This window comes from Aquarana catesbeiana, linkage group LG11 (assembly GCF_042186555.1).
Source record: "Aquarana catesbeiana isolate 2022-GZ linkage group LG11, ASM4218655v1, whole genome shotgun sequence".
In the NCBI taxonomy this organism is placed as follows: Eukaryota; Metazoa; Chordata; class Amphibia; order Anura; family Ranidae; genus Aquarana; species Aquarana catesbeiana.
In genome coordinates, this window is record NC_133334.1 from 16,348,802 (window position 1) to 16,492,980 (window position 144,179).

At 42.4% G+C, this 144,179-nt stretch overlaps 1 protein-coding gene across 1 annotated transcript; it reads left to right on the top strand.

Moving 5' to 3' along the window:
- Positions 1-51,308: 51,308 nt before the first annotated feature.
- LOC141111663 (vomeronasal type-2 receptor 26-like) lies at positions 51,309-52,202 on the top strand. The gene has a single exon (XM_073603812.1). The coding sequence runs from the start codon at positions 51,309-51,311 to the stop codon at positions 52,200-52,202; it is 894 nt and encodes a 297-aa protein (XP_073459913.1).
- Positions 52,203-144,179: the final 91,977 nt, after the last annotated feature.

The window sequence follows — 144,179 nt, forward strand, 5'->3', positions numbered from 1 at the left end:
GGCTCCGAAGTGCTGCACCGACAGACACGGCAGCTCACACCATCCAGTGTCATGTACAGATTTTTTCCTCTGCATTAGTTCAGATTTAAGGAAATATTTAATTTTGTAAAACAATGTGGCTTGTTTTATTTATGTGTTTAACATTATGTCTGATCAATATCCTCAGTCCATCACCAGCTTGTCACCTGCAGATTGTACCAGCGTACGAGGATTATGAATATGTTCAGGATGGAGACATCATCATCGGAGGAGTCTTCACCGTCAACTGTCTCATGGCCGGATACAAGATCCCTGAGAAGCCGAATCTTACTAAAATATTCTGTATAAAGTATGTAACTTGAACAAAAAAAGCATTTTGATTCTCATATCTGTAAGGTAATGAAATAATGATGAACTGAACAATTGCAATCACGTCTAACAAACATAATTTATGATGCCAGATTACTGGATGACGGATTATGTATTGCTGCATTTTACATATCATTTGCTCCCTTTATTCAAAACAAGTGACTGTGTTGCTTTTACTAATGCAAGAAAATTCTCCCTAAGTTGGTAGAAAAGTCTATACATTTGTCTATAAAACATCTTAAAAGAGGCAAAAAACCCCCCAAAACAAATGAAAGTACTCTGCTGTAGAATAAGAAATCTATTGATCTTTCTGAAGACCCATGTCTCCTACCTCTGCCCTGTTGCAGAAATTACATATATTTCAGCAATCAATTGCTCTTCTATTTCAGGGACCGTTCACAGTCACTTTAAGCCCAAAAGAGTTTTTCCAGTCTTTTGATTCACAAGTTTTCTACCATATAGATACTAAGGTGAATCTTTCAATAACTCAAATATTCCAGCAAACAAGCTAAGTTGGGTTACAACTCTTATCTAACCCAACCTGAAGGTCTTCCCTATTCTCAGCTTTACAGTCATGATACAAAAATGAATCCATCACACATACCTCTGTGGGAAGCTTCAGATTCAAGCTGACTTTTTCTCACTTTTTGGCTCAGGTTAGTTTTAGGGCAATTAGGTCGTGTATATTATTGCTATTATACTACAACAGAGTTCAACCCAGTCTGACTTCACAGATCAGTTTTACTAAGTTTATTGACTGGGGAGTAGGGATGGGCCAAACACCCCCCTGTTCAGTTTGCAGCAGTACTACCCAACAGGGGAAATGTTCTAACCTGAACGGTGAACCCCATTCAAGTCTATGGGACCTGAACAGGATAATTCAAAAGTGCCCATTTTGAAGGCTTATATGCAAGTAATTAGCCATAAAAGGGGTATGGGGGTCTGGGTACTGACCTGGGGAACATGTATCAATATATATATATGTATATTTTAAAAGCAATCATTTTTCCGGAAGCAGTGATTTTAATTATGCGTAAAGTGCAGCAAAGAAAAAAAGAATTCTTTTAAATATAAGAAAAATCCCATTTAAAATGACTCGCGGTTACAATTGCCGACACCCGGCTATTAACCACTTGCCGACAGGCTCATGTCATTATATGTCAGCAGAATGGCTCTCCTATGCAAACGGGTGTACCTGTACGTCAATCCACAAAACCAGGATAGTGGGAGCGCCGCGGGAGTGTGCCTGTCGGTCCCACAGACTCTATGTCTGCCGACAGCCTGCGATGTCCGCCAGCGGCCTGCAATTGCGGCAAGGAGAGGCAGAACGGGAAACTGCCTATGTAACCAAGGCATTTCCCTGTTCTGCCTAGTGACATGACAGGGATCTGCTGTTCCCAGTGATTGGGAGCAGTGATCACTGTCCTGTCAGTGGTAGCCCATTCCCCATACCATTAGAACTCGCTGAAGAAACGCACTTAACACCTTGATTGCCCCCTAGTGTTTAACTCTGCCAGTGACATTTATACAGTAATCAGTGACCATTTTTAGCTCTGATTACTGTATAAATGTCAATGATCACAAAATACTGTCAAAAGTGTCCGATCTGTCCGATAAAAATCGCAGATCACTGCCATTACTAATAATTTTTAAAAAAATTATAAAAATACCATAAATAAATATACTTTTTTTTTATAGTTTTTCGATTTGTGTCAGCAGCAGTCCTCAATTTATAGTGCACCAAACACCACATTTCATTAAATAGAGTGCAACGAATCACCCATTTCCTATTATGTAATACATTTGTGTAATAAGCCACCCCTCATCATCATGGGAGGCCAACAAGGAGAGACAGATGTTCCCATGCCACTATGATGGGGCGATCAGTGTCTGTATCCACAGCAAAGGTGGACGTGGTCCATCCTCAGGCACATTTGTGTCTTTTTACTGATATTGGCCATGCTATCCAGCCACAGCATGCAGAGGTGGTGGTGGACTGGCTTACTATTCCATCCTCCTTGCTTGAAAATGTAGCTTAGATAGATTGAATTAACTATTTAGGCATAGGAGAATACCACTCCTGGGATGAAGGAAGACAATGATTTTTCCCTCCCCATTTTTCATCCAATTGGTTGAACCAATATACCTTCAGATCTTATAATAAATACTTAAAATAAATTAATACATATACATATGACCAGATCAAACCAACATTAAAACTATTTCTGTATTTAATTTTGTATATTCTTCCAATATTATGGTTTGGTATTCAGCGTTCATCCTCCATGGACCATCGCGTCCAGCCCCGTGACACTGGGTGGGTGTTCCCCTTTCCATCCGGCTTCCCGGCATGGTGGGGAGACACAATCATTTTTGCGGTTCTCCCCAATTTGTGTTCCCCACAGATGAGCCCTTTCACTAGGGCCATTGTGAGGAGCCTTCTTCATGCCGGCAGCGTCCCTTGAACACTGCCGGATTGTCAGTGACGTCACATGCACGTGGGTCATCCCGCACTCGCGCGTGACATCGTGATGTCACATAATTGCATCGGAGGTGACGGCGAATGTCGGGGCTCACCCCTTCTGGAGCGCTGAGGGGGCCATGCAGATGGCGCTATCAAGCAATGGGAACGAGCAGGGGAGTTTTTGACGAGGAGGAGTCAAGCACCTGCAATTCATGGGCAATCAATTGAGACACAACATAAACCGGCAGTTCCCAGATGACCCTGAGGTGATCTCGGGAATGCCACCATTACATATATGAAGAAGCAAGCACTAGATAAGAGCAGTGCTTTGAACACACCAGACTGGCTGATATCGGTACTTCCTTGAACATTTCATCTACCCACATTTTTCCTCTCTGGGGCTCTTTGTATAACAATTACTGAGCACTGTTACTATATTTTGTTATTGTTGTAAAGTTATGGTTCTATTTACAACATTTCAAAACTCACACCCAGCACTTTACACTCTTCATTTTGTTTAGCTTAACCAACACATGGACTTCTTCACCAGCACAGGCACCTAATGTATACTTCAAAGCTCTTTTTAATTTCCACAACTATTCAACATAGGTTTATTATTAACACTACATTGTTTTTTTCCCACATCACCTTTACAGTGCTTTGTATCACGTTCGCATCATACCCCACACTCTTTTTCATCATCACTTACACTACTGCACACTTAGCACATTCACTTTTACACCTTGATTAAATCGGGTACCAATACCCCCTTTTTTCATCCTATTCTAGTTTAATTTATTCTACTTATATTAATCCGAACTAACTAAACTATAAATTAATCCAATTAATGGTTGAATCATACAATAAAACTAATATGTCCAATCAATATGAATTAAATATTTGATTCAGTACAGGCCAGTCTGTAGTCGTAAAGCTGTAGTAGATACTCACAGAATACCTAAATAATAAGATTTCTCAATGCCCAATTGCAGGTGTCTTGCCCCCTGTCCTCTCCTCCAGGTCCAAGAGCGTGGCCCCTTGCTAGTCCGATGGACTGTGGATCCACCTGGAGGGCGCCGAGGGGAGGTGTGTAGTCGGTGTGGTTGCTGAACGCGAATGTTTTTTAACAATCTGGTTTGTGCGATACATCCTCACTCTTTCATCTACTTAATGGTAAATATACCTCCATGTATATGGAGATACATTTTTGGCACAATTTAAAATGTTGTAATGATGTTTTGTATATTATCAAATGTCTTATATTGAAAAATAAAATTTGATTTATTTCCCTAGAATCTAAATGCCCCTGAAGAAGACCAGAATGGGTCGAAATGCAATGGGATAGTCATGTGGCTATTAATGTTGTTAATGCAATTGGCTAACTATGTTCTCCTGGGGGCCTCTTTGCTATGAGTGATGTTTTATGTTGTTGTTTGTAACGTGAACCAGAGTTTGTATTTTATAATAAATCTACTGTATAGTGGAACCTCGGATTACGAGCATAATACGTTCCAGGAGTATGCTCGTAATCCAAAGAACTTGCATATCAAAATGAGTTTTCCCATTGAAGTCAATGGAAATGAAAATAATTGACTTTAATGGGATGCAATACCGCATGCAGCCAGATGCGGGGGCGCCAGAGAGCCTCAGAAACGCTCGAAAAGGTCCGAGCACACTTCCGCTGACCTCAGCAAAAACGAAACGCTCGTTAACCGCGTTACTTGCAATCCGAGGTTCCACTGTATATTTGAACCTATTTTTAATTCTTGATTTATCTAATATTCCTATACAAATGTCTAAATGTTTTGCTGCTTAAAAAAACCCCTGGGGAAACTTTCCATTCTTTGAACTAATACACCCTCATCCTCTATCACCCAAGCTGACACTAGTTCACAGTCCACTGCAGCTGGCCTATTCTGCCTAATTATCTACAGCTACTTCTGCCATAGCCTCAGCATCATGCATGGAGGAGTCAGCTGAATTATTTGAACACAGCATCGGCCACTTGCTTCTTGAGGATGTACAGACATTACTTGATTCTGATGTTGGTTCTGAGGTTGGGGAAGGGAGTAACATGAGCCCACAGAGAGGGGAGAACACTGATAAACAACAAATTGGCAGTCATATTCCCCCAGCGTATTGCCAAGTTGGCTCCAGTGATGAGGATGGAGGGGATGATGATGATGAGGTCACTGATGTGACTTGGGTGATGGATAGAGCAGAGAAGGAAAGTGAGGGTGAGGCACAACACCAATTAGGCAGGATGTCCTCCAGAGGCAGCCATCATAGAACAGTAGGGAGCAGTCATCGTATTCCATCTGATTGTAGAGCTCTCTTCTTCCAGCCCACTTCCCACAGCTCAGCTGTGTGGGCCTTTTTTTAGCATATGTGCAGTCGCTCGCACTGTTGCAATTTACAATCTTTGCCTCCAGCAGATCATGCATTGGAAAAACACCAGCTATTTGGGTATCACATGCATGAGAAGACATTTAAAGTGGTGTTCCGGCCAAAATTATACTTTTTAAATAAAAGTACCCCTATAATACACAAGCTTAGTGTATTCTAGTAAAGTTAGTCTGTAAACTAAGGTCTGTTGTGTTAGTTTATAGCAGTAGTTTGCTATTTTATAAACTTACAGCAGGCCGTGGCCATCTTAAGTGTGGGCATCTGAAGCCAGACTGTATTTCTTCCTGGATCTCATCCTTGCAGATCTCGCACATGCTCAGTGCAGCACAAGCAGTGTAATAGGTTTCAGGTCAGGTTCCCATAGCAACGACAGTGTCAGAGGGAGTTGCCGCCCCTTCCCAGAAGGCATTGCAAACAGGAAATGATGCGATGGGCCACGGCCAGGGAGGAGGAAGTGAAAAATGAATACAGCAGATATACAGTAGGTGCTGAGAAAAAAAATTTAAAAATATCCAATTCGTTTACAGTGCACAGTTTAGTGAGGGATGCTGAAGAGTTGTAAAAGTGGGTGGAACTCCACTTTAACCCCCCAACACTCAGCCTATTGGCAACAGAACCCAAAGCCTAATTTTTCTGCAACTGTTTGACTGGGGTGTCAAATTTCTATTTTTTATTGCAAGGCCAATTATTGCTTTCATCAACAGTACCTCTAGAAAGTTATGGGGTGAAGGCACTACCAACACCCAAAGCCCAATTTTTCTGCACGTGTTACTCTGCAAAAGAGACAACAGACTTGTACTATAATTTGGCTTCTTCGCATAAGGTTTGCTCTCTGTGGTGCAAAACATTGTCATTTCCATCCATCCAAAGTCTACCAAAGAGACACCAGAATTTATCCAAAAAATCTCTAATCTTGTTCCGAGTGCACTATATTGTGGCCTCATCATACAGACTGGATCCCCAAGCCGTTGTTGATAAATTAAAGAAAGTTTGCAGGAAAAATCCATTTAAATGTCATTTTTTTTCTTTATAAATGTCAGTTTTGCTACAGCAGGTTCTATACAAAGTACAGATGTGCCACTTTACAGGCAGATTAAGGGGACCCCCCAGGCACTATATTTAAAGCAATTCTTCAATTTTATTGTTTCACTTTAAGCATCATGAAAATCACTGTTTCTTTAAAAACAGTATTTTCTTAAAGTTTTTTTATTGGTACATGGCCCCCAGGGCAGTACCCAGGCTCCCATACCCTTTTTATGGCCAACAACTTGCATATAAGCCTTCAAAATGGGAACTTTTGATTTTTCATGTTCGGATCACATAGACTTCAATGGGGTTCATGGTTCGGGTCCAAACATTTGCGATGTTTGAGAGTTCTGGCAAGAACAAAACATAATAATATCACTTAGAAAACATATTTTTATTTTAATGACATGATTAAAATTACAGCTGATGATACTAATATCAAGGTCCTTGTTTGGGCACTTTGGGATTTATTTACTAAAACTGGAGAGTGCAAAATCTGTTGCAGCTCTGCATAGAAGCCAAACAGCTTTAAGGTTTTATTGCCAAAGCTTAATTGAATAAGCTGAAATTAGAAGCTGATTGGCTGCCATGCACAGCTGCACTAGATTCTGAGTGCACTGGTTTCAGTAAATCTACAATTTACTGAAACCGTCCCCCCAAAAATCCATACCAGACCCTTATCCGAGCACGCAACCTGGCAGGCCGCAGGAAAAGGGGGGGACGAGAGAGCGCACCCCCCCTCCTGAACCGTACCAGGCCAGATGCCCTCAACATGGGTAGGGTGCTTTGGGGTAGCACCCCAAAGCACCTTGTCCCCATGTTGATGGGGACAAGGGCCTCATCCCCACAACTGTTGCCCGGTGGTTTTGGGAGTCTGCGGGCAGGGGGGCTTATCGGAATCTGGAAGCCAATACTCTGTCTCTGCCAGACACAATCTCCCACTTGTAAATTATCTTCTCTCATGCTTTCCCAAAGGAAACTATAAACTTTTGTGCTTTTTCACATTGTCCAGCTATAGGCGTATGAAATCCCACAGAATGCACTCCAGCAGGGGCATATCCTCAAAAGCAGGCAGGTCTGAGGAATGGTGACATCCTCACAGCGTCGGTGTCAATAGGATCTTTTGAGTAAAGGGATGTGCAATATGCGGTGAGAAGAGCACTAATTTTAGAGGGCACTTTGATAATGAATCCTGAGGGGAATTGTAAAGCCCCTTTGTGAGTTGAGCAATGGCGGTCAGAACACAATTTTGCCAAGAGCTTACCCGTTTTGTTGCCATGTCTATGAAATTGGAAAGCCGGGTAAGACTGTTTTGTTGCTTCCTGCTGTGCAGCCCAGTAATCAAATCAAAAGTGCAGTTGGTTGCTTGCTAGGCTCGACAGTTAGCAGGGGTATGGCTCTAGGTCAGGGAAAGATGAGCTAGACAAAGATATTTGCTGGCCTGTTGGTATTTAAGATGAGATTGTCTTTTGAATTGGGAGGTATAGGAGATAATGCACTCTCTGAGAAAAAAACCTTGCCAGGTTCCCAAAATAGATAAGGGGTAGTCACATGGGCTCCATTGGTTTCAGAAGATTCCACCCACGCAGCCATCAGGTGTGTTTGAAGTCATCGTTGCTTGCAAGGTAGGAGAGGAAGTACCACTTGCCCACGGGACGAGGGGATTTGAGCCCTGACAACTGCAAGATGATAGAACTGTGGTCTGAGATGACCATGTCACCTATGTCAGAGGAGATCACCAGAGGAAGTAGGGCAGAGGAACAGAGGAACAGAAAAGGTATATTTATGGTTGGTAGGATGAGAAGTGCACCATACATCTAAGAGATGGAGCGTAGAGATCGAGTGGGCAAGCATAGTGGAGGCTGTGGTCTGAGGAGTCCATCAATTGAGGCCCAGAGTACGAGCCTTGGAGGGGTGCGTAACTGAATTAAAATCACCACCAAGAAGATTACAGAGGTGTTAAGGGGCCGTCTGCTACCAGGTGAGTCTCCTGAAGGAGACAATATCTGTCCACAGGTGTTTCAGGTGTCACAAAATTTGCATGCATTTATTAGGGGAATGCAGCCCTTAACATTCCATGAAATTACCTTCAGATGATCCCCAGCATCCAAAGGAGCCATGGCTTTTGCAATGAAGTGAAGTAAAGCAGTCCAAAAAAGGGCAATACCGCATCAGGTATCGCCCTGTCGAGCTCTGTATCATTGTTGTACTGGTAGAATCTTACGAAAATAAAGAAAAAAAATGCAAATAACAAATTAGGCAAAACAGAAGCAACAAGAATGATAGGCCTCAAACAGAACATTATGGACTTTACATCTTTCCACACGGAGCTAACTCCCAGAATGCTCCCGCAGTGGGTGCTTCCTCTAGGACAAAGAGCATTGAACAGCTACAAGGTGGGGAAGAGGGCATAGGGAAAAGATAGTAGGATGGAAGAATAGAAGGAAGGGGAGAGGATGAGGGGGAGAGCGAGGGGAAGGAGGGAGAGGGGGGAACCCAGTAATTTAAGGTGCCTGTGCAGCAGATGAAATGGCAATTGGTGAAGGCGAATATAAGGGAGTTTATGCAAGAGAAATATAATGGGCCAGATGCCTACTTTCCATAATGGGGAGAGCCCATATGTTCAAAGAGAGAAACCAATTTGTAGTATCTAGCAGATAAGAAAACAAACTAAAAACCAACCAGAGGGCGTTAACAAACAATTAGAGTAAACCAAGTGTAAGCTTAGATAGAGTAGTTCAGCAGTTTACAGAGATTCCATCTGGAAGGCCAAAATGAACACGCTTATGAGAAGGCTTCTGAGGGCTCTGTGGATTCCATGAGGATAAAGCACATGTTCTAGGGGAGGAGGGTCCATGAGAGGGGGAATATTCTTCTTGATCCATAGCTGTGAGCTGAGTAGTGTTGAGGTAGTGCTCCACCTCCAAGGGAGATATGAAGGAGATGCAGTCTACAGTGGAGGGCTGAATATGGAGAACAGCCAGGCATGCCAAGGCAAATTTGACATAGTTGTTGTAGAGGTAGGAGCAGATGGATGAGAAGGCTTTCCGTTGGAGCAGCACCTCAATGGAGTAGTCAGCAAAAAGTAGTAGCAGATGATCAATGGAAAGATTACGTATCCACAGGAATTTTTTAAGAAAGGCATGTTTGTCGGCATAATTGAGGTAGAGGACAATTAGTGTTCAAGGCTTAAAATGGGACTCTGAGGGTTGCCCAATGTGATGAGCACACTTCACCAGGCATTTTGAGCGGAGATGGATGAAGGGAACTGCTGCGCCAACTTAAGATGCGGAAGCAGTCAACACTAACAATAAGACTAATTGTGCAAAGCAAGTAAGAAAACAATAAAGTGTAGCGCTATAACTGTGGTAAAAATCTACATTGGGGGTGTAGAATCACAATGGTGAGAGTGATATCAGAAAACTCACAAGTGTGTAAACAACCTCTGCGTTTCGTGCTAAAAACAGAGAGTAAATGTTTTCAGAAATTCACGACTAGGTGAATGTCTTTAAACAGTGCAAGTGTATCTCATTGAAGGTCACATCCAAAAGAGCAAAAAATAAAATAAAAAATAAAAACAAAAAATTAGAAATAAATACAAAAGGCTAAACCCAAGTGTATGGAAAGTCTGGGATATTACACCAACATATTCATGCAGACATATAAAGGCAAATCTATATGTCTGACGTGGCTACAAAAACCAGAAGTTATAAACAAAGGAATATAATGGAATGGCTTATGGACATATACATAATAAAAAGTCTGTATGGACTGACAGTTCTTGGAGGTACAGGATGTTCAAAACTTGTGTATATGTCTTTCACCGCAAGGTGTACGGTATACCAGTATCCAGGGCCAAATCTTCTTACAAAACACACACTTCAACTGAGAGAAATGAAATGCCCTTACCAGAGATGTTGGACTCACTGGCCATTGGCGGTGAGTCATATAAGCTTGTACCATCTGAGCAGTAGGGTTAACGTTGGTTCCAATCCTGGAGAAGTGCTGGATAGGCAGGTAGGACCTCACGGCTTTAACGCTCCTAGAAGGGATAAAGGTAGGCCTGATACTCCTGTTCTCATTTTCCTTAATCAGGTTTCTTATCCGGATGTAGGCTGGGATCTTCCACCGGGTTCTACTCGCTCAGCGGCAACCCCCCACATATAGTACGGAAGAAACAAAGAAACAAGGCTTCCACATAGTGTAAATCCGGTAGTACAAGGAAAAATTTCATGATAAAAAATATTTCCAATAAGTAGTAAAATGGGTGGTAAAAATTTGGTTCAATTGAACAGAGTTAGTGCAGTAAAAAGGTAGCTGGGGTAGCGTACAGAGCCCGATGCGTTTATCTGCTAAGACTTCGGCTGGGGTATAGGCTAACCAGCCACCAACTGCGCTTTATATAAAACTGAAATACAAATCATAAAACATCAATTGGGTACACTTGTGCGGCGTGACTTCCGGGTATACGGGCAGTCCGTATCATGTGACAGTATACAAGCCAATCACGTATGGAGAAGGGAATGAGGAACCAAGCCTCTATGTCATCCTCCAATCAAGTGCTTCCAAGTGTTCGTCAGTGATAGGAGTCACATGACCGCCGCGTCATTCGGCGTCAGCATGATGACGCGGTATACACTCAGGAAGAATGTATCATCGGAGGCAGGAAGTGGAAATGCATACTAGCTCAGTTTGGAACGCAAACACGTTGCAAGAAACCAGAACTGGCTGCTTATTGGATAGATGTAAGCCAACGCTCAGCTTAAAAGAAGACAAAGATTATAAATAAAAAATATAGAAAGGTATAACACTATACTTTGATCGCCGGGCCGTCACACCGTACATACTCCATCAAAGTTACATGCATGTTAAAAACACATATCGCTCAAAACGAAAATGTCAGAACGGGCAACTGTATATGGGTGGAATATACTGTGTCCTAATCAGAGCCTTATGGGTGGAATATACTGTGTCTTAATCAGAGCCATATGTGATAGGTGATTAGAAAACAATGAATGTGTATAATTCACTCAATCTCTATTAAGAGAGAGTAATGGAAGAACATAGTAGTGTGTATATCAAAATACCAAAGTGACATCACAGTTGGGGTAAAATAATAGGAGCTCTATATAGTAAATGGTGTAGAAACAGTAATAAATCACCAATAATATTAAACATACTCAATTCTCATAAGGAGATAATAATGGGAAAACATTGTGGTATATATCTCTAGTAGTACTAGACAAAAAAATGTGAAAAAATAAGTAAATAAAATTAAAATTAAAAAATAAATAAAAAGGGTAAAAGTAGAAATAACGGACGTCTACACTAAACGTGATCCCAGACTGGATAGTAACCAAATAAATTCTACCAGGTACATAAAATGCATCTATTAAATTAAAAACATTTAAAAATATATCCTATGGGTGTGAACCACCCCCAAAAGGGAAAAAAATCTAAGTTCTAAACGACTCAAACGATGGTAGACATTCAAGATTGATTTATAAATGCATTTATGTCCCAGTCAATATTTAGTCTGTGGGGCGTATAGCATTTCATTTGATGAACATGTTGGTGTAATATCCCAGACTTTCCATACACTTGAGTTTAGCCTTTTATATTTATTTCTAATTTTTTGTTTTTATTTTTTTATTTTATTTTTTGCTCTTTTGGATGTGTCCTTCAATGAGATACACTTGCACTGTGCACCTAGTCGTGAATTTCTGAAAACAGTCACTCTCTGTTTTTAGCACGAAACGCAGAGGTTGTTTGGACACTTGTGAGTTTTCTGATATCACTCTCACCATTGTGATTCTACACCCCCAATTTAGATTTTTACCACAGTTATATCGCTAGACTTTATTGTTTTCTTACTTCCTTTGCACAATTAGTCTTATTGTTAGTGTTGGCTGCTTTTGCATCATAAGTTGGCGCAGCAGTTCCCTTCATCCATTTACACCATTTTCTGACACCACTGCTGCGGCCTCCTTACACTTTTATCATATTTGGATTCTAATTCTTTCCATATTAATTCCAGTGAATATGGATGTCTTTGAATATCGCAATAGTCGCACCTTTAACACTGAAGGAGTGTTTTCAGTTCTTAATACTGACTCAGAAATGGGAGGCCTATTTTTAAGGCTCAAAAACTTGATGGTATCCGAACTCCACCTCGAATGGGACATTGTCTTCCTGAAACAATACTCCAAGGAACGCATGGTACCAAGAGGTTTGAGGTGGACCATCCATCCCCAACAGGGTGACCTAGAAGTTGAATCATGGTTGAGGATCACCATTGATAAAGAAATTAAGGAAATTAGAGACAAACTCCTTCCACACAAATCCACTTCAGATTATATCACCCTTTCCACTAATTTAAGAAATCACCTAGAAAAAGAAGAACAAGAACAAAAGATTAAAAAACAGAAAAAATATAGTAGAAAAATTAATGACTAAAAAATGGAAGTGTTTTTAGTTGGCAAAATAAAGATCAGGGAATGGTTACCTCTGACACCATACATCCCTCTATGGAGACCTCGGGTCCTTCCTGTATCAGACCAACATACATACCTTCCGCCCCACCTCCACCCAATAGAGTTGAACACAATACCCACCATACCTATCATCCTCACACACCCATACCCCATCATAGAGGTTCGGCCCCTAATCGAGGGGGTAGGGGGAGGAATGTTAGGGGTAAAGGTAAAGGAAACAGAGACCGTTCATCCCACTACGAACCCTACCCATGACACTCTTCACCACGTAGAAGGTATACGAGTCACAGTGATTATTATCACCACCAGCCTTACCCTCAAAGGACCCCGGTCCACACTCAAAATAGGTTTTCACCATTAAGAGATGACCAATCAAGGAATTTTTATAATTCCCAATATACATGTAGGGATAGAGAGAATGGTTATCATGATAGATCACCGTTCAAATACAACCAACGGTTACCCAGATCCCCACAGATGGAGGGTTTTCAAAGGTAAACAGAAAATTCCAAACGAAATGCAGATCAAAACGCGGCACCAGAGGGGGTGGCGCTCCAGGCAATAAAAAACGATCATAAAAGATAAGTTCCCCCGAGGAAATTGAATACATTTTCCACATTTATTGATATACACAAATACGTGCGAAAACTCAATGTTCAAAGATACATTGCATCCAATCCTAGCAGGCCTTCCCACCTACAGATTACCTCACACACTGTACATTCTGGGTTAGCGAACCCATCATTATTCAATCCTCCAGTCCATACAGCATCTTCAATCAAAGTTTTCTGGGATTTGGTACTCACAGATCTAGAAGATTTGCCTAACAAAAGAATACATAGTGACCCCAACATCAAAATTGGACTCAAATCTTTATGTGAACGCAAAGACCACATTATCCGCCCTGCGGATAAGGGAGGTGGGTTGGTCATTCTAGACAAGAGTGAGTACCATGCGGAAATGACTAGAATCCTCAGTGATGCCGAGACGTATCTACGTCTCCCAAATAATACCACCTCTGATTATAAAAAAAATTGGTTGATCTAGTTAACACTGGCTCACAGCTAGGTATTCTAGAAAAAAAGAAAAAAACTATTTTATTCCAGTTGCCCCACGGATCCCTATAATCTATTACCTACCTAAGGTACATAAAAGCGTGACCCATCCCCCAGGCCACCCGATTATTAGCGGGATAAATTCTGTGTCCTCGCGTATAGGAAAGTATATTGACTACTACCTTCAACCTATAGTCAAATCTACACCCTTTTTCTTAAAAGACACCAGAGATACCATTGCAAAACTACAACAGGTTACATACAGCGATGACCTGTTATTGGTCACCGCTGATGTTACATCACTATATACATGTATACCTCATTAACTGGGCCTAGGAGCGGTAGAACTGTTTCTTTCAAGGGACAAGACTATCCCTAGAACTCAGAAGAGATTTATTATGGGCCCTTTAAGATTTACAACTAGATCTAATTATTTTTGGTATAACAACAAATTTTACTTACAAACGAAGGGTGTAGCCATGGGGTCTAAATTTGCCCCCAGTCTGGCTAATATATTCATGGCCAAATGGGAGGAGGATGTCGTCTATACCCTGGATCCACCGCAGTTGGCACTGTGGGCCAGGTACATAGACAACATCCTCCTATGGAGGGGCAGCATGGAATCTTTAGACATATTTATGTCCACTTTGACTGATAACCAAGTTGGTATCCATTTAACATATGAAGCGAGTCTTTCCACGATCCACTTCTTAGATCTGGAAATTACGGCTGCGAATGGTCACCTTGAGACTAAAACTTTCTTCAAAGCAACAGACCGTAATGGATACATTCCAGTTGATAGCTGCCATCACACCGCATGGCTAAAGTCAGTACCTAGGGGTCAACTGATGAGGATAAGACGGAATTGTTCCCATCTCTCAGATTACTTTCAACAAGCAGAAACCTTGAAATCTAGGTTTACTGATAAAGGATACGATATTTCTCAGATCAACAAAGAAATCCAGCGAGTAGCCTTAGTTGACAGAACGTCTTTGTTGACTGTACAACCTAAGAGATCTCAAGAACACGAACATAAGTGGTCTTTCCTACAAATTTTTCCATCCAACATAAACAGATCAAAGTTATTTTCTGTAAACACTGGAAAGTGTTAAAAAATGATTCCATACTAGGCCCTCTACTCCCCGAACGAGCTGGAATAATTTTTAGACGTGCTTTGTCTGTTAAAGGTCAAATTGCACCCAATGTAATAGACCCCCCCCCAGTGTTCCATCCTTTTTTCATAATAAGAAAGGATTTTTCCCACGTCGTAAATGTACAGTGTGTAAACATAATGCATGTAAAGCACGTAAAATTGAAACCTTCACCTCTACGTTCACCGGAAGAGAAAATAAGATGAAGTAATTTGCTACCTGTGGAACAAAGTATATTGTCTATCTTATTACCTGCCCGTGTGGGAGGCAGTATATAGGCCGGACAATACGCAATTTTGCCATAAGAGTTAAAGAGCATATTACAGCAATAAAGAAAGGACGCACCAATCATAGCGTACCCAAGCATTACGCACTTTATCATAACCAAAACCCACTAGGTACTACATTCCAAATTATAGATAAATTTGTACCCCACTGGAGAGGCGAATCTAGTCTGAGAGGTGTGTCCAGGCTGGAAACATTCTGGATACATCAAATGAAATGCTATACGCCCCACGGACTAAATATTGACTGAGACATAAATGCATTTATGAATTAATCTTGAATGTCTACCATCGTTTGTGTCGTTTAGAACTTAGGTTTTTTCCCTTTTGGGGGTGGTTCACACCCATAGGATATATTTTTCACATTTTTTTAATTTAATAGATGCATTTTATGTACCTGGTAGAATTTATTTGGTTACTATCCAGTCTGGGATCACGTTTAGTGTAGACGTCCGTTATTTCTACTTTTACCCTTTTTATTTATTTTTTAATTTTATCTACTTATTTTTCACATTTTTTGTCTAGTACTACTAGAGATATATACCACAATTTTTTCCCATTACTCTCCCCTTATGAGGATTGAGTATGTTTCAAATTATTGGTGATTTATTACTGTTTCTACACCATTTACTATATAGAGCTCCTATTATTTTACCCCGACTGTGATGTCACCTTGGTATTTTGATATACACACTACTATGTTCTTCCATTACTCTCTCTTAATAGAGATTGAGGATTGAGTATGTTTCATATTATTGGTGATTTCATATTATTGGTGATTTATTACTGTTTCTACACCATTTACTATATAGAGCTCCTATTGTTTTACCCCGACTGTGATGTCACCTTGGTATTTTGATATACACACTACTATGTTCTTCCATTACTCTCTCTTAATAAAGATTGAGTGTACTTTACACATTCATTGTTTTCTAATCACCTATCACATAAGGCTCTGATTAAGACACAGTATATTCCACCCATATACAGTTGCCCATTCTGACATTTTCATTTTGAGCGATATGTGTTTTTAACATGCATGTAACTTTGATGGAGTATGTACGGTGTGACGGCCCGGCGATCAAAGTATAGTGTTATACCTTTCTATATTTTTTATTTATAATCTTTGTCTTCTTTTAAGCTGAGCGTTGGCTTACATCTATCCAATAAGCAGCCAGTTCTGATTTCTTGCAATGTGTTTGCGTTCCAAACTGAGCTGGTATGCATTTCCACTTCCTGCCTCCGATGATACATTCTTCCTGAGTGTATACCACGTCATCACGCTGACGCCAAATGACGCGGCGGTCATGTGACTCCTCCATCACTGACGAACACTTGGAAGCGCTTGATTGGAGGATGACATAGAGGCTTGGTTCCTCATTCCCTTCTCCATACATGATTGGCTTGTATACTGTCACATGACACTGACTGCCCGTAAACCCGGAAGTCACGCCGCACAAGTGTACCCAATTGATGTTTTATGATTTGTATTTCAGTTTTATATAAAGCGCCGTTGGTGGCTGGTTAGCCTATACCCCAGCTGAAGTCTTAGCAGACGAAACGCGTTCTGTACGCTACCCCAGCTACCTTTTTACTGCGCTAACTCTGTTCAATTGAACCAAATTTTTACCACCCGTTTTACTACTTATTGGAAATATTTTTTATCAATAAATTTTTCCTTGTACTACCGGATTTACACTATGTGGAAGCCTTGTTTCTTTGTTTCTTCCGTACTATATGTGGGGGGTTGCCGCTGAGTGAGTGGAACCTGGTGGAAGATATCAGCCTACATCTGGATAAGAAACCTGATTAAGGAAAACGAGAACAGGAGTATAGGGCCTACCCTCATCCCTTCTAGGAGCGTTAAAGCCATGAGGTCCTACGTGCCTATCTGGCACTTCTCTGGGATTGGAACCAACGTTAACCCTACCGCTCAGATGGTACAAGCCTATATGACTCCCCACCAACGGCCAGTGAGTCCAACATCTCTGGTAAGGGCATTTCATTTCTCTCAGTTGAAGTGTGTTTTTTGTAAGAAGATTTGGCCCTGGGTACTGGTATACTGTACACTTCGCGGTGAAAGACATATACACAAGTTTTGAACGTCCTGTACCTCCAAGAACTGTCAATCCATACAGACTTTTTATTATGTATATGTCCATCAGCCATTCCATTATATTCCTTTGGTTATAACTTCTGTTTTTTGTAGCCACGTCAGACATATAGATTTGCCTTTATATGTCTGCATGAACATGTTGGTGTAATATCCCAGACTTTCCATACACTTGGGTTTAGCCTTTTGTATTTATTTCTAATTTTTTGTTTTATTTTTTATTTTATTTTTTGCTCTTTTGGATGTGTCCTTCAATGAGATACACTTGCACTGTTTAAAGACATTCACCTAGTCGTGAATTTCTGAAAACATTCACTCTCTGTTTTTAGCACGAAACGCAGAGGTTGTTTAGACACTTGTGAGTTTTCTGATATCACTCTCATCATTGTGATTCTACACCCCCAATGTAGATTTTTACCACAGTTATAGCGCTACACTTTATTGTTTTCTTACCTATATTGAGCGGAGACCCAACTGCTCTGGGGTAGTAGTGGAATGTGTAGGATTCTGATAGCCCTACGATGCGCAAATTGTTGCATCTTGATCGATTTTACAGGTCATTAACCTTATCTTGAAGCTCCCTTTGAATGTTAGAGAGTCTAGCCACCACTAGGGATGAGCTTTGAGTTCGAGTTGAACTCATGTTCGACTCGAACATCGGCTGTTCGCCAGTTCGCTGAACAGCGAACAATTTGGGATGTTCGCGGGAAATTTGAATGCCGCGGAACACCCTTTAAAAGTCTATGGGATAAATCAAAAGTGCTAATTTTAAAGGCTTATATGCATGGTATTGTCATAAAAAGTGTTTGGGGACCTGGGTCCTGCCCCAGGAGACATGGATCAATACAAAAAAAACTTTTAAAAACGGCCGTTTTTTCAGGAGCAGTGATTTTAATAATGCTTAAAGTGAAACAATAAAAGTGTAATATCCCTTTAAATTTCATACCTGGTGGGTGTCTATAGTATGCCTGTAAAGGGACGTATGTTTCCCTTGTTTAGAACAGTCTGAAAGCAAAATAACATTTCAAAGGAAAAAAAGTCATTTAAAACTACTCGCGGCTATTAATGAATTGCCGGTCCGACAATACACATAAAAGTTCATTGATAAAAATGGCATGGGAATTCCCCACAGGGGAACCCCGAACCAAAATTTAAAAAAAAATGATGTGGGGGTCCCCCTAAATTCCATACCAGGCCCTTCAGGTCTGGTATGGATATTAAGGGGAACCCCGGCCAAAATTTTTTTAAAAAATTGGCGTGGGGTCCCCCCAAAAATCCATACCAGACCCTTATCTGAGAACGCAACCTGGCAGGCCGCAGGAAAAGGGGGGGACGAGAGTGGTTGTGGGGCAAATAGTTTTAAATGACTTTTTTTCCTTTGAAATGTCATTTTGCTGTCAGACTGTTCTAAACATGGGAAACATGCGCCCCTTTACAGGCATACTATAGACACCCCCCAGGTATGAAATTTAAAGGGATATTACACTTTTATTGTTTCATTTTAAGCATTATTAAAATCACTGCTCTCCGAAAAAACGGCCATTTTTAAAACTTTTTTTTGCATTGATCCATGTCCCCTGGGGAAGGACCCAGGTCCCAAACACTTTTTATGACAATAACTTGCATATAAGCCTTTAAAATTAGCACTTTTGATTATTCGTGTTTGTGTCCCATAGTCTTTAACGGTGTTCGCGTGTTCGAACAAATTTTTTGCCTGTTCGCAAGTTCTGGTGCGAACCGAACAGGGGAGTTTTCGGCTCATCCCTAGCCACCACTGCAGATACTTCTGCAGCTTCATCTTCAATAGGGGAGATCCGCTGCTCGGTCTGCGTGATTCGCAAGGCTTGGATTTGTAGATCCTGATGTCATTGCTCTAGGCCTTTAAGAACCGCTTGGTCCAGAGCCTCAGTGATCATGGGGGTGAGGAGTGCTACCACTGCTTGGGCAATGCCAGCTGGAGAAGCAGGATCCATCAGTGCTGGCAAGCCATGTGTCTGAGGCTGCTGACATGCCACTGAGGTGCCAGAGTCAGTGTAAACAGTGGGCGCCATATTGGCTGCATTGGGAGCTGTGTCCCCTGTGGCTGTTTGGGAAGCCAAGACTGTGTGGAGGAGCGATCGCTCTGCAAAGCAATGCATGGTGTTCCCCTGGGCAGTGTTGTTGCAGCAAGGGGGTATACCTCAGGCGGTGGTAGGCTTGAAAAGCAGGGAAAGAAGGAGCGCAACGGGAGCCAATGCAACCTAGCTTCTCTCCATGTGGCATCGGAACTGGAATTCTCGGTTTTAGTTTAATGTTCAGAACTTCAGCACAGTTCAGCAATCCTCCTGCAGAACTTCCCTCCTGGTGTTGAGAGTGGAATGGTCTGTTATGGTTCAGGATAGGGGTCACCTGTTAGCTGCCCCTTTGCCATTCCCTTCAAGCCAGGCTGCACATAATGGTCTGGAGTTGATTTCTGGAGGACTGCATCCCATATTTTTTTTGCTTTTTGAGTGATGCCCCCTTCAATATACATAAGGAAAGGACTAGGTTATGACCATATCTGATCAATGAAATCACCCAGGATAGCTGCTGGATTGGTCACAATTTAAAACAAAGATGGTGGGCAGCTGTAAACTGTCATCAGTTAGTGACTGTACTGATACCACCATTAAATGACTTCCTTCTGCTGTAGCCGATGATTCAGGTGGTGGGTGAACTTACCAATACAAGCCATTTCGTTTGTCCATTCAGCAAATGGCAAGCAGCTTGGGTTAAGGTTGAACTCATGACTGACTTGAACCTGAAGCTCATGCCTATTGGTAAGCCAGTTTATGAGATATTAACAAAAACAATACTGATTTCTGTATCTGTCTAAGTTCAACTTTAATGGGTTGGTATAAGCTTTTTTCATTTCCCTTTTGGTATTAAACCAAAAAGTGTTAGGAAACTGATGACCTCTTGTACCCATATTATGAATCCATTATATTAACAGACCTATGCAACATTACTACAAGAATATTCAAATGTTCCTTTTTGCCATTGACCAAATGAATAAAAATCCAACAATCCTGCCTAATGTGACCCTAGGATATCATCTTTATGACTCGTGTTCTGATCCCAGAAAAGCCGTAAAAAGTGTTTTACAGATTTTATCCGGACCAGGAGAGACTATCCCAAATTATTCCTGCCGAGACCACCAGAAATTAGCTGCTTTTATTGGAGACCAGAGTTTAACCACAACCTTGCCTATATATCAGCTGTTATTTGTAAATAACTACATGCAAGTGAGTATAATAACATGAATTATGTCTGAAGTCTGGTATATCAGGGCTGTTTTGTCAGTCTCATCTGTTATTTATTTATTTTTGCATAAACATTTCCATAAAACTTTTTAACATTACAGAAGTGCAGCATATCTATCATATGCATAAGCATACAGGTAGAATTAAAAACATATATATATATATATATATATATATATATATATATATATGTATATTTATATACAGTATCTCACAAAAGTGAGTACACCCTCACATTTTTGTAAATATTTTCTTCTATCTTTTCATGTGACAACACTGAAGAAATGACACTTTGCTACAATGTAAAGTAGTGAGTGTACAGCTTGTATAACAGTGTAAATTTGCTGTCCCCTCAAAATAACTCAGCATACAACCATCAATGTCTAAACCACTGGCAACAAAAGTGAGTACACCCCTAAGTGAAAATGTCCACATTGGGTCCAAAGTATCAATATTTTGTGTGGCCACCATTTTTTTCCAGCACTGCCTTAACCCTCTTGGGCATGGAGTTCATCAGAGCTTCACGGGTTACCACTGGAGTCTCTTCCACTCCTCCATGACGACATCACAGAGCTGGTGGATGTTAGAGACCTTGCGCTTCTCCACCTTCCATTTGAGGATGTCCCACAGATGCTCAATAGGGTTTAGGTCTGGAGACATGCTTGGCCAGTCCATCACCTTTACCCTCAGCTTCTTTAGCAAGGCAGTGGTCGTCTTTGAGTGTGTTTGGGGTCGTTATCATGTTGGAATACTGCCCTGTGGCCCAGTCTCCAAAGGGAGGGGATCATGTTCTGCTTCAGTATGTCACAGTACACGTTGGCATTTATGGTTCCTTTAATCAACTGTAGCTCCCCAGTGCCGGCAGCACTCATGCAGCCCCAGACTATGAGACTCCCACCACCATGCTTGACTGTAGGAAAGACACACTTGTCTTTGTACTCCTCACCTGGTTGCCTCCTCACACGCTTGTCACCATCTGAACCAAATAAGTTTATCTTGGTCTCATCAGACCACAGGACATGGTTCCAGTAATCCATGTCCTTAGTCTGCTTGTCTTCAGCAAACTGTTTGGGGGCTTTCTTGTGCATCATCTTTAGAAGAGGCTTCCTTCTGGGACGACAGCCATGCAGACCAATTTGATGCAATGTGTGGCGTATGGTCTGAGCACTGACAGGCTGACCCCCCACCTCTTCAACCTCTGCAGCAATGCTGGCAGCACTCAAACGTCTATTTCCGAAAGACAACCTATGGATATGACGCTGAACATGTGCACTCAACCTTCTTGGTCGACCATGGTGAGGCCTGTTCTGAGTGGAACTTGTCCTGTTAAACCGCTATATGGTCTTGGCCATCATGCTGCAGCTCAGTTTCAGGGTCTTGGCAATCTTCTTATAGCCTAGGCCATCTTTATTCAGAGCAACAATTCTTTTTTTCAAATCCTCAGAGAGTTCAGGTGCCATGTTGAACTTCCAGTGACCAGTATGAGAGAGTGAGAGCGATAACACCAAATTTAACACACTTGCTCCCCATTCACACCTGAGACCTTGTAACTCTAACAAGTCACATTACACCGGGGTGGGAAAATGGCTAATTGGACCCAATTTTGACATTTTCACTTAGGGGTGTACTCACTTTTGTTGCCAGCAATTTAGACATTAATGGCTGTATGTTGAGTTATTATGAGGGGACAGCAAATTTACACTGTTATACAAGCTGTACACTCACTACTTTACATTGTAGCAAAGTGTCATTTCTTCAGTGTTGTCACATGAAATGTAGAAGAAGATATTTACTAAAATGTGAGGTGTGTACTCACTTTTGTGAGATACTGTAGATATACAATATTCAATATTAATGCCAAAATGTCACAATTTCTGCCAGGGTATGCAAACTTTTGAGCACAGCCCCATAAGATTTTACCCCCTTCCTGACCAGAGCACTTTTTGCTATATGGCACTGCATCGCTTTAACTGCCATTTGCGTGGTCGTGCAAAGTTGCACCTAAACAAAATTTATGTCCTTTTTTTCCCACAAATAGAGCTTTCTTTTGGTGGGGTTAGATTGCCTCTGCAGTTTTTATTGTTTGCGCTATAAACAAAAAAAGAGCAACAATTTTGAAGAAACTGCAATATTTTTTACTTTTTGCTATAATTAATATCCCCAAAAATATATATAAATTTTTTTTTTTCCTCACTTTAGGCCGATATGTATTCTTCTACATATTTTTGGTAAAAAAAAATCACAATAGGCGTATACTGATTGATTTGCGCAAAAGTTATAGCGTCTACAAAAATAAGGGACAGTTTTATGGCATTTTTATTATTAATTTTTTTTTTACTAGTAATGGCGGCGATCTGTGATTTTTATTGGGACTGCCACATAATGGCGGACACATCGGACAATTTTGACACATTTTTGGGACCATCAATGCTATAAAAATGCATTGACTGATCAAAATCCCCAAACTATACCTCTCACACGTGTACAGATAGAGATAGCGGCGCTAATATAAATTGTGTAAGATAATGGGTCAGAGCAGTATAATGCCTACGACCCTCTATTTATGCATAAAAATAATAATAGTGTCATGAAAAATATTAATTTTATCATGAAAAGAAATGTCCTTAACACCCAGTGAAAAGTGTCACTATAAATAATAAATTGCAAGAAATGAATAATCAAGTTCAACAGTTGTTTTTCAATCTTCTTGTGAAAAATCTTCTTCTACTCTTCCACCACACCACCGTGATAGTGACACCACTCCCTCTGAAGAGCGCACTCACCAGATTGTATAGCCTCCCACTTTCGTGTTTGGCAAAACAGCAATTGAACCACACCTGGGTTGCATGTGATGAACCGTGACTCCAATCAAGCCAGCTCCATATGTGAAAAAATGAATAAAGTGCTCCACATAGCGTGATACCATTTTGACAGATTTATTAAAATCACTTCAAACACACTTCAATGGTTACACTCACTTTTAAACTGAAACATAAAGGCCTTTAAAAAGAAATCCACAGCAAGCACAGCAAGCAACAGGATCAGTGATCCAACGGTGCACCGCGGTCACAGCGGACCTGAAGTGTAAACTGGTGTATCTCTCACCCAACCTTCTAAGGCCCAGCCATCCGATCGGTGTAGTCCTCCTCAGACAGCGGCATCTAATGTCAGTGCGATGGAAGGCCGTGTAACCATGCCCAAGACATGTTTCGTCGAATAGACTTTTTCAAATGGGATTGGCAATCCCATTTGAAAAAGTCTATTCGACGAAACATGTCTGTTCTCCCCTCAGAGAATCGGAAACTGTGTGTTTACACACACAGATCCCAGTTCTCGGTGTGCCCCTAATGATCGTGGGAGCCCGGCGGTGATCGCGACCGCCAGGCACTCGCATCGGCTCCGTGGGCGAGCAGGGGGCGCGCACCCGCCCCCCTAGTGGCCGAATATGTTGCCGACGTAACATGACGGTGATTCGCGCAGCCGAGCCATGTTGCCGCAGTACAGCTGCGGTGGCTGGTTGGCAAGCAGTAAAATAAAAGACAGTTGTTTGGCATGATCAGTCATATTTTCAATAATAATGTCAACATTTCACAATTTCTGCCAGGGTATGCAAACTTTTGAGCACAACTGTATGTATACCTGTACTCTCCACTACATCCATTGCTCCATCAGAGAACACAGACACATAAGCAGTGACTAGTAATCAGTAATCATAAATAGTAAACATAATTTAGCTCCTTTCATTTTGATCCCAGCAGAGGATCTGGCATTAGTAAAGATAACTAAAAAACTAAAAGGCTCCTAATGTGTCCTTGTGTTTTTCTATGGTGTTCCACACTGTGTATTGCCATATCCCTAAACTGTTGGCTCTAGCATAATGTTGGACTACAGCTGTAAACACCTCCTACAGGTAACGGAACCTTTACCCTAAAAAAAAAAAAAACAGTTGGTGTAAAAGTGGCAATGGCTAGCTGTAGGCTAAAAGCTTTTTTTTTGTCAATAAGGACCATAGACTGCATGTGATCACTATGTCATATTTGGATACTGATCATTAGTTGCATTCCATCTGTCAGTGACAGAAGGGATTAAGAGGCAGCAGTCATGCAAAGTTTCCACTAGTGGCCCTCAAAGGGAGGCAATCTTTATGGCTTTATGGATCTGCAAGAAAAAAGTTTTTAGGTGGCTATGAGGTGAATGTCACTTTTTCCTGCTGGAGTGCAGATTTTGGTGAATGAGGGTATATGTTGCTTGGCCCACTGAATGTGCAGATTATTCTTTATGTGGATGTATTTCATGGACGCAGCTAAGGATTTGTATGTAAATGTTTAGAGAATGTGCAGTAAATCTCATTTTAGAAAAAGTGTGTCTTCCTAAATCCTTTGAAGCTTAACCATTTCTTGTAAGTTTATAGCCAAAATGTTGAAACACATCATCCTGTGTTTTAGGTCAGTTATGGGGCAATAGATCATACTTTGAACGACAGAGCTAGCGTTCGCATTTTTTACCGTACAGTCAATGACTTTATGATTTATCATTATATATCAGAATTACTGAGACATTTTGGATGGACTTGGGTTGGAATAATAACATCTGCAGATGAAAGTGGAGTAAAAGAATCATCTTGGTTATTTAGAATTTTGTCATATTTTAATTGTTGTGTGGCATTTATGATAACAAATGGTATCAATGTATTAATGCCTGATAGTCGTGCTTTGGAAAGTGTATATAGCACCATTGAGAAATCATCGGTAAAAGTGATCATACTCTGTGGAACATATCATGATGTCATATTTCATTCCTCACGGAGAAGATTATTCAAGGATGTAACATTCATCCTCCCTCCTAATTGGGCCTCAAATATTCCTCTTTTAGAAAAGTATCCAGATATTTTGAATTGTAGCTTATCCTTGAACTTTTGGTCTGAAGCTGATAAGAATTTTAAGAATTTTGTTGATGGTTTCCATCCAATGATCCACCCAAAAGACAAGTTACTTGAAAATCTGTGGATGACAACACTTTTCTGCTCGTCAGGGAACACAAAAAAAGATACTTTGTATGAAAAATTGTATTATATTTCTCTTCACAATTGTACAGGTCAGGAACATTTACCGGACTCCGGAGATTATTCATCTAACAGAACTACAGATCCTGTGTATCGCGCGGTGGAACATGTGGTTAATGCTCTACAAATTCTGTACTCATCTCAGAATTATTCTTCTCTTAAAGGTCAGACAGATGAAGGAAAATTTAGACACAAGGTGAGCACAAATGTGGCCAAAAAAGTAGTAGACTTTTATTAGAATCCTTCAGTGGAGATGTGTCAACGAGTCATGATTTGTTACTGGTGACCAACTTGCAGCTTACTGTTTGTAATATTAGGTATAGCAGAAAGCCATCCCAATGGTCAACTAAAGAAGTAAGTACAACAGGGTGACAACACTGCTGAAATTTGTGAAGCATCAGCTTAGTGTTGTCAACCTGGAACAGGAAGTGCTGCTCTCTGGCTAAGAAACTTTGCAACACATTTACAAAAAAAGAATATGCTTAACCACCTCAATACAGGGCACTTACACCTCCTTCCTGCCCAAGCCAATTTTCAGCTTTCAGCGCTGTCGCTGTTTAAATGACAATTGCGCAGTCATACAACACTGTACCCAAACAGAATTTTTATCATTTTGTTCCCACAAATAAAGCTTTCTTTTGTTGGTATTTGATCACCTCTGGGGTTTTTATTTTTTGCTATCAAATAAAAAAAGATCTACAATTTTGAAAAAAGAAATTTTTCTTTTTTTTCTGTTATAAAATTTTGTAAATAAGTATGTTTTCTCCTTAACTGATGGGCACTGATAAGGCGGCACTGAGGGGCACTGATAAGGCGGCACCAATGAGGTGGCACTGATGGGCAATGACGGGCACTGACGATGGGCACTGATAGGTGGTACTGATAGGCACTGGTAAGTGGCACTGATATGCAGCACTGATGGGCATTGATAGGCAGCACTGAAGGGCACTCATGGGTGGCACTGGTGGGCACTGATGGGCACTGATAGGTGACATTGATGGGCACTGAAATGCTGCACTGATGGGTACTTATGGGTGGCACTGCTAGGCGGCACTGCTGGGCACTGATAGTGGGCATTGATAGGTGGCACTGCTGGGCACTGATGGGCACAGATATGCGGCACTGATAGATGGCATTGATAGGCATCACTGATGGCACTGGCACTGGCTGGCATTTGAGATGGGCACTGATTGGCATTTCCCTGGTGGTTTAGGGTGGCATACCTGGTGGTCCAGGGTGGTGCCAATCCCTGCTGGTCCTGGCGGCATCCTGGTGGTCCTGGGTGGGCATCCAAGGGGGGCTGCACTGATAAACAATCAGCACAAACCCCCCCTGTCAGGAGAGCAGCCGCTCAGCTCTCCTCTACTCGCATCTGTCAGACGCGAGTGAGGAAAAGCCGATTAACGGCTCTTCCTGTTTACTTTGAGGTCAGCCATGATAGGACACGGCTGATCCCTTAGTAAAGAGCTTCCGTCAGAGGCTCTTTACCGAGATCAGTGTAGCTGTGTGTCTGACTGACACACCGCACCACCGATCCCCGTGATGTGGTCCCCAGGGGCGCGTGAGAGCAGTCGATCTGGGAGGATGTCATTTGACGCCCGCCCAGAACGAGAGCTGCGCCGCCTGGTGAGGCAGTTAATTACACTATATATAGTGAGGCATCATATGAAATATACCAAAAATAAATTTAGCGTTCACATACTCTTTTCCTGTTGTCTTGTCTAGATATATATTTAGGTGTCAGGAAAAATGAATGGTGCTACAAAAAGGTTTGGTTTGTGCCAGAACTCTCGAACATCGCAAAAGTTCGGTCACAAGCCACTAACCCTATTGAAATTTATGGGACCCTGAAAAAATTTAAATTCCTAATTTTGAAGTCTTATATGCAAGTCATTGGCCATAAAAAGGGTATGGGGGCCCAGCTACTGCCTTGGGGGACATGTATCAATGCAAAAAAAAAACTTTGAAAAAAGATTGTTTTTAAGGGAGAAGTGATTTTAATGATGCTTAAAGTGAAATAATAAAAATGAAAATTCCTTTAAATATAAGGCCTACGGGGTCCCCTTAGTCTGAATGTAAAGTGGCCCATTTGTACCTTGTATAGAACCTTCTGCAGCAAATCTGACATTTATAAAGAAAAAAGAAAATACATTTAAATTGATTTTCCCTGCAAGCTTTCTTTATTTAGTAAACAACGGCTTGGGGAGCCAATCTATATGATGAGGCCACAATTTAGTGCACTCTAAAAAGATTAGAGATTTTTGGATACATTTTGGTGTCTCTTTGGCAGACTTTAGATGGAAATAACAAAGTTTTGCACTACAGTGAGCAAGCCTTATGTGAAGAAGCCAAATTATAGTACACTCAGGACAAGATTAAACATTTTTATTAGATAAAGTGTGGTGTCTCTTTTGCAGACCTTGGATAGAAATAAAAGGTACGGAAAAATTAGGTGTTGGTAATGCCTTCACACCATAACCCTCATAGAGGTACTCTTGATGAAAGCAAGAAATGGCCTTGCTGTAAAAAAATGAAATTTGGCACGCCTGTCACGCAGCTGCAGAAAAATTGGTCTTTGGGCGATGGTGGTGCCTTCACCCCGTAACCTTTTAGAGGTACTCTTAATAAAAGCAAGATTTGGACTTGCTGTAGAAAATTTAAATTTTATGCACTTGTCAAACACAGAAAAATTGGTGCTTGAGTGTTAATTGTGCCCATGAGGTCGGAGATGGGGGATGTGAGGATGTGAGGATGTAATGTCCGTCACGGAGGGAGGGGCCTGAGTGTGTCAGCTGGCCGGGAAGCGGACGCCGATCCGAGGAGAGCTGCAGCGGTACCCGGCGGAGAAGATGATATGAGAGACGCTTCGTCCCCACAGAGGATACCTACGCTGGCCGATCCAAAACCCACGCGCCACCGCTGTGACGCCCGCTCATAGAGAGATATGGGATCAGCTGGACTGTGACAGTGACAGAGCAGGACGGCGTACGACAACGGCAGGGGGCCGACACCCCTGCCTTCCCTCACCGAGCCTCCACCCCTGATTTTCCTGTGTGTGAGCACCCTAAGACCTATTCATTGTGGCCCCTGCAGAACCTTCGCAGACCAAAAGGTTCCATGTGGCTGACAAGGTGAAGACCGGGAGGGAACCCGGATCTGTTGAGTAACAGGAGCCAATGACAAAGAGCACGGAAGGGCAGAAAAGAGAGATACTCCGTAAGGGATGGTATAGGATAGCACTGGATTTGTATCATTGTTACAGTATATGAGAATAATTTGCCGGTTACTAAATGGGATTGTATCATAGATGAAATAATAATTGGTGAATTGAAGAGGTAACCATGTGTAAAGTGCCATATCCCAAAAAGGATTATCGAGAGGTACGACTTTGCCTATTGCACAATACAGAGAACTTATGAGGTGGTCTGTTCTTTCACTTTTAATAGAGGAATAAATAGCAGTGTCAGAATTATACAAAGCCAAGAGGAGTACTGCATTTGCCCAAAGAACCAGCTGAACACGCATATGATCAGAAATGGTGACCAGGTGTACTATACTTGAATGGCGCATATCTGGTTAAATTATTCCTACTAAGCACATCAAAGAGCAGTTCACCAGGTTGTACTGTATTGTTTGTGCGGGAGCACAAGATATAAACTAAAAACCTTCTTGGCAATAGCAGGCTCTGCAGTCAGAATTGTAAAATCATACCGTCTTTATACCCTTTACTTGTATAGAAAAGCAGGGGGCCCCGTGACAGCCGATCTCAGCTATTTTAGCAGAGTGATCCCCCCCCCCCTTTTATTTTTCTCTTCCTCCATTTCATTAAATTGATTTGGAGGAAGTAAGGATGGGGAAATGGAAAAGAGGGATACAAAGGAAAGGTAACATGAGTAAAGTTTCAACCAAATCGACAAGGGGGAGCCCCCAAGTCCCCAAAATATAAAACTGTGGCCAGTTCGATCAAGCAGTTTATGTCACAGGGAGCCAGTCCCAGGAGCCAGGATCCGGAGAAACAGGGATCAACTAAAACAGAAAAAAAAAAGGTACTGAAAAAAAAAACTGGAGAGACATCAGACCACTGCAGGGAGGACTTTACTACAGAGAGTGAGCTAGAAATGAGCAGAGTAGAGGGGAAAACAGTTGAGACAAAAGGAGAAATGATGGAGATATTCCTGAGGTTGGAAAATTCAATAAAATCAAACATAAACATGCTGAGAGGGGACTTGGGAAATCTGCTGGAAAGAGTAGAGAAGACAGAAAAAAGAACAGAAAATCAAAGACAGGAGCTCTGCAACCTCAAACAGCAAACTAAAATAACACAACAAAAACAGAAGAAAATCCTATACAATCCTATAGGAACAGAAGGCAAAACATTAGAATTCGAATTCTGCCCCAGAAAAAAAGGGAGAGGACTTGAGAAAAATTATTAATACAATAATTGGCCCCCTTTTAGACAAAGGAGCAGAAGAACCCCTAAGGATAGAGAGAGTGCACCGGGTTGGAAATTTCTACAATTCAGAAACAGAAAGGCCACATATTAGTAAGATTTAGATTCTATGAAGATGAAATGGAAATCTGGACGAAATTAAGAGGAAAACTGCCTTTGTCCTATGAGGGAGCTGAGTTACAGGTGTACTCCGATCTGACCTCAGAAAATCTTGGAAGAAGGCGACTACTTAAGCCCCTGCTCGAGATGATGAGAACTCAAAACATTAGATATAGCTGGGGGTTCCCAGCCTGTCTGGTGGGTTTAAGGGGGGGGGGGAGATCTGCCAAATTACGGTTCCTCGAAGAGCTAGGGGAATTTTGTAATAGACTTGATTTACAGGTGCCAGACCTGCCGGACTGGTTTGAGGAAGAATAGGAATTCTTACAAGAAGAAGATAGCAATCATAGGTCATAGGTATAATTTAAAATGTAGATGTTGAGTGGTCCGGGGGGGGGTTTGGGGGGGTAGTCATGGAAGGATGATGTGGGTCTACCAGGAGTGGGCTTCTGGTGATTGGCCGGTTCACCTCACCCGCAGTATTCATCTTGTGGGGAGGGGTGGGGGGCACACTTGGAGCCTCACCTCAGGACAAAGAGATCTGGAGAGAGCCTTGGTTTTTTGGGCTCTCAACAATCTAAGGTCCAAGATGAGGGGCCAAGACGAGGGGGGGGAGGGGGTGAGGGGGGAGTGTGGGGGAGGGGGAGAGTGGTGTGGGGGCGTGGGAGGAGGAGGGAGGGCACCTCTGGTATTGCGTATAAAAGTACATCGGATCCTCCACTAGGACAAGAAAAGTGTGGTCAGCACAAGAAAACAGTGAAAAAAAAATTACAACAATAAATTTCATAACTTATAATGTCAGGGGATTAAATACTCCCACTAAGAGATATAAGATTTTAAAAGAGTTAAAAAGGTATGGGGCAGAGGTGATCTTTTTGCAGGAGACCCATCTATCCCATGAGTCTAATGTGAAACTGCACTCCTCTGATTTCCCGACATGGTACTATGGAGATACAATCACTAAGAGAGCAAGGGGGGTTGCAATAGGGTTCGCGAAAGGAACCAGGTTTATCCTTGAGGAAAGGTTGACGGACCCAGAAGGAAGATTTCTCTTCCTAAAAGGTAAATTAGGAGAATTGGAATGCACACTGGCTAAGATTTATGCTCCGAATAGGAATCCAATTAAATGCTTGAATGTTACCTTGGGGAAGTTGATGGTACGTGATCCTGATGGGAGATATGAATTTTTGCTTGGACCCAGAATTGGACAGTACGTCCCATGTGCAGGGGAGGAATAACGCACAATTAAGGAAGATAAAACAAAAATTGTACAGGTGCCAAACGGTGGACATTTGGAGGATTCTTCACCTTAAAACACAAGATTTTACATTTTAATCCCCTGTACACGGGTCCTACTCAAAGATTGACTATATATTGGTCCACCATAGAATCATCGACTGGGTGATAGATTCCAGGGTAGAGATATCTACACTATCAGATCACTCTCCAGTGGGTATGAAGATGAACGTCCCTGGAAACCAAAGACAACCTAATTCTGGCGACTAAATAAGGACCTAATTCAGGACGAAACGAGCTCAGCAATAGTGAAGAAGGAAATTGAGCAATTTTTTGCAATAAATGATACAGGGGAGGTATCGGGGGCTACCTTGTGGGAGGCTCACAAAGCCTACATAAGGGGGATTTTGATAGAAGTAGAATCAAGAAGAAAAAAAAGGAACAGGGAAAATTAAAAAATTAACGGAAGAAATATGCAGAGCCGAACAAGTACACAAAAAACATCTGGGCAAACACTCAGGGGTATTCCAAAATGTAGTAACCAAAAGAGATGAATTGAAGGGGCTTATGGAACAAGAAACACGAAAAACTTTCAATAGAATAGCTAAAGAAAGATACCAGTGGGGGAATAAAGCTAGCAAACCTTGCCAGAATGCTGCAAAAGAAAAAAGCTACAAATTATATTGAAAAAATTCAAACCGAAGTACACTCGACTAAAGTCATAGCTGAAACATTAAAAAATTACTATCAGGATCTGTATTCAGTGGATCAGGGTGGATGTCAATCAGATGAAAAGGGAGGTAAAATAAATGACTTTTAAAAAAAAGCTAGATTACCTAAGATCCCAGAGAACGTAAGAGAGACATTAGAGACCCTTATAACAGAGAAGGAAATAAACAAAGCCCTATCGGATTCGGCCCAGGGGAAAAGCCCTGTCCTGGATGGGTTTACAACATATTACTATAAAAATACAAAGAGATCTTAACCCCAAGGCTATGTCAATATATGAATGGCCTGGGGGTGGACTATGAAATAAGTAGAGAGGACCTGTCAGCCATGATCACAGTAATCCTGAAGGAAGGGAAAGATGGGACGATGTGTTTCAGCTACAGGCCAATTTTGCCCCTGAATACAGATATAAAATTGTACGCTAAGGTATTGGCAGGTAGAATGAAAGGACTGATGAACTTTTTGGTACATCCGGATCAGGTGGGATTCACCCCTAGAAGGGAGGGAAGAGATAATGGGGTGAGAATGTTACTTCTACTTCAGAGGATAAAAGAAAGTGGGCCCCTAGGTCTACTCCTGTCGATATATGCCAGAAAAAAAAAAATTGTGCCAATGAAACCTATATAAAGAATAACTTCAAGAAAAAATCAACGCCCACAAAGATAGGTAGCCTAGACAGTCTTGCAGAGATTTGAGATCGCAATAACACTTAATCAGTGACATCGGCATCAGGGGCTTGATAGCTACTGCTAATCCAGGACTGATTCATTTTGACAATTATCAGCCGGTCAACGGAGTCTGTGGACAGAAGTGCTCTTTTATCTGTCACAAAACAACCAGCAGCACTAAATGCCCGTTCAGAAAGCATGTTGGATGTGGGGGAGCCCAGCAGCTCAATTGCATACTGGGCAAGTTCTGGCCAGTGGTCTGTTCTCATGACCCAGATCATCTACTGGAAAGCTCTCCATGTTTATTCCCACCCCTGAATAATCTTCCACCATATGATGCAGATGCTGATGATGGAATATGAAAGCTGACAGTAAACTACCAGAGTCTGGAAAGGCATTACATAAACTCGTCTTTAAGGTGTCCTCAAGATATTTCGTCCTCTGCTCCCTCTGTGAGGCAGAATGAGTTCCGAGACTTTCCCCTTGTAACGGTGGTCAAGGAGGGTTGCCAACCAATAACCTTCTCCTTGATGCCACAAATTCTCAGGTCCTTTTGCAGGCTTTTAAGAATAAGGAAGCCCATGCACTGCAAGTTTGTGGAGGTATGAGAAGCAGAGTTCTTGGGGTCACTGAGGTTAACAGTATCTGGAACTACCTCCTTCCAGCCACGTACTACTCTCAAGGTTTCTGGGGATGGAAAACCTTCCTTTAAGGTTTGACGTATGTCTGCCTCTCCTTCTATGCCTCCAAAACTGCAAGAATCCTCCTCCTCTTCCCTCTCCTCTTGTTTATTTTGTGGCATCACAAGAATAGTGCCTGCATAAACTGGGCCTTGAGATGAAAAGAAGTCCTCCTTTTCCTCTCGCTGCTCTGCCTTGAGCGCCCTGTCCATAATGCCTTGCAGAGTATGCTCCAGCAGGAACACAACTGATGCATGCTCACCATCCTTGTGGCCTCCTCAAATGGTGACAGTACAGTGCATGTATCCTTTATCAGCATCTATTGGCATGGAGAAAAAGCTCTCCTGAGCCTTTCTTTGTGCCATACTCACACAGGTACTCGTTGATGGCCCTCTCCTACATGTGCAGCAACTGCAGCATTGCCAAAGTTGAGTTCCACCTGGCAGACATGTCACAAATTAGGTGGTTTACAGGCAGGTGGAATTCTCGCTGAATTTCAGCCAACTGAACTGGTCTTGCTGTGTATGACTAGCTACAGACTTTTCTGGCCTGCCTTAGAAGATCTTGCAAACCTGGATACCTGTTTAAGAAATGCTACACCATCAAATTGGGGACATGTGCCAGGCATGGCACATGTGTCAATTTTCCCTGTCGAAGTGCGGACAGAAGGTTAGTGGCATTATCACACACCACCATTACTGGCTCAAGCTTCCATGGTGTGAACCACCTCTGGGCCTGCCCCTGCAGAGCTGAAAGAATCTCTGCTCCAATGTGGCTCCTGTCCCCTAGACAGACCAGCTGAGGCACTGCATGGCATCTTTAGCCTGACTCGTTGAATGGCATGAGGCATGTATGAGCACTGATGGGCACAGAGGAGGCATAGATGAGCACTGATGGGCATGGATGAGCATTGATGGAACACAGAGCTGAAAGAATCTCTGCTCCAATGTGGCTCCTGTCCCCTAGACAGACCAGCTGAGGCACTGCATGGCATCTTTAGCCTGACTCGTTGAATGGCATGAGGCATGTATGAGCACTGATGGGCACAGAGGAGGCACTGATGAGCACTGATGGGCATGGATAAGGCATGGATGAGCACTGATGAGCACTGATGGGCATGGATAAGGCATGGATGAGCACTGATGAGGCACGGATGAGCACCGTGGGCTTCCCAATCCAACCTACTCAGGCTGCTGCAGTATCCCCACACGCTGTATCAATCGGTATGAGGAGAGCACAGAGATGAACTGGACATGGCGCCAGTTTGACAAAGTGATTGCTCCATCATTGAACTGAGTGATCACATGGTAAAAGGCCTGTCATTGGCCCTTTTCCCTAATAATTCATGCGCTGGGTCCCGAGCACCCAGCCATCATGGAGACTCCCGGCTGCGAGCCCCAGGGGGCATGCGAGAAGCATGAGCATGGGAGGAAGTCAATAGATGCCCTCCCAGAACTAACTGGCCATGCTGTAGCCATCATTCAGCTATAGCATTGTCAACAAGTGTTTAACAACCAATTAGTCATCAGCTGTCAATGGGCTTCCCCGCTGACAGCTGAATAAAAAAAAACATTGCCAGCAATTAAAAAAGAAAAAAAAAATACATGGGGGTCCTTCCCCAATCCATTCTTGGCCCTTTGGGACAAAAATGGGTAAAATTCATACTAAACCCTTATTCGAGCATGCAGTCTGACAGGCCCGGAAAGGGAGAGGGACGAGTGAGTGCCCCCCCTCCTGAACCATACCAGGCCAAATGCCCTCAACATGGGGGATGCTTTGGGGCATGGGGGGCTCTGTCCCCCAACCCAAAGCACCATGTCTCCATGTTGATGGTGACAAGTGCCTCATCCCCACAACCCTGGGCTGTGGTTATGGGGGTCTGTGGGCAGGGAGCATATCGGGAATTTGAAAGCAAGGGGGCCCCCAGATCCTGTCCCCCATGGGAATGAGTATGGAGTTCATTGGGGTACATTGTACCCCTACCCATTCATCAAAAAAGTGCCAACAATAAATAAAAACACAGAGACAGCTTTTGTCAATTTCTTTATTAAAAAATAAAAAACCTATGCATGCAGTGCATTGTGGGGCACTCAGCGGGTGAACATCCTGCTGAGCAACCCACAAATTTGGGTGTTCGCCGAACGGATGAACAGGCGATGTTTGGCTCGAATTTTTGCTCAGCCTGAACCATTTGACCCAACACTGGTGATAGGTAGTCAGAAAATGAGATACAGAAATGTGGCAAAAAATGATATAAAGAAAAAGAGAGCAAGAGGCGGGACTTTGAATGAGGCAACACGGGAGCAGGGATATACATTGGATAAAATAGCAGTTTTTAATGAATTCATTCATATATTTACATATTATTGCACAAAGCTATAAATTAGTATTTTTTATTCCATTTAAAAATAGATTCCAACAAGGACTTTTTAGGCAAACATATGAAGAATTTGACATATAAAAATTATAAATGATAATATATAATTGTGTGACACATTGAAGTGTCACTTGGAAAAAATAACAAAAACAAAAAGATAAATCAAGATGGAACGTCCATACATGATTAATGATTGAGTACACATAACGGTAATTGAAAGCTCTACACATTTCGGGACCTTATAGCCACTCATCAGGAGCAAAACCGTAGTGACCACCTATGAATAAGGAGAGCAACAATATTTTAACTACCGTATTTATCGGCATATAACACGCACTTTTTTCCCCTGAAAATCAGGGGAAAATTGTGGGTGCGTGTTATAGGCCGATCCCCGCCGATTTCTGTGTCATCGGAGCGATCGCGGCAATTGCCGCGGTCGCCGCCGACATACACAGCCGTGGGTAGATTCAAAAATGGCGCCGAGACTGCAGGGAGCCGAGATACACATACTCGAGTGTTCTCGGCTTTTTCCGGCGCCGCCGTCACGCCCAGTCCCGCCCCTGGACCTGTGTTATGTCCATCATAGGGCGGGACTGGGCGTGACTGTGAGCGGCGCCGAAAAAAGCCGAGAACACTCGGGTATGTGTATCTCTGCTCTTGTCGGATCCGAGATACACATACCCGAGTGTTCTCGGCTTTTTCTGGCGCCGCCGTCACGCCCAGTCCCGCCCCTGGACCTGTGTTATGTCCATCATAGGGCGGGACTGGGTGTGACTGTGAGCGGCGCCGAAAAAAGCCGAGAACACTCGGGTATGTGTATCTCTGCTCTTGTCGGATCCGAGATACACATACCCGAGTGTTCTCGGCTTTTTTCTGCGCCGCTTTTTTTGGCTGCACTGACAAGGCTGCACTGACAAGACTGCACTGGGGCAAGGCTGCACTGACACTGAAAAGGCTGCAGATAGACAGATAAGGCTGCATTGATGGGCATTTTAATGTAAGTTTTTTTCCTTAAACTTCCCTCCTAAAAAATTTTTTTCCTTAAAATTCTCTCCTAAACTTGGGGTGCGTGTTATACGCCGGCGCGTGTTATACGCCGATAAATACGGTAATCTGAACAGCAAGTGGACAAATGCAAAACATGAAACCCCACATAAGTACATTTGACCCACAGACTTACAAAATATCTGCGCAGTAGAGCTTTCAACTACCATTGTGTGTACTCAATCATTAACCATGTATGGTCGTTCCATCTTGATTTATCTTTTTGTTTTTGTTATTTTTTCAATGTGTCACATATTTATATACTATCATTTATATTTTTTATATGTCAAATTCTTCATATGTTTGCCTAAAAAGTCCTTGTTGGAATGTATTTTTAAATGGAATAAAAAATACTAATTTATAGCTATGTGCAATAATATGTAAATATATGAATGTTTGAATGAATTAATTAAAAACTGCTATTTTATCCAATTTTTATTTCTGCTCCCATGTTGCCTCATTCAAAGTCCCATCTCTTGCTCTTTTTTTCTTTATAAAATTGAACCGGGATGGAGAAGGGGACTAGAATGGCCCCACTATCCCCATATCCTCATTTAAAGTCCCAAATAATCCTTTTCTTTTTCTTTTGGCAAAAAATATTTTCAGAAGACTCATTATTCCTCTTAAAATACATTTGAGTGTTTGGTTTCCACAATTGGGACATTTCCACGGTCCTGTTGCTCCAGAGCCTCCAAAAAATGTAGTCAGAAAATCAGATGCATAATTTACTTATAATTTATGCTTCTTGAAAGTCTAATGTCACTCCTTGGATTTTGGGCACCTCGATATGGCTAGACTGTGTAAAAGTATCCCCATACTCGAGAGGCATAGCAGAATGTGTTTCGGGGTGTAATTTTAAGTATACCTATAAGACAAACACTATATTACCAAAAGTATTGTGACACTTGCCTTTACACGCACGTGAACATTAATGGCATCCCAGTTTTAGTCTGTAGGGTTTAATATTGAGTTTGCCCACTCTTTGCAGCTATAACAGATTCAAATATTCTGGGAAGGCTGTCTACAAGGTTTAGGAGTGTGTCTATGGGAATGTTTGACCGTTCTTCCAGAAGCGCAGGTCAGGCACTGATGTTGAACGAGCAGGTCTGGCTTGCAGTCTCCACTCAGATTCACCCCAAAGGTGTTCTATCAGGTTGAGGTCAGGACTCTGTGTAAGCCAGTCAAGTTCCTCCACCCCAAACTCACTCATCCATGTCTTTATGGACCTTGTTGTAACAGGAAGGAGCCATCCCCAAACTGTTCCCACAAAGTTGGAAGCATGAAATTGTCCAAAATGTGTTGGTACGCTGACAACTTAAGAGTTCCCTTCACTGGAACTAAGGGGCCAAGCCCAACCCCTGAAAAGTGATCCCACACCATAATCCCCCCTCCACCAAATGATTTGGATCAGTGCACAAAGCAAGGTCCATAAAGATATGGATGAACGAGTGTGGGGTGAAGAAACTTGACTGGCCTGCACACAGTCCTGACCTCAACCTGATAGAACACCTATCGACTGCGAGCCAGGCCTTCTCGTCCAACATCAGTGCCTGACCTCACAAATGCGCTTCTGGAAGAATGGTCAAACATTCCCATAGACACACTCCTAAACCTTGTGGACAGCCTTTCCAGAAGAGTTGAAGCTGTTATAGCTGCAAAGGGCGGAGCCAACCCAATATTGAATCCTATGGAGAAAGGCCGGCCATACATGGGTCCAATTCTGAAATTTTTTTTTTTTTTTAATCTTATCTAAGAATTTTCGTTTGAATTTTGCACCATTAGTGGGCCTCAGCAACGGGCTTGTTGGAAATTTTTTGAAAAACAAATGATTTTCTAATCAATGATGGGAGAATCGTTTGAGAAATATAATTGGAAAGAAATGCGCATGAGCACAAGAAAAGAAAATTCCTGGAAAGAAAAGAAAATTCCCAGAAAGAAAATAAGAATACCGGCCACAAAAACTCTTTTCTGCAGCAACATTAGGGGAAATTGAAGGCTTGGTTGGTCAAATATCTCAATCAATGTTGGCACCATCGGATCACAAAACACATGAAGTTTCTGATTTTTGAAAGAAAATTTGTTTGCAATTTGACACATGTATGGCCTGCATAAGACTGGGATGCCATTAAAGGTAATGTGTGTGTAAAGGCAGGCATCCCAATACTTGGTAATATAGTGTAACTTAAATGGTTAAAATGGCAACATTGTAAAAAAAAATGTACTTCATTTCTTCATTTTCCAAGAATTACAACATCAAAAAACTCACCATGCCTCTTACTAAATACCTTGGACTGTCTACTTTCCAAAAAGGAGTAATTTGCGGGGTTTTTGTACTGTCCTGACATTTTATGGCCCTAAGGAATGAGCTAGGCCGTCAGTACATCAGGTGTGATCAATTTTCAAGTACAATAACTTGTAGACTCTATAACCCTCACGCAGACTAAACCCTTTACACTGATTTTTAGGTATTTTTTCGTTTTTATTTAGGAAAAAAAAAAAAAACCCAAAGGTAATTAACTGCTTGCCGCCCGCCCCTCCCACCGTCATATGACAGAGGAGCGGTGAAGCTCTTGTTCTGGGACGACATTATATGACGCCCAATGGGGGGCAGCATGGCGATCGCTGCCGCGCTGTGTTCCTAGGACTTGGTGCGACCCTGACCTCTGTAAAGAGCCATGGCTCTTTAACCATGTGATCGGCTGTGATTGGACACTCACAGACGGTCACATGTAAACACGGAAATGCCAGTAATCAGCTCTCATTGCCTCACACTGACAGAGTGTGTGGTGAGGAGAGCCGATCAGTGGCATCTCCTTGCAGGGGACATTGAAACATGTAGTCAGGCACTGATTACAATAAAGCGTCACCAGTGCCAGCAATCAGTGATCACCAGTGCCAGCAATCAGTGATCACCAGTGCCAGCAATCAGTGATCACCAGTGCCAGCAATCAGTGCCCACAAGTGCCACTAATCAGTGCCCACTAGTGATGCAAGTCAGTGCTGGCTATCAGTGCCGCCTATCAGTGCTGCCCATCAATGCCCATCATTGCTGCCTATCAATGCCCATCATTGCTGCCCATCAATGCCCATCAGTGCCACCCATCAATGCCCATCAGTGCCCATCAGTGCCGCCCCTCAATGTGCCCATCAGTGCCACCCATCAGTGCTGCCTATCAGTGCTCATCAGTGCCACATATCAGTGCCACCTATCAGTGACCATAAGTGCAGCATATTAGTGCCTCCTCATCAGTGCCACCTTAAGAGTGCCCATAAGTGCCGCCTCATCAGTGCCTATAAGTGCTGCCTCATCAGCGCACATCGGAGAAGGAGAAAAATGACTTACTGTATTTATATATAACACGCACTTTATTCCCCTGAAAATCAGGGGAAAATCGCGGGTGCGTGTTGTAGGCCGATCCCCATCACTTTTGCCGCGATCGCCGCCGACATACACAGCCGTGTGTAAATTCAAATATGGCACCGAGACTGCAGAGACTTGGCGGAGCGGAGACACATACCCGAGAGTCCTCGGCTTTTCTCGGCGCCGCTAACAGTCCCGCCATTGAACCTGTGTTATGTCCATCATAGGGCGGGACTGGGCATGAGTGTGAGCGGCACAGAAAAAAGCCAAGGACTCTCGGGTATGTGTATCTCCGCTCTGCCGAGTCACTGCAGTCTCGGCGCCATATTTGAATTTACACGCGGCTGTGTATGTCGGACTGGGGAAAGGCTGCACTGGGGCAAAGCTGCACTGGGGCAAAGCTGCCCTGACATGGCTGCACTGACATGGCTGCACTGACAAGGCTGCACTGACAAGGCTGCACTGGGGCAAAGCTGCACTGACAAGGCTGCAATGGACACTGGGGCAAGGCTGCACTGACACTGACAAGGCTGCAGATGGACACCGATAACACTGCATTGATGGGCATTTTAATATAAGTTTTTCTTCCTTAAACTTTACTCCTAAAAGTTTTTTTCCTTAAAATTCCCTCCTAAACTTGGGGTGCGTGTTATACGCCGATAAATACGGTATTTACAAAATTTACTGACAGAAACTTAGAAAAACTCTTTTCTTTTTTCAAAATTTTCTCTCTTTTTTTTGTAAAAAATAAAAACCCAGCAGTGATTAAATACCACCAAAAGAAAGCTCTATTTGTGTGAATAATATGATAAAAATGTCACCTGGTTACAGTGTAGCATGACCGCTCAATTGTCATTCAAAGTGGGACAACGCAGAGAGCTGAAAATTGGCCTGGGCAGGAAGGGGGTGAAAGTGCCCGGTAAGCAAGGGGTTAAATGCCACCATAAGAAAACTCTGTTTAAGAAAAAAGAAAGGCAGTGAATAGTGTCTGGTACTGTGTCTACCTGACTTGAGGGTATGACAGTATTTCACTTGTTTTCAACTTCTTGGGGTTGATTTACTAAAGGTCAATAGACTGTGCACCTTGGAAAGTGTAATTGCACTCTGCAAGTGCAGTTGCTCCAGAGCTTAGTAAATGAGGTAAAGCTTCACTTTGCAAAGAATACCCAATCACATGAAAGGAAAATTTAAAAAAAACAGAATTTTGCTTGCACATGATCGGTTGATAAAAGTCAGCAGACCAACTGCTCTTGCCATGTGCAACTGCACTTTCCAAAGTGCACAGTCTTTTTGCCTTTAGTAAATCAACCCCCTAGTGCTGAAACCTGCTGCAACCTATTTGCAACCACTTTCTCTCTGCATTCACTCCATGATGGATGTATGGCATTTTCTAGGGTGGGTTTCCTGATGGTGACAACAATGGGCCATGCTTGCTTATAATGTATTGAATCGGTCACTTGTAGTCAATGGTGGAATCTCATGTGACAAGGTGATAACGTAGCAGCGCAACTGGGCGACAGGAGTCCACCATACAACAGGAAGGGCCTGAGCAGGGACTTTCATGGCAGGATCACCAGGAATTATTTACATGGAAGCTACAAATCAAAAATCAAAAATAAAAAATATATATATATATAAAATGAGTTTTGAAAATGAAATGAATAGTAAACATATTTTAGTAATTGGGTTTGCAGCTACTTAAATGTAGTAATTCAGTAACCGTGATATATAATATATTATGGAATGTTTTTACTCTGCAGTTGAACTTGTGCTCAAAAATGATATCAAATGATAATGTCGATAATAAAGGAAATGAAGACCTTTCTTTACAGTTCACCATTCAGAACCATGTTTTTGTTAATGGGAGTTTGTTTACAAGATCTGTCGGGAATTTCCTTAGTGATGGGTTTGATTATTGGAAACTTGCAATTAATTCTACTTTAATTAAATGGAAAAATAAGAAAAATCAGGTAAAGCTACCGTATATACTCGAGTATAAGCCGACCCGAATATAAGCCGTTATATGAGATTCTCTAAGGTCCTACAGAAAAAAATCTTAAAAATGTGGGTCATTCATATCATAACTATCAACTATCAGAACTATTACCTCCCAGCAAGGACTCTTCTTTTCCCAAGGTATAGCAAGAATTATGTAAGTCTTTGTATGTATGTCTTTTCTCCAGCATTTCTCTCTAAGACCCCATACACACGATTAGATTTTCTGCAGATTTTTGTCAGATTTACCAAAACCATATAATATGAGGTCAAACCATAATGCCCCATACACACAATAGGATTTTCTGACAACAAATGTTGGATGTGAGCTTGTTGTCGGAAAGTCCGACCGTGTGAAAGCTCCATAGAACATTTGTTGTCGGAATTTCCACCAACAAATGTTTGAGAGCAGGTTCTCAAATTTTCTGACAACACAGTACCATTCGGATATGACAATACTGGATGGCGAAATCGACAGACTGATAAATCAATTCCCAAACAATAAAGACTCAGTCCCTTTCACTGAAAAGTAGAAGGAGGTACGAGACCGTTTGGAGACTCTTAATAAGGACATCATTATTAAGAAACAGGGTAAATTCTTCCAGGACAAGCTGGCCTTTTCGGAAGGATATGCATATAAAACATTATATCCGCAACCGTAAATCCCAAACCGTCACAGCAACGGATAATACTGAATCTGACTCTTCTATTTCTTCCCTGTCCTCACAGGCCACATCACGGTCTACCAACCCACGTGCACCAAGTATTCCCCGGAAAAGATCCCTCACAGGCGAAAATCACCCCACTAAGAACCCCAAAAAGGGTAAACAGCACGGTAAAACACTTAAAACACAACAAGCATCCAGGTCGGGTGTGCAGACTCCCCAAGAGGGGACTCTGCAAGCCACCCTACACAACATTATTCCCAAACTGTTACAACCTAACATACAGACACTCTTGTCCCAACCAGGTTTTTTAGTGCAGGCAACTCCAGAATCCACCAGACAAGGAAACCTGGACGCGTTTGTACAATAGACCCCCATTCCAGGCACATCTCACAACCTGTCACAGTAGATGCAATTGAGAACATTCACACACTTAATATTATTAATTTGACACCATACCCTTTGTCCCCAGAAGAGGAACAGGTTCTTCAACTGGGGCTGGGCTTTTGCCCCTCAGAACCTATTGACATCTATGAGACAATTAAAGACCTTTACCTCTTTGCTAGGAACTTAACTTTTAATTATATTTTTGATCAAGATCGTAAACAGATGAATCTGGAAAAAGAATTAGCAGAAAAAACAAAAAAATTTACTATGGCTGAATTCAGAGCGTTGCGTGACCTAATGCTCCTCTATGACGAAGGAGCAGTGGAATCACAAGACCCTGACACCACTAATGACTCCTCTGAAGTCAACCAATGCAGTACCAGTTCCACTTCACCACAGACCAACCTTACCAAGAACCTCAAACTGAAATCCCGATCTTTCCCTGATTTAATGACATGCCCATCCATATGGGCCTTCTTGCATGAATGCATCTTAACCCTCAAAAAAGAGCAATGGTCAGCATTACCATCTAACCTAACCCACAAACAAAATAGGGCAGTAAGAAAGCTTAAAAAAAACAAGATTTAATTATTAAGCAGTCAGATAAAGGTGGCAACTTGGTGCTCATGACACACCACCAGTATCAGACCATGTGCCTCAAGATATTATTAAATCCTAACTGGTATTCCCCAATTGATTGTTCCTTCATCCAAAAAACTATTGATGAGTTCAGGAGACTCATGGTTGGGGCCTTCTGGGAAGGCCTCATCAACGAGGACACTCTTAAATTCATCAATATCCAGATGCTACGAACACCAACGTTCTATGCATTACCAAAAACCCACAAAAATCTTGATTCACCACCCGGCCGACCCATTGTGTCGGGTAAAGGATCTTTAACAGAGAATGAGAGTAAACTGGTGGATACATTCTTGCTACCACATGTACTAAGTTTACCTTCCTATATTCGGGATACCACTGACCTATTGAAACATATCGAGGGAGTCCAAGTCCCTCCGGACGCCCTCCTCGTGGCTATCGATGTCGAGGCTCTGTACTTGAGCATCCCCCAGGGTGTCCGGACGGCTGGCTCCTTCCTCATGGAACAAGACCATAACACATGGCCGAATAACAACTATGTGTGTAAAACCATCAGGGAGCTACGGCAAAGACTGGGGGACCATCTGTATGCCTCCACCAATGGCAAGCTCACCACTGTGTGCCGCCACATTGGAATCCACCACAGATTTGACCCTGATTATGTCAAATTTTATGTACTGGAGGTTATTCCAGAGGATCCCAGAGGAGGCAACTGGGATCGCCAAATCCTTAGACGGGAATCATTTTGGATTGAGCGATTGAACGCTCTTATCCCCCCGGGCCTCAATGAAGCACATACGCATAAATATTTTCTTTAGTGAACCAGTGGTATCCCAGGTAACCCAGCTTTGCCTTTGCTCTCTTATGGTTTCCCACATAGTCTTTACTCTACATTGATATTGTCATTAACAATTTTTCTTCCCTTCCTGGCCCCCTTCCACCCCCCTGGCCCCCCCCCCCTGTTTCGTCTCCCCCCTTTCCTCCCCTTCTCCCCCCCCCTCGGATTTCTTCCTTATTATGCCTTATGAATATTATATCATATGTGTCAGATCCCTAACTTATTTGCAAAGAGATCGTTTTTCCCTTTTTTCCCCATTTTTGTATTGTATATTCTCATTTCTTTGGTTGGCTTGCTAAAATACTGTATACAAAAAAATATGTTATTGCATTAATGCTGTAATGCTTATTTTATCTATTGCATCTTGTGTTAGGATGCAAGCTTCCATGCCAGTGAATCGGATCTTTTCCTTCTCTGGCTGGATGCAGTGCTTTCCTGACATCTTTTTGTGATATACTCAAGTTTGTCCCATATACTACATTCTCTTTCCACTAATGTGGCGTGAGGAGTTCATTCTCCCCCTAGTGGCGGGTATGCGGCTTTCCGGCAGCGGTTGGGCTTCCCTCGCTGGGCGGCCTCTTCCCCTGCTTCCCTAAGGTGACGCTCATCGCGTCACCAATATTGGGGCTATGCGCATGCGCGGAATAGTTTCCCGAGCATGCGCACTAGAGGAGAGCCGGACCCGGTGACGACGGCGTCTGACACTCACAGCGCCACACGTCTTCCGGGTTGGGGGTACATAAGGCAGCCGTCTTGGCTGCCTTGTGTGGATGGCGGACACCCGGAGGTTCCCGACCTACCAGCAGATTTATAGTAAGTGACCAGCCATTGCGGGGCCACATTGTCCTCTCCTTTACTCCTTTGGGTTAGATGATGTAGAAACCACGGTGGACCTCTCTCCTGGAGGACCCCGTGGGTACATCATCTCCCAACAACAATTTATTTTTAACACTATACTTTTCTCTCTAAGGGCCCCTCCTGCTTATGTTTGCCTATGTATGATGAAGTACCTCCCCAAAGCGATCGCTGGGAATAAACTCTTACCCCTGGGTGTCAGTAACAACTAACTCTTATTTTTCATTCAAGAGCTGGTGGGTTATGCTTCATTTCTACATTAATGATTACCAACTTCACTAATGTGGAGGCTATCTCTATTCTGCTCCCCCATCCCTCCGGTCACTATCCCCCCTCCCCCCCTTTCCCCCCCTCCCCCTTTCCCTTTCCTCTTCCCCCTCCCCTCCCCTTCCTCCTTCCCTTCCCCCTCCCTTTCCTGTTTTTTTCCCCCTTCCCCCACTTCTTTTCTTCCCCCCCCTTTTCCTTCCCCCATCCCTTGTCCCACCAACCCCCCCTTCCCCCCCTCTTTTTCCTCATCTGACCCCTCCCCCCTTTCCCCTCCCCCCTTTTTTCTTCCCCTTCCTTCCCCCCTTCTCCCCCCCTTGCCCCCCTCCTCTTCCCCATTCTCCTGCCCCTTTCCATGTCCCTCTCTTTTCTCCCCCCCTTTTCCCTCCCCCCCTCTGTTCTTTCCCCCCCTCCCCTCTCTCTTTTTTCTTTATTATTCCCTGGCTCCTCCCTCCCTTTTCCCACTCCTTGCTCCCCCCCCTTTTTTCCCCCTCCCTGCTCCTCTCCCCCTTTTTTTCCCCCTCCCCCTCCCTCTTTCCTTTCCCTCACTGTTTTCCCACCCTACCCACTGAGGTGGCATTCACTTTACCATCAGTTGATATCCCACACCAACACTTATTATATATCTTATGTTTTTACATAATAGCTCACTTTGCCAAAAAAAAACCCCTTGCTCGCCCATGGGGGAACGCCCATTGTGGGCGTCTCACAAATGCCGTCCAAGCCCGAAGGGGCAGTGGTTGGTGAGTGTACTCTGAAAATTTGATTAACTACTCCAATGTCATGTTATTTACTTTATATTATCTCTTATTACTATGTATTTGTAATTTTGACTGTTTCACTCTGTAGAGAATTTACTAGGACTCCTCCTGAGGAAGCGGCTTGACCGCGAAACTGTTGGGGTTCACGTCCCTAAGTATTCAAAACCTGCCTTCATTCACCTATGCGGGCGCTTTAAATTGTTATTTCAACCAACACTGTATTGTAACATGTCTTAACTATATTGCTGTTAATCTATATTGTATATATATAGATTTTTTAATATGTCTATTTTTGAATAAATTTAAATTTCACTTATTTCTGCATGCTTTCATGAGGTACCGTGATAGTCCACAACTGTTTTTTCAGGTGAGGTAGGACATAATTGGAGAAGTCCTGGTCATTTCCTCTCCAACTCCATTCATCAACAAAACTTGTTGTCGGAAATTCCGAGCATGTGTACATAAGTCCGATGCACAAAAATCCACGCATGCTTGGAATCAAGCAGAAGAGCCGTACTGGCTATTGAGCTTCATTTTTCTCGGCTCGTCGTACGTGTTGTACGTCACCGCATTCTTGACGTTCGGAATTTCCAACAACATTTCTGTGACCGTGTGTATATAAGACAAGTTTGAGCCAACATCCTTCAGAAAAAAATCCACGGTTTTGTTATCGGAAAATTTGTTATCGTGTGTACAGGGCATAAGAGTTTCAATCTGTATGCAATTAGGCAGGCCCTTGTGCTACATGTAAGACAAAGACAATTCCATAGCTCAACTCACCAACCAGTCTGCTAACCAACCAAATTAGCCTGTCTAACCGTCTGTTAAAAGCAGGGGTTTAGTTAGCACACATTTGCAAACGCATGTGAAAGCTGCAAGGCCTCGTCAAGGCACCCTGTATTACTTGCAGTCCTAACACTACTAAAATTTATAAGTGTCTCCACAGTGGAAGCACATGCATTGAATGGATAGGTGTGAGACAGGTGAGCCTGGAGGCGGCCCAAGCCCCCTTAAAGGGACAGGAGCACACTGGACACCCAGCAAGAGCACAATGGCAGCAAAGGTGCCCAGTGTGTCCCCGACCCAAATTTACGTACAGTAACAAAACACTGGCCACCGCCCACACCCATAACTGGCCTTCACAGCAAGGAGCACATGGAGGGCATATACATGTAAGACAAAGACAATTCCATAGCTCAACTCACCAACCAGTCTGCTAACCAACCAAATTAGCCTGTCTAACCGTCTGTTAAAAGCAGGGGTTTAGTTAGCACACATTTGCAAACGCATGTGAAAGCTGCAAGACCTCGTCAAGGCCATGTGCTACATGGTTTTGGTAAATCTGAAGATGAAAATCTGCAGAAAATCTAATAGTGTGTATAGGATCTTAAGCCTCGTACACACGATGCAATTGTTGGCCAACCGAGCGTCTGATTTTTATCAAAAGGGCGTGTGCCAGAATCTTGTCTTGCATAGTAACATTACACAATAGTCATGCCACAAACACGAACGTAGTGACGTACTACGAGGAATTTCAGCTCTTGAGCGCCACCCTTTGGGCCCCTTCTGCTAGTATTGTGCTTGGTGAGCATTGATTCCGAGCATGTGTGTTTGTACTTTTCGACTTTTGTGTGACGGATTTGTGTACTGACCATCCGAAAATAAGACGTCAAACCGTTGTCTGACGAAAATTTACTAGCCTATCATCCAACATTTGTTGGCCGGTAAATTGGACAACAATTGTCAAAAGTAGCGTACTAACGGTAAGATTTTAGGACAACAGTCTGTCAACAGACAATCCCCTGCCAACAATCGAACCGTGTGTACGAGGCTTAAGTCCCTTTCTGTCTCCTGCGGGCTTTCTGGAAACCATACGATCAACTGATAAATAATATTAGGATCAGAGTTCTGTGCAGGCCTCTTGAGTTCCTCAACACCAAACTCATAAAATCAAATTATGTTGCAATAGAAATAAATCTCTCCCAAACTTTGACTTTGATTCTTTGTGGGTTGATGGTAATATATTCAAGGAATCCTTGATAAGCACTGAAGGCAAGGATAACTTAAGGCCCGTACACACTATACAAAAATCAGATGGGAAAATTTGTACGATGAGCTGTCTGTGGATTTTCAGATCGTTAGTACGGTGCTTTTTCACTTTTTCGTCAGACAAAAGCTGTATGAACAGACTAGTAAATTTTTGACGAAGGATAGCTCAACGTCTGATTTTCAGATGGTCAGTACAGAAATCGGCACACAAAAGTCGAAAGTACAAACACGCATGATCGGAATCTAGGAACGACCCAGAAGAGTTCGATCTTGTAAACCAGTGGTCATCAACCCTGTCCTCAGGGCCCACTAACAGGCCAGGTTTTATGTATTACTTTGGGGAGATGCAGACTAGAATACTGCAATCACTGAGCAGCAAATGATAACACCTGTGATGTGCTTCAGTTATCTTGCAAACCTGGCCTGTTAGTGGGCCCTGAGAACAGGGTTGATGACCACTGTTGTAAACTACCATTCGTAATCTAGAATTAACATTTGTGACGCGGCAATTAATGAAATGTCGAAAATGCAGCGCACATATTTATCTTCTTTAATGGGATAATAATGAAGCTGCTTTGCTGGTGATACTGATGTAGTTATGCCAAACATATTTTAAAAAGGCATTTGTTTTGTAAGATCTGAAAATCGTGATTCAACGCTCACCAAACTTCTACTCGCACGAAAATAGCAGAAGGGGCCCAAAGGGTGGCGCCCGAGAAGCAAACTTTCTCTTTATACTCTCGTAGTACGTCATCAATTCGCGGATAGTTAGTATGCTAGACAAAATCCTGCACACGCGCTTTTGACAAGAATCAGACGCTCGGTCGTACGACAATCTAACCATGTGTACGAGGCTTTACATGTGATTTGGGGGCCAGACATATGTATCAGTCAACCTCAATCACCTTTTGTAATGGGGAGATCCCCAAGTGTGGGCAGTGAAAAGAAAAAGAAGGAGTGGGACCCGATAAGGAGGAGAGAGAACCCAAAAAAGGAAAAATCTAGCAATAAGTCACTCAACTATTAAGATTTTTAGTGCATCTAGTTGGGTTTACAGAAGTGGAAGCAATTTTTCTTACATAATAGTTTACCTATGCTCCATCTTGAACCCCTCCCCCCATTACATCTGTATGAGGTGTTTGTGTATCTGAAAAAAAAAAAAAAAATCATTAGAAATCTTACTGTGAAAATGTATTATGCCATGATGGGTGAAAATAACGCTAGGGAAGCAAAAACACTGGCAGGAAGTGAAATAGGCTATAATGAGATGTTGGCTTTGGATATTTTGGAGGAACTCTGGGAAGAGGGGTAGTTGGAGGAAATTGATTTGCTGGAGAAGGCAATAGGAGGAAACTTTGAGGTTAAACTATAACAGATGACGGTCATGTCTAAAGCCTCCTTCCATCCCCACTGACTGAAAGGCAATTTCATTCCCACTTTCTAGGGAGCGGTTTACTCTGAGATCATCCAGGTTTGTAAGGAAGCCAGAAATTATTTTAGATCTAATTTGTCATGTAAGGAGACGTAAGTTATATGGGATCTGATGGATAATGCCAATGTGTAGTTGTTTATGGTGCACAAAGCTATGCCAGAAAAGATGTGTGGTGGCATTAAGTACATTTGCACTGCACCTTGCCACAGCTTGTGTTTGGGTTACATTAATAACATCGCAAGTACTTTCTGATGGACGTCCAGAAGTTCTGCCTTAAGAAATGAAACTTAAGACAGTCTCACCTTATAAAAACACAAATAATATTATGTTGTCATCTCTTTATTGAACAAATCATTTCATGAATCAAGTTCATTCATGCATGACATATGTAACATATCAAAAAATGATTAGCTGAAGTCAAGTATGTAAGATAATAAGTTGGCTTTTAAAATCTAGTTAGGTGTAAGCATTACATGATGTTTAAAAAAAAATCACACACATTTATTTGGTCATTTCCTAATCAGAAAAAAATGTTTTAGAGTTTGTGTAATTAAAATAAAAATAAAAAGTGTTGTTGAAGTCCACAGTCAGCAGATGGTTTACAAGTTGAAGAATCTCAGCACAATAATTGCTCTCCATAGGAGCAGAGATTTTATCTGAGAAAGTAGGATAGAGATGAGATTACATCACTTGTAAAGTGTCAATTATACATTTGAAAACTTGGTTTTCTAAAACCAATATAAAACATATACTGTATAACATACAAAATGTTGTTTTCTGTTAGGTTCCAAAATCTCAGTGCTCAATAAGTTGTCTCCCAGGATACCGGAAAGTTCTCAGGTCTTCCATACACCCTTGTTGTCATAGTTGTGTCCTGTGTTCATATGGAGAAATATCAAATATTACAGGTAATGCCTATGAAATATTACTGTGGTTATGCTCTTTTGTATGTATTGTCTCTAAAGAACATTAAAAAGTCTGAATTGTAACCTTGAAATAAACAACATAGCTGATTTGATAAGTTGACACATATTAATATTTGATTATAGTAATATATATAAACCAAACAAGATATCCTGTAAGTGATCGCAGTATTCATTGATTTTATTTTGTTTTCCAGATAGTGAAAACTGCATGAAATGCCCCGATCATGAATGGCCAAATGAGAACAGAACTCGCTGTATTCCCAAGGAAGTAGAATTTCTTTCCTTCACTGATGACTCGCTCTCACTAGTTTTTATAGTCCTCTCACTGTTGTGTTTTGGGAAGACTCTTCTAGTACTCGTCATTTTTATTTTACACCAGGACACACCAATTGTGAAAGCCAATAACAAGAGCCTCAGCTTTGTCCTCCTGGTCTCCATCATGTTGGGTTTCCTCTGTGTGTTCCTCTTCCTGGGTCGTCCTGTGGATGTAACCTGCTTGTTACGCCAAATTTCATTTGGAATTCTCTTTACAATAGCCGTATCTTCCGTATTGGCCAAGACTATTATGGTTTGCATTGCCTTCAAAGCCACCAAACCCAACAGCGTGTGGAGGAAATGGATTGGAGTAAAACTGCCCACCTGTATAGTCTTAGCTTGTTCTTCTATTCAAGTTATAATCTGTATTAGTTGGCTGTCCATCTCTCCTCCCTTCCAGGAATTGGACACACACTCCTACCAGGAGAAGATCATCATTCAGTGTAATGAAGGGTCAGTTATCGGGTTCTACTCTGTCCTGGGTTATATGGGGATCCTGGCTACTGTCAGTTTTATTATAGCTTTTTTTGTCAGGACTTTACCGGACAGTTTTAATGAAGCCAAATACATCACCTTCAGCATGCTGGTGTTCTGCATTGTCTGGATTGCCATGATCCCGGCCTATCTGAGCACCAAAGGGAAATACACGGTGGCTGTGGAGATATTCGCCATACTGATTTCAAATAATGGTCTCTTATACTGTATATTTCTTACAAAATGCTTTATAATTCTCTGTAGGCCGGAACTGAATACAAAAGTCTATCTGCACAGTCAAAGAAATATATAAAAACTCTTTTATTTTAAGACATCACAAAATGTGGAAAGTTATGCAAATGATACATCACTTTTTGATTTGGCAAAGTTGAAAAAAGTAATATAACATTTTAAAATCCTACTTATAGTGTAAGAGAACATCATTCAAAAGCAAAAAATCAAATATACAGTATGTCAACTAAATTTAAATACTTAATAAAGAATCCAATCATCAAGATATGCATGCTTCCAAATCATTAAAAACCACAAAAACAAAGAAACAAACACACAGCCATAAAACTAGACATTTGTACTGGTACCATAAAACCTAAAGTGTGAACTCCAGACAGATATGAAAGACACAAATTATTGCATCTCTGTAATCATTAATACATCATTAAATGTATTTTTTAAATGCTAGAAGTGTAAGGATCTGAATGTGATGTAGTTTTGACCTCTTTTGGTCCCTTGACTGCAGATGTCCGACCGGGAGAGGGGGAAGCAATACAAGTAGCCAATCGGTTCTATTGAATTATACGAAGCATGCTGATAGAAGTGATATGTATGTACACAGTACAATCCTCCTCACTCCTCTTTCCCTCTGTAAAGCTAAGCCCTAGGTTTCAATTATAGGCAGCGTGTCTGAAGGGAGGCAATCCCTTCCTTATAGCAGCCTAAGCGGGAGATACTCTTATTCTATTACTATGCATGATAGCAGAGTTATTAAACAGTAAAGTAGTGATTATAAGGCTTTCATTCCCAATTCTAAGACGGCGGAAGGAGCCAAGAGCCCATGCTAAAGATGGCAGGGGTGCCGTGGTTACCTGGTCAACATGTGGTGGCAATATATACAAGCATAGACATCCCATTTCCCCATGCGTATCCATGACTGGTGTGGTGAAATGCATTGGGGGTGGAGCTACATGTTTCTTGCATGTTTGTTTTGTTGAGCACAGCAATATATATATTGTAAGGTTTGCACATACAGTAAAACCTTGGTTTGAGAGTAACTTGGTTTGAGAGCATTTTGCAAGACAAGCAAAATTTTAGAATAAACTTTGACTTGATATACAAGCGATGACTTGATATACAAGTAGCGTCATGTCACAACTGACTATAAAAGAGAAGAGAGGCGTCTCTAAGTGTAGCAATATGGTTACATTTAATGAAGGTACAACATTTAGCAACTTACATGGTTGATGATTAAAACAGGAACATCTAAGTATTCAGGCATCCAGGGTTAGGCTGTCCGCATAGACCATCCTGCTCTCCGGCATCGACGTTGTCCCTTCCACACTGCGATCCATGAGCCGTTCAATCGCTCTACTGCAGGGTAGTCTTCCTGGCCATGATTGCAGACTCACAGCGGTGAGAGCCGGCGGTGAGGAGGATGGTCTTTGTGGACAGCTTTACCCCGGATGCCTTGATACTTAGATGTGCCTCTTTTAATCATCAACCATTGAGTTGCTAAATGTTGAACCTTCATTAAATGTAACCATATTGCTATACTTATAGGTGCCTCTCTTCTCTTTTATACTCTGTAGCTCCTTATGGATTTTGCTTCTAATCCCCTTGTGGAGGCTTTTGTGGATGGACATTTTTTAGTTACACAACCTATCACCATGCTTTAATCTTTTTATATGGACTTTAAACTGAAAAACCTATGAATAAATGGTTGTGGAACGAATCAACTGAGTTTTCATTGTTTCTTATGGGGAAATTTGCTTTGATATACAAGTGCTTTGGGTTACAAGCATGTTTCTGGAATGAATTATGCTCGCAATCCAAGGTTTTACTGTAAACTTTATTAATGTATTAATACTAGAAAGCAGTAAATATCCTCCTTCTTGGATAAAACCCTCAGATTGTCTCTCTGCATTTGGTAAACTATTAACTGTGAACCCGGCTTAATTGATACATAGCTTATGATACATCCTAAATAGGAAAATTGTTATTGTTTTTCCAAAGCACAAACACAAAATGTTATCTAGGATAGATTTAGCAGTTGGCTCCTTTAGTATTATTCCAATAATCCTGCAGATAGATTATATGGATGGGGAGTCTCTAATCCAACTTTTCTCAACTCCAGTCCTCAAGGCGCCCCAACAGGTCATGTTTTCAGGCTCTCCATTATTTTGCACAGGTGATTTGATCAGTTTCACTGCCTTAGTAATTACCACAGCCGTTTCATCTGAGGGAAATCCTGAAAACATGACCTGTTGGGGCGCCTTGAGGACTGGAGTTGAAAAACACTGCTCTAATCATTTTCCTTTAATGATAGTGTCAGGAGCATCTGGTGCTCCTGCTCCTCATTCCAGCATCCCGGGTTTTGTCTATGGCACTCTCCTTGTCCGTCTGTCCACCTGCAAGGTGATTGATGTGATCAGTCTCTGGGTACAAACCAGGCCTGTTATAAGCCATCCGAACCCTCACTCGCATGCTTATCTTAGAGAGTGATACGAAGGGTTGCCACCTTGCATCAAGTCAAACCCGAACACTTTAGCGGCGCACAGCAATTTTTTTTTATAGTATAAACTATACATATATTTTTCTATTAAATAACATTTCTAATCATATTAAGTTAAGAACAAGAGTCCCCCTTTACATCAAAGTCCACAGAGTTCCCCTTTTACATCTGAACTCGCAGAGTTCCCTTACACTGTAAGGGGGGACTCTGCAGACTCTGATGTAAGGGAGAACTCTGGGGACTCTAACATAGGGGATGCTCTGGGAACCCTGATTTAAAGGGGGAACACTGAGAACCCTGATGTATGGAGAGGACTCTGATGTATGGGGGAACACTGTGGCTTCTGGTGTAAAAGGGAACTCTGATGTAAGGAGTGCTCTGAGAACCCTAATTTACCTTAGTGTACTCACTCAGAGGCAGGAGAGAGAAGGGGGGAGACTTCAGTCACAGACAGGGATGGATGGTGAGCTCAATCAACCCTTGGCAGTCAGCACCTCTCATCCAGATGTATCTGAGGGTGCTGGACTTCAAATTTCCAGCCCCCCACTTTCCTTTTCTGAGGCACAGCTCTGGGGATTGGAGTGTGGGCAGACACAGAGGGGCAGGGGCGGGAGGAAGAGGTGTAGATCAAGCCCTCTCTCCTGTCCTGTCTGTGTGTGATTTTGGGGGGGATTGTTAGTGCTGGCCTTGGGCAATATCAAAGAGAGTGTAACAGACACTCTAGGCTTAGACAACTGCAGTTAGCAACCCTGCTGGGAAGCCATAGTCCAGTCTGAATCATGTGTCCGGGTTTCAGACAGTCTGAAACCTGGACGCATGATTCCAAACCAGAACTGTCCGGGTGAATCCAGGACTGGTAGCAACCCTAGTGATACGTGTGTCATTGCTGATCATGCCGCCCGTCTGTCTGCCCTGCTCTGCTAGATTGGATTTCCTTGTGTATGACCTTGGACTGGAATATTGGACTATTCCCTGAACTCAGCCTGCCTTTTTACCTGGACTGTCATAGAACCACTCTGCCCATCGGCCAACTGCAAGTACCTATTTGCTTTGCTCAGTTCATGCCTGCCCTGGCATGGTAGCCAGGCACTATAACATTGTGTATAAGTCCTGGGGCAACGGTAGTCCCGGTAGGTCTGCTTGCCTTATGGGAAAGGGGGGCTGCTATAGGTGAAGCACACAGTAGCCAGCTATAGTGTCTGACCACCTGCATTAGGGTAGACGTGACATTATCACAAGCCTTTAACAAAAAAAAACAAAAAAATTCTGTGAAGATGGACTCTATTCAGGATTGCTTTGCTGAGGAAATTTGCAAACTGACACGCCAAGTCCATGAACTATCTGTGCGTGTAAATGCACCTCCAGCAGTAACGCAGGAGCCAGAAACCAAAGTTTATCCGCCTGATCGTTTTTCTGGTTACCCCCATGCGTTTTCCAACTTTAGAAAATAGTTGTATGCTATACTTTAAGCTTAAGCCACACTCTTCTGGTTCTGAAGCACAGCAGATTAGCCTGATTATTACATGGTTGCAGAGGGATCCCCAGTCTTGGACTTTTAGTTTCCCCGCAGATGACCCAAGCTTCAGTGTCAGTTGAAGCTTTTTTCAAGGCCTTAGTTTTACTGTATGATGATCCTGATCATGCCCACTCAGCTGCCTAGGTCATTATGTCAGGAAAAACGCACCGCTGAACAATATTGTTCTGATTTCCGCCGTTGTGCACCTGACTCGGGGTGGAATGACCCAGCTCTAAGAAGCCAATTCAGGTTAGGCTTAACTCCATCAAAGACTTCTTAGTACACTAACCTGAACCAAAGTCATTGAATGAAGCCATGCATGTAGCCATACGTATGGACAGGCGTTTACGAGAAAGGCGTACAGATAGGTTTGTTTCTTTGCCCCCCAGTACGCCACCTACTTCTTCTTCTTCATCCGTCCTTCCTGAGCCTTCTCAACCTCTCCTGGAGGATGAGCCCATGCAAATTGGCGCTACCCATTTATCCTCTGGTAAAAAGGCTAGAAGAAGATCTCAGGGACTCTGTGGCAACTACGGATACTTTTGCCAGCTGCCCTAATAAGGCGAGAAACGCCAAGGGTCTAGTGCGGGTGGGGTCTGCTTCTATAGACTATACTGTGTCAGTGGTCCTCAGAAATAAACTATTTGTTCCTGCACAATTTAGTTCTGCACCACCTCTCAGCTTTCATAGATTCTGGTGCTGCTATTTGTCTTATTAAAACAGATTCCCCCCCGGCTGTGCTGAAGGTCCTCTCTGACATGACATGTGCACATGGGTGTAGCATAAGGGGTTGCAGGGGTCACAGTTGCAACCCCACCCCTATCTCCAGGGGGGCCCTGCAACCTCCCTGTCATATTATCATATCCTCCACAAAATCCAGTTCCGATCTGCCCTAGGGCCCCACAGCCACGCTCCAGTACTGGGCTTCTACTTTGTCTTCCACAGTCCACACCCCTCTGTTCCTATTGGCTGGGGAGAAGCTATGAGCCATTTCCTGAATGGAGAGGAGCACAAGGTGTGAACACCCCAGAATGGGAAAGTTTCTGTGCTGTGTGCTGGCAACATGGAATGGTAACCGAGCTCAGCGAGGCAAGAGGAGAGTGCCGTCCTGTAGCCACGATGGGACCGATGTCACTGGTGAGGTATGACACTGCTCAGTGTCTCCTTGTCACCAGCTGGTATTCTCTGTACCCCCCACCCGGGGATGTCTACTTACCCCACTTCCCTGACAACTGGGGAAAAGACACACACCTCCGGGAGGTGTCCTTCCCAACACTGACAGAGAAACCTTCAGAAATTGCTAAAACAAATCCCTTAACACCTCCTCGGGGGGCTCCTGATGGGCTGCAGGCTCCAGATTTTGTGTCACATGGCTTTGCCCTCCCAGATATAAGTTGCCCCCCCCAAAAGCCCACTGACCACCCCCTCCACCCTGGATGCTATGCCCGGCTGCTGAGCTCCTTTCGCATTACAGCACTCTATACTGCTCCTCCTCCGCAGAGCTGAAATCACATTCCTTTACAACACAGCCAGTTAGCCATGATCTGCACAGGGTGTATCTGCCTACTGCAACTACACTGCCATTCTGACCAGAGAATTTCATGGGTTAGAAGGGCAACATAAAAGCCAGATATACCCTGTGAAGGCTGCTAGACTGTGTGTAAAGGAATATGATTTCAGCCCTGTGTAGTAGGGGGGGAGGGGAACTGTATACAGTCCTGGGATGGGAAAGGAGCTTTGCCAAGTGACCTGCCAGGGGTCCATTTCCTCTGATTCTCCAGCGGTAATCCCTGTCCTCTGATGTAAAGAGGAACTCTGGGAACTCAAAACTCTTAAGCCACTTTGAGTATCTTGGCGTGTGGTGGATGTATCTGCACGCACATTGGAAGTAGTGGGGGGCCCAGGTCAACTTTTGCATCGGGCCCACAAGCTTCAAGCTATGCCTCTGCATGTGCAGCTAGGCAGGATAGTACCTCAAACACATATTAGGCCACTTCCAGCTACATCCTTGGCAGTACATCCTTGACACTCAGCAGTAAGTGAATATGGTCACTTGTAAACGTTTTCGTGACATTCTTGCTGTTTCTGCCCGTGTTCACTTGACTATGATAGCGATGAAAAAATACAATTCAATAAATAAAAAAATTTTTAAAAATGTACCTCTGTAAATTATGTTTAACAAAACATAAAACAATGGCAGGTGGAAAAATGTTAAAGTGGTACATACATAAGCCATGAACTAAAGGAAGAGGACCTTTACCACCAGCTGGTTTGGAAGCAGTTGAAGTGCCAAGCTGGCATACAGATGCTAAGCATGTGGGGTTTGGGAAAACATACCATGCAAATGCTATGGGCGATCACAGCAATCTCACTTGTTAGCAAAGCCTGCAGCCTTCCTAAAGCTAGATATACACTATACAACTTTTATTGTTCAATATTCTTTAGTTCTACCTTCAACTATGTAGTGCGAGGCCCTGCCTGATTGCATACAAATTGAAAGTGTTTAGGTTTAACCTCCATATTATATGGTTTTGGTAAATCTAAAGGAAAAAATCTAAAGAAAATTGGTTTGAAAATGTATTTTCAATTGACAAGGAAATAATAACGCTCATCCCATGTGTAAGTCTCTGATTATTGGTGACAGTTGCTAAAAATGACTGAACCCAGGGTGTCAGAGGTGAGCACAAGACCGTCAGGCTGAGCAGAGGTCAGTGGATCTGCAAGGTCAGATCGGTTAGCAGGTGACGTGTCACAGGAGTCAAGCCGGATAGCTGACATACAAGCAAAATGCAGAGAGGCTTGAAAAAAAGCCCTACCTGGCTGAATGAGGCAGTCTATCCAAAGGGTGGATTGAACTTCTTAGACAGGTTTAAATAGAAGTAGTAGTAGGGTGAGGCCAGGTTACAGAAAGTCCAGATTAAGAAGAAGTAGGAGATTTAATGGGCATGGGCTGGACTTGCATAACTGGTGCAGAGGCCGACTGGGCCGCATTGCCAGGTGTAGCGTCTGACTGGATCGCATCGCCAGGTGTAGTGACTGACTGGACCGCATTGCCGGGTGTATTGACTGATTGGACTGCATCGCCAGGTGCAGCGACTGACTGGACCACATCGTCAGGTGTAGCAACCGACTGGATTGCACAACCTGGTGTAGCGACTGACTAGACCGCATCACCAGGTGTAGTGACTGACCGGATTCCACCACCAGGTGTAGTGACTGACTGGACCGCATCGCCAGGTTTAGAAACTGACTGGACTGCATTGCCAGGTGTAGCGGCAGTGGAACTTAAGGACAAGTTAGCCTGGATGTGAGTCCCAGGGAGTTTAGGGACAGGCAAGGGTAGGAGTAGTCCAGAGGCCTTGACTTCTGAGGACTTAGAGGAAGTTTCCAAACAGGGCTCAAGGCTACGAGACAGTGGGTAAGTTTGGCTTCTAGGGGGATAAGATTCAGCCTGTGGCAATTGGCAGGAGAGGTGGCCTGTAGAGAATTCAATAGACTTGTCAGGTTTAGAAACTGACTGGACTGCATTGCCAGGTGTAGCGGCAGTGGAACTTAAGGACAAGTTAGCCTGGATGTGAGTCCCAGGGAGTTTAGGGACAGGCAAGGGTAGGAGTAGTCCAGAGGCCTTGACTTCTGAGGACTTAGAGGAAGTTTCCAAACAGGGCTCAAGGCTACGAGACAGTGGGTAAGTTTGGCTTCTAGGGGGATAAGATTCAGCCTGTGGCAATTGGCAGGAGAGGTGGCCTGTAGAGAATTCAATAGACTTGTCAGCGTCTTTTGTTATAACAGAGTCATATAAAGTCACATGGTTATGCAAACTGGAGTCACACTAGGAAACACTGTCATGATCAGGATCCGAATAGGACCGTAATAAAGGCACATGACTGGTACTGGCCACATAAGAGTTATAAATGGGCAACTGGTAAGCAGTTTTAATGCAGTTCTAGATGCAGGTCTGGGACCAGGACCTAATCTCCTCTGTAGCCCAATCTATGTGCGGGTTATGAAGTTTAAGCCAGGGATACCCTAAGATAAGAGAATAAGCAGGAGATGAGATCAAGTAAAAGCTTATTGTCTCCCTATGAAATTCCCCAGTGGTCAGAGTAATAGGTACCATGCACAAGGTGACCTGGCCCATGGACAAGGAAGAGTTATCAACAGCTAAGACTGAAAAGGGTCTGTGTACCTTAGCCACAGGAAGCTGTAGAAAGTGTGCTAGGTCCCTTTCACTGAAATTGTTAAAAATTGCCAGGGAACTGCCAAGCCAGGGCCCAGGTGGCCTAACCCTACAAGCTTTTTTGACGTTTTGGCTCCTCACTGGTTGTCAGCCTTTAACTCGATCATGGGCGGCCATAATGCTTGAAGCCCACATAACGGTTATTCACAAGAAGGGGAAGGATCTGAATTATAGACCCACTATTCAGTGTAGATCTCAAATGATATACTAATATTCTAGCAAACAGACTCCTCCCCCTCATACCTCATATTTCTCACAAATCCATTTGCAACATTGCCTAACCTACTCCAGGAAATTAAAGTCTATGGAGAAGTGTCTAACTTCAAAGTAAGTCTCTCTAAATCATGTGCTCTTAACGCTTCTCTACCACAAACTTTGGTAACCCAACGTTGTGATAATTTTCTGTTAATATGGCATGGGAGATCAATTACGTATATAGACATTCAGCTGCCTACAAATCTTTTAGATTTGGAAACCCTCAACTACATGCCTCTCTTAAATTCATATCAACAAGATATCCAGGCATGAAGCAAACCCGTATTCTCATAGTTTGGGTGAGCCGCCATCATAAAAATGACAGTTCTTCCAAGAATGCTTTATGCAATGCAAGTGATACCTATCCAGCTTCCCAACTCCTTCTTCAAAAGCATACTCAGTCAGACAAATTTCTTTCTGTGCAGCTGAAAGACCCCTAGAGTAGGCATGACTAATGCTTTTAAAAACTACAGGGAGCATCAATCTCCCCAACTTTAAGTGATATTATCATGCATACCACTTGGTACGCATGGTAGATTGCCATCTTTATGGCCATATGAAGGCTTGGATTTCCTTAGAACAAGCCTTCACTTCTGCCTCTTTATCCCTGTTTCCATGGAATGAGTGCACGTTCTCGAATAACATTTTTAAAGAACACCAACTTTAATCGGCAATGTTGAAGTGCTTTTGGTCTTTGTCCAGGACTTCTGTCTCCTTAATACCCAGCCCTCTGACCTCGATCATACAGAACTCGGACTTTGCCCTGGGTTTACATCCAGACTTCCAAATCCAGTGTGGTTTTAAGCGGACTCCTAGAGCTGGTGAACTTTTGTCAAAAGGTACATTTACTGTATATCCCAGCAGCTTATCTCCTCTTGGACTGACCAGCCCAGTTTCCTGACCTGGCCTTACCTAAAAATACGTTCATTTCTAGACATGTGCACACTGAAATATTTTGCTTCTCAATTTCGTAATAAATTTATTTAGTTACTCCCAAAATTAGTTGTTACTTATTTCGTTTTTCGTTAAAAATTGCATTCGTCCGAAAATCCAAATTAATTAAGGTCGAATCTGTCATTGAAGGCTTATGGTGTCCGTCGAATGTTCAAAGAACATTCGACGGAGCAGCTAAACTGTACGATGCCGTATAGTTTAGTTGCTCCGTCGAATCTTCTTAGAACTTTCAGCAGACACCATAAGCCAAAGATTCGACGTTTGTATGTTTTTCGCTGCTTTGTCGAATCTTCGTCGTTCATGTTGAATGTATATAGTTCAAACAGAAAATGGACTGGTGATAGTGATCACTGATCAGACATATTACAAGATAGGGTATATAGAATCTCAAACCTATAATATAGAATCTATAATAATAAATCCCCCCCCCCCCCCACAACACGGGCAGCCTCTGAGGATATCACAACACTAGCAACACTAGTATCACTATCAAGTTCACAACACTAACACAATAGTAGTAGATTATTATGAAAACGTTCAGTTGAACTGTAACTTGCTTCACTATTGTTCTGCTGCTGTGCTTATGCTTAATTGCTAAATAATTCAGGTTCTCTGACTAACGGACCAGCTAAGATTGACTGTCTTCTGAAATGATTCAGTGTGTATGTGTCTCTCTCTGCTAGCAATCGTAAGTGAAAGTAAGTTGGCTGTACGTGTGTACTTAGGTCTAGCTATTTTACTGCCCCTCCTCTTTGGTTACAATCAGCCAATAACATTCATAATCATCATTATTTTTATTTTACTTCCCCCACCCAATTCCAGCAGCGATCTTTTCTCTCTATGTCGAATCTTTTCTCTCTATGTAGAATAATCTTGGACTATTAGAGCTAATGTTAGGCACATTCGACCACAGGTTTGATGGACACAGATAGTTATTGTCATCATCATGTCGAATCTCCTATCTATATCGAACTGTTGTCGCAACGAAAATGAAAATAAAGCATTTGTTTATGTCGGATCTTTCGTTTTTCGGATTCCGCACTTTCGTTATCGTTTGTTAAAACGAAAACTGACGAAAATGCATTTGGACGAAAACGAATGCACATGTCTATTCATTTCTGACACACACCTCCAGATGTGAGGCAGTTAGGAGACCTACTACCCCTTTTGAGGACTTATGTTTAGCTTGGTCTCGACAGCGACATCTTTTCTCTTCTATATATATTTATATATTTGTTGCTGACAAACAATGACCACTCTGAGTTAGACATAGCACAGACTGCCTGGAACGACAACTTGCCCCAACCTGTTTCTGACCGGGAACGGGAGGCAGCATGTCTGATGACTCACAAGGGATCACTTAATGTCTCTGTCCAGGAACACTGCTACAAACTTTACTCCGGGTGGTATACAGTGCCTTTGCTACTGCATAAGATATCGCCTACAATATCAGACAGATGTTGGTGATGTGATGGAGATGTCGGGACTTTGATCCATATTTGGTTTGAGTTGCCCACGCATACAGGCATATTTGTGACAAATACATGATATTGTGTTCAAAGTCATCTCATACCCCCTGGAGTATATACCAGCCCAAATTCCTCCTTTGTTTCTTCTGTCATGGGTAGGTCAAATCTCTGCCTTTGCACTTGATTAATGTTGTATGTCAATGCATTCCATCTTCTAAAGCAAGGTCCATAAAGACACGGATGAGCGAGTTTGGGGTGGAGGAATTTGACTGGCCTGCACAGAGTCCTGACCTCAACCCGATAGAACACCTTTGGGGTGAATTAAAGCATAGACTGCGAGCCAGGCCTTCTCGTCCAACATCAGTGCCTGACCTCACAAATGTGCTTCTGGAAGAATGGTCAAACATTCCCATAGACACACTCCTAAACCTTGTGGACAGCCTTCCCAGAAGAGTTGAAACTGTTATAGCTGCAAAGGGTGGACCTACACAATATTGAACCCTACAGACTAAAACTGGGATGCCATTAAAGCGGACCTTCCGCAATTTTTTTCAACTTCCCATCTATTACATCTTCTGCCCTTGTTGTTTTAATTTTTGATAGTAAAACTTTTTTTTCTGTCAGTAAATACCTTATACAGCCCACTTCCTGTTTCTTATCTGGTAGAACGCCTAGGCTTATGACATCATGCACAGCTCTCTCTATTTTGTGAAAGTTTACCAGGAAGGGAGGAGGGATGAGTCATAAGAGGGCCAATGAGAGCTGCAGAGATGGAGGTGTGTGTCTGTGTAAATCCAGGAAGTGAACAGGCAGCAGCTTCAGCTGCCCAAAATTAAAATGTCTGCAGCCAGACTCAGTGAAGGGGGATTTCTGCAGCATATTTGGCAAGTACAGAATCACAGTATATATATAAAAAATATATGTAATGTGATTGGAGGGAAGTTTCAGAATGGCAAAATTATGTGAGCAGACTGCAGTACCTTTTTAAAGTTCATGTGCGTGTAAAGGCGGGTGTCCCAATACTTTTGGTATTATAGTGTATAAAAAAGTCTCAAACGATGCAAAAAATGGTCAAACAAAGTATGTAACTCAATCACAGAAATAAAAGCAATACAAAAATAAATAAACTTGCAGTAGCTCACAAAAGTGAATAGAACCCTCAATTTTTTGTAAACATTTTCTTCTATCTTTTCATGTGACAACACTGAAGAAATGACACTTTGCTACAATGTAAAGTAGTGAGTGTACAGCTTGTATAACAGTGTAAATTTGCTGTCCACTCAAAATAACTCAACACACAGCCATTAATGTCTAAACCGCTGGCAACAAAAGTGAGTACACCCCTAAGTGAAAATGTCCAAATTGGGCCCAAAGTGTCAATATTTTGTGTAGCCACCATTATTTTCCAGCACTGCCTCTTGGGCATGGAGGTCACCAGAGCTTCACAGGTTGTCACTGGAGTCCTCTTCCACTCTTCCATGACGACATCACAGAGCTGGTGGATGTTAGAGACCTTGAGCTCCTCCACCTTCCATTTTAAGATGTTCCACAGATGCTCAATAGGGTTTAGGTCTGGAGACATGCTTGGCCAGTCCATCACCTTTACCCTCAGCTTCTTTAGCAAGGCAGTGGTCTTCTTGGAGGTGTGTTTGGGGTCGTTATCATGTTGGAATACTGGCCTGCGTCCCAGTCTCTGAAGGGAGGGGATCATGCTCTGCTTCAGTACTAAACTCACTTTTGTTGCCAGAGGTTTAGACATTAATGGCTGTGTATATTTGTCCAACAAGATGTGTTACCGATGCAAAACTAAGTTTTAACAACCCATCAATCTAGTTTGCTGCAATCATGTGGGTCCACCCAAGAAATAGTGGAATGCAAATATAGTAAAAAGTGGATTGCGCTAACTTTTGTGTATAATAACCACCACAATTGTGCAAAATAAAAAATAAAAAATATAAAAAATTAAAAATATAAAAAAAAAAATAGGATCAATATAGAATTATTTTTTATTTTGCACAAATGTGGTGGTTATTATACACAAAAATTAGCGCAATCCACTTTTTTTATATTAATGGCTGTGTGTTGAGTTATTTTGAGGGGACAGCAAATTTACACTGTTATACAAGCTGTACACTCACTACTTTACATTGTAGACAAGTGTCATTTCTTCAGTGTTGTCACATGAAAAGATAGAAGAAAATATTTACAAAAATGTGAGGGGTGTACTCACTTTTGTGAGATACTGTATATGTAACATAGTCCAACAAAGAAAAGTGCAAAAAAGCCACAAATAATAATTTTTGCACTTTATTTTGTGATACTATGTTAGATATAAGATTATTTTGTTACCCACAAGAAAACCTAATGCGGAACAATATAAAAGATTTACTATAAAAACAACACAAGAAGTTAAAAAAAAGGTTGCTTAGATAAATGTATTTAGACATTTAAACATTGTGATTTTTTGTACAGTATCTATAATTTGATATCAGCCACTTATTAACTTCTCGTGATGTTATTTAAAGCTCCGATGAAGGGGGACCGGTGAAGCCCCCACAATAAAATGTCATAACTCTCATGACAAACAAGAATTGAACTAGACTGTCAACCATACACCTGGTGCTTTCTTCATTCTACCAAAGTTATGAGACGAGGAGAAAAGGGATCTGGAAACGTAAACATCTTTTTATCCAGAGTGCTCCCCACATGTAATGTTGGAGGTGATGACACACATACAAAATATTGCGCTTCTCAACAGCTGTGGTGAACGATGTTTGTGGATGCTCATACCACTTTTCATTCAGTGATTATATATAATCTTTTTTTTTTTTTAACAAATACACAAATGAAGACATTTTTTAAATAGTACATTAATACGTTTTAGATTTATTTAAACATATTTTTTATTTTATTGTTAGTGATCTTGCACATTGGGTCTTACAAAAGAAGAAGAAGCCATGATTATGGCGAAACATGTAGAGGCAACCTATTTTTATAATACGACCCCTCATTTCTTATGTGTTGGTTTTGATTAAATTGTAAACCATGTTTTGTATTAATAAAACTGATAAAATTGTTATCGCTGTTTAAGTAATTTTTCCTGCACCTCAAAACTCCCATCCCTGTTTCCTATTGGATTACTCTTTACTATAGGGAGGTGGTGAATTTAAGGAGACCTCTTATCCTTACTGTGTTTATTGGCGTATAACACTCACTTTTCCTCCATGAAAATTGGGTGCAAATAGCGTGTGCGTGTTATACGCCAATACTTCAATTTTAGCTACCTCGGAGGGGACAGGGAGTGGGGAGGGGGCTGGACGAGCGCCATCAGATTATATGCAGTGAGAATCTCCTGTTTACTTGGCGGCCACTATAATAGGAAGTCCCATCTCCTGGGCCACCATTGGACCACTGTTCTGTCTATCATAGAGGATTCTCACTGTAGGTAATCTGTCGGCGCTCGTCCCGCCCCCCTCCCTGTACCCTCTAGGCTGCAGATGGTCATCAATCAGGCTGCACTGATGGCAGTGGTGAGGCTGCTGCATTGGTGGCAATGGTGAGGCTGCTGCATTGATGCAATGGTGAGTCTGCTGCATTGATGGCAATGGCGAGGCTGCTGCACTGATGGCAGTGGTGAGGCTGCTGCATTGATGGCAATTGTGAGGCTGCTTCATTGGTGGCAATAGTGAGGCTGCTTCATTGGTGGCAATGGTGAGGCTACTGCATTGATGGCAGTGGTGAGGCTGCTGCATTGATGGCAATGGAGAGGCTGCATTGATGTGGACTGATCAGGCTGCATTGATGGCAATGGTGAGGCTGCTGCATTGGTGGCAATGGTGAGGCTGCTGCGCTGATGGCAGTGGTGAGGCTGCTTCATTGGTGGCAATGGTGAGGCTGCTTCATTGGTGGCAATGGTGAGGCTGCTAAATTGATGGCAGTGGTGAGGCTGCTGCATTGATGGCAATGGAGAGGCTGCATTGATGTGGACTGATCAGGCTGCATTGATGGCAATGGTGAGGCTGCTGCATTGGTGGCAATGGTGAGGCTGCTGCACTGATGGCAGTGGTGAGGCTGCTGTATTGATGGCAATGGTGAGGCTGCTGCATTGATGGCAATGGCAAGGCTGCATTGATGTGGACTGATCAGGCTGAATTGATGGCAATGGTGAGGCTGCAGATGGGCATTGACCCTTATTTTGCTTCAAAGTTCCTTATTTAAAATTTACGTTTTTTTTTCTGAAACTTCCCTCTTAAAATTAATGTATGTGTTATACGCCTGTGCGTGTTATATGCCTATAAACACAGTAATTATTTTTGTTAGATTTATTGAATTTAAATTTAAATGAATTAATAATTGAATACATTTTATACACGTAGACAAGCCAATAAAAAAGTAACAGAGTTGAAGCCGTCTTATATTACCTGGTTTTCGTTTTGGTCACGGTGAGTTGGCATCCTGTGTAAATTTAGCACATGTCTTAGAATTCAAAGAGTCACATTCAGACATTTAATTAAACAAATATAATTAATGACGTATTAATAAATACAGCTTTGTATTAATTTGTGTCTTTTATATCTGTTTGGAGTTTAAACTTTAGGTTTTATGATACCAGTATAAATGATTGTGTCTTATGGCCACGTTTGTATTTCTTTATTTTTTCTGTTTTTAATGATTTGAAAAGATTCATATCTTGATGATAAGATTATTTATTAAAATTTTGAAATACATTTGATTTTTTTTGTTTTGAATGAATGTTTTGTTACACGATATACTGTATAGTAAATAGATCAGCTATTTTATTTATTGCAACCTCAGCCTAATTAAAAAGTAATGTAACATTTACATAACTGTCTACATTTTTTGATGTCCTAAAATAAAAGAAAGTTTATATATTTCCTTTACTGTGCAGATAGCCTTTTGTATTCAGTTCCGGCCTACAGAGAATTATAAAGCATTTTGTAAGAAATATACAGTATAAGAGACCATTATTGGAAATCAGTATGGCGAATATCTCCACAGCCACCGTGTATTTCCCTTTGGTGCTCAGATAGGCCGGGATCATGGCAATCCAGACACTGCAGAACACCAGCATGCTGAAGGTGATGTATTTGGCTTCATTAAAACTGTCCGGTAATGTCCTGACAAAAAAAGCTATAATAAAACTAACAGCAGCCAGGATCCCCATATAACCCAGGACAGAGTAGAACCCGATAACTGACCCTTCATTACACTGAATGATGATCTTCTCCTGGTAGGAGTGTGTGTCCAATTCCTGGAAGGGAGGAGAGATGGACAACCAACTAACACAGATTACAACCTGAACTTTGGAACAAGCTAAGACTATACAGGTGGGCAGTTTAACTCCGATCCATTTCTTCCACACGCTGTTGGGTTTGGTGGCTTTGAAGGCAATGCAAACCATAATAGTCTTGGACAGTACAGAAGATACGGCTATTGTAAAGAGAATTCCAAAAGAAATTTGGCGTAGCAAGCAGGTTACATCCACAGGATGACCCAGAAAGAGGAACACACAGAGGAAACCCAACATGATGGAGACCAGGAGGACAAAGCTGAGGCTCTTGTTATTGGCTTTCACAACTGGTGTGTCCTGATGTAAAATAAAAATGACGAGTACTAGAAGAGTCTTCCCAAAACACAACAGTGAGACGACTATAAAAACTAGTGAGAGCGTGTCATCAGTGAAGGAAAGAAATTCTACTTCCTTGGGAATACAGCGAGTTCTGTTCTCATTTGGCCATTCATGATCGGGGCATTTCATGCAGTTTTTACTATCTGAAAAACAAAATAAAATCAATGAACACTGTGATCACTTACAGGATATCTTGCTTGGCTTACATGTATGGGTGTAAGCAGATATTAATATTTGGCTAACAGCTAATAATCTAAGTCTCGCATTTCCATGTTAGAGTTCCAGGTTGTTAACAGCTTCCCGCCCGGCTTATAGTAAAATGATTGCCGGGTGGGACATTCGCCGTTCCTGGTGGATGTCATATGACATCCTCCCCAGAATGTGCCTCACGCGCACCCCAGGGCCACACTGTGGCGCGATCTGACACCCGCTGTGTCCGTTGAAAGATAAGTGTACCGCCCCCCCGCCGATACCATTCGATCGCTGTGACCAATCACAAGACAATTGTACACAATGGATGGCTTTCATTCATGTTATTCCTTGTGTACTATTGTTTTGATCTCTGTGATTGGTCACAGTGATCACATGGTACAGATAGGGCCAACCGCAACCCATCTGTACCATGCGATTAGCTGTGGCCAATCACAGCTACTCACAATACTAAACACTGAATTAAGAGATTTCATTCTGTAAAAATGGTTGCTTATAACAGTGAAATTGACAAGCAAAGATAAAAAATCGTGATAACCTCCCCAGAGTAGTACAATGTTATTTTGGTAACACTGCAGTGCTCTGGTCAGTATGTAAAAAAAAAAAAATGGGAAAAAAATGTAATGAAAAAGAAAAAAACGTTTAAAAAAATGAAAAGAAATTCTTCTTCTTTTTTTTAAATATTCTGTCACCAGTCAGTGTCCTTGATCACCGCCACACCAGTTATATGATGGCGCTGTACTGCATTGGTGACAGTATGTAAAAAAAACTATTTTTGCCATGCATCCTACCAAATACCTTGAACTGTCTACTTTCCAAAAAGCGGTCATTTGGGGGGGTATCTGTACTGTCCTGACATTTTCGGGCCTCAAGAAATGAGATAGGCCGTCAGTACATCATGGTTGATCAATTTTTATATATATATATATATATCCCATAGTTTGTTTCCTACAAACTAAATAATATACACTGATTTGGGTAATTGTCACCAAAGAAATTTAGTAGCATAAATTTTGACCAAAATTCATGAAGAAAGATTGTTTATTTGCAAAATTGTATAACAATAACAGAATTTTTTTTTCTGAAATTTTGGTATTTTTTAGTTAATTTAGCAAAAAAAAAAAAAAAGTGGTGTTTAAATACCACCAAAAAAAGCTCTATTTGTGTGAAAAAAAATTATAAACATTTCATATGGGTACTGTGTTGCATGACCACGCAATTGTCATTCAAAATGGTAAATTATGTGGTCAGAGATCAGTGTCAGAGTTTACATGACATATGGCACCAACATCCCGTTTAGACAAGAAGAAACATTTTGGAGATATGGGACTTTAAAGGTGCAAAACATTTGAGACAACAATGTATAAAAGAAAATATATACAAATTTTATTAAATGAACATCAATAAAAACAGTACATACAGTACAATCATAGCCAAAAGATGTGTGCAAGGCATCCTATTAATGACAGTGATTTACTGTGGTCACGTTCATGTTTTCTACATGTTTCTCCGTATGGCTTCTTCAGGAAAGAACGTGAAGATTCATTAAGTACAAAAACCTATGATTCAATTTCCAATTGTCATTCAAAGTGAAGACTGAAAATTGGAGAGGAATGAAAGAGCCTGGTATTGAACTGGTTAAAGCTCTTTAGAGTAAGTATTAAAATGTATTAAAACATTCCATCAGCAACTGGTTATACCAGGATCATGGTCGCAGCTTAAAACATGGTTCTGGCACCATTTATTTCAATATTTGAACAGGTTTCTTGTAAAAGTGATCAGGGCATTGCAAAGCCTCTGGTTGCTACCCATGGTGGTTCCTGGGTTCATTGTTCCTCCGGGAAATGTAAGACCATGATAATTGTACCCTCACAGATGGAGGCGGCTGGTGCTCAATATTTTTGGGGGGCGCTCCCCCTCACTGGCACTAATGCCACAACCCCACCCCCTGTCCGGAAATGGGCGGCGGGGATCACTTCCCCCCCACAAGAGAGACAGAAAGCAGCGAGGAGATAGACGGTGGTGATCAGTGGCCTTACCTCAGGAGGCCCATGCTGCTCCTTGCTCCAGCTTGCTGAGGGAAGATCCGGGGTCATTGCTTCTCCTCCCGGCCAAACAGGCACTGCTTCTCCTCCCGTCTGAGCAGGAAGTGGGTCCGGAGACCCGATTGGCCAGGAGTCCTAAGACTCCCTGGCCAATCGGGAATCAGGACCTGCTTCCTGAGATTAGGGGGGGCACCCCTGGGTCCCTAATAGAGCCGCCACTGTCCACAGGGGTGATAGAGGAATGTCTATTCTCTAATATCCACTGTGAGGAAAGAACCTGGAAGCAGTGAGGATTTTGTCACTTCCAGTTTCAGAACTGTAATTTCTTGGCTTTTACAGGCAGAGAAGCAGCTAACTGAGCAGAATCTTCAGATCTGTGTTTCAGTTAGCTTCTTTGGAGAGAACTGAGGGTTCTATACATACAAATCTAAACATGTGCATAGGATCGGCATGTAAATTGCGATTGCACCACACATGGGAGGTATTGCTGACAATTTTGCAGTAAGAGCAATAATTCTAAGTCCCTAATTCATGATTAACGCTAAACTGACAACCTGTAAAGGCTTTAAAGCATCACCTATGGACAATTTTTGGTGACATAGTTTGTCGTCATTTCACAATAGTGTGCAGTTTTAAATCTTGACATGTTTGGTGTCTCTTTACTCTTTACACTTTTTTTATGGAACAATTGGTCATAATAATGTGTTTGTGTTCACTAAAATTCATTTAGGTGAATTTTTCCTGAAAATTTAAGTTTTAATAAACAGCTGAGCTAATATCACGTTTCATAAAAAATTGCAAGAGCCACCATTTTATTCTCCAGGGTCTCTGCTTTTAGAAAATATATAAGGTTTTATGGTTCTAAGTCACCCTGTACATCAGGTGGTTAAAGACATAACGCCCCCAGTAATATTTGATAACCATTACCTGTAGTATTTGATATTTCTCCATATGCACACGGAACACAGCTATGACAACAAGGTTGTATGGCGAGGCCGGGAACTTTCCGGTATCCTGGGAAACAACTTTCTGAGCACTGAGATTTTGGAACCTAACAGAGAGCAACATATAGTATGTTATATTTATTGTATAAATGTATTTATAAAACCAAGTTTTCTCATCTATGGTGGACACTTTACAAGTGATGTGGCCTCACCACTATTCTACTGTCTGTGAGATAAAATCTCTTCTTTTATGGAAATCAGTCATGGTTCCGAAATTCTTCAACTTGTAAACCATCGGCTGACTGTGGACTTCAGCAACTCTTTTTTTTTCATGAGCTGCTTTGAAAATATCTTTTTAATTCGGTGCAGCAATATACAATATATTTTTTATGATTGGCAGATTACCACATTTTGTAATCTTTTTTATAGGGCAAGTTATACTTACACATAAATACAGTGCATCCGGAAAGTATTCACAGCACTTCACTTTTTCCACACTTTGTTATGTTACAGCCTTATTCCAAAATAGATTAAATTCATTATTTTCCTCAAAATTCTACAAACAATCTCCCATAATGACAATGTGAAAGAAGTTGGTTTAAAATCTTTGCAAATGTTTTAAAAATAAAAAACTAAATAATCCCATGTACATGAGTATCACAGCCTTTGCCATGACACTCAAAATTGAGCTCGGGTTCATCTTGTTCCCACTTAACATCCTTGAGATGTTTCTACAACTTGATTGGAGTCCACCTGTGGTAAATTCAGTTGCTTGGACATGATTCAGAAAGGCACACACCTGTCTATAGAATGTCCCACAGTTAACAATGCATGTCAGAGCACAAACAAAGCCATGAAGTCCAAGGAATTGTCTGTAGACCTCCGAGATAGGATTGTATGGAGGCACAGATCTGGGGAAGGGTACAGAAACATTTCTGCAGCATTGAAGGTCTCAATGAGCATAATGACCTCCATCATCCGTAACTGGAAGAAGTTTGAAACCACCAGGACTCTTTCTAGAGCGGGCCGCCTGGAAATTGGGGGAGAAGGGCCTTAGTCAGGGAAGTGACGAAGAATTTGATGGTCACTCTGACAGAGCTCCAGTATTTCTTTGTGGAGAGAGGAGAACCTTCCAGAAGAACAACCATCTCTGCAGCAAGCCACCAATCAGCCTGTATGGTAGAGTGGCCATACGGAAGCCACTCCTCAGTAAAAGGCACATGACAGCCCATCTGGAGTTTGCCAAAAGGCACCTGAAGGACTCTCAGACCATGAGAAACAAAATTCTCTGGTCTAATGAAACAAAGCATGAACTCTTTGGCCTGAATAGCAAGTGTCATATTTGGAGGAAACCAGGCACCACTGACCTGGTAAATACCATCCCTACAGTGAAGCATGGCAGCATCATGCTGTGGGAATGTTTTTCAGCGTCAGGAACTGGGTGACTAGTCGGGATCGAGGGAAAGATGAATGCAGCAATGTACAGAGGCATCCTTGATAAAAACCTGCTCCAGATCGCTCTGGACCTCAGACAAAGGTTCATCTTCCAACAGGACACTGTACCTAAGCACACAGCCAAGATAACAAAGAAGTGGCTAAGGGATAACTCTGTGAATGTCCTCAAGTGGCCCAGCCAGAGCCAAGACTTGAACCTGATTGAACATCTCTGGAGAGATCTGAAAATGTCTGTGCACTGATGGAGCTTGAGAGGTCCTGCAAAGAAGAATAGGAGAAACTGCCCAAAAATATGTGTGCCAAGCTTGTAGCATCATACTCAAAAAAGACGTGAGGCTATAATTGTGCCAAAGATGCTTCACCAAATTATTGAGCAAAAGCTGTGAATACATATGTACATGGGATTTTTTTTACGTTTTTTATTTTTTAATAAATTTGCAAAGATTTCAAACAAACTTCTTTCACGTAGCCATTATAAGGAATTGTTTGTAGAATTTTGAGGAAAATAATTAATTTACTCCATTTTAGAATAAGGCTGTAACATAACAAAATGTGGAAAATGTAAAGCGATGTAAATACGAGATCGCAGTGAATTGCTGTATGATGATTGGCCAAAGCATGCACCTGACCTGCATGCTTTGGCCAATCCCAGCGCCCTCTGCTAAGAGAGCCATAATTGGCCAATGGCAGGGTGCCTTTGGCCAATCATGGCTTAGGAAAACTGAGTTCACGCCCCACACTAAATAGGGCTGCTTACACGACGGCTCTGTGTAGTGTTGTTGGCGTGGACGGGGAGATATAGTGTGATTTAGATTAAGCAGGCAGGTTGTTCAGTTAGTGGCAGTGTATTTGATATATATATATATATATATATATATATATATATATATACACACACACATACACACACAGTCAGTCTAATATATATATATATATATATATATATATATATATATATATATATATATATAAATAAATATACACTAGACTGACTGTGTGTGTATATATATATATACTGATAGTACCCAAAAAGATGATGTTAGTAACCACTGCCTCTATTCCTCCTGGCACCTTATTCTTCTCACTTTCACCAGTTTCATGATAAAACTTTTGGACCCTATTCCTATTTTTATTTATCTTTTTACTTCTAGCTTTATGTGCATACTTATTCTTGCTTTCAGTGCTTATCACTGATCCTTTGAATATGTTGCTATCAGCCCACAAAGAGTCACAGGTTGGGAAAGGCCCATTTCTCTTTCAGCATAAATGGATTTTATGTGTTTGGTGTTGAGGAACTCAAGTGGCCTGCACAGAACTCTGATCTTCACACTATTTATCAGTTCATCACATGGTTTCCAGAAAGCCCAGAAGAGACAGAAGGGGGATTAGAGATAAGAAAATGTTATGTCTACCCTAGAAAAAAATGCTCACTTAAATTATTCTTACTTTACCTTGGGGCAAGAAGAGTCCTCACTGGGAGACAATCCTTCTGATAGTTAATAGTTTATGATTATGGCATATGAATGACCCACATCTTCAAGATTTTTTTTCTCTAGCACTTTACAGAATCTCATATGGCCTTACCTGATTTTTCATATTTTTCCAGTTAATTAAAGTAGAATTAATTGCAAGTTTCCAATAACCAAACTCATCAAGATGGAAATTCCCAACAGATCTTGTAAACAAACTCCCATTAACAAAAACATGGTTCTGAATAGGAAACTCTGTAACAACTTTTCCACGTTCTTTACTTGTACTGGCAAACTCATCCAATATTGTTTTTAAGCGCCGGTTAAACTACCAGATAAAAACATTGTATATTGTATTACATATCACTGTTACTGAACTACTACATTTTAAACCCAATTACTAGAATATGTTCACATGTCAATGTCTTTTCAAACGTCATTTACAATCATTTTTTAATCTGCAGCTTTGATGTAAATAATAATCCCTGGAGATCCAGCCAAGAAGGTCCTTGTTTAGAAGGTCCTTGTTTACCTCTTGTTATAGAGTGACAACCTCTGTCTCCCAATTGTGCTGCTGCATTATCACCTTGTCACATAGGATTCCACCAGAAACTACAAATGGCTGTTTCAACACACATTACCCAGGCATGGTCCACTGTTGTCACCCTCAGGAAACCAACCCTGGAAATGCCATACAGACATCACTGGAGTGAATGCAGAGAGGATGTGTTTGCAAATAGGTTGCAGCACATCAGATGTAACAAACTATGTAAAAAGATGTAAACAAGTGTAATACAGTGGAACCTCAGATTGCGAGTAACGTGGTTAATGAGCGTTTTGCAATACGAGCAATTATTTTAAAAAATTCTGACTCAGTTTGCGAGATTTGTCTCTCGGAAATTTTCCATTCCCAAGTGTTTCCGAGGGTTTCTGAGTGCATCTGAGCAGTCTCCGAGTATTTCTGAGTCTCTCTGGTGCCCCCCCCACCTCTGACCACATGCGGTATTGCATGCAATAGAAGTCAATGTGGAATGAATTATCTTCGTTTCCATTGACTTCTATGGGGGAACTCGCTTTGATATGCGAGTGCTTTGGATTACAAGCATTCTCCTGGAATGGATTATGTTAGTTATCCAATGTTCCACTGTACATCCTTAACCCCTAGAGCAGGGGTCTCCAAACTTTCTAAACAAGAGGCTAGTTTAAAGGGGTTTTAAGGTACTTCAGGTACATGACAGACCACCCAAGGGTTAATATTGCAGACCATCAAAGACCCCCAGTACCGTGAGACACTTTTAAATGAAAACAAGATACAAGGAGTCAGTTCAAAGAAAATGCCTACTTTATTGGGCGTGTATACAGCTTATATGTGGTTCAGCTTACCAATCACAATAGGGGAGGGGGTGTGGTTAGTGAAGGAATATTAATGATATCATGTATAATTAAAGAATCCAGCAGTACTGTATATGGTTATACAGGTTTATAACCCCTAAAGACATAGTCAATATAAGGTTACAAAAAGTGAATAGGCCATCTGGCCATGACTTATAAGTCATGCATCCTGTCTCATGGCCTTAGAGAACAAGCAACAGGAAAGCCAGACTAGACCACAGTTATTAATAGAGTATGAATGCTTGGGCAAGCTGTTTTGTTGTGTGCTCTTGCAAAATGCGGTTACAAAGCTGGAAATACAGATTAAGCTAGAATACTTTAAGGGGCTGTACCGTGTCCTGGCGCCAGTGGAAGTAAACAATGCCCCATCACAGGAAGCACCCTAATGGCTATCAGAGGACAGAATTAGAATTATAATTAGAATTGGAAAACTTAACATTTATAAATCACCGGGACCAGATGGCTTTGCAGCCGAGGATACTTAGGGAACTCAGTCAAGTGTTTGCCAGACCATTGTTCCTCATTTTTACTGACAGTCTACTGACTGGAATGGTACCAGTGGATTGGAGAAAAGCCAATGTAGCACCAATATTTAAAAAGGGCCCAAAATACATCCCTGGGAATTACAGACCAGTTAGCCTAACATCAATAGTATGCAAGCTCTTGGAGGGGATGATAAGCGACTATATACAAGATTTTAGTAATTAAAAAGGTATCATTAGCAGTAATCAGCATGGATTCATGAGGAATCGTTCTTGCCAAACCAATCTATTAACCTTCTATGAGGAGGTAAGGTTGCCATCTAGATAAAGGAAGGCCCACAGATGTGGTCTATCTGGATTTCACGAAAGCATTTGACACAGTTCCCCACAAACGTTTACTGTACAAAATAAGGTCCGTTGGCATGGACCATAGGGTGAGTACATGGATTGAAAACTGTCTACAGGGGGGGGCAGGAGGCGGAGCCTAGCGGAGCAGACATGCATTGTTAGAGCTCCACACCGCTGAGGAGAGAAGAGAAGGACAAAGCGGAGCCTGCAGGCCCAAAAGGTATCCATTTGAACCTTTTTGCCCCAGGGAACAAACTGTGAAAGTTTGGGCAGGAAATATGGTACTGGGAGGAAACCGTGGCAGAAATAAAAATCACCTCACAAAAAGCTCACAGGCACTCACTGCAGCTGAAGCAGCTCCAGTCACCTCACAATATACAGCATCAGGGCGCTCTCACAGACAGAAAATGTCACAGCAAGACTCTCCATTTGAGTCAGATACAGAACAAATCCTCTCACAAACTTCTCCACAAGCCTCCTCAGTATCCCCAGTAATATTATTACAATTTGAAAAGATGCTTCATAAGGCTTTAAAACAAACCTCAGACCAAATAACAAACAGCCTAACCAAAGAAATAAGAGAGCTGGGAAACCGCACCGCAGCCTTAGAAATAAAAATGGATGAAATTGAAATTACAACCCAAGAAAATATAACAGAATTGGAACAATTAAAAAAAGAGAATTTAATACTTCAAACTAAGCTCGAAGATTACGAAAATAGAGCCAGACGTTCAAACTTGCGCATAAGGGGAATACCTGAAACTGTGACAGACCTGCAATCTACTATTACTGCTCTATTACAAGAACTAAAGCCAGATATCCCTATTGAACGTTTAGAACTGGACAGAGTACACAGAGCCCTCACAGCCAAAAAGAAAGATGGACCCCCACGTGATATAATCACAAAATTTCATTATTACAGAACGAAAGAACAAATACTAATTGCTGCAAGAGAAAAAAAGGAACTTAATTTTCAAGGACACAATTATCAAATTTTTGCTGACCTATCCCAACTTACTATTACTAAAAGACGATCCATGAAACCCCAACTAATGGAACTGCAACGCCACAACATTATGTATCAATGGGGCTTCCCCTTTTCAGTCAGATTTAACTACCAAGGTACAATTTACAGAAGCAGATCAGCAAATGAACTACAACAAACCCTTTTAAAATTAAATCTGACAGAACCCACAAGCAGCAACACTCCCACACGCAGAAGAATGGCATCATCTTCACCTTCAGGCAGCACCCAGAAAATTCCAGAACAAAATGGGAATCATCATTCTCACAAAAGAGGCCGTTATGCCACATCATCCATGGACCAAGAAGATTCAATGGACTGACATCCTAATTCCTGATATCTCTTCATTTATTATAAATAAAAAACCTATATTTATAACTGAATGTAACTGCATTCTGATAGTCACACACTGTGTGGGATCATGTTACATTCCAGTTATATTTCTTATTACTTCTGATTCATATAGCCTTAGAATATATAAGTGAAATAAGGAAATTCTTGTTCAGTTATATATTATCAGGTAATAACAATAGATTTATTACTTTTTAGGACAAATATGTTCAATAATCCAGAAGTAATGGAAGCTTTTTTTTTTTTTTTTTTTCTTTTTCTTAAAACAAATATATTATTACCTAACTCTAGTTCCTAGAATTATGTTTTTGTTTATTCTAATCTGAAGCAATACAACCTCAATTTTATGAGTTAACATATCTAAACAGTTACATATGAATAAAATATGTAATTGTTTACTCTAAAAGGGTTAAAACCCCGAAATAATTCAAACTATCTTCATCAATACCAAAGTTATTAACAGTACCTTTCTAACTGAATTATTTAGCCTAGGGCAAGACTAACCATATACAACCACCCTGGAATAAATAATTTCAACAAAAACTATATTCTGCACTCCAACTAATGAAACATCAATTTGATGTCTTTTGACATAGCACTTCTCTCCTGTAAGCGGAAGATCCGTGTACCCCCATTAGCCCTCCTCATTCTCCCAACCATATTATGTGGGAGTGTGACGAAGGCACTTATTCCCCTGAGAGAGATATTTATTCTCTTTCACGGGTAAATTGTGATTACTTGCAAAAAATAATTTATACAATGTATCATCTAATCTCATATGTTTTTTGTTTACTCTTTACTCCAGAATTCACTGGTTTCTTTTCTATCTATTCATCTCTTCAGTCCACACAGGTTGATCTGCGCAGTCAGCTCTGCATAACAAAAAGTAAGTCAAAACTATTTGATCTGTTGCCATGGCACCACTGAATATACTTTCCCTGAATGTTCAGGGAATAAATGTCCCTCAAAAAAGGACCAAAGCCTTCCGTACTTTCCATAACAAGAAGGCTCACATAGTATGCCTCCAAGAAACACACTTCACCAAAGATTCTACTCCAAAATATATTTCTCCTTTTTATCAACAAATTTACACGGCTTCTGCCTGTACCAAGCAAAGGGGAACTCTAATTGCATTTCATCCACACCATTCACCTTATCATCAGAAATTAAAGACCCAGAAGGTAGATACCTGATACTCATGGGTTATATAATGGATACAGCAATCACAGTGATTTCCTACTACGCTCCTAACAAACAACCTACACCATTCCTCTCACATATATTACAAGTGATTAATACACACAAAATAGGAACAGTGATAATGTGTGGGGATTCGAACCAGGTCCTACTCCCATTTCTAGATAAATCACCTTTTACACCATCCAAAATAACCTCTAGATTACCTTTTTCTCAACTTCTTTCCAAATACAATCTGGTAGATTCATGGAGAGAAAGTAACCCAATGAAAAAGAAATTCACTTATTTCTCGCACCCTCATCAAACCTTCACCAGAATAGATCATATTTTTCTAACAATAGGAATGATACCAGAAATTATTGCATCAGATATAATTCCGATTCCGTGGTCTGACCATAATGCAGTATACACTACTATAGCCTCAGCCATACCAAAAGCGCATGACCCAACGTGGTACTTACCGGACATAATGCTCAAACACCCACTACATCAGATGGCCATTGAACAAGCTTTAAAGGAATACATATCAATTAATAATACAACAGACATCTCCCCAATAACACTGTGGGAAGCTCATAAGCCTGTCTTGCGTGGTACAATACAAAGACAAATGGCACTATTTAAACGGGAACGCAAAAATCTAGCAAAAAAACTAGAACTCAATTTTAATGCAGCCTACATATCATTCCAAGATAATCCATCTCAGAGTACAAAATCTCATCTGGAAAAATCTAGATTGGAATACGATCTATTTCTCACTGAGTCAGTTGATAAATCCCTCAAACGCTCCAAACACAATTTCTACATGAATACAAACAAACCAGGTACATATTTGGCTCGGGCATTAAATTCAACTAACAAATCTTTCAAACCAATACGTTTGAAATTATCAAAAAATGTTTACACTTATAATCCAGTTAAAATAGTCCATAAATTTCACTCACATCTCGCAACTTTATACAAGACAAACAATGAATTTAATCCTACAGAGGCTGAATCCTTCTTCTCAAAAATAACCTTACCTGAGTTATCTCAGAATCAAAAAAGCAGTTTGGATGAGCCTATAACTATAGATGAAGTTGCTAACGCCATAAAAGACCTAAAACTTAACAAAAGACCAGGCCCAGATCGCTACTCGGCTTTATACTATAAAACATTCTCAGAAATACTCTCTCCCATTCTCACTGAAACTTTTAACAAACTTCTAGATGGACATTCTTTTCAGCAAGAAACACTAATGGCAATTGTTTGTATGATCCCAAAACCCCTTTCTGATGATACTTCCTGTGTGAATTATCGGCCTATCTCTCTGTTAAACCTCGATATTAAATTATTAGCAAAAATAATAGCAAAACGCCTCAATAGCATTATAGGAAAATTAATACATAGAGATCAAGTAGGCTTCATGCCAAATAGACAGGCAAGCGATAATATACGCAGGGCAGTGTTATTGGCACATATTGCTAAAAAACGGAAAATCCCTTTATGTTTTCTATCTCTCGATATTAAGAGGGCATTTGACACAGTATCCTGGCAATATATGCAATATTCATTACAAAAATGGGGTTTTGGACCCCACTTTTTAACATGGATCAAAGCATTATATAATAAACCCAAAGCCTATATAAAATATGCTGGATACAAATCTGAAGCCTTTAATATCGAAAGAGGTACCCGACAGGGTTGCCCATTATCCCCCTTATTATTTGCCCTTATACTCGAACCCATGGCCCAATATATCAGAACAAACCAAACTATAACTGGCATTGAAGTAGGAGGTATTACACACAAATTATGTATATTTGCAGACGATATATTACTTTTTCTATCATCACCACAGGTCTCTGGTCCTAACTTAATACCAGCTCTTGATGGATTTGCAGCCCTATCCGGCCTTATGATTAATCCTAAGAAATGCCTAGTGCTTAATATTTCACTCACAAACATGGAATTGATCCCGGCTAGGGCTGCACTCCCATTCACATGGGCAGAAAAATCAATCCCATATCTTGGAATTCATTTAACAGCCTCTCATTCTGACTTATTCTCAACCAATTATCCTCCTGTATTAAGACAGATCACAAATCTAATAAAACAGTGGTCGCAACTTCCTTTATCCTGGATGGGGAAGATTAATGCAATCAAAATGACTATTCTACCCAAATTGCTTTATCTATTCAGAGTCCTCCCTATTCCAATTCCTTCCTATTTTTTGAGAATAGTACAAAAAAGAGCAACTTCGTTTATATGGGGCTCTTCTAAACCACGTATACCTATACACACACTACATCTTCCCAAAAATAAAGGAGGCCTGGGATACCCTAATTTTACTAACTACTACAGAGCGGCACATTTGGCCAGTCTGTCCAAATACCATGCAAAACAGGAAATCCCATTATGGGTATTTATAGAGGCTTCAGAAAATGACCCTCTATTAATATCAAATTTATTATGGCTTGATCCTAAAGACCGCTTTAAAATTCATAATCCCATAACTAAACACTTCTTATCTCTCTGGGATAAACTAAAAACCAAATATCAGTTACAATCTCCACACAATCCTCTCCTTTCTTTTATCAGAAATCCGGCCTTTTATCCGGCATGGATCTACCCAAATTCTTTTAAAGCTTGGACAACATCAGGCATTCAGACACTAAATGACTTCATAGCATCTAAATCATTCCTTTCATTCCCATCGCTTAGAGAAAAATACGATCTACCAAACTCTGAGATATTTAGATATCTCCAAATCAAAAATTTCTATACACCATTCCTAAAGGGGGATACACCATTATCCCAATTATCCATTTTTGAATCAATCTGTACAAAAGATCCATTTGCTAAAGGTACAATTTCATCACTTTATAATCAATTATATGGAGTACCAAATCTTAATAGACCCTCTTACGTTCAGAGGTGGGAGGAGGACCTGGGACGAACTTTAAAAGACACGGACTGGTCTAACATATGGCTCACATCTAAGTCATCTTCACCCAACATCTTAGCACTGGAGACAAATTATAAAGTCCTAACTCGCTGGTACCTTGTACCCGCTAGAGTGGCAAAATATTCACCTAATACCTCAGCTCTTTGTTTTCGAGGATGCCCAGAAATAGGCACATATTTACACATATGGTGGACGTGCCCAGTAATCCAAACCTTCTGGAAGGAAGTCTTCATGATTGCATCTAAAATATTTAAAAAAATAATACAACCAGATCCATATTTAACTTTACTTAATCTAAAACCGGAATGGTTAACACTCTCTCAATTCAAACTTATGATCCAACTAATAACGGCTGCAAAACAAACAGTGGCCAAGGCATGGAAATCTCCTACATTGGTACTAGCAGAAACAATTCACAGAATGAATAATACAATGTCCCATGCTAAGATGGTAGCCATCGATCAAAATCAAATTCCAAAATTTGAAAAACTTTGGCATCCTTGGATAAAACAACAGTTCCTGTCAAACTTCAATGACTCTGTCCTGTTGCCATGGTAACAGATTAAATGACTTACAGAGACACCCATTCTAAGGCTTCAAAGAGAACTAAAAAGAATAATAAACTGACGAGCGGGACAACCTTGTGGACCATACCTCTACCTTTTAACCCTTTTTCTTCTTTCTCTTTCCTTTTCTCCACCTTACGATTAAAGCTCATTATCAGAATTTATTTGACCTATATACACTCTACTTGTAAACAATATGTATAGTAGGTATAAATCATTTAAATACCTACAAAAGTAACTAAGGAAATGATATATATCTTTAATTTAGGTTTACGTGAACCCAATGTTTAATATTTGAAATTTCATGATATTTACCTATATAAACCCTCCTGTAAAACAATGAGCTTACTTTATAGATCCTTGTAAACTTACTTTATGTATCTTTATAACATTGTATACTCAATAAACTTCTTTTGACAAGGAAAACTGTCTACAAGGGCGAGTTCAGAGGGTGGTGATAAATGGGGAGTACTCAGAATGGTCAGGGGTGAGTAGTGGGGTCCCCCAGGGTTCTGTGCTGGGACCAATCCTATTTAATTTGTTTTAATTTGTTTAAAACAGTTGGTGGTGTTCTTCTGATCCTATTAGTATAGTACTGCAGGCAGCTACAGTATTTACAAATTAGTGTACTGCGTCCTCTGCACAGTGTGCACCTAAAGCTACCTGAAGAAAATTAGTGCTGTTCTTCTGATCCTATTAGTATCGCAGGCAGCTGTAGTATTTACAATTTAGTGTAGTGCGTCCTCTGCACAGTGTGCACATGAAGCTACATGAAGAAAATTAGTGGTGTTCTTCTGATCCTATTAGTACAGTACCGCAGGCAGCTACAGTATTTAAAAATTAGTGTAGTGCGTTCTCTGTACAGTGTGCACCTAAAGCTACTTGAAGAAAATTGGTGGTGTTCTTCTGATGCTATCTGTAGCACAGGCGGCTGTAGTATTTACAAGTTAGTGTAGTACGTCCTCTGCACAGTGTGTACCTAAAGCTACCTGAAGAAAATTAGTGGTGTTCTTCTGGTCTTATTAGTATCGCAGGCAGCTGTAGTATTTACAAGTTAGCTTAGTGCGTCCTCTGCACAGTGTGCACATAGAGCAACCTGAAGAAAATTAGTGGTGTTCTTCTGATCCTATTAGTATCGCAGGCAGCTGTAGTATTTACAAGTTAGTGTAGTGTGTCCTCTGCACAGTGTGCACATAATTCTACCTGAAAAAATTAGTGGTGTTCTTCTGATCCTATTAGTACAGTACCGCAGGCAGCTACAGTATTTACAAATTAGTGTAGTGCGTCCTCTGCACAGTGTGCACCTAAAGCTACCTGAAGAAAATTGGCGGTGTTCTTATGATACTAATAGTATCGCAGGCAGCTGCAGTATTTACAAGTTAGTGTAGTGCGTCCTCTGCACAGTGTGCATCTAAAGCTACCTGAAGAAAATTGGTGGTATTCTTCTGATCCTATTAGTATCGCAGGCAGCTGTAGTATTTACAAATTAGTGTAGTACATCCTCTGCACAGTGTGCACCTAAAGCTACCTGAAGAAAAATGGTGGTGTTCTTATGATACTATTAGTATCGCAGGCAGCTGCAGTATTTACAAGTTAGTGTAGTGCGTCCTCTGCACAGTGTGCACCTAAAGCTACCTGAAGAAAAATGGTGGTATTCTTCTGAACCTATTAGTATTGCAGGCAGCTGTAGTATTTGCCAGTTAGTGTAATGCGTCCTCTGCACAGTGTGCACCTAAAGCTACCTGAAGAAAATTAGTGGTGTTCTTCTGATCCTATTAGTATCGCAGGCAGCTGTAGTATTTACAAGTTAGTGTAGTGCGGCCTCTGCACAGTGTGCACATAAAGCTACCGGAAGAAAATTAATGGTGTTCTTCTGATCCTATTAGTATCGCAGGCAGCTGTAGTATTTACAAGTTAGTGTAGTACGTCCTCTGCACAGTGTGCACCTAAAGCTACCTGAAGAAAATTGGTGGTGTTCTTCTGATAATATTAGTACAGTACCGCAGGCAGCTACCGTATTGACACATTAGTGTAGAGCGTCCCCTGCACAGTGTGCACCTAAAGCTACCTGAAGAAAATCTGAGGTGTTCTTCTGATCCTATTAGTATCGCAGGCAGATGTAGTATTTACAAGTTAGTTTAGTGCGTCCTGTGCCCAGTGTGCACATGAAGCTACCTGAGTAAAATTAGTGGGTTTCTTCTGATCCTATTAGTATCACAGGCAGCTGTAGTATTTACAAGTTAGTGTAGTGCATCCTCTGCACAGTGTGCATATAAAGCAACCTGAAGAAAATTAGTGCTGTTCTTCAGATCTTATTAGTATCGCAGGCAGCTGTAGTATTTACAAGTTAGCGTAGTGTGTCCTCTGCACTGTGTGCACATAAAGCTACCTGAAAAAAATAGTGCTGTTCTTCTGATCCTATTAGTACAGTACCGCAGGCAGCTACGGTATTTACAAATTAGTTTAGTGCGTCGTCTGCACAGTGTGGACCTAAAGCTACCTGAAGAAAATTGGTGGTGTTCTTCTGATCCTATTAGTATCGCAAGTAGCTGTAGTATTTACAAGTTAGTGTAGTACATCCTCTGCACAGTGTGCACCTAAAGCTACTGGAAGAAAATTGGTGGTGTTCTTATGATCCTATTAGTATCGCAGGCAGCTGCAGTATTTACAAGTTAGTGTAATGTGTCCTCTGCACAGTGTGCACCTAAAGCTACCTGAAGAAAATTAGTGGTGTTCTTATGATCCTATTAGTATCGCAGGCAGCTGTAGTATTTACAAGTTAGTGTAGTGCGTCCTCTGCACAGTGTGCACATAAAGCTACCTGAAGAAAATTAGTGGTGTTCTTCTGATCCTATTAGTATCGCAGGCAGCAGAAGTATTTATAAGTTAGTGTAGTGCGTCCTCTGCACAGTGTGCACCTAAAGCCACCTGAAGAAAATGAGTGTTCTTCTGATCCTATTAGTACCGCAGGCAGCTGTAGTATTTACAAGTTAGTGTAGTGCGTCCTCTGCACAGTGTGCACCTAAAGCTACCTGAAGAAAATTGGTGGTGTTTTTATGATCCTATTAGTACAGTACCGCAGGCAGCTACCATATTTACAAATTAGTGTAGTACATTCCCTGCACAGTGTGCACCTAAAGCTACCTGAAGGAAAATTTGTGGTGTTCTTCTGATCCTATTACTATTGCAGGTAGCTATAGTATTTACAAGTTAGTTTAGTGCTTCCTGTGCCCAGTGTGCACATGAAGCTACCTGAAGAAAATTAGTGGTGTTCTTCTGATCCTATTAGTATCGCAGGCAGCTGTAGTATTTACAAGTTAATGTAGTACATCCTCTGCACAGTGTGCACCTAAAGCTACCTGAAGAAAATTGGTGGTGTTCTTCTGATCCTATTAGTATAGTATCACAGGCAGCTGCAGTATTTACAATTTAGTGTAGTGCGTCATCTGCACAGTGTGCACCTAAAGCTACCTGAAGACAATTGCTGTTGTTCTGCTCCTATTAATACCACAGACAGGCAGCTAGAATATTTACAGTTAGTGTACTGTGTCCTCTGCACAGTGTGCACCTAAAGCTACCTGAATAAAATTGGTGGTGTTCTGATCCTATATTAATACCACAGGCAGGCAGCTCAAGTATTTATAGTTAGTGTACTGCATCCTCTACACAGTGTGCACCTAAAGCTACCTGAAGACAATTGCTGTTGTTCTGCTCCTATTAATACCACAGACAGGCAGCTACAGTATTTACAGTTAGTGTACTGTGTCCTCTGCACAGTTTGCACCTAAAGCTACCTGAAGAAAATTGGTGGTGTTCTTCTGATCCTATTAGTATAGTACCGCAGGCAGCTGCAGTATTTACAAGTTAGTGTAGTGCATCATCTGCACAGTGTGCACCTAAAGCTACCTGAAGACAATTGCTGTTCTTTTGCTCCTATTAATACCACAGACAGGAAGCTACAGTATTTACAGTTAGTGTACTGTGTCCTCTGCACAGTGTGCACCTAAAGCAACCTAAATACAATTGGTGGTGTTCTTCTGATCATATTAATACCACAGGCAGGCAGCTACAGTATTTTCAGTTAGTGTACTGTTTCCTCTGCACAGTGTGCACCTAAAGCTACCTGAAGACAATTGCTGTTGTTCTGCTCCTTTAATATCACAGACAGGCAGCTACAGTATTTACAGTTAGTGTACTGCGTCCTCTGCACAGTGTGCACCTAAATCTACATGAATACAATTGGTGGTGTTCTGATACTATTAATTCCACAAGCAGGCAGCTACAATACTTACAGTTAGTGTACTGCGTCCTCTGCACAGTGTGCACCTAAAGCTACCTGAATAAAATTGGTGGTGTTCTTCTGATCCTATTAATACCACATTCAGGCAGCTACAGTATTTACAGTTAGTGTACTGTGTCCTCTGCACAGTGTGCACCTAAAGCTACCTGAAGACAATTGCTGTTGTTCTGCTACTATTAAAACCACAGACAGGCAGCTACAGTATTTACAGTTAGTGTACTGCGTCCTCTGCACAGTGTGCACCTAAAGCTACCTGAAGACAATTGCTGTTGTTCTGCTCCTATTAATACCACAGACAGGCAGCTACAGTATTTGCAGATTGTGTTCTTCTGATCCTATTAATACCACAGGCAGGCAGCTACAGTACTTACAGTTAGTGTACTGTGTCCTCTGCACAGTGTGCACCTAAAGCTACCTGAAGACAATTGGTGGTGTTCTTCTGATGCTATTAGTATAGTACCGCAGGCAGCTGCAGTATTTACAAGTTAGTGTAGTGCGTCATCTGCACAGTGTGCACCTAAAGCTACCTGAAGACAATTGGTGGTGTTCTTCTGATCCTATTAGTACAGTACCGCAGGCAGCTACAGTATTTACAAATTAGTGTAGTGCGTCCTCTGCACAGTGTAGACCTAAAGCTACCTGAATAAAATTGGTGGTGTTCTTCTGATCCTATTAGTATTGCAGGCAGCTGTAGTATTTACAAGTTAGTGTAGTGCGCCATCTGCACAGTGTGCACCTAAAGCTACCTGAAGACAATTGCTGTTGTTCTGCTCCTATTAATACCACAGACAGGCAGCTACAGTATTTACAGTTAGTGTACTGTGTCCTCTGCGCAGTGTGCACCTAAAGCTACCTGAATAAAATTGGTGGTGTTCTGATCCTATATTAATACCACAGGCAGGCAGCTACAGTATTTATAGTTAGTGTACTGCATCCTCTACACAGTGTGCACCTAAAGCTACCTGAAGACAATTGTTGTTGTACTGCTCCTATTAATACCACAGACAGGCAGTTACAGTATTTACAGTTAGTGTACTGTGTCCTCTGCACCGTTTGCACCTAAAGCTACCTGAATAAAATTGGAGGTCCTTCTGATCCTATTAGTATTACAGGCAGCTGTAGTATTTACAAGTTAGTGTAGTACGTCCTCTGCACAGTGTCCACCTAAAGCTACCTGAAGTAAATTGGTGGTGTTCTTCTGATCCTTTTAGTATTGCAGGCAGCTGTAGTATTTACAAGTTAGTGTAGTGAGCCATCTGCACAGTGTGCACCTAAAGCTACCTGAAGACAATTGCTGTTGTTCTGCTCCTATTAATACCACAGACAGGCAGCTACAGTATTTACAGTTAGTGTACTGTGTCCTCTGCACAGTGTGCACCAAAAGCTACCTGGATAAAATTGGTGGTGTTCTTCTGATCCTATTAATACCACAGGCAGGCAGCTACAGTATTTACAGTTAGTGTACTGTGTCCTCTGCACAGTGTGCACCTAAAGCTACCTGAAGACAATTGCTGTTGTTCTGATCCTATTAGTAAAGTACCGCAGGCAGCTACAGTATTTACAAATTAGTATAGTGCGTCCTCTGCACAGTGTAGACCTAAAGCTACCTGAATAAAATTGGTGGTGTTCTTCTGATCCTTTTAGTATTGCAGGCAGCTGTAGTATTTACAAGTTAGTGTAATACGTCCTCTGCACAGTGTGCACCTAAAGCTACCTGAAGAAAATTGTGGTGTTCTTCTGATCCTATTAGTATTGCAGGCAGCTGTAGTATTTACAAGTTAGTGTAGTGCGTCCTCTGCACAGTGTGCACCTAAAGCTACCTGAGGAAAATTGGTGGTGTTCTTCTGATCCTATTAGTATAGTACCGCAGGCAGCTGTAGTATTTACAAGTTAGTGTAGTGCGCCATCTGCACAGTGTGCACCTAAAGCTACCTGAAGACAATTGCTGTTGTTCTGCTCCTATTAATACCACAGACAGGCAGCTACAGTATTTACATTTAGTGTACTGTGCCTCTGCACAGTGTGCACCTAAAGCTACCTGAATAAAATTGGTGGTGTTCTGATCATATATTAATACCACAGGCAGGCAGCTACAGTATTTATAGTTAGTGTACTGCGTCCTCTACACAGTGTGCACCTAAAACTACCTGAAGACAATTGCTGTTGTTCTGCTCCTATTAATACCACAGGCAGGCAGCTACAGTATTTACAGTTAGTGTACTGTTTCCTCTGCACCGTTTGCACCTAAAGCTACCTGAAGACAATTGCTGTTGTTCTGCTCCTATTAATACCACAGACAGGCAGCTAAAGTATTTACAGTTAGTGTACTGTGTCCTCTGCACAGTGTGCACCTAAAGCTACCTGAAGACAATTGCTGTTGTTCTGCTCCTATTAATACCATAGACAAGCAGCTACAGTATTTACAGTTAGTGTGCTGTGTCCTCTGTACAGTGTGCACCTAAAGCTACCTGAAGACAATTGCTGTTGTTCTGCTCCTATTAATACCACAGATTGGTGGTGTTCTTCTGATCCTATTAATACCACAGGCAGGCAGCTACAGTATTTACAGTTAGTGTACTGTGTCCTCTGCACAGTGTGCACCTAAAGCTACCTGAAGACAATTGCTGTTGTTCTGATCTTATTAGTAAAGTACCGCAGGCAGCTACAGTATTTACAAATTAGTGTAGTGCGTCCTCTGCACAGTGTAGACCTAAAGCTACCTGAATAAAATTGGTGGTGTTCTTCTGATCCTATTAGTGTTGCAGGCAGCTGTAGTATTTACAAGTTAGTGTGGTACGTTCTCTGCACAGTGTGCACCTAAAGCTACCTGAAGAAAATTGGTGGTGTTCTTCTGATCCTATTAGTATTGCAGGCAGCTGTAGTATTTACAAGTTAGTGTAGTGCGTCCTCTGCACAGTGTGCACTTAAAGCTACCTGAAGAAAATTGGTGGTGTTCTTCTGATCCTATTAGTATAGTACCGCAGGCAGCTGTAGTATTTACAAGTTAGTGTAGTGCGCCATCTGCACAGTGTGCACCTAAAGCTACCTGAAGACAATTGCTGTTGTTCTGCTCCTATTAATACCACAGACAGGCAGCTACAGTATTTACAGTTAGTGTACTGTGTCCTCTGCACAGTGTGCACCTAAAGCTACCTGAATAAAATTGGTGGTGTTCTGATCCTATATTAATACCACAGGCAGACAGCTACATTATTTATAGTTAGTGTACTGCGTCCTCTACACAGTGTGCACCTAAAGCTACCTGAAGACAATTGCTGTTCTTCTGCTCCTATTAATACCACAGACAGGCAGCTACAGTATTTACAGTTAGTGTACTGTGTCCTCTGCACAGTGTGCACCTAAAGCTACCTGAAGGCAATTGCTGGTGTTCTCATACTAATACTACAGGCAGGCAGTTGATTCTGCTAGCTGCAGTATAATCGGTATATATATACATCCCAGTTTTGTGCAGCTACATCTCACTGCAGGCCATTAGTATGTCTGGAAGGCAAACAAGGAGAGGCAGACAGTCACAAGCCAATAAAAGAGGGGAAGCAGGCTCTGTGTCTAGAGGCTACAGTGCTGGTCATGGAGACAGTGCATCCTCATCAGCATGTGGTAGTGGGACACGCTTGTCCTTTTTTTCGGCAGCTGGCCGTGTTGAGCCGCAACATGCGGAAGACTTGGTAGAGTGGATGACCAAGCCATCCTCATCGTCCTCATCCTCTCTCACCCAGGCTCTTTGTCTGGCAAAGGTACTTTGTCTGGCAAAGCAGCTGCCAATGCGGCCTCTTCCCTCAGCTCATTGGCTCAATGGCATCAGTCACTCCTTCCCTAGCCCCACCATGTCCTCCTGAGGAGTCCCCCGAACTGTTTGGCCACAGTGTTGGGTACATGCTCCAGGAGGATGCCCAGCATTTTGAAGGCTCCGATGATGGTACCCAGCTAAAGGACGGCAATAACGTGAGCCCAGAGAGAGGGGGTGCCCAAGCAGGACAGCAATCTGGCAGTCATTCCGCAGCTGCAGCATACTACTAGCTTTGCTCCAGTGATGAGAGGGGAGTTGATGATGAATGTCACTGACTCAACGTGGGAGCCTGATAGGAGAGAGGAGGAGGCACATTACCAATAAGGCAGGATGCCCTTCAGGGGCCAGCTTAAGGGCAGCACACTGACTGCATCACACCGCAGAGCTCCGCATGTGCAGGGCGCTGCTGTCTCTGCATGTTATTCCAAAAGTTCTTTGGTGTGGGCCTTTTTTGAGACAAGTGCATCAGATCCCACTGCTGCTATTTGCAACATATGTCTCAATCGTATCTCACGTGGCCAAAACATCACCCGCTTGGGCACCACAAGCTTGACCAGACATATGTCGACCTGCCATGCAGTTCGTTGGCAGCACCTAAAATACCCACACCAAAGAACAAAGAGAACCTCTCCTTGCTCCTCATCAGCTAGGATCTCCAACCCCACTATACCTTCAGTCCTCTCTGAGACCTGCACTGAGAGGAATGAAGGTATGGAATTACGTGTGTCACAGCCAAGTGCTTGGCAATCTGCTATCGGTACACCAACTTTAGATTGTTCCAGGCAAATTTCCCTGCCCCAGCTACTGCACCGCAGAAAGAAGTTCGCTCCCAGCCATCCACATGCCCAGCGGTTGAATGCTAGCTTGGCTAAATTGCTAGCACTTCAACTGCTGCCTTTTCAGTTGGTAGACTCTTCCCCCTTCCGTGAGTTTGTGGAATGTGCAGTTCCTCAGTGGCAGGTTCTCAAATGCCACTTTTTCTCACGGAAGGCGATTCCGGCTCTCTACCGGCATGTGGAAGGCAATGTCTTGGCCTCGCTGGACAGGGCGGTCAGTGGTAAGGTGCATATTACAGCTGACTCATGGTCCAGCAGGCATGTTACCTATCTTTCACCGCGCACTGGGTGACTCTTCTGGCAGCTGGGAAGGATGCAGGACAGTGTGCAGTAGTGTTGGAGGCTGTTTCGCCACCACGCCTCCAAAATACTAGTGGTGATTCTGCCACACCTCTCTCCTCCATCCCCTCCTCTTCTTCTTCCTCCATGGCCTCTTCCTGTGCTGATTTGTCTTTGGAACCAGCGGTGCTCTGTAGGCGTTCAAGGGGCTATGCAAGCACGCAGGCAAAAAGATGCCATGCAGTGCTTGAGCTGGTGTGCTTGGGGGACAGGAGCCACACTGGGGCAGAGATTCTGTCAGCTCTGCAGGGGCAGGTTCAGAGGTGGTTGACACCATGCCAGCTTAAGGCAGGTATGGTGGTTTGCGAAAATGGCACCAACCTCCTCTCCGCCCTCCGTCAACTGAACCATGTGCCCTGTTTGGCTCACGTCCTTAACTTGGTGGTGCAGCGGTTCTTGGGCAGGTACCCGGGCTTACAGGATGTCCTGAGGCAGGCCAGGAAAGTCTGTGTGCATTTCTGTAGGTCATATAATGCCAGTGCTCTGCTGGCTGACCTCCAAAAGGAATTTAACCTGCCCAAGAACCGCCTAATCTGTGACACTCTGTGGAACTCAACGTTGGCCATGCTGCAGCGGCTGCACACACAGCAGAGGGCCATCAATGAGTACCTGTGCAACTATGGCACCAGGACAGGGTCAGGGGAGCTTGTTTTTTTCCCCACGCCAGTGGGCCATGATCAGGGATGCATGCACTGTCCTGTCAACATCTGAGGAGGCCACGAGGATGGTGAGCAATGACAGTGCATGCATCAGTGACACTGTCCCCCTTGTCCACCTGTTGGAGCACACGCTGCGTGGAATAATGGACAGGGCACTTGAGGCAGAACAGAGGCAGGAAGAGGAGGACTTCCTTACCTCTCAAGGCCCCCTTTATCCAGACAGTGTTCCTGCGTGCCTGCCGATCACACAGGAAGAGGACGAGGAGGAGGATTGTGTCAGCATGGAGGTGGAGCCTGGCACTCAGCATCATCAGCACTCTTTAAGGGATCATTTACAGTCCGAAGAAACCCATGGACTTGTACGTGGCTGAGAGGAGGTGGCTGCAGATCATGTCGTCCTCAGTGACCCAGAGGACTCCGTACCGAATACCTCAGCAACCCTACGCTGCATGGCCTCCCTGATCCTGCAAAGCCTGCGGAAGGATCCTCTTATTTGTGGTATCAAGGAGAGGGATCAATACTGGCTGGCAACCCTCCTTGATCCATGTTACAAGGGTAAGGTTGTGGACCTTATCTTGCCGTCACAGAGGGAGCAGAGGATGAAACATCTTCGGGAGGCCTTGCAGAAAGGTCTGTGCAACGCGTTTCCAGAGACTGGGGGGTTACAAACTCCTGTTCCTGGACAACGTGTTGCTAAGGCTTCGGTCAGTCAAAGAAGGAGCGGTGGAGAAGGTGGCCGTCTGACCGATGCGTTCAGACAATTTTTTAGTCCGCAGCCCCAAGGTATGATCGGTTGCAGCAACCATCGCCAGCATCTGTTTTACATGGTGCAGGAATACCTAGGGGCAACATCTGACTTGGACACCTTTCCCACCGAAAATCCTCTGGGTTACTGGGTCTTGAGGATGGATCACTGGTCAGAGCTTGCACAGTATGCAATTGAGCTACTGGCCTGTCCTGCATCCAGCGTTCTTTTGGAACGCACATTCAGTGCTGCTGGAGGCTTTGTAACCAATCACAGGGTGCGCCTGTCTACCAACTTGGTCGATTGACTGACCTTCATAAAAATGAATCAGTCTTGGATCACCACCAGCTACCAAGCACCTGATGCTGATGTAACAGAATAATTTTTTTTGAAATGTCAGATCCTTTGAAGACTGCCTTTGCTGATGCTGAGTGATTATCCTGTTATGCTGAGTGATTATCCTCTTCCTCCTCAATGATCATGCTGAAAGCTTGTAAGAATATTTTTGGTTCTGGGCGCCGTCCCCAGTGCCCAAGGCCTAATTTTTCAGCCCCTGTTTAACAGGGGCATGTAATTACAATTTTTGATGCAATATTTTGCAAGGAGGGTTCGTTGCTGCGCTCAACTAGAGTATTTCTGAGGGGTTGCGGTGTTGTGGCACCAGCACCAGTGCCTAAGGCCCAATTTTTCAGCACCTGTTTAACAGGGGCGTGTAATTACAATTTTTGATGCAATACTTTGCAGCAGGGCTCGTTCCTGCGCTCCAACTAGAGTATCTGTGAGGGGTTGCAGTGTTGTGGCACCAGTGCCTAAGGCCCAATTTTTCTGCCCCTGTTCAACAGGGACATGTAATTACAATTCTTGATCTAATATTTCACAGCAGGGCCCGTTTCTGCACCCACCAAGAGTAACTGTGAGGACTTACAGTGTTGTGGCACCAGCACCACCACCACCAAAGGTCCAATTTTTCTGCCCCTGTTCAACAGGTGCATGTAGTTACAATTCTTGATCTAATATTTCACAGCAGGGCCCGTTCCAGCTCCCACAAAGAGTAACTGTGAGGACTTACAGTGTTGTGGCAACACCACCACCACCAAAGGCCCAATTTTTCTGCCCCTGTTTGACAGGGACATGTAATTACAATTCTTGATCTAATATTTCACAGCAGGGCCCGTTCCAGCTCCCACCAAGAGTAACTGTGAGGACTTACAGTGTTGTGGCAACACCACCAAAGGCCCAATTTTTCTGCCCCTGTTTAACAGGGGCATGTAATTACAATTCTTGATCTAATATTTCACAGCAGGGTCCGTTTCTGCGCCCACCAAGAGTAACTGTGAGGACTTACAGTGTTGTGGCACCAGCACCACCACCAACACCACCAAAGGCCCAATTTTTCTGCCCCTGTTCAACAGGTGCATGTAATTACAATTCTTGATCTAATATTTCACAGCAGGGCCTGTTCCAGCTCCCACAATGAGTAACTGTGAGGACTTACAGTGTTGTGGCAACACCACCAAAGGCCCAATTTTTCTGCCCCTGTTTAACAGGGGCATGTAATTACAATTCTTGATCTAATATTTCACAGCACCCGTTCCTGCACCCACCAAGAGTAACTGTGAGGGCTTACAGTGTTGAGGCAACACTAACACCTAAGGCCCCAATTTCTTCAGAGTATATAGGGCAGGCCCCTGCTTTCAAACATCCAACTTACAAACGGCTCCTACTTGCAAACGGAAGGAGACAACAGGAAGTGAGCTGAAATCTACCCCTAGGAAGGGAAATTCTCTCCTGTAAGAGTTAATATGGGAAAAACGTGTCTCCTCTCCACTGATGCTTTATCACCAATCCATGTTTCACTAAAAACCCCAAATTGTCAAAAACATTTGTCATTGGGACAGAAAGTGAGGTGAAATCTTCTGAAGAGGAGCACAGACAGCAAAACAAATGTCACAGGGGTGATAACCCTTCCCTATGTTTTCCAAAAAGCTTAAAAATAGATTTTTTGGCTGGAGCTACACTTTAAAAATGTACCAGTTCAAATTTACAAACAGATTCTACTTTACAACAGACCTACAGTCCCTGCCTTGTTTGCACTGCCTGTATACTGCTGTTCAGAGTAAGTAGGGCCTGGGGGCCCCACACCTTTCCTTTTTTAATTTGGGTGCAGGGTTCCCCTTAATATCCATGCAAGACCCAAAAGGCCTGGTAATGGACTGGGGGCGGGGGGGGGGTACCCATACTGTTTTTCTGACTGATTTTCATCCATATTGCCGGGACCTGATATTACATTAAAGCCGCAAGCATTTTTAAATGACTTTTATTCCTTTAAAAATGACATTTTGTGCAGGGACTGTTGTAAGCACGGGAAACACGTGCCACTTTACAGGCATACTATAGACACCCCCCAGGTGCGATATTTAAAGGAATATTTCACTTTTTTTTTCACTTTAAGCATCATTAAAATCACTGCTCCCAAAAAAACGGCCATTTTTAAAACTTTTTTGCATTGATACATGTCCCCTGGGGCAGGACCTGGATCCCCAAACCCTTTTAGGACAATACCATGCAAATTAGCTTTTAAATTTATCACTTTTGATTTCAAACGTTCGAGTCCCATAGACTTCAATGGGGTTCTAAAATTTGCGCAAAATTTCGGTCCGTTCGCAGATTCTGGTGCGAACCGAACCAGGGGGTGTTCGGCTCATCTCTACTGGTGACCCCACAATAGGGAGAAAACTTCTTTGCGGAAGGAAGTTTAACAAGACTCGTGGCCACTCATTAAAATGAGAAGAAGAGAGGTTTAACCTTAAACTACGTAGAGGGTTCTTTACTGTAAGAGCGGCAAGGATGTGGAATTCCCTTCCACAGGCGGTGGTCTCAGCGGGGGGCATCAATAGTTTCAAAAAACTATTAGATAAGCACCCGAAGGACCGCAACATACAGGGATATACAATGTAATACTAACATATAATCACACACATAGGTTGGACTTGATGGACTTGTCTTTTTTCAACCTCACCTACTATGTAGCTATATATAACTATTTGTAAATGCATCACACATTGTATATTTATCCATTTATCCATCTCATAAGAGCCAGATTGGGCTGATGACCTGTGTGCGGTGGGTGCCATTTAATTCATTCATTCATTTTTTGTATTTTTGTTTACATTTATTCAGTGTATTATATACTGTATATATATATATATATATATATATATATATATATATATATATATATATATATATATATATTTTTTTTTAAACTGGTAGTCAGTTTTTTGTGTTGTCTTTGAGCTCTGCCCATTTTCTGGCTTCCTGTGGGAGGTGTCCCATGATTTGTGACCATTTAAAAGGCCATTCATTGTTGGGTTGGCTTGAGGAAAGGGGCATGTCCCTCAAAAAGCGTCAGCCATCTAACTATTTGGTCCTAAGAAGAGTTACAGTATATTGTGTTCAAGCTGAAGCAGATTCATTTTTGCTTGATGTTTTTTATTAGCATGTGAGTATCCATTTGTCTTTGTGAATTCAATAAACATATAAATTGTAATGCACAAGGTGATTGCACCCGCCTGTGTTTTTTTTTTTTTATTGCAGCTTGGCAGGAATTATGTCCCCATCGGTTGTGTCAGTTAGAGGAATAGTGCCCTATTATTGGTGTCAGTGGGAGGAATAGTGCCCCATCATTGGTGTCAGTGGGAGGAATAGTGTCCCATCATTGGTGTCAGTGGGAGGAATAGTGTCCCATCATCGATGTCAGTGGGCAGAATAGTGCCCCATCATTGGTGTCAGTGGGCAGAATAGTGCCCCATTATTGGTATCAGTGGGAGGAATAGTGTCCCATCATCGGTGTCAGTGGGAGGAATAGTGTCCCATCATCGGTGTCAGTGGGCGGAATAGTGCCCCATCACTGGTATTCAGTGGGCAGAATAGTGCCCCATTATTGGTATCAGTGGGAGGAATAGTGCTCTATTATTGGTAACAGTGGGAGGAATAGTGCCCCATCATTGGTATCTGTGGGAGGAAGAGTGCTCCATTATTGGTGTCAGTGGCAAGAATTATGTCCCCATTGTTAATGTCAGTAGGAGGAATAGTGCTCTAAGGGCCGGATAAAGGAAAGCAAAAGGCAGCTTAGAGACCACTGCCCTAGAGGCTATTAAGGACCCCCAGAAGTCTTTACAAAACTTTAGAGATTCTATTCTATTCAGATTCTTGGGGAAGAGGGTTAGGGTCACAGGACACATGCTGCTTTCAGTCACACAGAAAGGCCCTTTAATCCAAGGCCTGAACTCTGAATATTAGGACAGACTGAATAGCAGCAAAACCCCAACTTACAGTCATACAGGAAAATAAATTTTATATGGTTCTGGCACCTTGTATTTTTCCAGCTGTTGCAGCACTCCCCAAAGCCCCGGTTCACACTATAACCTGCATGTGAATCGCACAAGAACCGCACCACAATCCTGTGTGATTCAGTGCGGTGCCATTTGAGCCCTTTAATTTTGGCTTGAATCCAAAGAAGTACAGGCACCTTTGAGAGCACTGCAACCGTTTTATACCATGCTATCCGGTGCAGGCAAACTGAACTGCATTTGTAATGCATTTGGGATGTCCCTAACTTTATATTGAGATCCGCAGAAGATTGCAATGTGCTAAGGGAAACGCTGCGTTTCCCGCACCACACATGTGTGAACCTAGGCCTACTGAGCCAGCCTTCAGAATACCTGCAGTGGTCATTGCTCTAATCTAGAATCTGGCTTCACTACCTTTGGGCAACATCTCCAGCCAGGCAGTGCAACCTTTGAGTCCCCAGGCTTGAGTCTACTGTACTTTTCTTCAGGCTATTAAGCATCCCATAGATGACTTTATTTTCTTCTTTTCCCCTACAGGTGTGGTCAGTTTTGATGGGGGAATGACTCTCAGCTGCATTAATGTGTTCTGCCAGCACAGAGGCATAAAGAGCCTTCCTGGCTGTCAGAACACAATGGTCACGGGGTGGTGGCTTGGCGCTCGGCTGAGATGGCTGTTTGTTAGAGGTGCTCCAGAGGACATGCAGCCTTGAGCCTGTCATTCTGCACTTGAGCAAGCAGAACAACTGGACACAGCACACCCAATCCCGCCGTACGGCCTCACAGGGCAGAAATATCTCTGAAATCTATAGGAATTAGGGCCCTGCGACCTCTCTTAGACAAGCTACGTGAGAAAGACCTGCGTTATACTTGGCGCTTCCCATTCGCTCTACTTGTGACACACAACGGCAGGCAACACTCTTTATGCTCGCCAGATGATCTTCCAGAGTTTTGTAACTCCCTGCAATATGGCCCATTTGAACTCCCAGACTGGTATCAGGAATTTCTCCTTCCACCTCTGAATAGGAGTCCCCCTTGCTCACTGTTTGTATTCCCGGACAAACGTCAATACAAAAAGATGAAGCAAAGTCGCCCAGGGGGCTCACTTTCTGGTACCCCCAGAGCTCACCCATCCGGAGCCCTAGATGACACCTAGAGGATGGTCTGTAACTTCCAGTTATAACCACTATTGCCATGTTTAAAGTTGCTTACACCACATTCTCTTTATAGCAATGCGATTTTTGATCACTTAATCGCTTCTTTACATGTTTACCCATTTTTGGTTAGGATTTGGGACACCTTACCCTCAAATAAACAGGAAAGGGACTGAACCTGTGTAAATCTACCCACCTTTAACAAATAGAGGAACTATGCTTTAAATTTTTAGAGTGACAAAGCACATACCCAGGGACTCTGCTGGTCATGGACTGAGATATACCACCTAAGGAGTACAGGTTCAACAGCTCAAGATCTCAGCATACAGTTCCTGTGTGTTCTACTCCTGTCATTTACATCGGTTTGAGACTGCTCTTTTTTATGTGGTATGGCTAAAGTCTAAACCTCACTAATACGGTCATGTTCCAGGGAGTTGACCACGGATGGGGTTAGGAGACAGGAACAAGGTCACTTTTTATTATTGTGCCTGTGTGAGTCCAGCTATCTTTGTTACAACAGCAGAACTGTGTTTCAAATTTCTTCGGCTACAAAGCACACACCTAAGGACTATACTGCACATGTCCTGCGATATACCACCTAAGAAGTCCTTCCACAATGGACCCTTTTGTTCACTAACTAATGAACTTTAGTTTATGATTTCCTCTTTAGCAGTGCAGCACATAATCAGCTGTTTATTGTCCTATAACACAATGGGAAACTTCTACATAACAGGTTATAGCAGGAGGAAGTTGTGCTGTTGTTACGGGAGATTCCTTTGGTGGGAGATTGATAGCAGCAGAACTTTACCCTACTCCAATGGGGGATAGGAGATGGCCTATTGATCAAAGGGCTACACCTAATATTTACTTTGCTTTATAGGTTCAACAACTTAGGTTCTCAACATACAGTTTATGTCTGTTATACCTCTATTAGTTACACTGGTTTAGGACTGCTCTTTTTTTTCGCTCACATGTATGTTATGTCTACCCATTGGGTTTTAATAATGAGGTTATGTGGTGTGGCTGGAGTGTACACCTTACTATAACTGTCATGTCCCAGAAAGCTAGACACTGATGGGTTAGGAGACAGGAACAAGGTCACCCTTTATTAATAATAGCGTCCCTTACCCACTATTTAATATATTGAATATGGTTGTTCTCCTGTTCCAAGTTCCATGCACCATAATGCAGAATGACTTAAATGAAAACCAATCCTTAGCTGCCTGATGAGGCTGCGGGCCTCATATCTCCGTAAATAGAGTTTATCTCCCCTGCTGTCCATATTGGTAGGTACCTCCCACCTCCCCCACAAAGTGCCTCCCATTGTGACCTTGGCCACGTGAGGGTGAGCTACGTAAGACCTTAGAGATAGTATATCTATTTAAAAGGTAAAAGGCTGATGACTTATTTTCTCCTGAAAGCTATTTTCTGTCTTTCTACACTTTCCTCTCTTAGTAGTAGCTGCTCCTACTCATACAAATGTTTACCGAAGGTGCATATACCTGTATTTACGTTTTACTTGACCAGTGTTGTTTACAGGGCGCGGCTCTCTGGATCTGTCTACGGCTGTCCAATGGCATACTCCTCGCTGGGTCGAAACCCTACAGTAGTCTCTCATAATATCAGAGGCCTGAATGTACCCTAGAAGCGATCGGCCCTTTTACGGGAATTAAAGAAAGGTAGGCCTCATTTTGTCTTCTTACAAGAGACGCACTTCAAAACGCATAGCATACCCAGGCTCACTGACTCCTATTTTATTGAGGCACACCATGCGACAAATGACTTAACTAAATCAAAAGGGGTCACAATATTGATCAGCAAGGATGCCAATTTCGAATTAACTGACAGATTGGCAGATCCGGATGGGAGATACCTCCTACTTAAAGGGAAATATAATGGTATCCTGACAACCCTAGCTAATGTCTACTTCCCAAACTCTTCCCACCTAACCTTCTGCAGACGTATGGTGAGGGAGCTTGCGGGCTTCTGCTTGGCATGTATAATCTTGGGTGGAGACTTCAATATCCCCTTAAATCCTCTAACAGACACCTCTTCTGGCAAATCATATATAACCTACCGAATTCTGAAAAGTCTAAAATCATTGCTGAACTCACTACATCTCATTGACACCTGGCGCTATCTGCATCCGGACAGCAGAGATTTTACCTTCTACTCTGCTCCGCATGCCAGATACTCGCGGATAGACTATATCTTTATATCACGCAAGGATCTACATACAGTCATGGAGGTGAACATCGACATCCAATCCCTATCTGACCATGCCCCAGTCTCCCTGTCGCTGGACTCATCTGCTCCCTCTGCTAGGGCACCTACTTGGTGATTAAACTCCTCACTTCTAACAGACCATGGGTTATTACCAAAAAACACATCACATTTGAAAGATTTCTTTACCCACAAAAAAAAACACCAGAGATTGACAATCTGATGGTATGGGAGGCCCATAAATGTTCTGTCAGAGGGGAGTTGATGAGGATGGGGGCTCAGCAAAAGAGAGAAAGGTAAAAAGAGATCACAAAGCTGACAGATACAATTTCAAATTTAGAGTCCCAACATAAACAATCTTTGACAACATGAAATGCGACCAAATTACTTGAAACCAGGAAAAATCTACAGCAAATTATTGACGCCACTACTAAACGCTTCCTATATTTTAGGAAAAAAATATACTATGAATATGGAGACAAAATAGGAAAATTCCTAGCTAGAGCCCTGAGAGGACCCCGACACAACAATAGAATCTTAGGTATACAAAATAAAAAAGGGACTTTGGACTTGACTGACAAGCTGATCGCCCAACACTTTCATGAATACTATACTAACCTCTATAATTTACCTACTCCACAAAAACCAGCAGAGATACAGGGAAACAGGTCACAAAACACACAAGATTATTTACAATCCTCTAAACTCCCTAAACTAACAGAAGCAGACATTGAAGCTCTAGAACAACCCATTGACAGTTTTGAGATAAAATTAGCAATCAAAGACCTAAAGAATGGGAAGAGCCCTGGCTCAGATGGCTTCACATCCATATACTACAAAACCTTTGTAGACATTCTGACTGTCCCCTTGATGAAAGCATTAAACTCCTTTTCAACACCCAGAGAAGTCCCTCAGACATTTATTTCAGCAAACATAACTGTCATACCCAAGCCGAATAAGGACCCAGCACATTGTCCCAGCTACAGACCAATTTCGCTACTGAACTTGGGTGTGAAGCTACTAACCAAAATAATAGCTAACAGACTTAAACCCCTACTTCATACTTTAATTGGACCAGAACAGGTGGGATTTATGCCGGAAAGAGAGGCAAGGGACAATGTCACAAAATCACTAAATTTGATCTATGCGGGCAGAATGCGAAAGATCGAGGGCCTTCTCCCGTCCATGGACGCGGAGAAGGCCTTCGATCAAGTAGCATGGGATTTTATGTTAGCAACATGACAGTATGTTGGTTTAGGCTCACACATGATGGCACGGATATCTGCACTATACAAGAACCCCTCAGCTAAACTACAAATTAATGGATCTCTATCTGACACGGTAATCATTACCAATGGTACTAGGCAGGGATGCCCACTCTCACCAATCCTCTTCATCCTATCGCTTGAGCCTTTCATTAGAAAGGTGGTGCCTGCTCAGGATATCCGAGATTTACAGTAGCAAACCCAGAATTTAAAATAGCGGCTTACGCCAATGATTTATTATTTTTCCTGACAAAACCACTCACATCAATGCCCACATTAATGAAGGAATTCTCCTTATATGGATACGTTTCCTACTTAAAAATCAACTTTACAAAATCGGAGGAGATGGACATCACTTTACCAGAGAAAATACTTAGGAACGCACAAGCTAACAAGCAATAGGAAACCTCTGCCCTCAAATATTTAGGAGTATGGCTGACCCCCCAACTTTCCCAAACTTTTGATAGAAATTTCCTACCCCTTCTTAAAACTATAGAAAAGGACCTGCTATCTTGGCACATAAAAAACTTCTCTTGGTTTGGCAGAGCTGCCATACCCAGAACCTACCGCTTTGGACATATTTTCAAATACGCAGCTATGTCAACAACACTCGCCGCAGGGAACACTTCACAAGACAATTGACAGACCTGGAATCAGTGTGCCTGGAGGGAGCTCAAACTCAAAAAGTAACCTCATTAGCTTATGCATGGTTACAAGATTCAAAACAAAACGACAGATTTAGAGAGAGCTGGTCTAAGGAGCTTAACGTAGAGCTAACTGACCGACAATGGCAAAAGGCGTGTATACTCGCACACAAATGTTCCCTGAGCACCAGAATGCAGGAAACAGCATATAAACTGCTCACACAGTGGTATGCCACACCTGCCAAATTGCATAAATGGTACCCTTTAAACTTCGGAACTATATTGGCGATGTAAGAAAGCTGAAGGAACTATTTTTCACATATGGTGGCAATGCACCGTGATAGCGCCATTCTGGTCAGAGGTGATAAAAATCATTTGTCATATTATAGAAAGCTCACTGAAGCTGGATGCGGCATGCTGTCTGCTCCATGTCACTAACTCTCCACTCCAAAAATACAAAAGGTCACTATCTAAACACCTGTTAAATGCAGCCAAATCACTTATACCTTTGTATTAGAAATCTACTAATATTCCCTCTATTAAGGAATGACTAGATAGGATTACAGACATTTGTGACATGGAGGAGACAATTGCACAGTCCAATGATGCGATTGAGAGGTACCACCAAACATGGTCTCCTTGGTTTGCATTCAGATACTCACAGGAATACTGTATGAGAAACTAAGATCACCCAAGATAGGTTGAATGTAATCATCCCAGCCCCCTTGGGGGATCTCTGGTTTCCACACATACATTATATGGAAATAATCCATGCCCCAGATACTGAGGCTTAACGACGAAAAGGAAGTGGGCTTGAAGTGCCTACATACATAGAAATCTTTCTCAAGTCAGAATAGAAATAATATGTTTATTTGTTCAACTGGAGACAATAAAATCAATAAACGACACTGATGAATAGATGATTTGATATGCTATCCGTAAATACACATGCTACTCTTACTCACCCCTCACTTTAGACCTGTACCCCCCCCTCTACTCTCTCAACCTCACACTGCCCTCTCACCCCTCTTTATTCACTACTAGTCTTTATTTTTATATTTCTCTACCTCTTATCTACTTATACCTATTAATACTGAACTCAAAACAAATGCTCTAAGGTAACCATAAAAAATTAATTGAATGACAATGTTAAAGTATCCCAAATGGAATGTGTATACGCTGTTTAGTTCAAATTTTTTATTTCTCTCCTTGTTCACTTGGCTTTGGATAATTTGTAAGGCATCAACTGGATATTATTGTGTTGATGTTCATGTTAACAGTGCTTATATGTACTATGCGTTACCTTTCATAAACTTTTGAATGAAAAAAAAAAGAACACAATGGTCACTAGCAACTATAGTTGCCAACAGTTGAATTTAAACAACAGGCTGGTTGTACCCAAGTTGATCGATGGATCGACTTCGGTAATACATGGATCGAATCTCTGCTGGTCCCTGTCGAATTGGTCGAATTTACATCCACATATGGCCGGCTTAAGTCCTTCCCAGGAGCAGGCCTGGGATGTCAGTCACAACAACACACACCCTCCCCAGGCAGAAACAGGGAGGGAAGAGAGCTTATAAAATGTTCTCTCTAATATTCTCTTTATACCTTTCTCCAGCATGCACTACTGACAATAAACCTCTTAGTGGTTAGCCAGGAAGATAAAAATAATGGATCAAGTCACACTATTCCCAGGGACAATACCAAAGAGCAGACAGAAACAAATTATAACCAGAGCTTAGGGGAAAATGAACTTGGAGCAGAACTATCAATTCAGCTCAGGCTAGCTACAGCCTGGCAGAACAAAATTTAAAGTGACATTAAATAATTGTCCTTATTCTCCAAAAATAATCCATACACAGCCTCTACTTAATGGCTCTGTACTAACTAATTTCTCAATGAAATTCTTTCTTATTGTATTTCTCTACCTCTTTGTATAGTCCTCCATGAGCACCTGAACCTCTTCCCCCTGCTATTCAATTAGTTTCAGTCAAGTACTGTACTCTAGTTGTCATCAAAAACAAACAACATTTTGAGGAAAGTTGGAGATAGTCAGACAGATTGGGGTAGGGAATTACAAAGGATGGGAGAGGCTCGGGAGAAATCCTGGATGCAAATATGGGAAGAGGTGATGAGGGAGCAGGAGGTCTTGGGAGGAATGAAGAGGACGATTTGGTTGGTATTTTGAGACTAGGTTAGTGATGTAGCTGGGGGACGAGTTGTGGATGGCTTTGTAAGTTGTTGTTAGTATTTTGAATTCAATTTATTGGGTGAGTGACAGCCAATGAAGGGATTGGCAGAGAGGGGTAGTAGATGCTGAGCTGTTTGCAAGATGGATGAGTCTCACAGCAGCAATCATAATGGACTTGCAGTAGTCGAGGCAGGAGATAACCAGGGGGTGAACTAGGAGCTTTGGGGTTTCATTGGTTAGGAAGGAATGTATTTTGGAGATGCTGTAGAGGTTGAGGCGGCAAGCTTTGGAAAGTGATTGGATGTGGGGCCAAAAAGAGAGTTCAGATTCCAGGATAACACCTAACACCCTGGCATGCGGGGAAGGGTTAATGGTTGTGCCATTGCTCTGGACAGAGAGGTCAGGGGAAGAGGTACGTGGGGAAGGAAATATTATGAGCTTGGTTTTGGACAAGCTGAGTTTGAAGAAGTGGTATGACATCCAGATAGATATGTCTGTTAGTAAATAAGTAATGCTTGGGGAGACTGATTGAGTGAGTGAGTTGAGGGGTGGAGAGATAGATGTGAGTGTAATCAGTGTAAAAATGATATTGAAAGCCATGGTAGGCTATCAGCTGACCCAGGGAGGTGGTGTAGATTGAAAATAGGAGAGGTCTAAGAGCAGAAACTTTGGGAACCCCAACGGAGAAAGGAAGGGGAGAGGAGAAAGTAGAATTGTAAGTCACACTGAAGGTGTTGTGGGATAGGTAGGATGAGAGCCAGCAAAGAGCGCAGTCACAGAGACCAAAGGGGTAATGTTTTTTTTTGAGGAGGGGGTGGTTAACCATATCAAAGGCAGCTGAAAGGTCCAGATGTAGGAGTACAGAGTAGTGTTCATTGGATTTTGCTATCTGTAAGTCATTTGTGAGTAGGGATGAGCTTCATGTTCGAGTCAAACCCATGCTCGACTCGAACATCGTCTGTTCGCCCGTTCACCGAATTTGCGAACGATATGGGCCGTGCCAAATTCATGTGGCGCGTCACGGCCCATAATTCACTGCGGCATCGCAGTGCATTGCTGGCTGATGATTAGCCAAGCATACACTATGACCCGCATGCTTGGCCAATCACAGCACCGTCTGAACAGAGAGCCGTAATTGGCCAAAGCCAAGGAGGCTTTGGCCAATTATGGCTCAGGGGATTTAGCACACGCCCCACACTATATATGGCCGCCTGCACGGCGGCCCTGTGTAGTGTGTGTTCCGGCGTTCATAGATAGAGAGAGAGACAGACAGTGTCATTTGATTTGAGTTAGATAGATTAGGCAGAACAGTCAGTCAGTTAGCTGCACTTACAGTGTATTGTGTATATATATGCATCCCAGGTGTTGCATATATATAAATATACACTGTATTCAGTTTAGCTAGATCCGTTCCTGTTATCTTCTTACTGACAGGCAGGTTTGTCTTGTTACAGTATTTACAGCTACCTGAAGAAAATTGCTGGTGTTCTTTTGATCCTATTAGTACCACAGTCAGGCAGCTATACTATTTACAGTTAGTGCAGTGCATCCTGCTAACAGTGTTCAACTAAAACTACAAGTTAGTGGGGTGCGTCCTGCTCACAGTGTTCAGCTAAACCTACAAGTTAGTGTGGTGCGTCCTGCTCACAGTGTTCAGCTAAACCTACAAGTTAGCGTAGTGAGACCTCTGCACAGTGTTCATCTAAAGCTACAAGTTGGTGCAGTGCGTCCTGCTCACAGTGTTCAGCTAAAACTACAAGTTAGTGGGGTACGTCCACCTCACAGTGTTCAGTTAAACCTAGAAGGTAGTGCGGTGCGTCCTGCTCACAGTGTTCAGCTAAAACTACAAGTTAGTGCAGTGCGTCCACCTCACAGTGTTCAGCTAAACCTACAAGTTAGTGTAGTGAGACCTCTGCACAGTGTTCATCTAAAGCTACAAGTTAGTGCAGTGCATCCTGCTCACAGTGTTCAGCTAGATCCGTTCCTGTTATCTTCTTACTGACAGGCAGGCTTGTCTTGTTACAGTATTTACAACTACCTGAAGAAAATTGCTGGTGTTCTTTTGATCCTATTAGTACCACAGTCAGGCAGCTAGACTATTTACAGTTAGTGCAGTGTGTCCTGCTCACAGTGTTCAGCTAAAACTACAAGTTAGTGGGGTGCATCCTGCTCACAGTGTTCAGCTAAACCTACAAGTTAGTGTGGTGCGTCCTGCTCACAGTGTTCAGCTAAAACTACAAGTTAATGCGGTGCGTCCCACTCACAGTGTTCAGCTAAAACTACAAGTTAGTGCTGTGCGTCCTCCTCACAGTGTTCAGCTAAACCTACAAGTTAGCATAGTGAGACCTCTGCACAGTGTTCATCTAAAGCTACAAGTTAGTGCAGTGCGTCCTGCTCACAGTGTTCAGCTAGAACCGTTCCTGTTATCTTCCTACTGACAGGCAGGCTTGTCTTGTTACAGTATTTACAGCTACCTGAAGAAAATTGCTGGTGTTCTTTTGATCCTATTAGTACCACAGTCAGGCAGCTAGACTATTTACAGTTAGTGGGGTGCGTCCTGCTCACAGTGTTCAGCTAAAACTACAAGTTAGTGGGGTACGTCCACCTCACAGTGTTCAGCTAAACCTAGAAGGTAGTGCGGTGCGTCCTGCTCACAGTGTTCAGCTAAAACTACAAGTTAGTGCGGTGCGTCCACCTCACAGTGTTCAGCTAAACCTAGAAGTTAGTGCAGTGCGTCCTGCTCACAGTGTTCAGCTAAAACTACAAGTTAGTGCGGTGCGTCCACCTCACAGTGTTCAGCTAAACCTAGAAGGTAGTGCGGTGCGTCCTGCTCACAGTGTTCAGCTAAAACTACAAGTTAGTGCGGTGTGTCCACCTCACAGTGTTCAGCTAAACCTACAAGTTAGTGCGGTGCATCCTGCTCACAGTGTTCAGCTAAAACTAAAAGTTAGTGTGGTGTGTCCTCCTCACAGTGTCCAGCTAAACCTACAAGTTATTTTTTTGCGAGCTCTGCACAGTGTTCAGCTAAAGCTACCTGTAGAAGGTTGGTGGTGTTTTCCCAATCCTATCACTACCGCAGGCATCTAAAAAAGCTACAAGTTAGTTTTTTGCGAGCTCTGCACAGTGTTCAGCTAAAGCTACCTGTAGAAGGTTGGTGGTGTTCTCATACTACAGGCAGGCAGTTGATTTTGCTAGCTGCAGTATCAGTACATATATATATATATATATATATATATATATATATATATATATATATCCCAGCTTAGTGCAGCTACAGGCCATTAGTATGTCTGGAAGGCCAAGAAGGAGAGGCAGACAGTCACAAGCCAATAAGAGAGGGCAAGCAGGCTCTGTGTCTAGTGCTGGTCATGGAGACGGTGCATCCTCATCAGCACGTGGCCGTGGGACACGCTTGGCCTTTTTTTCGGCAGCTGGCCGTGTTGAGCCGCAACATGCGGAAGACTTGGTCGAGTGGATGACCAAGCTGTCTTCATCCTCCTCATCCTCTCTTACCCATGCCCAGGGTACTTTGTCTGGCAAAGCAGTGGCCTCTTCCCTTGGCTCAATGTCATCAGTGACTCCTTCCCTAGCCCCACCATGTCCTCCTGAGGAATTCCCTCGAACTGTTTGACCACAGTGTTGGGTACATGCTCCAGGAGGATGCCCAGTGTTTGGAAGGCTCTGATGATGATACTGAGCTCGATGAAGGCAGTAACGTGAGCACGGACAGAGGGGGTGCCCAAGAAGGACAGCAATCTGGCAGTCATGCTCCCCCTGCTGGAGCATACTGCCAGGTTTGCTCCAGTGATGAGGAGGGAGGGGATGATGAGGTCACTGACTCAACGTGGGTGCCTGATAGGAGAGAGGAGGAGGAGGAGGCGGCACATCACCAACGAGGCAGGATGCCCTCCAGGGGCCAGCCTAAGGGCAGCACCTTGACTGCATCACACCCCAAAGCTCCACATGTGCAGGGCGCTGCAGTCTCTGCGCGTTATTCAAAAAATTCTTTGGTGTGGGCCTTTTTTGAGACGAGTGCATCAGATCGCACCGCTGCTATTTGCAACATATGTCTCAAGCTTATCTCGCGTGGCCAAAACATTTCCCGCTTGGGTACCACATGCTTGACCAGACATATGTTGACCTGACATGCAGTTCATTGGCAAACGTATCTAAAAGACCCACACCAAAGAACAAAGAGGACCTCTCCTTGCTCCTCATCAGCTGAGATCTCCAACCCCACTATACCTTCAGTCCTCTCTGAGACCTGCACTGAGAGGAATGAAGGTGTAGAATTAGGTGTGTCACAGCCAAGTACTTGTGGGCAATCTGCTTTTGGTACACCAACGTCAGATTGTATCAGGCAAATTTCCCTGCCCCAGCTGCTGCACTGCCGAAAGAAGTTTGCTCCCAGCCATCCACATGCCCAGCGGTTGAATGCTAGCTTGGCAAAATTGCTAGCACTTCAACTGCTGCTTTTGCAGTTGGTAGACTCTGCCCCCTTCCGTGAGTTTGTGGAATGTGCGGTTCCTCAGTGGCAGGTACCCAAACGCCACTTTTTCTCACGGGAGGCGATTCCGGCTCTCTACCGGCATGTGGAAGGCAATGTCCATGCCTCGCTGGACAGGGCGGTCAGCGGTAAGGTGCATATTACTGTTGACTCATGGTCCAGCAGGCATGGACAGGGACGTTACCTAAGTTTCACGGCGCATTGGGTGACTCTGCTGGCAGCTGGGAAGGATGCAGGACAAGGTGCGGTAGTGTTGGAGGTTTTTCCGCCACCACGCCTCCAAAATGCTAATGATTGTGACACACCTCTCTCCTCCACCCACTCCTCTTCTTCTTCCTCCATGGCCTCTTCCTGTGCTTTGTCCTCGATAACCAGCAGTGCTCCGTAGCTGTTCAAGGGGCTACGCAAGTACGCAGGCCAAAAGATGCCATGCGGTGCTTGAGCTGGTGTGCTTGGGGGACAGGAGCCACACTAGGGCAGAGGTTCTGTCAGCTCTGCAGGGGAAGGTTCCAGAGGTGGTTGATGCCACGCCAACTTAAGGCAGGAATGGTGGTTTGTGACAATGGCACCAACCTCCTCTCTGCCCTCCAACAGGGACAAATGACCCATGTGCCCTGTTTGGCTCACGTCCTTAACTTGGTGGTGCAGCGGTTCTTGGGCAGGTACCCGGGCTTACAGGATGTCCTGAGGCAGGCCAGGAAAGTCTGTGTGCATTTCCGCCGGTTATATAATGACAGTGCTCGGCTGACGGACCACCAAAAGGAGTTTAACCTGCCCAAGAACCGCCTAATCTGTGACATGCCCACTAGGTGGAACTCAACGTTGGCCATGCTGCAGCGGCTGCACATGCAGCAGACGGCCATCAATGAGTACCTGTGCGACTATGGAACCAGGACAGGGTCAGGGGAGTTTGTTTCTTATTCCCCACGCCAGTGGGCCATGATCAGGGATGCATGCACTGTCCTGTCACCATTTGAGGAGGCCACGAGGATGGTGAGCAGTGACAGTGCATGCATCAGTGACACTGTCCCCCTTGTCCACCTGTTGGAGCACACGCTGTGTGGAATAATGGACAGGGCACTTGAGGCAGAACAGAGGCAGGAAGAGGAGGACTTCCTTAGCTCTCAAGGCCCCCTTTATCCGGACAGTGTTCCTGTGTGCCCGCCGATCACACAGGAAGAGGAGGAGGAGGAGGAGGAGGAGGAAGATTGTGTCAGTATGGAGGTGGAGCCTGGCACTCAGCATCAGCAGCAGTCTTTAAGGGATCTGTCCCAAGAAACACATGGACTTGTACGTGCCTGGGAGGAGGTGGCTGCAGACCATGTCGTCCTTAATGATCCAGAGGACTCCGGACCGAATGCCTCAGCAAACCTACGCTGCGTGGCCTCCCTGATCCTGCAAAGCCTGCGCAAGGATCCTCGTATTCGTGGTATCAAGGAGAAGGACCAATACTGGCTGGCAACCCCCCTTGATCCACGTTACAAGGGTAAGGTTGCGGACCTTATCTTGCCATCGCAGAGGGAGCAGAGGATGAAACATCTTCGGGAGACCTTGCAGAAAGGTCTGTGCAACGTGTTCCCAGAGACTGGGAGGTTACAAACTCCTGTTTCTGGACAACGTGTTGCTGAGGCTTCGGTCAGTCAAAGAAGGAGCGGTGGAGAAGGTGGCCGTCTGACCGATGCGTTCAGACAATTTTTTGGTCCGCAGCCCCAAGGTATGATCGGTTGCAGCAACCATCGCCAGCGTCTGTTTTACATGGTGCAGGAATACCTAGGGGCAAGATCTGACTTGGACACCTTTCCCACCGAAAATCCTCTGGGTTACTGGGTCTTGAGGATGGATCACTGGCCAGAGCTTGCACGGTATGCAATTGAGCTACTGGCCTGTCCTGCATCCAGCGTTCTTTTCGGAACGCACATTCAGTGCTGCTGGAGGCTTTGTAACCGATCACAGGGTGCGTCTGTCCATCGACTCGGTCGATCGACTGACCTTCATAAATATGAATCAGTCTTGGATCACCACCAGCTACCAAGCACCTGATGCTGATGTAACCGAAAAAATTTTTTTTAAATCTCAGATCCCTTCAAAGACTGCCTATGCTGATGCTGAGTGACTATCCCTGAGTAATTATCCTCTTTTTCCTCAATCATCACGCTGATAGCTTGTAAGAACATTTTTGGTTCTGGGCACCACCACCAGTGCCTAAGGCCCAATTTTTCAGCCCCTGTTTAAAAGGGGCGTGTAATTACAATTTTTGATGCAATACTTTGCAGCAGGGCTCATTTCTGCGTTCCAACTAGAGTATCTGTGAGAGGTTGCAGTGTTGTGGCACCAGCACCAGTGCCTAAGGCCCAATTTTTCAGCACCTGTTTAACAGGGGCCTGTAATTACAATTTTTGATGCAATACTTTGCAGCAGGGCTCATTTCTGCGTTCCAACTAGAGTATCTGTGAGGGGTTGCAGTGTTGTGGCACCAGCACCAGTGCCTAAGGCCCAATTTTTCAGCCCCTGTTTAACAGGGGCGTGTTATTACAATTTTTGATGCAATACTTTGCAGCAGGGCTCATTTCTGCGTTCCAACTAGAGTATCTGTGAGGGGTTGCAGTGTTGTGGCACCAACACCAGTGCCTAAGGCCTAATTTTTCAGCCCCTGTTCAACAGGGGCATGTAATTACAATTCTTGATCTAATATTTCACAGCAGGGCCCATTTCTGCACCCACCAAGAGCGAGTGAGGACTTACAGTGTTGTGGCACCACCACCACCAAAGGCCCAATTTTTCCTTGTCAAAAGAAGTTTATTGAGTATACAATGTTATAAAGATTCATAAAGTAAGTTTACAAGGATCTATAAAGTAAGCTCATTGTTTTACAGTAGGGTTTATATAGGTAAATATCATGAAATTTCAAATATTAAACATTGGGTTCACGTAAACCTAAATTAAAGATATATGTCATTTCCTTAGTTACTTTTGTTAGGTATTTAAATGATTTATACCTACAATACATATTGTTTACAGGTAGAGTGTATATAGGTCAAATAAATTCTGATAATGAGCTTTAATCGTAAGGTGGAGAAAAGGAAAGAGAAATAAGAAAAAGGGTAGAAAGGTAGAGGTATGGTCCACAAGGTTGTCAGTTTATTATTCTTTTTAGTTCTCTTTGAAGCCTTAGAATGGGTGTCTCTGTAAGTCATTTAATCTGTTACCATGGCAACAGGACAGAGTCATTGAAGTTTGACAGGAACTGTTGTTTTATCCAAGGATGCCAAAGTTTTTCAAATTTTGGAATTTGATTTTGATCGATGGCTACCATCTTAGCATGGGACATTGTATTATTCATTCTGTGAATTGTTTCTGCTAGTACCAATGTAGGAGATTTCCATGCCTTGGCCACTGTTTGTTTTGCAGCCATTATTAGTTGGATCATAAGTTTGAATTGAGAGAGTGTTAACCATTCTGGTTTTAGATTAAGTAAAGCTATATATGGATCTGGTTGTATTATTTTTTTAAATATTTTAGATGCAATCACGAAGACTTCCTTCCAGAAGGTTTGGATTACTGGGCACGTCCACCATATGTGTAAATATGTGCCTATTTCTGGGCATCCTCGAAAACAAAGAGCTGAGGTATTAGGTGAATATTTTGCCACTCTAGCGGGTACAAGGTACCAGCGAGTTAGGACTTTATAATTTGTCTCCAGTGCTAAGATGTTGGGTGAAGATGACTTAGATGTGAGCCATATGTTAGACCAGTCCGTATCTTCTAAAGTTCGTCCCAGGTCCTCCTCCCACCTCTGAACGTAAGAGGGTCTATTAAGATTTGCTACTCCATATAATTGATTATAAAGTGATGAAATTGTACCTTTAGCAAATGGATCTTTTGTACAGATTGATTCAAAAATGGATAATTGGGATAATGGTGTATCCCCTTTAGGAATGGTGTATAGAAGTTTTTGATTTGGAGATATCTAAATATCTCAGAGTTTGGTAGATCATATTTTTCTCTAAGCGATGGGAATGAAAGGAATGATTTAGATGCTATGAAGTCATTTAGTGTCTGAATGCCTGATGTTGTCCAAGCTTTAAAAGAATTTGGGTAGATCCATGCCGGATAAAAGGCCGGATTTCTGATAAAAGAAAGGAGAGGATTGTGTGGAGATTGTAACTGATATTTGGTTTTTAGTTTATCCCAGAGAGATAAGAAGTGTTTAGTTATGGGATTATGGATTTTAAAGCGGTCTTTAGGATCAAGCCATAATAAGTTTGATATTAATAGAGGGTCATTTTCTGAAGCCTCTATAAATACCCATAATGGGATTTCCTGTTTTGCATGGTATTTGGACAGACTGACCAAATGTGCTGCTCTGTAGTAGTTAGTAAAATTAGGGTATCCCAGGCCTCCTTTATTATTGGGAAGATGTAGTGTGTGCATAGGTATACGTGGTTTAGAAGAGCCCCATATAAATGAAGTTGCTCTTTTTTGTACTATTCTCAAAAAATAGGAAGGAATTGGAATAGGGAGGACTCTGAATAGATAAAGCAATTTGGGTAGAATAGTCATTTTGATTGCATTAATCTTCCCTATCCAGGATAAAGGAAGTTGCGACCATTGTTTTATTAGGTTTGTGATCTGTCTTAATACAGGAGGATAATTGGTTGAGAATAAGTCAGAATGAGATGCTGTTAAATGAATTCCAAGATATGGGATTGATTTTTCTGCCCATGTGAATGGGAGTGCAGCCCTAGCCGGGATCAATTCCATGTTTGTGAGTGAAATATTAAGCACTAGGCATTTCTTAGGATTAATCATAAGGCCGGATAGGGCTGCAAATCCATCAAGAGCTGGTATTAAGTTAGGACCAGAGACCTGTGGTGATGATAGAAAAAGTAATATATCGTCTGCAAATATACATAATTTGTGTGTAATACCTCCTACTTCAATGCCAGTTATAGTTTGGTTTGTTCTGATGTATTGGGCCATGGGTGCGAGTATAAGGGCAAATAATAAGGGAGATAATGAGCAACCCTGTCGGGTACCTCTTTCGATATTAAAGGCATCAGATTTGTATCCAGCATATTTTATATAGGCTTTGGGTTTATTATATAATGCTTTGATCTATGTTAAAAAGTGGGGTCCAAAACCCCATTTTTGTAATGAATATTGCATATATTGCCAGGATACTGTGTCAAATGCCCTCTTAACATCGAGAGATAGAAAACATAAAGGGATTTTCCGTTTTTTAGCAATATGTGCCAATAACACTGCCCTGCGTATATTATCGCCTGCCTGTCTATTTGGCATGAAGCCTACTTGATCAAAGGCCCAATTTTTCTGCCCTTGTTCAACAGGGGCATGTAATTACAATTCTTGATCTAATATTTCACAGCAGGGCCCATTTCTGCACCCACCAAGAGCGAGTGAGGACTTACAGTGTTGTGGCACCAGCACCACCACCACCACCACCAAAGGCCCAATTTTTCTGCCCTTGTTCAACAGGAGCATGTAATTACAATTCTTGATCTAATATTTCACAGCAGGGACCTGTGAGGGCTTACAGTGTTGTGGCCACAACAACACCCAAATTTCTGCTGAGTATATAGGGCAGGCCCCTACTTTCAAACATCCAACTTACAAACGACTCCTACTTGCAAACGGAAGGAGACAACAGGAAGTGAGATGAAATCTACCCCTAGGAAGGGAAATTCTCTCCTGTAAGAGTTAATATGGGAAAAACATTTCTCCTTTCCACTGATGCTTTCCAATCCTTGTTCCACAAAAAAACCCAAATTTTCAAAAAACATTTGTCATTGGGACAAAAAGTGAGGTGAAATCTTCAGAAGAGGAGGAAAGACAACAAAACAAATGTCACAGGGGTGATAACCCTTCCCTATGTTTTCCAAAAAGCTTAAAAAAGATTTTTTGGCTGGAGCTAAACACGTTAAAAATGTACCCGTTAAAGATTACAAACAGATTCTACTTAACAACAAACCTACAGTCCCTGTCTTGTTTGCACCGCCTGTATACTGCTGTTCAGAGTATATAGGGCCTGGTGGCCCCACATCTTTCCTTATTTTAATTTGGGTGCGGGGTTCCCCTTAATATTCATACAAGACCCAAAGGGCCTGGTAATGGTCTGGGGGGTACCCATGCCGTTTGTCTCACTGATTTTCATCCATATTGCCAGGACCCGACATTACATTAAAGCCGCAAGCAGTTTTAAATGAGATTTTTTCCTTTAAAAATGACATTTTGTGCAGGGACTGTTCTAAACACGGGAAACACGCACCACTTTACAAGCATACTATAGACACACCCCATAGACACACGATATTTAAAGGAATATTTCACTTTTTTTTTTTTTTACTTTAAGCATCATTAAAATCACTGCTCCCGAAAAAAACGGCCATTTTTAAAAGTTTTTTTTGCAACGATACAAGTCCCCTGGGGTAGGACCCAGGTCCCCAAACCCTTTTTAGGACAATACCATGCAAATTAGCCTTTAAAATGAGCACTTTTGATTTCGAACGTTCGAGTCCCATAGACGTCAATGGGGTTCTAACGTTCGTGCAAATTTTCGGTCCGTTCGCAGGTTCTGGTGCGAACCGAACCGGGGGGGTGTTCGGCTCATCCCTATTTGTGAGTTTTAAAAGAGCAGTTTCAGTGGGGTGTTGAGGGCGAAATCCAAACTGAAGGGGATCAAGGAGGTTATTCTTAATGAGGTGGTCACTCAGTTGGTTGTAGACCAGGCATTCAAGGAGTTTTGAGGAAAAGGGGAGCAAGCAGATGGGGCATAGATTGTTAAGATGGGTTGGGTCCACGGAAGGTTTTTTAAGTATATAAAAAAAGGGAATGTGGCTTTAAATGAGGCAATTATCTTGTGGAGGTAGAATATATAGTAATCATTTTTTATTTGTAACAATAGTAAAAAATGATTTTCATATGTATTCATGCACAATAGCATAAACATAATAAATACATATACATTAGCTAGGCAGCACATAAAAGATAGTAAATGTTAATAAATATAATACAAGGTGCTTCATATTAGCAGGCATTAGTACATCATATGCAAAAGAGCTGCTCTAAGATAGGTACACATACACATTGATAATTGCATAGTACTCAATGGATCTTAGATGTATAAAAAGTATATATGGGAAAAGTGAAATCCACCACTGGCACAGGCGCCAAAGTGGAGCCACGCCAAACCCCATCTTCGACGTGAGATGGACCAAGGACGTCCCAGTATTGCGGCGTCAAAAGATGCCACAAACAGGTTGTAACATGACGCCGATGAGCAGGAGGGCCCCCCCACCAATATCGCAAAGGAGCCTCAGGAGGGAAACACTGCTGCGCATCGCAGCTCCGGAATCAAGACAAGAAAAGGGCGCCCCCCCATCCCCGACCCAAGCCAGCCTCCATCCCGGGTTCAAGCACATAAAAAAGGGGAGTGTGGGACTTTAAATGAGGCAATTAACTTGTGGCGGTAGAGTATATAGTAATCATTTTTTATTTGTGACAATAGTAAAAAAGTATTTTTATATGTATACATGCACAATGGCATCATCTCCACACATGTGTAATGTGTTGCAGCAATCCGGCATGCTATGTGGAGGTGTTCTTGGCTGGGGTGGGGTTCCTTGCCTCACCCCCGGAACAGACAACCATTTGGGGTCCCATCCTCCTCAATGCTAGCCAAGCACAGTGCTATAGCCGACCTGTGAGTACAGCTCTCTTTCTCCCCATGAGGTCTTTCCCCCTTTAAAGGGGTAGAACATATTTACTAATATTACATATTTATTCATATTTACAGTTTACTTCTGTACCCAACTCCTGATGAATGGCATATAGCCATGAAACGCGTTAAGTTTCCATAGGGTGCTCAGACAAGTCCGGCTCCTTACTTATTCACTGACTCATATATACTTTTTACACATCCAAGATTCATAGAGTACTATGCAATTATCAATGTGCATGTGTACCTATCTTATAGCAGCTCTTTTGCATATGATGTACTAATGCCTGCTAATATGAAACACCTTGTATTATATTTAATAACATTTACTATCTTTTATGTGCTGCCTAGCTAGCGTATACAGTGGGGATGGAAAGTATTCAGACCCCCTTAAATTTTTCACTCTTTGTTATATTGCAGCCATTTGCTGAAATCATTTAAGTTCATTTTTTTTCCTCATTAATGTACACATAGCACCCCATACTGACAGAAAAACACAGAATTGTTGACATTTTTGCAGATTTATTAAAAAAGAAAAACTGAAATATCACATGGTCCTAAGTATTCAGACCCTTTGCTGTCAAACTCATATATTTAACTGGTGCTGTCCATTCCTTCTGATCTTCCTTGAGATGGTTCTACACCTTCATTTCATTCCAGCTGTGTTTGATTATACTGATTGGACTTGATTAGGAAAGCCACACAACTGTCTATATAAGACCTTACAACTCACAGTGCATGTCAGAGCAAATGAGAATCATGCGGTCAAAGGAACTGCCTGAAGAGCTCAGAGGCAGAATTGTGGCAAGGCACAAATCTGGCCAAGGTTACAAAAAAATGTCTGCTGCACTTAAGGTTCCTAAGAGCGCAGTGGCCTTCATAATCCTTAAATGGAAGACATTTTGGATGACCAAAACCCTTTCTAGAGCTGGCTGTCCGGCCAAACTGAGCTATCAGGGGAGAAGAGCCTTGGTGAGAGAGGTAAAGAAGAACCCAAAGATCACTGTGGCTGAGCTCCAGAGATGCAGTCGGGAGATGGGAGAAAGTTGTAGAAAATCAACCATCACTGCAGCCCTCCACCAGTCGGGGCTTTATGGCAGAGTGGCCCAACGGAAGCCTCTCCTTAGTGCAAGACACATGAAAGCCTGCATGGAGTTTGCTAAAAAACACCTGAAGGACTCCAAGATGGTGAGAAATAAGATTCTCTGGTCTGATGAGACCAAGATAAAACTTTTTGGGCTTAAGTCTAAGCGGTATGTGTGGAGAAAAACAGGCACTGCTCAACACCTGTCCTATATAGTCCCAACAGTGAAGCATGGTGGTGGCAGCATCATGCTGTGGGAGTGTTTTTCAGCTGCAGGGACAGGACGACTGGTTGCAATCGAGGGAAAGATAAATGCAGCCAAGTACAGGGATATCCTGGACGAAAACCTTCTCCAGAGTGCTCAGGACCTCAGACTGGGCCGAAGGTTTACCTTCCAACAAGACAATAACCCTAAGCACACATCTAAAATAACGAAGGAGTGGCTTCACAACAACTATGTGACTGTTCTTGAATGGCCCAGCCAGAGCCCTGACTTAAACCCAATTGAGCATCTCTGGAGAGACCTAAAAATGGCTGTCCACCAATGTTTACCATCCAACCTGACAGAACTGGAGAGGATCTGCACGGAGGAATGGCAGAGGATCCCCAAATCCAGGTGTGAAAAACTTGTTGCATCTTTCCCAAAAAGACTCATGGCTGTATTAGATCAAAAGGAGCTTCTACTAAATACTGAGCAAAGCAGCTGGAATGAAATGAAGGTGTAGAACCATCTCAAGGATGATCAGAAGGAATGGACAGCACCTGAGTTAAATATATGAGTTTGACAGCAAAGGGTCTGAATACTTAGGACCGTGTGATGTTTCAGTTTTTCTTTTTAATAAACCTGCAAAAATGTCAACAATTCTGTGTTTTTCTGTCAATATGGGGTGCTGTGTGTACATTAATGAGGAAAAAAATGAACTTAAATGATTTTAGCAAACGGCTGCAATATAACAAAGAGTGAAAAATATAAGGGGGTCTGAATACTTTCCGTCCCCACTGTATGTATCCATTATGTTTATGCCATTGTGCATGTATACATATGAAAATACTTTTTTACTATTGTTACAAAAAAAAAATGATTACTATATACTCTACCTCCACAAGTTAATTGCCTCATTTAAAGTCCCACATTCCCCTTTTTTATGTACTTGAACCCGGATGGAGGCACAAACATTGTGCCTCATTTAAAGTCTCAAATCCCCCCCTCTTGTTTTTTTTAAGTATGGGGGTGTATGTGCATGTTTTAGAGTGTTTGTGATTGAGTGTTTTATCAAACTAAATGTCATTCAACATCTACTTGAAGTTACTAACTTAACCAGACATCTAAACTAGCACCATCCATTTTTCCTGACAACTAAATATATAGGATCTAGACAAGACATCACTAGAGAGTATGTAAATCTTACATTTATTTGTTGGTATGTTTCACGTGATGCCTCACAATATACAGTTTTCTTAAGCATATTTTTTTTTTTTAATTTGTTGCAAAGTTTCTTACTCAGAGATCCTGCCAGAAACAGTACTTCTTGATGACAATGCTAAGCTGATGCTTTGAAAATTGCAGCAGCTTTGATAATTTGTTGTGCGCACTAGTTGGCCATTGGGATGGCTATCTGCTATACCTGATACTACAAACAGTAAGCTGCAACTTGTTCACTTGTCACAAATCATGACTCATTGACTCGTGTGTGTCCACTGAAGAATTCTAATAAAAGTCTAATCTATTTTTTGGCCACATTTGTACTCACCTTTTGTTTATATTTTTCTTCATCATCTGCATGACATTTAATATAAGAATAATTTTGGCATGAATGAAGAATGTTCAGAGCATCGACCATACATTGCACTCCAAGAGACACAGGATCTAAAGTTCTGTCAGATGAATAATCTCCAGAGTCCGGTAAATGTTCCTGACCCGTACAATTGTGAAGAGAAATACGATAAAGATTTTCATACAAAGTATCTTTTTCTTTGTTTCCTGACAAGCAGAAAAGTGTTGTCATCCACAGATCTTCAAGTAACTTGTCTTTTGGGCGGATCATTGGATGGAAACCATCAACAAAATTCTTAAAATTCTTATCAGCTTCGAACCAGAAGTTCAAGGATAAACTACAATTAAAACTATCTGGATACTTTTCTATAAGAGCAATATGTGAGGCCCATTCTGGTGGGAGGATCAATGTTACATCCCTGAATAATCTTTTCATTGAGGATTCAAACATTACATCATGATATCTTCCACAGAGTATGATCACTTTTACCGATAATTTCTCAATGGTATAATATGAACTTTCCAAATCACTCTCACCAGACCTTGATAATTGAATACGAGAATTGAATATAAAGGCCACACAAATTTTAAGAGTTGAAAAAATTCTTAATAACTGTAACGATGCTCTCTCCCCATTGTCATCTGGAGATGACATTATTCCAACCCAAGTCCATCCAAAATGTCTGATAAGTTCTGATATATATTGATAAATCATAAATTCACCTGGGACTGTTTGGTAAAAAGAGGGAAAAACAGCTTTGTTGAAAAAATCATCCAATGCCCCATAACTGATCTAAAAAAAAAAACAGGGAGACGTGTTTCAGCATTGAGGCTATAAACCTACAGGAGATAGCTAAGCTTTGAAGTATCTAGGAAGACACACCTTTCTAAAATGAGTTGTTAAGGTCCTATGTATCAAGTGGTAAATGGTACATTTACTGCACACTCTCCAAACAGTCAAACATAAATCCTTCCCTGTAAAGAATAAACAAATCTATATAAAGAATAACCTGCACATTCAGTGGGCCAAACAACATTCACCCTCATTCACTGAAATCTGCCCTTTAGTGGCAAAAAGTGACATTCACTTAACAGTCACAAGGCTGAAATGTCCCCCTTTGAGAGCCACCAGAGGATACTTCTCAAAGCTGCTAGCCCAGTCCCTGATGTTACTGACATTAATGATCCAACTATGACATAATGATCACATGCAGGCTAAGGGCTTCACTGACAAAAAAAAGCCTTCAGCCAGCAACTAACCACTGCCACCTTCAGGTCAACTGTTTATTGAGGGTAAAGATCCCTTTGCCTATAGGAGGTGTTTACCCTGCAGAGTGATTGGGAATAGTCTTAAGAAAATAGATCACTTTGAATGTAATAGCATGGGAGGAGAATCTTGAAGATATATCTTGTGACATCTGTTATGCCGTCTACATACTAGAATGCCCATGTGGGCATCAGTACATGGGTCACACACCAAGAAAATTGGTGACTAGGGTTAAAGAATGGATTAATAATGTGCCTAAGAGACAAGAGGGGGGACTTCCATCATAACAAATGTAGAGTGTGGTGGTCCCATCCTATACATAGTGAACCATAGAAAAAAGAATCCCCCTTGGATTGGGACTTTGACAGACCACCAACTCGTTAGAATAAAAAATGTATTTTATTAATATACTATAAAAAAGACGTGAAAGCGTCTATAACGTACAAATTAAAAGTTCATTCCATACAAAATTAAAAAACAAGATCAGAAACAGAAAATATGCAAAGTGACAATAGCAAATGTACTCTCATGGGGGTGGTGTACCCCGATACCCGATGCATTTCCGGTATTCTGGTACCTTCATCAGGGGTTTGAGAGTCAATAATGTGCCTAATGCCCCGTACACACGGTTGGACTTTGTTCGGACATTCCGACAACAAAATCCTAGGATTTTTTCCGACGGATGTTGGCTCAAACTTGTCTTGCATACACACGGTCACACAAAGTTGTCGCAAAATCCGATCATTCTGAACGCGGTGACGTAAAACACGTATGTCGGGACTATAAATGGGGCAGTGGCCAATAGCTTTCCTCTCTTTATTTATTCTGAGCATGCATGGCACTTTGTCCATCGGATTTGTGTACACATGATCAGAATTTCCGACAACGGATTTTGTTGTCGGAAAATTTTATATCCTGCTCTCAAACTTCGTGTGTCGGAAAATCCGATGGAAAATGTGTGATGTAGCCTACACACGGTCGGAATTTCCGACAACAAGGTCCTATCACACATTTTCCGTCGGAAAATCCGACCGTGTGTACGGGGCATAAGGGTTATAATAATTATGAAAAGTTTCTAAACATTCTAAGGAATTTTATGGAATGGATCCAACTAAAATGTTATGGTATTGATATAATTTTCATCCCTCGGAGAGGATCTAATATGAAACAATTAAATATGTATAAATGAATATGGATTTGTTGATTAATATCTTGCATCCTAGTGGTTTAAACATGAAGTGTTTTATTTCTGATGATTAAATATTAGGGTTGTTTGTGTAGGTACATTTGATCTATTCTACCTAAAGGGGATAGTTGGTGCAGCGGTAGAATATGAGTACGAATTTGTCCTCTATGTTGTTATGAGGACTTTTAGTTACATAGTTTACATTGTAATTTTATGGAGTGCCATGGATGGCACAGGGGTGTTGTCCACGTCTACCAAGGTGGAAACCTGGGTTGGGGTTGAAGTCCAAACAGTTTTATTTTAATTTTATGATAATTATATTTTATTTACTATGATGCCTTGAAAAAGTATTCACACCCCTTGAAATTTTCCACATTTTGTCACGTTACAACCAAAAACGTAAATGTATTTTATTGTGATTTTATGTGATAGACCAACACAAAGTGGCAATTAATTGTGAAGTGGAAGGAAAATGATAAATGGTTTTCAACATTTTTTTTACAAATAAATATGTGAAAAGTGTGTGGGGCATTTGTATGGCGCCCCCCTGAGTCAATACTTTGTAGAACCGCCTTTCTCTGCAATTACAGCTGCAAGTCTTTTTGGGGATGTCTCTACCAGCTTTGCACATCTAGAGAGGGCCATTTTGCCCATTTTGCAAAATAGCTCAAGCTCTGTCAGGTTGGATGGAGAGCGTCTGTGAACAGCAATTTTCAAGTCTTGCCACAGATTTTCAATCGGATTTAGGTCTTGACTTTGACTGGGCCAATCTAACACATGAATATGCTTTGATCTAAACAATTCCATTGTAGCTCTGGCTGTATGTTTAAGGTCGTTGTCCTGCTGAAATGTGAACCTCCTCCCCAGTCTCAAGTCTTTTGCAGACTCTAACAGGTTTTCCTCTAAGATTGCCCTGTATTTGGCTCCATCCATCTTCCCATCAAATCTGACCCTGCTGAAGAAAAGCATCCCCATCACATGATGCTTACACCACCCTGTTTCAAGGTGTGGATGGTGTGTTCAGGGTGACGTGCAGTGTTAGTTTTCCGCCACACATAACGTTTTGCTTTCAGGCCAAAAAGTTACATTTTGATCTCATCTGACCAGAGCACCTTCTTCCACATGTTTGCTGTGTCCCCCGCATGGCTTTTCACAAACTGCAAACATGACTTCTTATGGCTTTCTTTCAACAATGGCTTTTTCTTGTCACTCTTCCTTAACCACTTCACGACCGCTCACTGTATATATACTTCATTTTTTTAAAGATGGATATCTCGGTAACGGCAGCAGCTGCTGCCACAACCGAGATATCCATCTTTACAGCGAGCAGTTCTGTACACGATAATGGTGGTCTCAGCGGCGGGTTTGCCGCGAGATCACCATTATCGGCGGCGGGAGAGGTGCCACCCCCCCTCCCGCCGCTCTCCCGCACCCTCCGCCGCTTACCGGAGCCGTCGGTAGCGGCGGAGGAGATCGGGACCTGTCACCGCTGAGGTACTGAGACGAGTGAGGCCAAGATGGCCCCCACCCGTCTCTATACCATGTGACGGCCGGAGCGACGTCATTACGACGGCTCCGCCCACTTCTCTTAAAGGCACAATTTTTTTTGTGTCATTTTTTTTAAACGACTTTTTTTTTTTTTTTTTTTTTTTTTTTTTTTAGTCTAAATATGAGATCTGAGGACTTGTTGACCTCAGATCTCATATTTAAGAGGACCTGTCATACTTTTTTCTATTACAAGGGATGTTTACATTCCTTGTAATAGGAATAAAAGTGATCCAAATTTTTTTTTTTTTTAAAACAGTGAAAAAATAAATAAAATAAAGTAAAATAAATAATAAAAAAAAAAAAATTTAAAGCGCCCTGTCCCAACGAGCTCGCGCACAGAAGCGAACGCATATGTGAGTAGCGCCCGCATATGAAAACGGTGGTCAAACCACACATGTGAGGTATCGCCGCGACCGGTATTGCAAGAGCAATAATTCTAGCCCTAGACCTCTTCTGTAACTCCAAACATGCAACCTGTAGAATTTTTTTAAACGTCGCCTATGGAGATTTTTAAGGGTAAAAGTTTGACACTATTCCACGAGCGGGCGCAATTTTGAAGCGTGACATGTTGGGTATCAATTTACTTGGCATAACATCATCTTTCACAATATAAAAAAAATTGGGCTAACTTTACTGTTGTCTTATTTTTTTATTCAAAAAAGTGATTTTTTTCCGAAAAAAGTGCGCTTATAAGACCGCTGCGCAAATACGGTGCAAAAAAAAGTATTGCAATGACCGCCATTTTATTCTCTAGGGTGTTAGAAAAAAAAACAATATATAATGTTTGGGGGTTCTAAGTAATTTTCTAGCAAAAAAAACTGTTTTAAACATGTAAACACCTAAAATCCAAAACGAGGCTGGTCTTTAAGTGGATAAAGGTCAGATTTGTGGAGAGCACGACTAATAGTTGTCCTGTGGACAGATTCCTCCACCTGAGCTGTGGATCTCTGCAGCTCCTTGGACACAGCTTATCATGTGCTAAAGAGAGCTGTGATTGGCTCTTTACCCCCAGCTGTGTCCGATGGTGTGCACCTCAGCAGGCACACGGTGGGGGGTGGTTCTAGTAGGGTGTCAATAGACGCCCTTCCAAAAACGGATGACCGCACTGTAGCTGACATTCAACTATAGCGCAGTTGCCTGGGGGGCGGCGATGCGGCAGATATGCCCCTGTCAGTATGAATCCATTTAAATCACAAAGCAAGACTCCACAGATTATCCAGCAAACTTAATCTTCCAGGAGAAAATCCCATGTAATCAGGCTCAAAGAAGCAGAGTTTGGAAGGCCAACTCCTAATATGCATTATTTCACAAAGATTTGGATTTTTTTGACTTTTCACAGACAGTGTACAGAAGTTTTGAGTTTTCACCCATATGTTGTTTTGTGCTGGTTATTTAATTTTGATCACATGTTTTATTGGTGTAATAAGCTCAGTATTTTAAAAATGTATACATTATATACACATACAGTGTTTATATTATATTATTTATGCAGCCCCAATGTTGGTGGTTGCTTTACCTTAGCACTTTTATAATTTTCTGTTTCTTAGTTTCCACTCAATTTTCTGAAATTGTGTTTGGTTATTGAGTTTATTAATCAGTTCAAGCAAAACACCTATTTACACATATATTCCAAAATTGGTTTTGTCATACCGTGCATGCAGCTTTTATTTAGGACGTTGCACAATTTTATTATAATGGCAATTGTCTCCACGTTAATAATAGTAACTGTGTTCAGCAAACCAGATCCAGAGTAGATAGTTAAAAAGCATTTATATTGTCATCTTGTTTGGGGTGGAAGCCAGCCAGCTACAAAAAAAGATGCTTGTTGAATAAGAATTTGGCATCAATAAAATAATATTTGTAGGTTGATAAGGAAGCTGATTTGGCAATGATGGAGTTATTAGAGGGATTTAGGGAATTTAATGTTTCTGTGGGTTGACTGCTCCTGACAAAACCAAGTAGTGATGAAAAGTGTGGAGCAGGTGAGGTCATCACTGATTTAAGAGGGGGTGGGTACACACACTCTGTAGATTTCTATAATAAGTGATGCCCCGTTGTCCTGTTACCAATGCTATCATCAGGACCCGGATCTGAACCCACAACCTCTGCTGCGTCTGGCAGGGGCTCTACTTGCTGAGCCACCTGAGATGCTGAAAAATGTGGCGTGAATTTGTATTCAGCCCACTTTGCTCAGTTACCCCTAACTAAAATCTAGTGGAATCAATTTCCTTCAGAAGTCACCTAATTAGTAAAGTCTACTTGTGTGTCATTTCATCTCAGTATGAATACAGCTGTTCTTTAAAGCCCTCAGAGGTTTGTTAGAGAACAAAATGTGGAACATTTCAAGGGGTATGAATACTTTTCCAAGGCACTGTATATGATAGATACGCTGAACTTGTTACACTTAATGCTAAAACTATTAAAATTTACATGCAAAAAAAAAATATAAAAATGAACAAATGAGACTGAGGTGAAAATAGACTGACAGAACAGCCCTGACACACCAGACTTGAGACGTAAGAAAAAGAAAAAGTTGCGCTCACCCTACCACCGTGCAAAATCTAATATAACACAACCTAACATACAATACATGTAGATTTTATGCCAATAAATCAATATTATTTCCAGTCCAAAGTTAAAGTGCTATAGTGCAAAATAAAAGTGCAATCTTCTTATGCCCTGTACACACGGTCAGATTTTCCAACAGAAAAAGTGCGATCGGATTGTGTTGTCGGACATTCCATCGGACTTTTTCCATCAGAATTTCTGACACACAAAGTTTGAGAGCAGGCTATAAAATTTTTCGACAACAAAATCCGATCGGTTAAATTCCTATCGTGTGTACACAAATCCGACACACAAAGTGCCACGCATGCTCAGAATTAGGGATGAGCCGAACACCCCCCTGTTCGGTTCGCACCAGAACATGCGAACAGGAAAAAAGTTCGTTCGAACATGCGAACACCGAACATGGGACACATGGGACACGAACATGAATAATCAAAAGTGCTAATTTTAAAGGCTTATATGAAAGTTATTGTCATAAAAAGTGTTTGGGGACCTGGGTCCTGCCGCAGGGGACATGGATCAATGCAAAAAAAAGTTTTAAAAACGGCCGTTTTTTCAGGAGCAGTGATTTTAATAATGCTTAAAGTCAAACAATAAAAGTGTAATATCCCTTTAAATTTCGTACCTGGGGGGTGTCTATAGTATGCCTGTAAAGGGGCGCATGTTTCCTGTGTTTAGAACAGTCTGACAGCAAAATGACATTTTGAAGGAAAAAACTCATTTAAAACTACTCGCGGCTATTGCATTGCCGACAATACACATAGAAGTTCATTGATAAAAACGGCATGGGAATTCCCCAAAGGGGAACCCCGAACCAAAATTAAAAAAAAAAAAATGACGTGGGAGTCCTCCTAAATTCCATACCAGGCCCTTCAGGTCTGGTATGGATATTAAGGGGAACCCCGGCCAAAATTTAAAAAAAAAATGACGTGGGGTTCCCCCTAAATTCCATACCAGACCCTTCAGGTCTGGTATGGATTTTAAGGGGAACCCCGCGCCAAAAAAAAAAAAAAAAACGGCGTGGGGTCCCCCCAAAAATCCATACCAGACCCTTATCCGAGCACGCAACCTGGCAGGCCGCAGGAAAAGAGGGGGGGACGAGAGTGCGGCCCCCCTCCCTCCTGAACCGTACCAGGCCACATGCCCTCAACATTGGGAGGGTGCTTTAGGGTAGCCCCCCAAAACACCTTGTCCCCATGTTGATGAGGACAAGGGCCTCATCCCCACAACCCTGGCCGGTGGTTGTGGGGGTCTGCGGGCGGGGGGCTTATCGGAATCTGGAAGCCCCCTTTAACAAGGTGACCCCCAGATCCCGGCCCCCCCCCTGTGTGAAATGGTAAGGGGGTACATAAGTACCCCTACCATTTCACGAAGAAAGTGTCAAAAATGTTAAAAATGACAAGAGACAGTTTTTGACAATTCCTTTATTTAAATGCTTCTTCTTTCTTCTATCTTCCTTCATCTTCTGGTTCTTCTGGTTCTTCTGGCTCTTCTGGTTCTTCCTCCGGCGTTCTCGTCCAGCATCTCCTCCGCGGCGTCTTCTGTCTTCTTCTCCTCGGGCCGCTCCGCACCCATGGCATGGGGGGGAGGCTCCCGCTCTTCTCTTCTTCTTTTCTTCTCTTCTTCTCTTCTTCTTTTCTTCTTTTCTTCTCCGGGCCGCTCCGCAATCCATGCTGGCATGGAGGGAGGCTCCCGCTGTGTGACGGCGCTCCTCGTCTGACAGTTCTTAAATAACGGGGGGGGCGGGGCCACCCGGTGACCCCGCCCCCCTCTGACGCACGGTGACTTGACGGGACTTCCCTGTGGCATTCCCCGTGACGTCACAGGGAAGTCCCGTCAAGTCACCGTGCGTCAGAGGGGGGCGGGGTCACCGGGTGGCCCCGCCCCCCCCCCGTTATTTAAGAACTGTCAGACGAGGAGCGCCGTCACACAGCGGGAGCCTCCCTCCATGCCAGCATGGATTGCGGAGCGGCCCGGAGAAGAAAAGAAGAAAAGAAGAAGAGAAGAAAAGAAGAAGAGAAGAGCGGGAGCCTCCCCCCCATGCCATGGGTGCGGAGCGGCCCGAGGAGAAGAAGATAGAAGACGCCGCGGAGGAGATGCTGGACGAGAACGCCGGAGGAAGAACCAGAAGAGCCAGAAGAACCAGAAGAACCAGAAGATGAAGGAAGATAGAAGAAAGAAGAAGCATTTAAATAAAGGAATTGTCAAAAACTGTCTCTTGTCATTTTTAAAATTTTTGACACTTTCTTCGTGAAATGGTAGGGGTACTTATGTACCCCCTTACCATTTCACACAGGGGGGGGGCCGGGATCTGGGGGTCACCTTGTTAAAGGGGGCTTCCAGATTCCGATAAGCCCTCCGCCCGCAGACCCCCACAACCACCGGCCAGGGTTGTGGGGATGAGGCCCTTGTCCTCATCAACATGGGGACAAGGTGTTTTGGGGGGCTACCCCAAAGCACCCTCCCAATGTTGAGGGCATGTGGCCTGGTACGGTTCAGGAGGGAGGGGGGCCGCACTCTCGTCCCCCCCTCTTTTCCTGCGGCCTGCCAGGTTGCGTGCTCGGATAAGGGTCTGGTATGGATTTTTGGGGGGACCCCACGCCGTTTTTTTTTTTTTTTTTGGCGCGGGGTTCCCCTTAAAATCCATACCAGACCTGAAGGGTCTGGTATGGAATTTAGGGGGAACCCCACGTCATTTTTTTTTTTAAATTTTGGCCGGGGTTCCCCTTAATATCCATACCAGACCTGAAGGGCCTGGTATGGAATTTAGGGGGACTCCCACGTCATTTTTTTTTTTTAATTTTGGTTCGGGGTTCCCCTTTGGGGAATTCCCATGCCGTTTTTATCAATGAACTTCTATGTGTATTGTCGGCAATGCAATAGCCGCGAGTAGTTTTAAATGAGTTTTTTCCTTCAAAATGTCATTTTGCTGTCAGACTGTTCTAAACACAGGAAACATGCGCCCCTTTACAGGCACACTATAGACACCCCCCAGGTATGAAATTTAAAGGGATATTACACTTTTATTGATTGACTTTAAGCATTATTAAAATTACTGCTCCTGAAAAAACGGCCGTTTTTAAAACTTTTTTTTGCATTGATCCATGTCCCCTGGGGCAGGACCCAGGTCCCCAAACACTTTTTATGACAATAACTTGCATATTAGCCTTTAAAATTAGCACTTTTGATTTCTCCCATAGACTTTTAAAGGGTGTTCCGCGGCATTCGAATTTGCCGCGAACACCCCAAATTGTTCGCTGTTCGGTGAACTTGCGAACAGCCAATGTTCGAGTCGAACATGAGTTCGACTCGAACTCGAAGCTCATCCCTACTCAGAATAAATTAAGAGACAAAAGCTATTGGCTACTGCCCTGTTTATAGTCCCGACGTACGTGTTTTACGTCACCGCGTTCAGAACGATCGGATTTTCCGACAACTTTGTGCGACTGTGTGTATTCAAGACAAGTTTGAGCCAACATCCGTCGGAAAAAATCCATGGATTTTGTTGTCGGAATGTCTGATCAATATCCGACCGTGTGTACAGGGCATTAGAGTCCTGTGTTTTAGTGCTCCGTGCAAATCCACTTCAGTCTCCTCCACTCCTTGTGTTCACCTGTGTCTCCTATAAGGTCCAAACTCACCAGAAGTTGTTGACCCCCTGAGCTTTTACCGAGGGAGGTCAATAAAAGATTTGGACAAAGACCAATTGTGTGCCATACCATCATCCATGCTGTATATAATGCCATCCCAGTTACTCTCAGATCCGCATCATAAAGGAGAGGGCAGCAGAAAGAGATTTCATAGGGTAATACCATTTATTAATGGTAATACCATTATTTACCATTATGGTATTTATTAATACCATGTATTAATACCCAGCATGGCAATGTTCCAGGTGTAGTCCTGGACTCTGAACTCTCTTTCAAGCAACACATCCAATCACTATCAAAATCCTGCCGCCTCAACCTCCGCAACATCTCCAAAATATGCCCCTTTCTAAACAATGACACAACAAAGCTCTTAATTCACTCGCTGGTCATCTCTCATCTCGACTACTGCAACTCCCTTCTCATTGGCTTACCTCTACATAGTCTATCACCTCTTCAATCCATCATGAATGCTGCTGCCAGACTCATCCACCTTACCAATCGCTCTGTGTCTGCGACTCCTCTCTGTCAGTCCCTCCACTGGCTTCCGCTTGGCCAAAGAATTAAATTCAAAATACTAACAACTACGTACAAAGCCATCCACAACTCTGCCCCCAGATACATCACTAGACTAGTCTCTAAATACCAACCTACTTCATTCTTCTCAAGGCCTCCTTCTCTCTAGCTCCCTCGTCACCTCCTCCCGTGCTCGCCTCCAGGACTTTTCCAAAGCCTATCCAATCCTATGAAATGCCCCATACTCCAATCTGTTTGCTTATCTCCTACTCTATTAGCTTTTAGACGATCCATGAAAACCCTTCTCTTCAGAGAAGCCTACCCTATCCACACCTAACGACTATATTTTCATTTTCTCCATCAGCTCACCCCCTACAGTTATTACCTTTTGTTTCCACTTCACCCTCCCTTCTAGATTGTAAGCTCTAAGGAACAGGGCCCTCTGATCCCTCCTGTATTGATTTGTATTGTAAGTGTACTGTCTGCCCTCATGTTGTAAAGTGCTGCGCAAACTGTTGGCGCTATATAAATCCTGTATAATAATAATAATAATTAGGGTTGACCCGATACTGATACTAGTATCGGTATCGGCACCAATACCGAGCATTTGCCCAAGTACTTGTACTTGGGCAAATGCTCCTGATGTTTCCCCCCGATACCTTGAGAGTCAGCAGTGATCGGCGTGTGGGGGAGTTACAAGCTTTTCCCCCAGTGGCTTTCAGCTGCTTTAGTGAAATCTATACAGCGGTGATCGGTGCTTGTAACTCCCCCACATGCGATCACCGCTGCCTGTCACCGCATCTTCCTCCATGCCCCCTCCGTTCAGCTGTCCCCAACCGCTGTCCCTCTCTGTTCTGCGGTCCCTCTCCGTTCAGCTGTTCCCCTCCGCTGTCCCTCTCCATGCCGCTGTCCCTCTCCATGCCGCTGTCCCCCTCTGTTCTGCTGTCCCCATCTCTATCCTCGGTCTCTTTCTCTGTCTCAAGGGGGAGATATCAGGGGTCTGTTAAGACCCCTGATATCTCAGCAAAGCCCCCCAACAGGGCTGATTAAAAAAAAAAAACACAAAGTATTACAATTAAAAAAAAATATTGTAAAAAATAATTAAAATGTAAATTAAAAAAAACACACAGACAGCGTCCACCCCCTCCCCCCCCCCCCCTCCAAAAAAAAAGAAAGCATTGTAAAAAAAAAAAAAAAAAAATGTAAAAAAAAAAAAAAAACACTGCCATGTGACATTAAAAATAAAAGTATTGGTAATCGGTATGGGCAAGTACTTGAAAAAAAGGATCAGTACTTGTACTCGGTCTTAAAAAAGTGGTATCGGGACATCTCCATAATAATATTAAAACCATGAAACCTCTATCTACAACCCTTGGCAAAGAACAGACCTTCCTATATAAAAGATAGCAAAGATGTTGTCAATCACCTTCAGGGAGTCACTTTAAATAAAGATTAAACAAAGATAGAATACTAGTAATGGTAGATATAGGATCACTTTACAGTGGGGAAAATAAATATTTGATCCCCTGCAGATTTTGTAAGTTTGTCCACACACAAAAAAATTAAGAGTCTATCATTTTTATAATAGGTGTATTTTAAATGATGGAGACAGAATGTCAACCAAAAATCCAGAAAAACACACAATACAAATGTTATAAATTGAGTTGCAGTTCAGTGAGTAAAATAAGTATTTTATCCCCAGGCGAAACATAACTTGGTACTTGGTGGAGAAACCCTTGAGGGCAAGCACAGAGGTCAGATGTTTCTTGTAGTTGGTGACCAGTTTTGCACACATCTCGGGAGGGATTTTGGTCCACTCTTCTATACAGATCTTCTCTAAATCCTTAAGGTTTCTTGGCTGTGACTTGGCAACTTGAAGTTTCAGCTCCCTCCATACATTTTCTATAGGATTCAAGGATAAGTTCACCTTTTGTAATATGTTACAAGTTACAGCCATATTCAGGGTGTAACATGTAACATGTTACAGATGCATCAGCCTCCGCTCCCCCCCAAACCCCAAGTCTGACAGCTAGAGGGGTATCTTCTCCCTTCTGCTAGCTTTCATAATCTGTAAAAAACACAGCCGTGTGGGTCTTCACCCGCCAGTGGGTCTCCACCCACCACAGAGAGTGCTCCCTGATCCCACCCAGTTGTGTGACACCAGTGAATGAATATTCGATATTCTGCCAATCAGGAAACCCCTATTGGCCAGGGAGTCTTATGACTCCCTGGCCAATCGTATCTCAGGACACACTTCTGGGTTCCAATCGGCCAGAAGGAGAATGTCTGTATCCTCGCTGGAGCGGCCGGCTCTTCCTTCTCCCTGTCTCCGTGTCTCCTTTCCCTGTCTCTGTGTCTCCTCCATGCCTCCACTAGGTAAGGTGATCGCCGCTGCATGTGTCTCCCATGGGGGTTTGCTGGCGCTGCGGGTGATCACTGCTGCCTGTGTCTCCCGTGTGGGGGGGGTTGTTGGTGCTGCAGGGTCATTGCCACTGCCTGTGTCTCGGGGGGGGTTTGTTGCTGCGGTGCTGCTGCGGGGGTTATTGCCTGTGTCTCCCGTGGGGGGGTAGCATTGGTTGTGCCACCCCCCCAAAAAATAGTAAGCACCAGCCGCCACTGGGACTTATTAGCTACTTGGAATCGTCCACTACACTGAGTGTATTGAACTTTCTCACTAAAGATATACATTAAATGTTTTTATTTTAATTCACAGCAGCAGTTTTATCTTTGTATGTTTGTTCGTTTTCTACATATTTTCACTTTGGAATTGGACGTATGGTTTTAAATCCTATGGCTTAGGACATGCACTTTTTTAATGTTTTTTCATTTGGGCACATGAGCACGTATATATATATATATATATATATATATATATATATATATATATATATAATTTTTTTTTGAAGGGCATAATTAATAGTGCCTGAGGGCCTATTTCTAAAAAGAACATTGTGAGGATATTTTGACATTAATATACATTAATAAGGTTTATGGTTATAAATAGAAGTGGTGGTACACAAATTTATTTTAATAGTTGGCGCCAGGGGCGTTGCTAGGTCTACAAAAGATCTGGGGCTAGAGCCCATAGCAGCGTAGTAAAGAAAGTCATACGCCTGGGCGGGCATACACATGTATATACAGATATATACATGTGTGTGTATATATCCCCAGAGAGCCCCCCACTTACATCGGGGTCCCCAGAGAGTCCCCCCTTACATCAGGGTCCCCAGAGAGCCCCCCCTTACATCAGGGTCCCTAGAGAGCCTCCTCCTTACATCAGAGTCCTCAGAGAGCCTCCCACTTTCATCAGGGTACCCAGAGGGCCACCCATTTACATCAGGGTTCCCAGAGAGCCTCCCCTCCCCTTTGGGGACCCCTGCAGAGACTCGGGGCTATTGGCCCCAGATTCGGGGCTATAGCCCCAAAAGCCACCCCCTAGCAACGCCCCTGGTTGGCGCAGTCCATAAATACATTTTTTTCTTTATAGCCTAACCCGAGAGTGGGGAGGGTCTTTTCTGACTGCAGCAGACTGAAACAATTGGCCTAATATATATTTTTTTATTCTCTGCGCCGGTACCCTGTGTATATATATATATATATATATATATATATATATATATATATATATATATATATATATATATTTCTCAACTGAACTACCACGGCACTGTTAATCCCTGTGGTAGTGAATTGATGCTTCCTGCTAGTGTGTAACTGCTTGGCCATACAATGTAGGACCAAACAGCTTACACACAGAGTCTGCAAGAGCCCTGCATTGCACCCATAATCTGCTGATCTTGGGTGCAATGCTTTCCAGGCTCCCAACAAAAAAATAACAAATGCCCATTTTTTTTACCTGCAAAAATATGTGCATTTATTATTTTTTTGTAAAGGTGAACTTATCCTTTAAGGTCTGGAGACTGGCTAGGCCACTCCATGACCATAATATGCTTCTTCTTGTGCCACTCCTTTGTTGCCTTGGCGGTATGTTTTGGGTCATTGTCATGCTGAAAGACCCATCCACGCTCCATCTGTTCTGGCTGAGGGAAAAAGGTTGTCATCCAAGATTTTCAGTACATGGCCTCGTCCATTGGCTCCTCAATGTGGTAAAGTCAACCTTTAGCAGAGAAACAGCCCCAAAGCATCATGTTTCCACCTCCGTGCTTAACTGCAAGGCTGATGTTCTTAGGGTCATAGTAGGATTTTTCTTCCTCCAAATATGGCGAGCCGAGTTAATGCCAAAGAGCTCAATTTTGGTCTCATCTGACTACAGCACTTTCTCCCAATCCTTCTCTGAATCATTTAGAAGTTCATTGGCAAACTTCAGATGGGCCTGTACATGTACCTTCTTGAGGAGGGGGACCTTGTGGGTGCTGCATGGTCTCAATACATGGTGGGGTATTGTGTTACCAATGGTTTGTTTGGTGAATGTGGTCCCAACTGCCTCAAGCTCCTTCCATCTAGTTCTAGGCTGATCCCTCACTTTTCTCATGGTCATCCTTACCCCATGAGTCGAAATCTCACATGGAGCTCTAGATCAAGAGTGATTGATGGTTATTTTTGTATTTCCTCCATTTGTGAATATGCAGGCTCCACTATTTGGAGAGAACAGAGTTAAAGAACATATGACTAACATAAGAAAGGAGTATCAAAGACTTATAATGTCTTTAGACATTAGAAAGCTTTCCATAATAAAGACCCAAGTCTATTGACCTTTTATAGAATAGATGGGAATACAAAACACAGGAGAGAGTTAAATTTAAAGAAAGACATTTCCCAAAATGAGACCCTTGGAACTTTGAACTAGGGCGCATGCACTGAGCTCAGAAGATGGCCACCTGAGCCGAGAGCTCCGCTCCAGCCGAATACAGCAGCACCCACGGCTACCAGCACAGTGACTCTACAGCCCCCAAAACGGCTCAATTCACCCCTCAACAGCCAGTGAACACCCCCATATGCAAAAAACTCCAGCAAAGAAGGACATACGGCCATAATTTGGGCCGGTATTCACTGAGGAAAAATCCAAAATGGCCACCACAGCACAGCACACAGCTCTGCCTCACTGCACACAAGCAGGCTATCCACTCAGCAGTTCTAACTTTTACCTCAGAACCCCAGGCAGGACTCTCTCAGGTATTTACCTCTGCTCCAGCCTCCATTGAGCCCCTACATGGCCACTTGATATCTAAGGGTGCCCTTTCCTCTTTAGGGCTCAATTCTGCAGCCCAAACTGTTTCTGTTACCTCAGAAACTTTTCCCAGTAATGAAGCAAGACACTTGGTGGATTTATTCCAAAAGTTTTCTGACCTTTTAGATAAGGGACTTGCACAAACAGCAGCTAAAATTACCTGAAAGCAGACTTTCAAAATTTGGGATCAAGAAATGACTCAATTGAACACAAACTGGAAGAAACGGTGGCCTCATCAAATCAAGGTATGAAACATATACATACAGTTCAGGAACAACTGGATTTTGCCATCTCTAGAATTGATGACCTTGAGAACAGATCTCGCAGGTACATCAGATTTAGAGGGCTATCTGAAACAGTTCTGGACGTATCATCAGCAGTCCAGGAACTGTTCAGAACAATGCTACCTAATGTACCTCAACATCGCCCGGAATTAGATAGGGCCCATGAGCCCTGGGACCCCCTAGGAAAGATGGTAAAACCAGAGACATCATTCCCAAGCCCCACTATTATTCTGTAAAGGAAGAGGTCATGAAACAGGCCAGATACTCCCCCAAAGTGATATACCAAGGCCACCCAATCCAGCTTTTTTTCCTGATTTCTCACCTTCTACTATTCAGCGCGGGAGGGCACTAAAACCATTATTATTAGTCCTGACGCAGAAAGAAATCAAATACAGATGGGCCTTTCCTTTTGCGGTCAAATTTTCGGAAAAAGGGAGATCCTATTCCTTCTACAGCCTTACGGAAGGAGAACAACTACTGCTACAACTAAAGTTCATCTCTCATTAAGCGGACATGGATACCTCCCCAGCTAATAGCAGTTCGGCTAAAAGACCCACTCCTACAAGCCCACAATCCCCACTGTGGAAAAAAGGAAAGGCGAAGAAAATCAAGGTCAATAGTCCCACATGAATAAGGACTCTCTCCCTTTTTTTTTTGCCATGTTTTTCCGAGAATCCGAACTTAGAATCATCTGTAACCATTGACAGGAGTCGTTTTTTTTTTTTTTTTTTTTTTTTACACCTAGTGTCTCACTCCCCCTTATTTTTTGTGAGGGGCCAGGCAGAGTTGATTTTGCTTGATTCTCGGGAGGGCTAGGACTTGAATATTTTGCCGTGCTGTTAATAACAGTTAATTTTTGTTGAGGGCGCCCTGTACAAGGGTGGTCCACATGTGCCTCCACCTATCCCTTGGACACCAGTAGGTCTCGAAGGGTTAGGTTGACTAGACCTTACGGTTGAACATTTTTTTAAATTTTCTGTAGGGCTTCAGGGGGTGTCTCCTCTCCGGAACCCCAGTACTATATGTTAGGGGACTTCTCTACATGTTTTCTCTTCTTTCTTTCTTTATTCCTCTTCCTTGCTTCTCTCCTATTCCCTATGTGCCTAACACTCCCATCTATTGCTGAACTTTGAATTTCCAGATTAATGATGGACATCTTATACCTCACTTGCCCGATGAAGGAGATCCCTGACATGACTCCAGACAGAAGATTACTTGGGGTGAGTGGGAATGTTTACAATGGGTGCGATCCTTGATCTCCATGGCTGATACCACACAGACCTACCTTAAAATAGCCTCCCATAATGTCCAGGGTTTAAACTCTCCAATCAAGCGGAGGAAAATATTAGATTACTACAAATCTCTCAAAATGGATGTACTGCTAATTCAGGAGACACATTTTCCAATACGGTATAGTCCCAAATATATTCACCCACATTTCCCCAAATTTTATCTGGCATGTGCAGAAAATAAAACCAAGGGGGTAGCCATTATTTTCATAAAATATTGTAAATTCTAGAAGACTATTGAATACATAGACCCGGGGAGAATCCTTTTAGTGAAAGGCACTATAGAAGGACATCTATATTCCCTAGTATCCTACTATACCCCCAATAGGGGTCAAGCTGCCTTTTTTAAAACCATGATGGACACACTTACTCCTGTGCTAGAAGGCACAATCATTTTTGGGGGAGACTCGAATGCAGCATCTAATCAGACTTTTGACAAATCCAAACCCCCCCAGGTCCCAATTGACTCGTCCAACCAATGAAAGCCTCAAAATTGCTAAAATACTAGCGGTCCATAACCTTGCCGATACCTGGAGGGAACTGAATCCCTCAAAACGGGATTTTACACACTTCTCACACAATACATATGCCAGAATAGATCATATTTTAACCTCTACACCCCTGCTCCCATTCATATCTAATGCTCAAATCAAAGACACGGCCCTTCCAGACCACTTGGTGGTATTCATATCTATCTGCACTAGTGCACTAAGCAGAAAACGAGGTAATTGGAAACTTAACGAGTACATCCCCTCTAATCCGATTAGGGTGGAGACAATCAATAAGGCACTCCAGGATTTCTTTTCCCTTAATGACAATGGAGAAACCTCTGCCAAAACGTTATGGGCTGCACACAAAACCTATATTCGGGGTAAAATTATTCAGATCTCCACACAAATCAAACAGGAACGTAGAAATAACATAGAGTGTTTATAAATGGAGTACACAGCCTTACGAGCCAGTTATAAACAAGATCCCTCCAAGGTACCCATTGCCTTGATAGATAAAGCCAAGTTAGATCTCAACTTAATCCTTACTACACAAGCAGAGAAGGAAATCCGCTGGAGCGATAATAAATTTTATTTACATGCAAATAAAATAGGATCTCTACTTGCTGCGAAACTCTCCCCCTGAGCTAGGGTTAACACTATACCTAAAAATCCGAATTTTGGGTTAACCCCCCACAGCCAATCCTGTTAAAATTCTAGACACCTTTCAAGACTTCTATTCTAATCTATATAGCTCTCCCACCCATTTTGCTAAAGACTCTATCAATAGGTATTTGGACGGCCTTCCCATACCAACCCTTGACACCACACATAAAAATTTACTCGAAACCAACTTTTCAGTGGAGGAGGTTCTAGGGGTCATTAAAGACCTCAAAACGGGGAGGGCACTGGGTCCTGATGGTATATCCATTCCCTATTATAAGGCCTTTGCAGAAACCTTAGCTCCACACTTAACCAAATTTTTTAATGTCAAAACACAAGGTATTGTGAAACAAAAAAAAAACACAAGGTGAACCCTTGGATACCCATCTCAACACAGCTTATATTACAATTATCCCAAAACCAGATAAAAATCCTGAAGAAACTAGTAACTACCACCCAATTTCCCTCATAAATAATGATGTGAAGATTATGACTAAAATATTGGCCTATCGTTTAGCTTCCTTTATCAATATATACATACACAAAGATCAAGTAGGCTTCATCCCAGGCAGAAAAGGCCCAGACCAAATACGAAGGGCAATAGATGTGGTTTTAATACTACAATCTAACTGGAAGGGAGGAGCGAGACAACAGGGGATTCTTTTAGCTTTGGACCTTCAGAAGGACTTTGACACAGTGTCTTGGTCATATACAGTATCTCACAAAAGTGAGTACATCCCTCACATTTTTGTAAATATTTTATTATATCTTTTCATGTGACAACACTGAAGAAATGACACTTTGCTACAATGTAAAGTAGTGAGTGTACAGCTTGTATAACAGTGTAAATTTGCTGTCCCCTCAAAATAACTCAACACCATTACCTACCATAATACCATAACCTCAAAGCCATTAATGTCTAAACCGCTGGCAACAAAAGTGAGTACACCCCTAAGTGAAAATGTCCAAATTGGGCCCAATTAGCCATTTTCCCTCCCCGGTGTGTCATGTGACTCATTAGTGTTACAAGGTCTCAGGTGTGTATGGGGAGCAGGTGTGTTAAATTTGGTGTTATCACTCTCACTCTCTCATACTGGTCACTGGAAGTTCAACATGGCACCTCATGGCAAGGAACTCTCTGAGGATCTGAAAAAAAATTGTTGCTTTACATAAAAATGGCCTAGGCTATAAGAAGATTGCCAAGACACTGAAACATGGTGGCCAAGACCATACAGCGGTTTAACAGGACAGGTTCCACTCAGAACAGGCCTCGTCATGGTCAACCAAAGAAGTTGAGTGCACATGCTCAGAGTCATATCCAGAGGTTGTCTTTGGGAAATAGACATATGAGTGCTGCCAGCATTGCTGCAGAGGTTAAAGGGATGGGGGGTCAGCCTGTCAGTGCTCAGACCATACACCGCACACTGCGTCAAATTGGTCTGCATGGCTGTAGTCCCAGAAGGAAGCCTCTTCTAAAGCTGATGCACAAAAAAGCCCGCAAACTGTTTGCTGAAGACAATCAGACTAAGGACTTGGATTACTGGAACCATGTCCAGAGGTCTGATGAGACCAAGATAAACTTATTTGGTTTAGATGGTGTCAAGCGTGTGTGGCGGCAACCAGGTGAGGAGTACAAGGACAAGTGTGTCTTGTCTACAGTCAAGCATGGTTTGGGAGTGTCATGGTCTGGGGCTGCATGAGTGCTGCCGGCACTGGGGAGCTACAATTCATTGAGAGAACCATGAATGCCAACATGTACTGTGCCATACTGAAGCAGAGCATGATCCCCTCCCTTCAGAGACTGGGCCACGGGGCAGTCTTCCAACATGATAAAGATCCCAAACACACCTCCAAGACAACCACTGCCTTGCTAAAGAAGCTGAGGGTAAAGGTGATGGACTGACCAAGCATGTCTCCAGACCTAAACCCTATTGAGCATCTGTGGGGCATTTTCAAACGGAAGGCGGAGGAGCGCAAGGTCTCTAACATCCACCAGCTCTGTGATGTCATTATGGAGGAGTGGAAGAGGACTTTAGTGGCAACCTGTGAAGCTCTGGTGAACTCTATGCCCAAGTGGATTGAGGCAGTGCTGGAAAATAATGGTGGCCACACAAAATATTGACATTTTGAGGTACATTTTGGACATTTTCACTTAGGGGTGTACTCACTTTTGTTGCCAGCAGTTTAGACATTAATGGATGTGTGTTGAGTTATTTTGAATGGGCAGCAAATATACACTGTTATACAAGCTGTACACTCACTACTTTACATTGTAGCAAAGTGTCATTTCTTCAGTGTTGTCACATGAAAAGATATAATAAAATATTTACAAAAATGTGAGGGGTGTACTCACTTTTGTGAGATACTGTATATTCACCTTTATAGAACGTTGGGGCTTTGGGAAACGTTTCATAGGTCTACTACACTCCCTCTATTCTCATCCTAAGGCACTAATTTGTCTACAAGGACGTTATTCTAATCCAATAGATATAATTAGGGGTACCAGGCAAGGATGCCCACTTTCCCCACTTATTTTCGTGATTGCTATTGAAACTATAGCAATAGCTATTTGTCAGAATCCAAATATTAAAGGGGTATCCTGTGGAGACCAAACCAATAAATGCGTCTGTTTGCAGATAACATCCTTTTGTTTGTAACATCACCGCTAACTTCATTACCAATTATATGTCAAGTTCTACATAACTTCTCTAAGATATCTGGTCTCCAGATTAATTATGAGAAATCACAGGCCCTTAATGTCTCGCTCCCTCTCCTAAGTGTATCATTGCTTAAGCAATCGTTTAAATTTGAATGGAGTGACTCCTCAATCAGGTATTTGGGCATCACACTAACAGCTCACACGGAGACTCTTTATGAACACAACTACCCACCACTGTATAAGAAATTAGAAAATGATCCTAAAACCTGGTCCAAATATGAACTCTCTTGGTTGGGCAGGATCAACTAAATCAAAATCACCCTTCTTTATTATTTTAGATCTCTTCCTATCCTGGTAAAAAAATATCACTCGAAAACCCTTCAGAGTAAGATACTCAAATACACCTGGGGTACACCACTTGTGTACCTCAAAACACCCAGTTCCATCATAGAAATAAGGGAGGGCTTGGCCTTCCTGATTTACATAAATATTTTATAGCAGCAAGACTAGCACAACTCTCAACGATCTACTCAAAGTCTGAAAAAAAGGACTGGATCAACATTGAGAGTCAGGCAGTTTCCCAAATTTCCCTTGACCACCTTTTATGGTGTCCAATCAAAAAATGACCACCCATAATGGTCCCTTCCCTATCTCAATCCTGTGCGCTCTGGGACAGCTTTAGGAATCACCTTATCTCAGCAGAGCGCCCCCTCGCACACCTATTTAATAACCTGGATTTCCCCCCAGGTTTGGAGGTACAAACGTTCAAATGGTGGGTGGATAAGGGACTATACCGTATAGGACAGTTCTTTACTCTTGGGGGTCCTATTACCCTTGATTACTGTATTAAAAAATTGGAACTCCCGGATTCAGAATGATCCCGCTTCAGTCAAATTTCACAATTCTTACACCAAATTTGGAAGGATAAACTGTTACCACCCCAATTCACAAAATATGAGGCTTGGTGTGGACAGGCTACAGAGCTAAGGGGAGGCATTTACGTGATATATTCGTCCCTCACTCACCCTACAGCGAAGTCTTCCTATATGGAAGCTTGGGAAACCGATTTCAATTACAAATGGGACCTGGACACCTGGCATAAGGCTTGCTTGAAATCCTTCAAGGGAATTCTAAATGTATCCCTAATGGAAGCTAATATCCAGGTTTTAACCAGGTGGTATTTTACCTCCACTAAAATAGCAGCCATATACCTGCCAGCAGATCCGACTTGTTATAGAGGCTGCCAACTTTCTGGGTCAATGGCTCACATTTGGTGGGAATGCCCTAGGATTCGGCCCTATTGGAGCAAAATTTTTAATTTAATCTTCAAGGTGACTAATTGCCAGGTTCCCAGGTCCCCATCTGTAGCCCTCCTAAATGCTCATATACCTCATATATCAAAGGCGACACAAAAATTAATCCACTTCCTTCTCACAGAAGCCAAACTAACTATAGCCAAGGTGTGGAAGAAACCTAAACCCTTCCTTTAAGAAACCAAACGAAAAAAATCATGGATAATGGCCCTCCAGAGCTGATCTAAAGCTAAAAGTTTTTTTTTGTTTGTAAGTTGTACTGAAACTATAATTAAGAGGTCTTCTTCTCTTTTTACACATACTTTGGATACATGTTTTATTTGTCCTAGTTCTCAGCCTCCAGGTTCAGTTATTTACGTATGAAATATTACATTTTTCAATGTATTGTATACCTTTTGAAAATAAAATACTTTGAAAGAGGAACTTTGAACTAGAGACTTTGACCCCGCATGGCGTGAATGTGGACATCAATTTAAATTGTTTTATCACAGAGTTTTATTAAATAATAGCCCTGGGCAAAATTTAATGGAATACAAAGTTTACGCTTTTTTTTTAAATACTCAATTTTTTTATTAAATTTTGATTGCAAAAATAGGGTATCATGTTTTAATCTATATTCTTCCTTTTTTAATAAAGTATTTATATGTAATTATGAGTTAGAGATCAATATATGTGAGAATCAACAGTAAGAAAACTTTGTTTTGAAATGTCTTAAGTAATAATGTTAATGCGGTAGTAACAACCAATCAAAGCACAAGGTGTAGTAAAGATATGAAGGGATTTACGGGGGAAGCTACGCCT

Coding starts and splice junctions, on each gene's coding strand:
- LOC141111663 (XM_073603812.1), top strand. CDS start 51,309: ATGAAATGCCCCGATCATGAATGGCCAAATGAGAACAGAACTCGCTGT.